This window comes from Caloenas nicobarica, chromosome 7 (assembly GCF_036013445.1).
Source record: "Caloenas nicobarica isolate bCalNic1 chromosome 7, bCalNic1.hap1, whole genome shotgun sequence".
Taxonomy (NCBI): Eukaryota; Metazoa; Chordata; class Aves; order Columbiformes; family Columbidae; genus Caloenas; species Caloenas nicobarica.
In genome coordinates, this window is record NC_088251.1 from 39070427 (window position 1) to 39209398 (window position 138972).

The 138972-nt window shown below is 46.9% G+C and overlaps 7 protein-coding genes across 12 annotated transcripts; 4 read left to right on the forward strand and 3 right to left on the reverse strand.

The window, feature by feature from the left end:
* Positions 1-2590: 2590 nt before the first annotated feature.
* Positions 2591-13995, reverse strand: CISD1 (CDGSH iron sulfur domain 1). The gene is made up of 3 exons (XM_065638733.1): positions 13901-13995; positions 7769-7974; positions 2591-4591 (listed from the first exon to the last, which is right to left on the reverse strand). The coding sequence occupies exons 1-3, from the start codon at positions 13929-13931 to the stop codon at positions 4502-4504; spliced, it is 327 nt and encodes a 108-aa protein (XP_065494805.1). The 5' UTR covers positions 13932-13995; the 3' UTR covers positions 2591-4501.
* Positions 13996-15142: 1147 nt separating this feature from the next.
* Positions 15143-33781, forward strand: UBE2D1 (ubiquitin conjugating enzyme E2 D1). 3 transcript variants are annotated; one of them, XM_065638731.1, is made up of 7 exons: positions 15143-15245; positions 23493-23556; positions 23652-23683; positions 26402-26479; positions 26924-27029; positions 29315-29408; positions 32421-33781. In XM_065638731.1, exons 1-7 carry the CDS (start codon positions 15222-15224, stop codon positions 32464-32466), a joined length of 444 nt encoding a protein of 147 aa, XP_065494803.1. In that variant the 5' UTR covers positions 15143-15221; the 3' UTR covers positions 32467-33781. The 3 variants fall into 3 exon arrangements, with proteins under 3 accessions (XP_065494803.1, XP_065494804.1, XP_065494802.1); XM_065638732.1 differs by lacking the exon at positions 15143-15245 and adding an exon at positions 16216-16942 and having other exon boundaries at positions 29357-29408; XM_065638730.1 differs by lacking the exon at positions 15143-15245 and adding an exon at positions 16224-16942.
* A 1383-nt stretch (positions 33782-35164) lies between these two features.
* TFAM (transcription factor A, mitochondrial) lies at positions 35165-42942 on the forward strand. The gene is made up of 7 exons (XM_065639154.1): positions 35165-35243; positions 35330-35463; positions 37955-38025; positions 39255-39404; positions 40528-40623; positions 41134-41190; positions 42182-42942. The coding sequence occupies exons 1-7, from the start codon at positions 35176-35178 to the stop codon at positions 42398-42400; spliced, it is 795 nt and encodes a 264-aa protein (XP_065495226.1). The 5' UTR covers positions 35165-35175; the 3' UTR covers positions 42401-42942.
* A 1552-nt stretch (positions 42943-44494) lies between these two features.
* On the forward strand, positions 44495-47796 carry DNAJC9 (DnaJ heat shock protein family (Hsp40) member C9). Its single transcript, XM_065639377.1, has 5 exons — positions 44495-44731; positions 44813-44950; positions 45034-45288; positions 46101-46184; positions 46805-47796. Exons 1-5 carry the CDS (start codon positions 44552-44554, stop codon positions 46922-46924), a joined length of 777 nt encoding a protein of 258 aa, XP_065495449.1. The 5' UTR covers positions 44495-44551; the 3' UTR covers positions 46925-47796.
* Positions 47797-49036: 1240 nt separating this feature from the next.
* Positions 49037-63548, reverse strand: FAM149B1 (family with sequence similarity 149 member B1). The gene is given in 16 exon segments (XM_065639509.1): positions 49037-50159; positions 50162-50196; positions 51830-51911; positions 52874-52999; positions 53319-53445; positions 55244-55450; positions 56057-56169; positions 56613-56666; positions 57237-57367; positions 57637-57824; positions 59237-59407; positions 60001-60120; positions 60761-60903; positions 61889-62012; positions 62593-62691; positions 63454-63548. Coding segments are annotated over 16 exon segments (1839 nt in total). The 3' UTR covers positions 49037-50135.
* Positions 63549-63616: 68 nt separating this feature from the next.
* Positions 63617-75395, forward strand: ECD (ecdysoneless cell cycle regulator). The gene is made up of 13 exons (XM_065639024.1): positions 63617-63829; positions 64437-64554; positions 64686-64773; positions 66963-67141; positions 67451-67643; positions 68518-68646; positions 69128-69253; positions 70181-70266; positions 71065-71168; positions 72011-72188; positions 73541-73608; positions 73735-73955; positions 74541-75395. Exons 1-13 carry the CDS (start codon positions 63634-63636, stop codon positions 74769-74771), a joined length of 1917 nt encoding a protein of 638 aa, XP_065495096.1. The 5' UTR covers positions 63617-63633; the 3' UTR covers positions 74772-75395.
* A 16268-nt stretch (positions 75396-91663) lies between these two features.
* LOC135991094 (ciliary microtubule associated protein 1A-like) lies at positions 91664-107674 on the reverse strand. 4 transcript variants are annotated; one of them, XR_010606481.1, is made up of 7 exons: positions 107232-107674; positions 106786-106970; positions 104513-104639; positions 103531-103632; positions 101673-101794; positions 91873-92182; positions 91664-91763 (listed from the first exon to the last, which is right to left on the reverse strand). XR_010606481.1 is itself a non-coding variant. In XM_065639373.1 (6 exons), the coding sequence occupies exons 3-6, from the start codon at positions 104616-104618 to the stop codon at positions 92027-92029; spliced, it is 486 nt and encodes a 161-aa protein (XP_065495445.1). In that variant the 5' UTR covers positions 104619-104639; positions 106786-106970; positions 107232-107674; the 3' UTR covers positions 91855-92026. The 4 variants fall into 4 exon arrangements, 3 of the variants coding, with proteins under 3 accessions (XP_065495445.1, XP_065495443.1, XP_065495444.1); XM_065639373.1 differs by lacking the exon at positions 91664-91763 and having other exon boundaries at positions 91855-92182; XM_065639371.1 differs by lacking the exons at positions 91664-91763; positions 91873-92182 and having other exon boundaries at positions 101385-101794.
* Positions 107675-138972: the final 31298 nt, after the last annotated feature.

Here is a 138972-nt window from a genome sequence, read left to right on the forward strand (position 1 = left end):
TTTTAAAAAAAAAAAAAAAATTCTGTATAAATGTGCCACGCATTCAAAAACACCAAAAGAAAACTGCAGTCTGCATGACAAAGAGGATGCAGAGCAGATTAAGGGCAGCGCAATGTCAAATCAGAGAGGAGGGATGGTTCCGTCTTCAGCTGGAAAAGAATAACAGCAGAAACAATCTCTCTGTGCTTAAGTGAGACGTATGTAATTTCTATGTATGGAAGAAAACAGAAGTTGCTTGAGAACCCTGATGAATCCTTTCTTACCCGTCCAAACCACACATGAGAAAGGTGGATTGAATTCTGCTTTGCTACAATCATGTAAAAACACTGTGATTTTATTGACTCCAGGGAGCATACTGGTAAATACTTCTATTTGTTATAATTCCACATCTAATTAAATGCTTTACAAAGGTGGGTGTGTGGGAGCGTTAGACTAACAGGGGACCCATAGCATGAGTGTACGTTGCTTTCTGTCCAGTACTGTGGGATTTCACAAACAGTTCAGGAGGAAAAAACGCAGTAACAAATATCTGCTCGAGACACATAACCCCTTCGGCTCTGAGGGGTTTTGGCTCGTGGAACCACTTTAATGAACAGCTACTTTGTACATCTTGTGCTTTGGTCTATTAAGAAGTCTAACAAAATGCAACACATCATTTTCTGTACTTTGATTTATTCCTTTTGCTACCACCTAGCAATGCTACACAGTGTTAAATCTCTTCTAGCTTATGCTCTCCTCCCATCTGCCATTTTATTTCTTCTTTCTCCTTGTTTCTCTCTGCACATTTGATTTATTTCTAGGTTATTTAGTTTTTATTCAGCTCCTCTCTGCACTACCCTCAGCATTAGGCACCCTGGAGAACATCCTGCCCGAGAAACGCCCTGTGCACCGCAGCGACCCCACTGCTACAGAAAACAGCAGGGAGCTTCAAGCAGCAGCTCCCCGTACCCATCCTAAATTCATGATGGCTCTTGGAAAATTATCATTCTCCTGCTGGTGCAGAGAAGCCACTCATCAAAGCAGGAAAACCAGGGCTGAACAAGCCAGGGGGCACAAAGCAATCGGGAGAACCAGAGAGGTGCTGAGCACTGATCGACTCAGCTACAGGGAGATCGTGCTCTTCCACCTGATCCAGCCAGGGCGCGAGGTGGGTTCTGTCAGCCTTGAAGCTTCAGGAGTTGAAGCAAAAACCAATTTAGTAAGAGACTTCCATGCTCAGGGTGCCTAGAGACAAGCCAGCTGACAAGAAGGTTTCTTTGCAACTCCAATGTTTAGTTTCACGCCTACGTTCTTATCCTTCCTGCTATTATAAAATGTTCTTCCATTACTGGAGTAAGCGACTGTGATACAGCAGTGACTCATGTCTCCATGTCTTTATCTAGCTGCCTTACACTGAAAGGAAAATCCCGGTCCAACTGCTGCGCAGCTGCGCAAAATAGATTTTTACGGACAAGCAAGAGAAAAAGGTTCAAACTGCAGCAACGTGGTGAAAATGTTAGTAGGGCCTGCGGTCAGCTCTGCAGCTGGCTGTTGGGAACTAAACCAGCTCCTAGATTCAAAGTGCACGAGCCTCCGTGCACAGAAAGCTGCTTAGCTGCAAACATGTTAAAGCAGCACTTCCAGATGTCTGGGCTCTGACAGACAGCAATGCTGCTAAGAAAAAATGCACGTAAATATATGCACGTATAAAAAACCCCTTTAAAGCAGCATTGCCCGCACCAAGGAGCGTATCCATTGCACAGCGTGTGTTTCCTCCTAGTGGGCCGGTGCGTGATTGCAATGCCGGCCTCCATTTGAAATTAGCTGTTTGATTGACGGTGCTGGAATTAAATGTGCAAAAAATACCTGTAACTTACAGCCATCTCCCCTTCAAGAATGCAGCTTCTAGAAGCACTTGAATATTTGACATTCAGATTATTTTGATGAGTCACTCTCAATTACTGCAGAATTGGTACTTTGCTTACCTTCCTGGTGAACACTTGCATGTTGAAACAGAACAGAAATACAGATTTATCCTGGGACAGGAAACCCATCTATCATGGTACCAAGGAAAAAAATGAAGCGTTCTCTGTGATGCTCATCGAGACTGCTGGCAAGTTTGTCTTTTCACGATCATGTTCAAACATGAGTAACAGGAACTTTTAGGTATGGTACAGAAAATTGTACGTACATCAAAATAAAATTTAACCACTTTATATCAACATTTATAAATGTGACACTTCTCGAAAACAAACTCACCAGGATGTAAATCAGCCAAGACTCTGCATCTTTGCTTCGCAGGATCAAAACCTTCTCATGGAGCGCACGTCCCTGGTGCCCGAACTTCAGGAAATAGTTTTATGACTCGAGAGACTCATTTGAAACTTCACGACTTCATCTCTCAGAACATTAATGCAGCTCTCAGTGAACTTTTATTCCTTCAAGAGCAGCCAGGCTTTGCTGCTAACAGGAAAGGAAGTCTCAGAGGAGAACCCAAGCCCGACCCAGGTTTACGATCGCAGCAGCATTGGCGTACAGCACTACTCAGTGTAACCCACCCTTGAAAGAAGCTGCACACCCCTCAGAAAACACAGACGTTACAACCTCAAGATCAAGATGAGCCTAAATGTGTATTTGACAAAAATACAGAAGTATCCAGTGCCATATCCTAACAATACAGAAATAACTTGCAAGGTATTTGATAATTTAAGGTTAAAACAACTTTCCATATGCATCAGTACTCGGCCACGTAAAAAATAACAAGTACCTTTACAGTCAAGACAGGAATAGAGACTAAATGTATTTGACTGCAACTTCTTACAAGCAGAGGTCTCTCACAGACAGTGGTTGCCCCAAACCCTCTTTCTCTACCTCTGTGGCACCTTCTCTGCTTTTTGTGCCTTCTGCCAAAGCTCAGACCAGTCAGCCAAGACCTCTGAAAGTCTCACATCAAGAATATGCAAAACATTTTCTTTTAATCTGAACCAGTTGTACCAACCACATCCTTTAAAAAAAAAAATTAAACAAAACCTCTACTGCCCCAAACATCTGGAAGAATCCTTTAGGATCCAGGTTGAAATGTCGGCTTTTTGACAAGGCCTTTCTCCAGCTCTGAGGTAGAGTCTCTGTCCCAGGACACCGAGAGCTCAATCTTAGACGGACTGCAATTACACTAACGGACTGGGTTTAATACAGAACCGCCCTCTGCCACCCCACTCTTTGGGTTTTGCTTTGTACTCACTTGCATGTTAATAAATCAAAGCTGTTTAATTTAAGGAAACCAACACAATAGCCATTAATGCAACCATGTCAGACAAGGGCCATACGAAAGAAGGGTAAGAGCTCTCCTTGTCTCATCCTTTCTTTCCCCCTTCTTTCTCGCTGTCACCAAAGCCCTTCCTTGTCTATGTCAGTTCTTTTGGTAAAATTAGCTGAACCACATTAACAGGTAGCCCAGGGAGGCAGGAGTTATTTAAGACACATAGAGCCTAAGGCCACTTAGTAAGAATGGTGCACCTCCCCTCCGCAGCAGGACAAGTCCTCCGGAACCAGCCAGAGAGCAAGGGTGGAGCAGACAGTAAGAGTGGGTGGGATTTTAGTTTTTATTTTTGCTTCTGGAATAAATTGGCATAGCCTCCCCCACAGAAGTGTCCTGTGGTCTGGGGACGTTAGCTTCACTGCTAGAGACCGCAAGTGAAACTAAGGCTTCCTAGCAGCAAAGACAACTCTGCCAACCCCTGCCCATCAGTCTTGGAGCACTTGGAATCATCCCACTTGTCTATTAAGGAAGCTTTCACAGAGACCATCTTCCTAATCCTGCTCTGAACACAGGTCTGCAGTTCCAGTAGTATGTTCTTGATACCATACGGTAGTAGGGGCAAGTTTCAACACTGCTGTAAAGTCAAAGGAAAAGTTGCTCTTTAGCCTCATCCTGCTGCAAGCCTTTTATGTTTGTCTGTTCATAGTTAGCAATTTGAAATTTGTTCTTTTACAGAAGCCACGCAGAACAGTAGTGTATCAGGCCAAACGTGACACCTGCAAAAAATGCAGCACAATCAGAGGCTAAGCTGCATTTTGGCCCCATGACTTCTTCCCTGCCATTGCCTTTTACATAGAAATCTATCCAGACCTGTGACTTCAGAACCTCTCCAGGATTTTAGGATCTACACTTTGAAAGCACGTTCTACTGAATAGCCTCAGAGTATTACACACGTATTTGAAAATAATTTAATACCTATTTTCTGATGAAGTACATTCTGTGCGTCATTTTAGTTCCATACTCAATGAGAGGGTACACCCACTTCACAGGACAAAAAATTTAAACCATGTCTATTTAGTAAATTATGCATTGTAGTGATTAAAACAAGACAAGCACCAGAAAAAAATACACATGCTGAAGCTGGATGTATATACTACACTGGAAAGTCTTCAGTGACACGACAAAGAATTTGTGGTTTTTCCCCCAATTACAAGTGAGCAGAGGATTTGTCAGACATTCGTTTTGTAGCTTCTGCTGTCCACTCTACGCCTCCTTCCTCTTGATGATCAGAGGCCCAACGTTGTCACCAGTTTCCTCGTTGTGCTTTGTGTGAGAGCCATCACACAGCGGGAACTGAAAAAAAAAAAACAAAGAATAAACACATCTAAAGTACAGCCAGAGTCGGAATTAAGAACCTAGGTTGAAAGTTCATTAGAACATCCTCATTAAATCCATTGTGACCTCAGACCACAGCTTCTGTGCTGATATCTTGGGTCTCCCTGAGTTTTGGCTGAACGCTGGTTTTGTCCATGTGAGTGCGGAGTGGATGAGAGGCTTGTTATGAAAAAACAGCAGCTCGGCTCCACTCTATCGAGGGTTCCTGCCTCAGGCCAGCGTGAGGAAAACGCGGCCCCAGCCGACGTTCAGCGCTATCCCACCTGCAGGATCTGGCGCTCAGCCTTGCCCCACGCTCCATTTTCCCAGGTGACAGCCAGAGTTCGGTGCAGTTACAGAAGTGGGCTGAGGAAGAGAAACAGGAGGAGATCCTGAGCTGAATTTTCTTCCTGTTTCTCCATAGCACGTGATGAGGAAAAGGACAGTTACCGTAGCTCATCTCTTATTTAGGAGAAACACCTACATGTTAGTCTTGCCTCCAGACAGCTCGAGTGACAAGCTGCCTTCACTCCCTCCCAACGCAGCCAGCTCAGCTCATCGACAACGTGCAAACTGGCTCTCACATTAGGATTTTGACCCATTAATGGAAATCAACTGCACTTCCAGCTGACATGGCTATTCAAAGGCTCTGAGGAAGTAACTTGAAGAAACGTTTGTTCCATAAAAACCCCCCTAAAACAGCCTGGCCAGAGCAAGACCCACAGGGACTCGTTCAGCCAGCCCAGGTCCCAGCCCAGCAGCAGCTGCTCTGCTCCTGGGCAGCTCTTTTCTTGGGTGATAGCCAAGGGACATTCTGCAAAGCAACAGGAGTGAGGCTGCATCCCATCGCTTCTCAAGGGTGCATTTTCAGGGCTATTCTTCCTCTGCAGGGGAAACTCTGGAGACGATCGCAGAAACCACACACCAGTATTTTGCATTGAGTTACTATTTTGTTTACTTAGAAGTGACGGGAATCAAAGTTGGGCATTACTCAGCTTTTGCCTTTGCAGCAGCAATATCCCCTCACAGTACAGTCACAATCAGTCTTTGACACTCCACTGATCCCAATGTTCATGCCTCAGTCATAGCCCTTGAAAAAAAATAACACGCTATCACCCATGTTTAGTTAGAATAAAAGATTTCAAAGTACTGCAGAAAACCAATCTAATTAAGACAATATACTTGCAAAAAAAAAAATCATAGACCTCTAGAAATAAAGCCACATGCCCCATAGGGTAGTGTCTGGGGGGAGAGGTGTGAGGTGGCCTTTTTTTGTTTTTCACAGTTACAAAATGTCAAAGCCCACACTAAAAATGGCAAGTGATGTTTCCAAATAAAGAAACCCTGAATTTGGAGAACACACGTGTAAGCTGATTCATGCAGGAACTTTATCATCACATCAGTCATTTGTGACTCAATGAGTAGGTACTGACAGATCCTTGGAAAAAATCTGAGCAAACAAGAATGTATGTTCATGGGACACTGACCGGCTTCCAACCCAGATGCTCCTGGGCCAGCTGTCTTCCCAAGCAACACCACAGTCCCCGGTCTTCACAGAAGTGTCAGCTCCGTTTCCATCAGACAATAACATCTCATGTGCCCCAAGGAAGCAAGACCAAGGTCCATCTACAGTAACATCACCACTTCAAGTTTGCAAGTGACAAAAAATGGTGGGTCACAGGCTTCGGATAGCGTTGAGACATCTTCAACAGCTACCGACTGACTGCTCCGAATCATCCTCTGGGTCAGCTGGTCTCGGAACAGCTGGCTCCCAGAGGCTGGGACACTAGACTTGAGCTTCTCAGAAAGAACAAAACACCGCCGCTTTGCCAGAGCAGCCACTTGGTCACCTTGAAGACCAGATACTGAACAGATGGATCCTGGACCTGACACAACACGTTCGTCTTTGATTAAGATAAAGCAGGCTAGCAAGAGCAGCCAAAGCTCAGAGCCTGGGGGAACGGCACAGTGATCTGGACAGTGCAGCTTATTTCCCTTGGCACTGCGTGGGTTTAGAGTCTCTACCACTATTTCTTCTGGTGTTCTGCAGCAGTATGCCTTGACCCACAGCTGGGGACTAACACTTATCTGGAACACACAGAGGTTGCAGGTCATTGCAAAATAAAGCAAATTAATTTTTTCCACCCACCAGCTCACACACTTAAAAATGCAGAAGAGTAAGAAAATAAATGTTCTAACTGTAAACTAATTACAGTTGGGTTTTAAGACAAAACTCTTGCCTCTACACTGGTAAATCTGAACACTGGGTTTTTCCATAAAACTTGACAAGCAGTGCCATGAAGTACCTGCAGAGCACAACATGGAATAGGAACAGGTCATTTAAAGAACTACCTACCGCCTGCTTCAGCAGATAATTACATCCCAAGACAGACTTATTTGAAGATATCACGTGTCTTTTTTTTTTTTTTTTAAAATACATCCGCTCCACAAGACTTTGGACAGCACAAACAAAATCACCTTTGAAGTATACTTTTTTAGAAAAACAAAACAAAAAACCACAACCAAACAAAAAACAACAAACAAAACCCCCACAAACAAACAAAACCACACCAACCTGAATATATTTCTGCTTATTTTTTAAGAGTTACTCCCAAACACCCTGGCATAGACCAACTGTTTTGTTATTCCCCACACTGGAAGAATGGCACACGAAGTCACCTGTAGTGCACGCACACCAGTCAGGCTCTTCCCAAAACAATTCTGCACTTGCTCCGTCTACAAGATTTAATGATGGGCTCGGACTTCGCAAGTGACAATTTGACACCAGCTTCTTAGTCGATTTGTGTTATTAATAGCGTGAACTGGTAGCAAGGTACTTTCTGACAGAATGAGCTTCCAACTTCCTCCAGTACAAGGTGCTAAGGTCCTTTCGGAGCCCTCATTCCTGACTGCGATGGCTCCGTACAGCAGCTCTCTTTTCAAGGGATCTGCTTCTTCAGAAGTACAACACCACTTTGTTCGCTAATAGCACTGATCTGCAGGCTTTACTCTGAATGACAGAGCCTACATAGTTTTATCCATTAGAATACTGCAGAATAGGTGAAGTTAGTTTCCTCTAAATAAAGCAGTTTGAAAATAGTTTTGTTGAAAGACACGTGCACTCAAAAGAAACTGGATCATTTCTTCTTCTCTTACCTTCTTGGATCTCCAACAACGACAGTACACAGCCTTGTCTCCCAGATCTTCCACATCAAATGCGTGGACTACCTTGGGGTTATCCTTCTGGATACTGGGATTCACCATTGCTTTGCAGCATTTGTCTTTAGAGAGAAATTTTTTGTAAGCAAGATACCCAACAGCAGCTGCTCCAGCAGCTAAGGAGACTGCAGCAATCCATTCAGCTAGAACAAAAGAGAAGATAAAAAGAAAGACTGTCAGGTTTTGACTACAACGTTCTTTTTAAACTACTCAGTAATAAGTGTCTCCGTGCTTGTGGCAACACCTTTACTTTTCAACAGACCTTTTTGTTCTGTAGTAGTAACACAGTAATTTAGAATAATATTTTCTTTGGACACTCACCTAGTTAATCTATTCCTTTCTACTGACCAGAGTTCTCTTTCACCCCAGTCCTTCTACACAAGGGTGAAGATTAACCTGGCAGGGTTTTGGGGCTTTTTTAACCTTTTATTTGGGATCTCTGATACCAACATCCACAGCATATTGTTTCCAAGTTAGGCACATTAAACTAGCTATAATACACCCCATAGCAGCAAAAAAACCCCAGTTGTTCGTTTCAGTTGCAGGAAAGTCACTGAAGAAGAACACTCAGCGCTAGCAACGAAAGCAGGATCCCCTCAAGCCATGGGTACTGAGTGAGTAGCTTTTAGTATAATGCATCTGGTAACTAAAAAAAGTTAACTGGTGTTGGGCAATGGGGAAATTAATTAATATACCACCACCAGTAACAAAAGACAGCTTAGATTAACTCCTTGCTGTGGTGTACAGGAAAGAACAAGGATCCAAAGATTTAAGAATAATAGCACTAGTTTATTTTAACTGGATTAGGTCCCAACTCTGAAAGACAACTTACATTAAAAAAACCCTCTTTCCACTACCTCTCATCCGCATTTTTCCTCCCTCTAGTTCTCTCTAAAATCTTTACGGTCTCACTTAGTATAATTTCCTTTACTACAAGGAACTTTCCTACTTTTTTATGGCTCTATTGTTTTCCCTCCGTCTCATGAAAACATGCTGGACTTTGGCCCAAAGGTTCTGATTGCAGCAACTTTTGCGGCGCTTTTTCTCAGAGCAGCAGGTGGCTGCTCTTTCTTTGCCTCTTCCACCGCTTCTACTCACACGCGTACTCGTAACATGTACATACAGAGTCTGGCTGACTCTACAGGCAAATAAATCAAACAGGAATTTAAGTTTTAGCACGTTTACACCACTTAAGAAAACTAGAAGAGTCTCCAGTTGGAAATTTCTACCTTGCCCTTCCATGTTTGCATTGGATTTGAAAGATGCCAAGGCAGACGGCATCCTCGGAGCAAGAGACCTCGCTGCAGTAAAGGCCAAGGAGAAACAAAAAACCTTTGCTAGCTCGTGCTGCTTTCCACTGCCAAATGACTTGCTGTATTGCCACTGTGTGCTTGCACTAAAAGCATCAAGAGGGTTTCTGCCCCGTCTCACGGCCTTTTTAAAGACCTATACCAAGGCCTTTCCTCAGCTAAAACACTGTGGTAGCTCATACGCACCAAGCTGGATGTAGCGATATACAGAATTAGATAAATATTTGTACCATTTCTTCAGCCCTGTAAGATCAGGGAAGGCAGGCACTGCTTTAGAGTCTTACTATAGGAATAAAATATGCAAAAATGCTTCAGAATTCATTTTCTTAATAAATGGAGACCAACAGATACCGAGACCAGCCCTGCAACAAGTGACAAACTCTCCCTGTGACAACAGGGTGGTATTAAGATGCAGAAAACCGTCTTTAACCAAAAAATTTAGGGCACATTTCCCTGCTCCCAAACTCCTTAAAACAATAAAAGCCCCAGAGAGCGTACTGTGAATTCCGTGGTTTATCTCCATCCAGAGAGCGCTCCCAGAGCCCTCTGAGCACCCCGCGCACCGCACAGCACATCCAGCTCCACCAGCACAGATTCACTTAAAGCAACTGTCATCTCCTATTTCAATGACTCTACTTCTTCCCCTGAGGGCGAGATTCGTCTCTTACACACGCACATTGTATACAAACAGCTTAATATATATTTTTGTTCTTATAATAGATCATAGTCTCCTTTTTACTGTATCAGCTTTTTTCATCACTCCTCTGGAGCTGTATGAGGGTGGAAATGTTATCAACCAATAGTACATGAAATCCAAACACTTAAAATTTCAGCACTGTCTTAATAAACATCATGTAAATTTATGAAAGCTTTTTAAATTTAACAAACAGACTCTCTCTTATGACAAGATCATCCTTCAGGGTTTCAGAGGCAGCAAGTTTTGTTGTCAACAGTTGTTTCACAAACAGATTTGGAAGATTTGGAAGTGCCCATTTCACCTTCCGAATTAAGTTAAGCTAAAACTGCACCTGGAAGGAAAACACTTTTCAGGAGTTTTAAAATATTTAAAGTTCTGTTTCAAGAGGCATCCAGTGCCAATTTAACAGTTCACTGCCAAACTCTTAAGGTCATATGTGTACTATGTGAAAAGGCATCTGTTAACAGAGTGACATTGACATAGAATGTCAAGGGGTTTAATTTATTTTTTAAAATAAAAACACTAAGAGCAAATTTGGGCGATTATTAAACAAAGCCCAGTTCTGGTATAAAAATACAAAAAACTCCCAAAATTCTGGTATAAAACCAAAACAAAATTTGGTATAATACCAAAACTACAGGCCTGTGTAACGTGGCAGAAAAAATGTTTCCATGTCATCAGCACTCAACAGTGGAAAAGATCTGGCTAAAACTCCAGAAAAATTAACACACAAAGCAGATTAAAAAAGGGAAGACAGATGGAAAGACGAAAACAGAAGCCCAAAGAATGCAATCCCAGGAGAGCAGACAGTGCTCTCCCAAAAGTGGGATTTTTTTTTTTTTTTTTTTAATATTCTTTGGACATCCTAATGAACACGAGATTTGGATCGCGAAGTTTCTCCTCTCTTCTCTCTCTAAACAGCTCAGATATTACTCTGGATGTTTCCAGATCTAGGCTACAGAGACACTTTAGGATCTACCAGCGAGCTCAGACAGATTTTATCCGCACGAAGAACACGAATTCACCATCTGCACTGACAAGCACACGAAGAAGCTGAGACGGTCTTGGCTCCAACCAGGAGCACACGATCCTCGTTACGACACGGATCAATTTACTTCACAAGAACTGGCACCAACGCAGGGAATAGCTGCACCCCAACAAAGTTAGTCCAAGACAGGTCTAAGAGACAATTTTCAAGTTACCTCCGCTGCTTAAAAAACGTTCATGTTATTTGAAAGTCAGCTACAGAGTAATAACCCCAGACATGAAAAAATCTGTATTTTTTTTTTCCTTCAGAAGCGCTTATAACTTGCAAGCGTTGTTCTCTTCCTCCTGTTGCCAAGGAAGAGGCTTTTATTGTCCAAGATTGATTACGACAGGCCAATAGTGTAAACTGTCCACATCAAGAGGTCAGATCACCTTCCTGCAGGCCACGCTTGGAGAAACACGTTGCACTTGCTTACTGGAGTGTCCCAGATAACCTAGTGGTGAAAGTCAGGCAGGTAACTCACTTTTACCACTTCCCAGCATCCACAAGAAATGAGGTTATAACCGACAGACTTAATTTAAGCGAAACCATAAGGTAAAGAGGCCACCTGAGGGAGAAAGATTGTCGGATCTGGGCAAAAAGCAGCAAAAGACAAGTCACCGTGACCAGATCTGCGGTCGGCGTGGGTCACACCTGCCAACAACCATGTTACTCACAGCAAAAAGCACCCGCTGAGCCATTCACCACCCTCCGAAGGGAAACCCTCCAGCATCTGTGCACCCCACCACGCACAGAAGCAATTAACTCTCCAATTATCCCCAGGAATTAAATCCCACAAAAACACGGTAAGGACCTAGTGTCTAATTTTCAGTAGGGCGTAAGGAACCAGTATGATCCCCAAAATTAAGCAGCCTGGGGCACACAGGAGCTGCAGACAGAGCTGTGACCCTGCCAGTCGCTCGTCAAGTCTAATCCGGACAGAAATCTCATTAACCTCGTGTCGCTGCCTTTTCCCTGCAATTTCCAGTCTGATCAGGAGCAGGCTCGTCTCCCTCCTGCACAAACTAAGTTTCCTTCTCAATTCCTACTATACAGGAGCCGTTCCAATTCTTGCAAGCTTACAAATGACGGCAAACTGCCCTTGGGAGCGCGACCTGGCTGCAAACTCCCAGCAAGCCACCATCCCCAGGGCTTTGGTTATTTTAATAAGCACAACCTTCCATTGCTGTAACCCACTTTGGACGATACTGATGCTTTTGCCGACACCTCTGACCCCGAAAAATTCTATCTGGATACCTCTGTACCAGCAGTGTACCCCCAGCCCCCAAAAATTCTATCGGGACACCTCTGTACCAGCAGTGCACCCCCCAAAATTCTATCTGGACACCTCTGTACCAGCAGTGTACCCCCAAAAATTCTATCTGGACACCTCTGTACCAGCAGTGCACCCCCAAAATTCTATCGGGACACCTCTGTACCAGCAGTGCACCCCCAACCCCCCAAAATTCTATCGGGACACCTCTGTACCAGCAGTGCACCCCCAAAAATTCTATCTGGACACCTCTGTACCAGCAGTGCACCCCCAAAAATTCTATCTGGACACCTCTGTACCAGCAGTGCAGCCCCAAAAGTTCTATCGGGACACCTCTGTACCAGCAGTGCACCCCCAAAATTCTATCGGGACCCCTCTGTACCAGCAGTACACCCCCAAAATTCTATCGGGACACCTCTGTACCAGCAGTGCACCCCCAAAAATTCTATCGGGACACCTCTGTACCAGCAGTGCACCCCCAAAAATTCTATCGGGACACCTCTGTACCAGCAGTGCACCCCCAAAAATTCTATCGGGACACCTCTGTACCAGCAGTGCACCCCCCAAAATTCTATCAGGACACCTCTGTACCAGCAGTGCACCCCCCAAAATTCTATCTGGACACCTCTGTACCAGCAGTGTACCCCCAAAAATTCTATCTGGACACCTCTGTACCAGCAGTGCACCCCCAAAATTCTATCGGGACACCTCTGTACCAGCAGTGCACCCCCAACCCCCCAAAATTCTATCGGGACACCTCTGTACCAGCAGTGCACCCCCAAAAATTCTATCTGGACACCTCTGTACCAGCAGTGCACCCCCAAAAATTCTATCTGGACACCTCTGTACCAGCAGTGCAGCCCCAAAAGTTCTATCGGGACACCTCTGTACCAGCAGTGCAGCCCCCAAAATTCTATCTGGACACCTCTGTACCAGCAATGCACCCCCAAAAATTCTATCGGGACACCTCTGTACCAGCAGTGCACCCCCAAAATTCTATCGGGACCCCTCTGTACCAGCAGTACACCCCCAAAATTCTATCGGGACACCTCTGTACCAGCAGTGCAGCCCCAACCCCCCAAAATTCTATCGGGACACCTCTGTACCAGCAGTGCAGCCCCAACCCCCAAAAATTCAGATGGAGGCCCCCGACTTAAGGGCATAAACCACGAGCAGCTCTGTGACTGGAACCCACAGCCGCGCGGGTTTAAGCTCATTTTTTTCTAGAGGAAATCAGGTAATTCCAGCTGTTCCCCTCCACCCACCCCAACCCCACGCGTGGCTCCGGTCACCCGCAGTGTCGCCGCTGTCCCCTCCGTGCTGTGACAACCAGATAAAACGCCAGAAATTTACGGCGTTCGAGGAAATTTACACCTCACGTCAGCTACGGGGCCTGAAGGGAAGCACCGCGCGGGGCCTGAGCGGGCACCCCCGGGGCGGGGGGGGCGCGGCCCGGGGGTCCCACCCGCCCCGCTGCGGAGGTGGTTCCGCCCGCCCCGGGGGTCCCACCCGCCCCGCTGCGGAGGTGGTTCCGCCCGCCCCGGGGGTCCCTCCCGCCCCGGGGGTCCCACCCGCGCCGCTGTGGAGGGGATCCCACCCCCACCCCCACCCCCCGCCCCGGGGGCACCCGCGTCCCCGCAGGGCGCCGCCATTTTGCCCCCGGGGGGAGGGCGGCCAAGGGCGGCGCCGCGCCATTCGCACACCGCACATCGCCCCCCCCCCCCCCGGCGGCACACGGGGTGGACGCGGCCGCCGCCCCTACCCCGCACGGGCGCGTTCTGCCCCAGCCCCATGGCCGCCGCTCCGCACGCCGCCGCGGGCACGCGCAGCTCCGCGCAGCGCGCATGCGCGGGGCCGGCCGACCCTCCCACCGCAAAATGGCGGCCGGGCCCCGCCGTCTTAAAGGGACCGCGGCCGGGAAATAGGGGCTCTGGGGAATGGGGCGGGGCGGGTCTGGGCGGGTGGCGGGTGTTGTCGTGTGTCCCGAGGAGCTGCTGGTCCGGCTCCGCGAGTAAAGCTGTGTGGGACCTGCTCGGCCGCTTTTCGACCAGCACACCCCTCCCGTTCACTCCGGACGCAGGAGGTTCCGTTTAAATTCCAGAAGAAACTTCTCAGTGAGGGTGGCGGAACGCTGGAGCAGGCTGCCCGGCGGGGATTAGAAGGGGGGTGGTTAGTAGGTCAGAGAGGTTCTCCTGCCCCTCTGCTCTGCCCTGGTGAGACCTCATCTGGAATATTGTGTCCAGTGCTGGGCCCCTCAGTTCCAGAAGGACAGGGAACTGCTGGAGAGAGTCCAGCGCAGCCACGAAGATGCTGCAGGGAGTGGAGCATCTCCCGTGTGAGGAAAGGCTGAGGAGCTGGGGCTCTGAGCTGGAGAAGAGGAGACTGAGGGGTGACCTCATTAATGTTTATAAATATATAAAGGGGGAGTGTCAGGAGGATGGAGCCAGGCTCTTCTCGGTGACAACCAGTGACAGGACAAGGGGCAATGGGTGCAAACTGGAACACAAAAGCTTCCACTTCAATTTGAGAAGAAACTTCTCAGTGAGGGTGCCAGAGCCTGGCCCAGGCTGCCCAGGGAGGTTGCGGAGTCTCCTTCTCTGCAGACATTCCAACCCGCCTGGACACCTTCCTGTGTAACCTCATCTGGGTGTTCCTGCTCCGGCGGGGGGGTTGGGCTGGATGAGCTTTTGAGGTCCCTTCCAACCCCTGACATTCTGTGGTTCTGTGATCGAACAGCCCCCTGAATGTGACACCCGCCTGCTCGGCCGCCGGAGCCTCCGCGCCCGCGAAGGACGCGACCTCCGAACACCTTTCGTCCTCTGAGCACAACCAGCCCCAATAGCGGTTTAGCTTCCCCGTCACCCACCGAGTTCCCAGGGGGAGAGGACGAGATCGAAACCAACCCGCTCACCGAACGCCGCTGTCAAAGAAGAGAACACCTGTCACGGCCGCGGCCCCGCGGGGCGGGGTGCGCACCCCCAGCCGGCAGGGGGCAGCAGCAGCGCCGGCGCGCAGAGCGGACACGGCCCGGCCCGCCCCGCTCCCCGCCCGCGCCGCGCCGCCGCCGCCCGGCCCGCGCTCCCATGGCGCTGAAGCGGATACAGAAGGTGAGTGGGGCCGAGCCGGAGGGAGGGAGGGAGCCGGGGGGAGCCGCTGCCCGCGTTGTCCCCGCCTGACACCCGTCCTGACATCGTTCCACCCGCCGCTGCCCTCCCGCGGTCACCTCGGGGCGGAGCGGCCCGGCCTGTGAGGGGCCCGGCCCGGGAGGGGCCCGGCGGCGGTGGGGAAGGGCAGGGAAAGGCAGGGAAAGGAAGGGCAGGGAAAGGCAGGGCAGGGCAAGGAAGAGGAGGGCAGGGAAGGGAAAGGCAGGGAAAGGAAGGGCAGGGAAAGGAAAGGAAGGGCAGGGAAAGGAAAGGAAGGGCAGGGGAGGGAAGGGAAAGGCACGGAAGGGAAGGGCAGGGAAAGGAAGGGAGGGGCAGGGGAGGGAAAGGAAGGGAAAGGCAGGGCAGGGAAAGGCAGGGAAGGACAAGGAAGAGGAGGGCAGGGAAAGGAAGGGCAGGGAAAGGCAGGGCAGGGAAGGGAAGAGCAGGGGAGGGAAAGGAAGGGAAGGGCAGGGGAGGGAAAGGAAGGGAAAGGCAGGGCAGGGAAGGGAAAGGAAGGGCAGGGAAGGGAAAGGAAGGGCAGGGGAGGGAAAGGAAGGGCAGGGCAAGGCAGGGCAGGGCAAGGCAGGGAAGGACAAGGAAAAGGAGGGCAGGGAAGGGAAGGGCAGGGAAAGGAAGGGAAGAGCAAGGAAGGGAAAGGCAGGGCAGGGGAGGGAAGGGCAGGGAAAGGAAGGGAAGAGCAGGGGAGGGAAAGGAAGGGAAAGGCAGGGCAGGGAAGGGAAGGGAAAGGCAGGGAAGGGAAGGGAAAGGCAGGGCAGGGGAGGGAAGGGCAGGGAAGGGAAGGGAAAGGCAGGGCAGGGAAGGGAAAGGCAGGGCAGGGGAGGGAAGGGCAGGGGAGGGAAGGGAAGAGAAAGGAAAGGCAGGGCAGGGAAAGGCAGGGAAGGGAAGGGAAAGGCCGGGCGGCGGTGGGAAAGGGCAGGGCGGCTTTTGTCCCGCTCCTCGGGGCCTCAGGACCCTTCCCCTTCTCCATAGGCCTCTTTGCAGTCAGTGCTTCAAGCCGTGGTTAATACAACACCCGAGATGTTTCCCGAGGCTGTGAAGCAGGGGGGTGAAGAGCAACTTTGTGTTGGCGGGTTGTCTTTAGCAGAGGTGTAAATAAAACATCTGTTGCCAAAATGTGGCGCTCCTGGGGCGCACGGCTTGGTTCGCTCCGTGCGAAAGTGTTTTTTTTTGTCAGGTGTGACCTCTGGGTGTATCCCAGCCGGAGAGTTTGGGGTTGTATTTGTGAACGGCCGGGCTTTGCTTGTGCAGTAAACTTCTATATTGCTTTTGTTTGGCAAGATCTAACGGATCATTGCACAGCACTGACAGAAAAAGCGTTCTGGATGGTAAACATAGCAGCTGAGCTAACGTCAGTGCGTTGGCCGCGTTATAGAATACGTGGTGTTTCGTTGCCGTTGACGGGCCACGCTCAGGTGGTGTTTGCGCCGTCCTGGTTCTGTGGCTCTGCTGTAATTTCTTGTTCTGGATTCCCTTTTGCTGTTGGAAAACGTTGCTCTTGCAGAAACAGGATTCTATAATGACCAGTTGACCCTGCAAGGAGCTGGTTTAAGATACCCCACAATAGATACAAAGTTATTTGGATGGATTTTTACCAGAAGTCTCATGGGTCTCATGCTACAGATCTCATTGTGCCTTTACAGGTAATGTAATTAAGGGCGATTTTTGTTACTTCACATCACATATTTATTGTGAATGTTGTATTCGTTAATGATATCAAATATTAATAAATAACTACAGTGACTTTTCTCTGGCAATAATTCTGTCATGCTTCTACATATTATGGGAATGCTTTACCTTTTGTTGCCTTTTAAATTTTGCAGCTTTTCTTGACCATCTCCTGACTTTTGTGTTTATAAGAAAAGGATTGTTCTGAATACCTTCTCTTTCCTCTTCTTGTTCAGTTTCATTCTGCTAAGGTGAGCAGGCAAAGTGGAAAGTCTGGTAGTGTTCTGGTATTTTTGAGATGGCGTGGTAGTTTGTGGCCTTCCAAATTATCTCCTGCTAGAACAGGATTGTTCTCTGTATTTTTATTTTACCACATTCTGTGTGTAACTTTTCTTTAAGCTTTAGAGACTTCCATACATATTGGAAACCCACGGTTTTCTTTAGTGTGGCATTTAAAAACTTTGTGTTTGATAGACGTGAAATTATGGGTAGGCTATGAAATAGTATATTTCATCCTGTAAGATGTATTAGATTCTGTTTCTACTCTTTGAAAACGAAGAAACACTGCCCAGAATGCTGATTTCAAGGTAGTATAGGATTTCCTAAATACACAATAACTTTTAACTGAAAAATGAAGAGACATTGGGGAAGGACCTACCGGAGAGCAGAGATTAGATTCAGAGCTGGTTAGCTCTTGCTTCTAGTTTGCTGCAGAAATTACTATTGCTGGTTTTATTTTTTTTCATTAACTTCCTTCGTCACTATCTGCTGCCTTTCCAGGGTAAGAAAAAGAAAATACGGCTGGAGAGATTTGGCCAGCAGCCTGCCTCTGGAGCAGTAGAATAGGAAAGTGGCAAGAAAATAGGATTGTTTCAAATGGAAAGTTAAAATGAAGGGGAGAAGTTGAAAAGAAACTATCATGATGTCACTGGGATGTATAGAGCTTTCCTGAAAATTATGCAATGTATTTGTATGATGGTGTGTTTGTCCCATCTAACTTCCTGATGTTTCAGGCTGGCTATAAAGGTTGACTGCTATTTTATATCTCAAGGGCAGGAAGGGGCAAGATCTGGAGTAGAGGAAAAGCTGTAAGGACTTCATAGTTTCACAAAATGCCTAGAGGAGCTCTTTGGGGAGCCAAGAGTTATTGGAAAACACAGTGGTGTTACTTGGGAGCTTGTCAGTCTAGATGTGCTCTCTGAACTGTGCTTCAACACAGCCAAGGGATTTTGGTGTCAAGCTTGAGTTTTTGTTCACGATAATTTTGATAAATTGCGTGTTCAGGATGGTGGCACCTACAGAGAAAGCAAAGCTGTAATATGTAGAAATGTTAGTAAGCATATTTTGTCTCATACAGCTGGGGACTCCAGTTTCTAAATGTCATTGCTGTTGTGGTCTGTGTCGTTGCGTCCCACCTCTCGTTGATCAGCCTTGAGGGACTCATCAAAGGAGGACAACGTGCGGACCTCAAGATTACACACTAGTAATGGAAAGATGCATTGCGCTTGGGAGCTTTCATACAAAACGAGCAACTGAATAACAACTGAACGAGCTGATGGCGTGCGAGCATGTTCAGCTCAGTGCTGGGGGTGGCAGAGCAGCGAGGACACCCAGCCCTGCTGTGCCAGCACAGCTGTCGGGGCCGCCCCCGGCACAGATTCATCCCAGAGATCCTCAGCAGATCGCAGGAGCACGGGGGATTCTTGTTCATCTTCAGCTGCGGAGCCTGTGCCAGTTTACCTTGTCAGTGCACAAAAGAGGCACCGTCCTTCTACACTGTCACAAACTTGAGGCTGCGCCCTGTGTGCGATGTGGAATAGATGTTCCCTGGGGCAAGAGCTGCTTCTCTGTAATCTGACGCACTAATAAAAGAAGAACCCGGGGTTTTGGGGGGTATGTGAATTCCAGATGTTGCAAATTATGAAAACAAAACAAATAGCGTAGGTTTTAGTTGGAAAAGGTAATTGTGCAAAGAAGCCTTTATCCTTACCAGCTCTGGAGATTGAGACACCACGGCTTTTGTGCAAGGTAGAAAATAATTCAGGTTATGCAAGTTAATGCGTAGGTCAGTTCCGCCCGTCCGTCCTGTGCAGCACCATTGCTGTTCTGAACTCTTTGTTCATATATCGTACTGCGAGTTTGTTGTCCGGTCAGCTCAGTGTTACAGCTGAGGAGACGGTTTTCGTCACAAATCCCATGCTTCTGGGTGCTCCTCTAGTGTTAATGTTGTGCTCGTTAATGGCTCAGGCTGTTTCAAAATACATATAAAACCAGTATTTACTGTTCTTAAAGGCATAAAAAAATTGGACTTGTAAGAATTTTTAGGAGATATTTTGAAACCAGTGAGAAGAGATGTATTTGAAGGCTGGTTTGAAAATAGCTGTTGTTTTTTTTTATCTTATTGGTGCATAGTGCTTGATTGTTTTTCTCCCACAACTCAGTAAGAATAGGAGCATTCAAACATTTAGCTGTGTCACAGAACTGTGTGCCTGTTTGTTTCAGTATGCATCTCGTATATGTGTAGACTACACAGGACGTATGGACTTGAATATTTACGTTGAAAATAACTTTTGTTACTGTAAATTGACTCAGATAAATAAAATTTTATCAATATTTGTGGTTTAGGGTTTGACTTTAGACTGTTGAGTCACATGCTGTGGTAATAAGCATACTGAGGGAGCTTCTTTTTTGGATCCGTAATAGAAAATGTTTTAATTCACTTTCAAAACACCAGCTGTGATATCACAGCAATATTATTTTTGCATTAAAACAATGTATAAAATAGAATATACACTTTATTACGAAGACTTACCTTTGTATCAAAAAATGAAGTGATAAATATTTCTTTACATTTACCCAGTTTATGAGGAACAGAGAATCCTTTAACTCGTCTTAGTATAATCACTGGGTTTCTTGACAGATGGTTTCAAACATCATTAATATAATAGCAGCAGTGTGTGCATGGAGTTGGTAGAAAGTGAGTCCATGGTCTACAGTGCATTTTGTGCAAGAAATGAAGAACATAGCTGGCAAATATGGAAGCCTATATTTTAAATAACAGTGCGGAAAAGTTCTCTGGCTGTGGTTTTGTGTCGCTTCAAGAATTAAAATAGCTTTTAGTGATGCTGCCTTCAGTTTATTTTGGTCTTCTGATAGTCTTCAGCCTTTTAAACTGAAAAAGGAGGCATTTTTAGGGCTGATAGCCATTGAGTGTCCATGAGTGCTATGCTGAGGATATTTATCTCCTTGTTCTCAAAGTGTCCTTTATAGTCTTGTTCCAGTAGCTTTTTAGGAGAGAAGCCTGACTGCTCATGAAGCACGTAAGTGTTAAAATAGCCTTCCAGTCTTCACCCAATTCATACTTTTATGAAATACATCCTGTATTACACCCTAACAATAAGTACTAGTCTTGCACATTCAGGAATATTTTCAAGATTTATGATTTACCATAGTATGTGTTTGGATTTGACATTTTTGCCTCATGCTGCCCGCAGAGCTATTCTACGGTGCGTGTGGTGCAATAAAAGGTGATAATTTGGGGACTTTGTAATATTTTTTTATGTTTGAGAGGATTAGAGGATTTATTCCTACCACCGTCCTCAGCTTAGCTGTTTTCTCTGTACGAGTTTATCCTGGCGGTACTGGGATATTGTGGCATGTGTTGGAGCTCTTGACAGATGCTTTGATGTTCACCAGTGTTTTACATAACTGATGCTTGTGTTTGCATTTCTTGCAGGCCAAATTTTGGGTTTGTGTATTCTCATAAAAGACGTTGCACTGGTGTACGCTGCAATTTGTAGTGTTGAGTTTCTCTTTTGAAACAGAATCTGCACTGCTTTGAGTAACAGATCCTGTTTGTTAGCCCACGTACCTCAAAGTACATCACTGGCATTTTCTATACCAGTGACTAAAAATATCGGTGTAGACGAGGCCTTGAAGTAACCAGACCTGCATCATGCAGCTACATAGTGATAATCCATAAAACACGGACAAAGATGCTGGAGCCAATTAACTTAAAATTACAGGGAAATCCTTAGTGTTGGCTGTCTAATGCCTTACATGCAGTTCTCTTGCACTTCTTGATGAGATTTCAGCACATGGTGCTTTGTAACTCTTCAGCTTTGTCCAGCAAAGGCTTTGGGCTTCTTGGGAGGAGCATCTTTGTATAGAAATTTCTTGTGTTCAGCTTCTCGTTCTTTTGTGAATATGTAAAGCCACGAAGCAGGTTTTCTCCATCTGGTTGAAGAGAGCCTTTTCATCATTATTAGGGAAATATTAGTAACAGGAGTTGATAGTTCTGGGTCTCACCAAGGTATAATTAAAAACATGTGGTTTTTAATCACGGACAAATTTCAGTGCCTTTAGCCTGAACAGGTTGAAAGTGCACACGTGAGGAGCCTTCCCCAGCTCTGCCAGTTCTGGAGTACATGTGTCTATGTGAAAGGAAACCAATTTCTGTGGGTTTAGGGTATGTAAAGAGCTTGAGGAAAGCATCTAGGAAATGAGAGTGCTGTTATACACTTGTCACTCCAAATCAAGTGCTTGCCTAGCAGTTCGTATAATCATAATATATTTGCATATATTTTAGAGACTTTCTGAAGAGTTTAAGCTACGTATTTTTCCTATGATTGCCTTAATTTAGTAGTCTGCCATGACTGCTGTAAGATGCATGACTTCTAGGCTTTGAATTCTCTCTTTTGGCTAACAGCCTCATGTAGCTGGGTTGTTATTTTTTAGTGTATGTACAGGGCTTAATCTTCATTTGTTCAGTTAGATCTTGTTGCAAATTAGAGCAGACAGAGGCTGGAACTGCTGTGCTGCTGTTAATACTTGTTACAGCTCCCGTGACTCCCAGAAACTTGAGACTTGTTGACCCCCTTCACGTACGGGCAGTGACTTGGTGCTACATAGATTATCGGTTCTCTGTGTCATTCCCCTACTGAAATTTGAATCCTCTGATTAAAAAGGGAACTGCACTTCTAAGGGGTTTTGCTGTTGCCTTTATTAGTCCAAGTCTAGCCTGGGGCGTTGCTTGTGGACCAGCACACAGTTTCACCGACAGAATGAAGTCAAGGGCAGAAACACTAGTTGGCAAACGGAGCTTTTTCAGTATATTATATCTTTTGTTTTAAATCGCAAGGATTGTGAGGAGTGACCTCAGAGCGTTATTGACATTACTGCTCTATTAACTGGCCGAAGACGTGTTGCTGTGAGAAGTGTGCCTGAATTTAGGTGCCAGGTCCATGGTAAACTGGGTCCCCCCAAGAGAGGACTGTGCCAGTCGGAATGTTTACTGGGTGTAAATGGATAAACATGTCACAGTAGTTGAGAAGTGCAGAGTTCTGACCCTTCAGTTTGTACGTACGGTCTGATGATGCTACATACACAAATCCTACACTGGAGTTAAACTTAGTTCAAATTTAAACCTTGATTTTTGAAGTAGTTGTCGTATGATTTTTTCTTTGTAGAAATGTTTCCACTGTTATTCCTCGCGCTAAACTCGAGGAGATATTTGCAGACCTGCTTATGTCTATTGTTGACTTAAATGTGTATGTTTTGAGTGCCTTATGAACAGTGGTTTAACACACATTTTTTAGCTTATTTCGATGGAAGTATTTACACGTAATCATTAAACTTATCACAGCACAGTTCTTACCAGCTTAGAATTGGAAAAAGTTGTTTGTTATTAGAACAGCAGATTTTCAGACATCAAAAGTAATATATCGAATTAAACAAGGAAAATGAAACAACACTGATATATAGCTTGTTTTGCATTTCATATAGTGATGATAGATTTGATGGAAAGCTGAGCTGGTTTTGTGTAATTAAATAATAATTTTAAATTATTTGGGACTATATGGACTTCTGTAAGAGAAATAAATCAGTTGACCTGCAAAAGCCTCTCTGAATTCTTCTCTTAAATTTCAACTTTCTCGTTAGTTTTGTAGAAGTCATTTGGAAAAAAAAGCACGCAGGGAATTGCATCAATGTATATTAAATGAGGTCTAGACCTAGTATTTATCCTTTATTTTCTAGTTTACCCAGGAACCTTGATGTTATGTTCATATATCATCTAGGCAGACCGCAAACCTTTTATGAGCTAGCTTAACTTGACTAGTGTACATACGCAAACACAAGAAGCTTTTGTAAAATCAAAAGCTAAAGCAACAGTCAGATTAGCACGTAAATTTCTAAATTAAGCAGTGAGTTTACAGACAAGTCAAGAAACCCTTCATTTTCTTGATTTTTTTTTTTTTTTCTTTATCTATTTCAGCATTATGAACTTGACCATAACTCTTAAATACTCTCAGATGTTAATTCATAGCACAATGTTGTCTTTAGCTGCAGACCTATCTGGCAAAAAACGCATTTCAGTATCAACGGACATTTCCAGTGTTGCTTTCTTTAAAAACGCCGCAGGTCTATTTAATAAACTCTGTTTGTGTTCTCACGTTTGCAGTGGTGCTGCTGAGCGGTGTTTCTTTTCATGTGGGTGTCTTTCAAATATTTGTGTGTTTCTTACAGGAACTGAGTGACCTGCAGCGAGACCCGCCGGCCCACTGCTCCGCCGGGCCTGTCGGAGATGACTGTAAGCTCCTCATAGTACTTTGTCACCACTGGCCTTTTTTTGGTTGTGAAAAAGCTCAGAAAAATCTCTGATTGTTGTGTCTTTTTGACTTTCAGTGTTTCACTGGCAAGCGACAATTATGGGACCTGTAAGTATATAATTCATGCCCCTTAGAAAGTAGAGCTCGTTTCCCTTTTTGTTATAGAGGATTCGTTTGGGTTTCTGTAAACATGGCAGCCAAATTCAGCTGTGCTGTGTGCGAAGACTGAGAGTGGTATCGTTGTTCTTCCTGGTCTGGTGCCAGTTTCTTTCTGTAGCTGTTCAAAAATCCATCCTCTTGGTGAAGTCAGGGGCGCTTCATCAGTCAGCTGCAATGTTTGAGTTGGTGATGGGGGCTGCGAAGTGAAAAGCTCGCTTTTCGAAGGTGATCGTTTCAGTCCTAGAAGATATGTCCATCCGAAAGGAGGAAGAGTGGGTGTAGTTCAGTGTTCCAGTTGGTAACCGCAAAGTCAGAGCTGCACAGGGTGATTTGGGGGCTTTTACATAGAGCTTGTTTGGTGGCTGTGATGTGACTCTGGCAAAAACTGAATTTGCAAACTGTAGCCCAGTGATTGTAGGTACTTTGGTTTCTGTGTGCGAAGGGCCTGCTTTCCTTGGGCTGACGGAGATCTCTAGCCACCCCATTTATGTATCTTGTCAAGGAAATGACATAAGAAAGGACAATAAAGCTTAAGAACAGAAAGTTTTAAAGGAAAACTGAAACGAGTTTTAGCAAAAACAATAAATGCACATGACCTGAGGGAAAGGGTGTTTGTTAATATAATGGCGAGGAGTCTGTATTCCTGGTGTTTTCCTTTTGGACCTGTTAATTTGGAAAGAAGCGTCTGTGCTTCAGATGGTGAGCTGAATCATTGTGTGAGTTGAAATTTTGAGACAATACTTAATCCATTAAGATGCAGCATCATGTGGTGGAGAAAAGGAGAATTGTCTGCTTTGAGACTATTTGTGCATTTTTAGCACAGCTGCTCTGAAGCACTGAAAGATCAGTTACTAATTTGCCAGTGCTATGCTGGAGTCTGGTGTCCAACTTGTTGATGGCCCAGCAACAACTGAGGTGATTGTTTCAAGTTTTTCTGTAGGACACTAACGCTTTTGCCATTTTTCTTTAACAACTGTGTTCTTTTGCATAGAAGGTGATTCTGACCCTTGTCCTTCTGCACTGCTTAAAGGTGAATCGCAAAATAGCAAAGAAGAGTTAACAAACACTTATGTGCTGATTGCCACCAATAATGTCTCTGTCCTGAATGACTCTGATGACCTGAGTAAGGGAAATACTAGCACATCAATCTTGACTTAATTTCCATTTTTTCTTCCAGCTTGCGATTCACCTTCCATATTCTGTAGTGGAAAATACTGTTTTCTTTGCTTCAGGTTCCTCAGATTTCTCTAGTTAAGAATGAGCCTCTCTTGCCAACCTTTATCTCAGCCATATCTGCTGAAATACAAGAAAAGAACACTGTTGGGATATTAATCCTTTACCTTGATAACATAAGGAAATAGGGATGCACATCCTATATGTTTCCTGGTGGCCTGAGGGAAGCATAAGACTGAAGTTTACCTTGAGAATTCATTTCCGATGTGTGGAACCAGGGTAGCCTCCTGTCTATAGGCATCATCAATTTGTTTTATATACCTCTTAACACATAGTGTGACTTCACTTTGCCTTCTCTCTGAAGCTGAACTTGACTCATCTTCAGCTTGTTTTAACTTTGACAAATCCATTTAGTATGCATGCAAGCAGTCCTTTCAAACCTAATTGGAAGTAGAGCGGCAATCTCCTCTGTTGTTACCTAATGCTGACTTCTTAGCAATTCTATATATAACCTGCCTTGCATTGCAACACCATCTGCATTTTGAGTGTGTAAGATGACAGGTCTTAGTGGACCATTTTTGACTTGACCTCTTATATTCATCTCTCAAAACGTAATTTTTGCTCATTTCCAAGGTAAACGTTTTATTTAAAACACAGTCTGCCTTTGGTTCCTATAAGGAAACTCAAAAACTTGATCTTCTGCAGCTTTGCTGAGATTGAGTTCCTCTGTTGCTGTTTTAAACTTACCAAGTAATGAGAGAGGTTTTCTCCTCCTTCGTTTTCATTTTTATGAACTAGAAAAGCGAGGGGGAAAGTCTCAATGCTAAATGATACAAAGCAGCTCTGTAATTTCTGATTAAAGTCCTCAACAGATGACTGCAACAAAGTTATTTCTATCTATTAACTGTGTGCAACCTGGACGTAAACCTGTGCACATGTTCTCTAACAAAATGCATGTTCGCAGGTTTGTACAGGTCACAAAGATCTTGTGTGTTTTAAAACTCCCTGATGTCATCATGATCACCTGAATTATGTTGGAAAATCCTACTCTTTGCACCTGCAAAGAGAAACCACTTGTTAAGGTGAGTATATTTGTAGCTTAAGGCTGGAGGAGGATCAGAGCAGCTGTGGTGTTGCATGGAGACAGGATTTGGAAGACCGGCTCTGGGTTTTGTTTCCCTTGGTGCGGTGGAGCTGATGGATCAGCAGTTTTGTGGCTCCACCAGTCAAGCGCTGCTCCCTCCCTTTCTCTCCCCAAGAAGAGCAGCACTCAGTAGCCACGTTGGCTCTGCTGCAGCTCTGCAGGCCAGCAGGAGGGTTCAGTTCCCTCTGTGCCTTCCCCGTGCACAGCCCGCACTGGGCTATAGGCTGTGTACTGGGGAAAAAAATGCATTTTCTAAGATACTCCCAGCTTTGGGAGGTTATCTGCATTCAGAATGGCAGCTCCAAAATAGATGAAGTATATTAATGTGTTTTGTTTTGTTTTTTCCACAGCCTGATAGTGCATATCAAGGAGGAGTATTTTTCCTCACAGTACACTTTCCAACAGATTATCCTTTCAAACCACCAAAGGTGAGTCTTTTCTCTCAAAATTTAGGCGGTTTTTTTGGTCAAAGTTTTGTTTCTGTGTCTTAGTTATTTGAGGCTTAATTTTGAAAGTTCAAACCAGAAAGGCCAGCAATAGGATACATGTTCATAGCAGATGAACAGGTAAGACTGTAAGATAAACTGCATTGGCAGATCTAGTATGACTGGAGCTAAAGGGACAATGTGAAGAACACTGGAGCAGGCTGCCCAGGGAGGTTGTGGAGTCTCCTTCTCTGCAGACATTCCAACCCGCCTGGACACCTTCCTGTGTAACCTCATCTGGGTGTTCCTGCTCCGGCGGGGGGATTGCACTGGATGAGCTTGCGAGGTCCCTTCCAACCCCTGACATTCTGTGATTCTGTGCAGGGTTCCAAATGTAATGAACAGAATTTGATGTTACTTGGTTTTCTATTTATTTTGTTATTCCAGATTGCTTTTACAACAAAAATATACCACCCAAACATAAACAGTAATGGGAGTATTTGTCTCGATATCCTGAGATCACAATGGTCGCCAGCTCTGACTGTATCTAAAGGTAAACTCACAGGTTTGCTAATGTATGTGTGAAATTGCATATACTGCCGTGGTGCTTTTTTGTGTATTACTGCACTGACCAAGGGCGACAGTGCGAACTCATCCTGCATGTTACAGAAGTGGCAAATTCCATTGGAATTCCTGTTGTCCTGATCTTGCACAGTTTATTTGGAGTGTCACGTTACATAAAATACTACATGCGTGGCAAAGAAATGTTCGAAACAGGTTGGATAAGATAATAAATGTCTAATCAGCCTGAAATGCAACTGCTGTATTATAGCTGACACTGCATGCAGAACTGGGGAGAAACTGGTGAGCAGAGCTTCAAAATCAAACGAATTTGGATGTAAATGGAAAGCCCCCATACTGACATGTGTGGGCTTGCCCAATTGCTTATTGATGGCTCTTTGGGTTGTCTGAGCAGCCTTGTGTGGGCTAAGGTCTTAATTACACTTTATTTTAAAATTAGGTAGATCATTCTGGTTTGCATTCCTCTGTAAGATGAATATTTTTAAATGCAGCTGCTTTCGAAGTCATCAGTAAAAGATTCATTAAAATATTCCAGTCCTGTAGCTAAACTTTCTCAAGTTGAACACTAGATTTTTGGAACATCGAGGTTACAGTTAAGCAGTTCTTTTGTTGTAGGCATTCTGTGTCACTTCGAAAGCTGCTTAAAACGTGGGTGCTTTCATTGTTTTTTTTTTTTCTCACCCATCCTCAAAATGCTTAGGCACACTCTTAGTCATGTTACAGAAAGTTCTCATGCCACTCAGAAGGTTAAACAGTTCACGTCTTGCTTCGGTGCTTGAGAGCTCTCTAAACCATGTGTCTTGTTTTAGAACACTGACATTGTGTTTGTACAAGCAAGGGAAAAGTTGTTAGTCTCTGTCCAATGGAAATTGCTCTGTGCAAGTGCAATTGCGATACCTTCTTGGGGAAGCAGCTCCTGCTCATGCACAAGGACTCTGTGCAGGAATCTCACAAGCTAAATAAAATCTAAATTTAATACTATTTCATGAAATAGTTGCTGAAGACGTGAATTACTTTCGTGTGTAGTTGGTATTAACTTTCCACAGAAATTCATTGTTTTATTGCTGAGCAAAAATTGTCTTGTTTCTAGTTATTCAGAAGGCATTTAGCAAATGAAAGTTGGCACTTATAGCATGTTTAACAGTTGGCATTTAGAATTGAAAGCTCTTTAATTTTTTAGATCTTCAGCACTTTTCTATGTATTGTTGAACTTCGGTATATACTTCAGATATAAAGCGAAGCAGTCTTGCTGGTCTTAAATGTTCTGATTTGATGAGCTTTTAAAATGCTTGCACACCATATAACTCATAAACCGAGGATTAGCTCAGTGGCTCAAGGAAGTTTCTCCTTTATAGTTCTTGTTTTACTTAATCAAAGGGTTACAACATACTGATGGCACTTCCAATTGGCATGACAAAGTATTCTAACCCAATTTTCTAATAATAACTGGTGTATTGGGCACTTAATAAAATGAAATATATCAGTGTGAAGTGGTCAAAGTTGCTACAGCTGAAAATCGGCATCAGTCCGGCTCTTTGATAACAAGACAAAGCAAGGAAAAAAACCCCAAACTTGTTCTATAGTAGATTCAAATTCCATTTCACGACACGTTTAGACTTGTTTACCTGTGTACCCTTGTACTCCTATTAGTTCTCAGTATAAAAATAGAAATTTCCTGAAAAGCGTGGCCTGAAAAATATTAGAAAAATCAAACATCCTTGGTTCAATACCAGGAAACCTGCATATAATGCTAATGATGTATTTTCCCAAAATGGAAGTGAAACTTATATCAAATTAGGTGAAATGTTCATATGAAGGAGAGAATAACTGTCAGCACAGAAGTGGAGAAGGATATGCACAGAGTATTGCATGGCAATGTCATATTAACAATATTAATTATCTTTAATAATTGTAGATGGAATGGCTTAGTGTGATCAAATATTTATCTGTAACTATGTAGTCTGTAGTTTGTTTAATGTTCACAGGTTAAAACACGGGGGAGGGATCGTTACAAAAGGTGCAGGTCCATGAGCTGCAAGTTCTCTAGGCCGGTATCAGGTGGTGTTTATTTAAGAGTTAGAAAAATGATGCTGTAGAAACAGTTCCGAACAGAACTGTAATACGAAAGCTTAGTGCTAATATGCATTCTTTTTCCAATCTCCCTTCCACCACCCTCCTTCAGTGTACTGGAATATATTAAATGATTATAGAAATAAAGCAAACTAACTTGTTTAATCTAGTGTCTCTTTTATTTAGTTTTATTGTCCATATGCTCCTTACTTTGTGATCCTAATCCAGATGATCCTTTAGTACCGGACATTGCACAGATCTACAAGTCAGACAAGGAAAAGTGAGTATAACATATAGATAATTGTGTGTGTGGTACTTGCAGATGGTTATCTGCTTTGCACCTTCTATCTTAACTTTTAAAGATACTCTTTTCATAGATTTCTACAGGATTAGGTTTTTAAATCTTGAAAACATCCATCAGTGGAATGGCGAGCAGAAAACTGTAGGCATACATAACTGTTGGGTACTTAATTTCGTGTACTTAGTTACATAAAACCATCACACTTTTGTGTTTCATCTTTATATTCATTGCATGAAAAAATAATTTCCCAACTATGAGCTATTTGTTGCTGCTGTGATGCTCTGGCTGTAAAACCCGTGCCTTTAGTCAGATGTTAGATATGAAGATCAAACATATGGTTTTGATACCATTGTGGGATAGGCTCTTTTTAGTGCTAAGCACCGTCGTCACATAGCAATTTACAGCATCTTACAGAAAAAAAAGAACTTTTTTTTTTTACTTTCTGGAGCGGCTGTAGAACTTGCAGAAAGTTTCTGATCTCGGGAAGGTGACATGGACAGCACGTAACTGAAGTATTACATGCTTCTGGACCAAATCTGATTTTGATTTGAGAGGTTTTAACTCTAAAGGTTCTATACTGACTATTCTGAGATCTTTTACTTACAGTGCAGAACCAGCTGGATTTCCCCAAGTTCAGTTTTCAGGCTTGCTGACTTCTTGTACATCACTCCTAAGGAGGGTTTTGAAATGCTGTCTTGTAACTACACGCACGGCTGAGCCCTCACAGGATCAGATTTAGAGGTGACCAGCAAGCCCGGTGCTTTGGCACAGTGGAGTTTCTTTCCAGAGCACTACCTCTCTGCAGTGATTCTTCTGAGCACTAAAATTTGAATTGTGACATCTGTGGATATCTAAGTGATGCATCGATTTCTTAAGAGTTGGTTGCAGTTGTGGGTGGCAGGAAGCTCAGGCCCTTCATTCCACAGATTAGCTTGCATGATTTCCAAGATTTTTTCCATCTCTGGTGTTTTCTGCTGATATATCAGTTACCTCCTTCTTCTGGGCTTATCAACTTAAAAAAATTTATGCATGGGAAAGGTCACAGAATCAGTGATCCAGGAAGGAAATAATGGTTTGCTTACCACTGGGAGATTTTGTTGAACTCCGCTGCTCTAGGTGTTTCGAGCACAATCAGGATGTAGTCTACAGTCTATCAGCATGGCCTGAGCTGTCTTCTGTAACTGGGTTTTAGCACCTGTGGATTTTCTAGGTGTGTGAGGGATTAAGAAAGACTGACACACAAGATCAGTTTAGGGCAATAACAATTTGTAGGCATCTCTGAGGTTTTCCAAATACATCCAGTCCTAATTTCCCAAGAATGAAATAAGCTTCCCCAAAAAGAATGTGCTTCGAATTTTCTGGTGGCCTTGGCCAGAAATTAAATAGTGATAGCCATGCCGCATGTTCATAGGCAGCCCAGCCACCACTGTTTATTTGACTTCTTCAGGCTGTGGAAAAGGTTATGGATTTAGTCTGGGAAGGCTTTTTATCCTTGGTACTTCAGCTGCTGTTTGGTAACCTTGCTGTTAACTATTTAATTGTTAGACTCTTCGTTTCAGATACTGTGGAATGTTTGTGATATCCAGAAGGATTTTTTTATTTTCTCGTTAAATGACTGAGAAATTGTTTGGTGCCTATTTTTTTAGTACTGAGCCATGGAAGACTTCTTGCAATGCATGTTAATGGCCTGTGGTTCATCACAGATCACAGGTCCATGAAGATCTGACTATTGCTTTTACCTTGGACTGGATAGAGGAGCAGTGATGTAGAAGTTACATGGAAGTCTGTGCTCTAGTATTTCTCTCCCTAGAGTAAGAATTATTAAAATGGCTTTTTTCCCCTGACAGTTGGATGTCTGATACAATCAAAAGTGGGTTCCAAGATCTGAAGCGCTTCAAGTCTGTAGCTTGTACTGCAAAGCTGATAGTGTTCAAGCTGAGGATGTTGTGCCTCAGTTTCTCCCCATTTATGTCGCAGCTTTTGCCCACCTACTCACTTAATAGCGATTGCAGCCCTTGTGCCTCCTGTTTGTGAATGGAAGTGAACAAGGGATATTTCTCTCCAAAACTCAAAATTTAATCATTGCTAGAGAAGGTGAGAGACCATATGGTCTTGATTACTGCTTTATCTTCTTATGTTGATCACCTATTCAATTTTTTTAATCTCATATTGGATTTAGGAAATGAAAGATACGGCCAGTTACCCCGAGCATTTATCTGTGGGTATTTTAGTATAAGTCTGAAGACTTGTATGGTAGCATATTCTTAAGAAGAAAACGAATTAGTACATGAGTTGCTGTATGGTTTGTAAGAAACAGATTTAAAAACTTGTCAGCGTTTTCTCTGAAGGACTTAGAAAAAAAGTGAATCTAGTCTGAAGAGTGGAATATAACGAATGTGAGGACCAGAGGGGAAGGTACTGACTCTCTAGGGACATTTACCTTTGGGAGTGCTAATCAGCTTCACAGCAGAGAAAAAGATCCAAGGCTTAAAATCTAGTCAAAAATGCTTTGCAGAACGTTTTCCTTTCAGGTTCTGAAATGCAGATGGCAGTGCAGAATGGAGAAGAAAAATATGACTGTGCCTTCTGTCCCCACCTTTTCCAAAACCAGTTAATTATGCTGAATTTTATGCAACTAAAATGTGTGAACTCTGTCAGAATGTTAATAGCACAGACATTTAGGAATAATTAAGAACAAATTCCTGTTAAGGTACAAATAAGGGAACCGGTTGTGAAGTGCGAATTAAGTATGCACAATAATATGCATTTGAATACAAACCTGTGAGATTGGTTTTGAGTCTAAACAACTTTGGTAGGTAACCTTAGAAACTGAACATACAGTGCGTTTCTTGGCTTTTAGACTATTTTAATGTCATTTGAATCCATGCTAAGAGGTGAAAAGCTCAATAATGTGTATTAATTAAAGATGTGGCCATTGTCAGTGTATCACTAACAGCTCTTCACTGTAATCCCTTCTTTCTGCATGTACAGATACAACAGACACGCAAGAGAATGGACTCAGAAATATGCAATGTAAACTTGTGAAGACTTTTTCATATACCACAGAGTACTGTAAGTTCTAGGGTTTTTTCAAAATTAGAAGGGAATGGAGCACAGTTTACTGTTTCAATATATCACGTTCCCCTTGAATTTTTTTCACCTGTGTAAGTGTGTTCCTGGAGCAAGGGAGAACAAGCTTCCAAAAATAACCTTATGACTGTGATAAGAATATTTATCCTTTTGCAGAAGACATTTATTCTGGTTTTTAAGAGTTCGACATCTGCATCTTCAGACTACGAGACCCACAGTGTGGTTTTAAAGCAACAAATTATTTTTGCTGGAAAAACTAGCTGTTTTTATGTGATGAATACTGTACTTAAAGTATGTTGTCTGTTTAAGTGTGTTCAAATTTCATTTTGTTTGTTCACCTATATAACTTGTATTTTTTTCACTGTATAGACTAAATATTTTATTTACTACGTAAGTCATTTCATTTTAGACTGACTTGCTCGTGCGCAGTATTGACAAGATACAACTGCTAGTAATGAAAATAATTGGAGTATCCCATGCATTAGGATATTCTGAAGATCGACTGCAGATTTCTTGAAATTATCTTTGCACTGTAATTCTTTGTACGCTGATGATGGAGAAACACTTGGGTTTGATTCTGTTGCATACTTGACTTGATTTTATTGCCATGTGAACTAATTGCACTGCTATATAGAAAGATACGTAACCGTTTTGTTGCTATTCACAACTGATTTTTGACATGTGGGCGACATAACACTATCACAGACCTTTTACAAATCTAAATGTAGCCTTTTCCATATAAATAAAATGCATTTTCTACTACTTGTCTTGGCTATTTTTTAAAAAAAAATCATGCATATCCTTCAAGTGCTTGTTCTAACATTAGAGAATCAAAATATTTTGTGCACGTGTCTTGTAGACAGAAGGGAAAGTAAAGCCATGCGTCACATACGACTTAGAACCGTGTTGCAATTAATCTTTATGCTAGCTTTAGCCTAATCTATTTAGCATGCGATGCCCATTGTTTTATGTAGGATTCCGAATAGTTTAATGACACGTTACACGTGTATTAATTTACAGAGGAAATAGCCCAAGTGTTTGAACATCGAACACTTGAGTTAACGTGGTTTATCTGCAATATCAGAGTTACAGTGAACTTCTCATGCCTGAAACTAACTTAAGTGGCTCTTCAGTTGCTTCAGACTATGCATGTGGAAAACTTGCAGTGCTGAAGAGGGGCAATCTCTTACAAAGCAGATTAAAAACTTATTTCCTACAGTATATTCTTCTAGGGTATCTGAAAATAAAAATGTTTGACTAGTGCTTTTCTCTGTACCTTGCCCATGAAAGAAAAGTGACCTGCAGTTGGGAAATTTGTCATCATAAAATACATTTTTAAGATGGCAATTTTTGCATTTTACTGTAGTGAACGCTAAACTGGGATTTGGGGTGTAGGTGGGAAGCTTTTATTCCTGCCAGTGTAATATTGTTACCTTAGTAAGTGGGTCACCAGTGGGAAAATGTTACTTCTGTGCTACAGTGTTATGACGTAACGATGACTTTTGAAACAAAAGCTTGGTGCAGGGTGGCTCCATTAAGCTTCAAATATCCTCGTTCTGTTCAGACTGTACTGAATAAATGGGGGGTTGTTATTAAAATGAGCGCTTCATTCTACTTGAACTCGGACAACGTAGTTAGGAGGCAAAGCCATGGTTTGTACTTATTGATAAAACGCTGGTAGGAAATTCCGACCCTCAGAATGCGTTCCTAGAGCTTTTATTTTTTTCTAGATGAGTAGAACATGTTTGTACTAGAAGTTATTTAAATGTTGGCGACATCTGTGTGAACTGGGAAGGTTGACTTGCTCCTCTCTTCTGGTTTACGGGTTCGTATTAGGGATGGTTTGCAAACATCTGTGCTACAACTGGTAATTTTTCTGCTGTGCGCCGTACGCGCCAGAATGACTTTCCATCGCGGGGCCAGAGCAGCAGGACGAGCGAAAAACAAAGAACGACATGAGCGAGGTGTATTTAAATACTAAAACAAATTTCTGTCTGATGACCGTGCTGTTTTAGAGGCATAAAGCCACATTTTGGTCCTCGGAGCAGTTCAGCCTTTCTGCTTTTGGAGTGATATCTGAGGTTGAAGCTTGAGTCTTTCAAAGTGTTGGTCAGATTTCATCTAGGGAGACAAACATCTCCTCTGCTCCTCACTCAGAGTTCCTCTGTTAGTGATTTTTTTGCATAATTTTAAGGAGGAGAAAAATGACAAAAAGGGTTACTCTGTCCTGGGGTGTTTGCTGCGATGGAACAAACTGGCATCATCTCTGCACCTTGTTTTCCCTTTCAGCGCTGCCCTGTCTCTCGTTTGGAAAGAGGACATTAATGAAACTGTACTGTTAGTTTCTGGCCGCGGCTCGTCAACTTAATTAGGTTTCTGGTCTCTGTACTGATTTCTGCCGGCACGCAGCATCTCCGGCCTAATAAACTTGGCAGAATTGCTGTTCAGACCGTGTCTCAACGTGTCCTGTGTGCATGAACCGGGGTCTGCCGGGGCCTGGGCGGCGGGCACAGGGACCCAGCGCGGGGTCACCTTGGCTCCGGGGGAGGGGGCGGTGCCTCCATTCCTCGCCCCGCCCCCTTGTGGGCGTCATGGCAACGAGCAGCCAATCCGCTGGCCGCTGTCCCAGCGTGCCGTGCGGCGGGGCGGCGGCAGCATGGCGGGGGCGCTGGCGCTGCTGGGCCGGGCCGCGGCCTTGCTGGGCGGCGCGCAGCGGCTCCTCAGGTGCGGGGGGTGCCCGGCGGCGGCGGGCTGGGGCGCTCGGCCCCTCCCCGTGCCCGCGGCGGTAACCGGCGGTGTGTTGCGTGCAGGGGCGGCGGCGCTGGCCCGGCCGAGAGGTGCCTGTCCCGGGGGAGCGGCGCGGAGGAGCGGCCCAAGCGGCCCCTGACGGCCTATTTCCGGTTCCTGAAGGAGCAGCACGCGGCTTTCCGGCAGAGGAACCCGGGTGAGGCCGCGGGGCTTCGCGGGGCCGGCGTGCGGGGCTGGGTTACAGGGGGGTCCGCAGGTCAGAGGCGTTCTCCTGCCCGTCTGCTCTGCCCTGGTGAGGCCGCATCTGGAATATCGTGTCCAGTGCTGGGCCCCTCAGCTCCAGCAGGACAGGGAACTGCTGGAGAGAGTCCAGCGCAGCCACGAAGATGCTGAAGGGAGTGGAGCATCTCCCGTGTGAGGAAAGGCTGAGGAGCTGGGGCTCTGAGCTGGAGAAGAGGAGACTGAGGGGTGACTCATTCATGGGGATCAATATGGAAAGGGGGAGTGTCAGGAGGATGGAGCCAGGCTCTTCTGGGTGACAGCCAGTGATAGGACAAGGGGCAATGGGTGCAAACTGGAACACAGGAGGTTCCACTTAAATATGAGAAGAAACTTCTTCATGGTGAGGGTGCCAGAGCCTGGCCCAGGCTGCCCAGGGAGGTTGTGGAGTCTCCTTCTCTGCAGACATTCCAACCCGCCTGGACACCTTCCTGTGTAACCTCATCTGGGTGTTCCTGCTCCGGCGGGGGGATTGCACTGGATGAGCTTTTGAGGTCCCTTCCAACCCCTGACATTCTGGGATTCTGTGAAACACAGAGATCTGAACCCCTCGGGTGTGCCGGGTTCTGCAGCCAATCTCGGGTACACACAGCGCTTCCCCTCCAGATCCCGTCATTGTAAACGAAAACTGGAACAAAGTATCGCTTTGTTGAGTTGACCCCCAGGAAGCAGCTAAAGTACATTACCCCAATTTTAGGAGACCCAAACCAGCTCATTGTCCGTATCGTACACCAAGGAGACTCAGCATTGCCATAATTCCTGCCTCTATGTGTGTTAACTTAGTTGTTATGCTCAATCACCCCGAAAGGTAACGCTTTTCTGTAACTTTAAAAACGCTTGAAGAAAGAGCTCACCTGGGCAATACATGTTAACAATGATTTGTGGTTTTCATTTATCTTTAAATCTGTATGTATTTGAAGTGCACTATTGCTGATACAATGAGCTGGATATGATTTTATTTCGATGCTTAGTAATTTAAAAACTACACATACTGGATTACCTCAATGTATACGGGAGAAAAAGTAACTGTAGTTAGAAGAAAATGTTTTCTCTGTGAATGTGCTTAAGGTATTATCTAAAAATTCATTTATAGGCAATGTGGTCACTTGTCAGAGAGCAGCAAAATGCAATGCTGCGCTGATTTTGAAAATATTGTTGAGATGAGTGTTAAAATATTTAAGGATCTATGGTCACGTTGGGCAAGTCATGAGGTAAACTGAAGTACAGAACCCCTTTGAATACCCTGTGTTGCTCAGTAGCTCAAGAGTTCAACAGTCTGAAAGGCTGAGCCCCTGAACTTGCAGAGGTTTTTGTAGGTGTGTGCCACACCAGGCTTTTCGACATGTTTCCAAAATGTGAGTAATCTGCAAATAAGTGCACTGCAAATTGAGAATTGGGAGATTTCTTGTTCCAATAGAGGTAATGTTCAAAAATAAATGGACTGTTTTTTTTTTTCTTTTATCATCGGCAAAGCATTGTATTTTCAAAGATTTTAAGCTCAGTATACTTGGAGTAAAGACTCCCCATCTATCTTGTTTTTTTCCAGAATTCTGGAAGTCAGGTTACTGATAAGAGCTTAATTCTACTGTTAAATGGCTGAACTTTACATTTGAAGTGGGAGAGACAAAGATCTATTATTTCTTTTAGCGTGAAGCAGAGGGAAAGCCTGGAAAGGGTTTTTCAAGAAAATAGAAGCTTATATCCTCTTTCTACCACCCTCTGGGTTCTTACTTGTTTTTTAATTATTTTGTTTTCCCCATTCACAAATTCAGGTCTGGCTGGAAACCTTGTCAAAGCACCACAGTGCAAGGGCTTTGTCAAAGGCAGTCAGCTGAAAACCAAAGCGCATTCAAGTCACTGTAATTTTGTTTGTGGGAGAAGGAAATTATTTTTTCTTTAACCTTCTGTTGAATAATATCGTAAACGAAGGACTTGATATTAATAAAGGTCAAGCACACACGCTGTATCAGGTGGATAAAGTCACATTATACTTGCTTTGAAGAATCCAGCAGACTCTTGTTGTCAAAAACGGAGAACTGGAAATTTTACTTTTGGTTTCTTCCCCATCCCCCCTCCAAGTTCAGACCCTCTTGCATTGTCTAGAAAAGGATCCAGCTCAAAAGAACAAAAAAGAAACTCTTGTGGAGAGGTGGTAGCTGTCTGTCTTGGAATGGTGCTTCCTTTTATAACTGTGTGTTTCATCTGAGTTTGCAGCAAGAGCAGGGATTCTCCCCTCAAATACTACAGTTGCCTTTAACTGCCCCAGTAAGTTAGTTTTATGAAAGGAGGAAAATGCATTTGTGCAGGAAAAATATTCTAGTGACGGCTTTCCTTGGGAAAAATGGAAGCAGTTTGCTAAAGATACAATATTGATCTTTGTTTTCTTGCTTTCTAATTTTGACGTACAGAAATAGGCAGTGTGGAGCTGGTTAGAAAAATAGCAGGTGCTTGGAAGGAGTTACCAGCATCGCAGAAGCAGGTGAGTTTGTGTCTTTGCCCTGTGTACTTTGAACTCTATAGAATCTTAATGGTGGTTTTTGTTTGGTGTCTTCTGTGTTTTTTCTGGTTTGTATGGTGACTTTGTTGTTGTTGTTTGCTGGGGGTTTTTTAAAACAACATTTAAAAGGCACTTTTGTACAACGGTTCAGACATAAATGCAATTCTGAAGAGAATTTGGAGCTTTGAAGTACACAAGGGAAGAAGCTTTGATACTCGTACCTTATGACCGTGGTTTTTGCATTTTTAGTCTGTTGCCAGAGAAAGACCAACAGGTCTTGCTCTCTGCGGCTACAGGGCTGGGAACCAACACCTCATTTCTTTTGGAAGGGTAATTGTGGATATGTGTGCGTTACATGTATAATAACCTAAGTATTGTAAAGTTGTTCTGCTTTTATATGCGTGTTAGGTGAAACTTCAATTAATTTTGATGAAAGGACCAGCTTTTTTTTTCTGCTGATTAGATAGAAACCAGAGACTTAACTTACAGGTAACTTTCTTGAAGTTTCTTCTAACTTTTTGTCATAGGTGGTGAAGTTTCTTTAAGAGTGGCAGTTTGAAGGGATAACGTAAAACAACTGAATTGCTAATCATTGCTGATTATAAGTGCCATTTATAGCAAAGTATTGATTGTTCTTCCTTGATTGCAGTTAGCAATTAGATTCACTTAAGAACTAATTGCAGGTTTCTAGCTGAAATAATATCTTTGTTCAATGGAATCGAAGTGCTTTTCTATCCCTTCTGGACTTCTGGCTCCGTGTGCTTTCGGATAAATCTGCCTTTCCATTTGTATGCCTGAAATGCTTGGTGCCCAGGCCACGGTTTTGTCGTCCTTCTCTTCGTGATATTGGCCGGCGTAGGAATCTTTTTGGTGACTGGAGCACCTGTGTGCTGCAGCGGGTAATCATTTCAACCACGCTTCAGCTTTCCTCCATGTAGGGAAGATTGTTATTGCTTTGAGCTGCATCTGAAGACTCATCCGGCGTTATCAGATTAACAGATAATTAACGGGACGGGTCCAGGTTTTGAATCCAAGTCCTTCTGAATCCATTCTAATCAAACATCCGAAATTACTACTCTACTTTAAAAATCTTGTGCTCCCGGGTAGTCTGTATATTTTTTTTTAGTAGATTAGAAGTGTTAGCTTTTTTAATGGTCAAGTGCTTCTGACTGACAGCATCTGTTTCAGGTTGGTGATGGTTTGCTTTGCAGGTTTATGAGGACGCTAGAAAGGCAGACTGGCAAAAATACCAGCAGCAGCTGGCCACGTATAAAGCGCAGCTAACGCCAGCCCAGGCTGCGGCTCTGAAAGAAGAACGGAGAAGACGACTGGCGAAAAGAAGGTTGTTCAGGATCAAAAGAGTAAGTACCTTGAAGTGGAAGTTTCTTTTCTATTTGTCTTGTGTACAGAGCAGAGCTGAAGCATGTTTAGAAATAGAAAAGAAAATCTTAGCATAAAAAAAATCACAACACACCACCACCAAAACACACCACAAACCCCAAACAAAACTCAGAAAACCCCGTGGACTGAAATAATTGCTGGTGATAGCAGTGAGTTCAGTGGTTTTCCTGTGTTTGAAGACCAGAACTAGAACTTTGTGCTCACAGGTAGCTTTTCCATGCTTTTTTTCTTCCAATTCCTAAAGCTGGCCTGAGGAATGGCAGGTAATAAAAGACATTTGAAGCAGCAGTACTTTGTGCGGTTGGGAGGACACCCAGAAACAGCTTCTCACAAAGGCCTTGTGTCTGTTACTTCAGTCGCCCCTGCAAGGTGGCGGCTGTTTGAAGGCACCTTTTTTCCTTCCTTTCTTTGGATTCTGCCCCTTTGCTACCTGGGTGGCTGCTGGCACGTTGAACTAGAACTGCGTAGAGGCACATCCGTTAGTGTCCTTTATTGACTTATTCACACAGGTCGTCTTCCCTGTTCCCTTTTAGCTGGTTTATATACAAATCCTGAGAGACAGGACTATCTGTAAAGGTACAATCATCCATGTAGGCAAAGCATTCTGATAGCAGAAACCTAGTTTGTTTTTTATTTTTTTTGCCTTGGAAATCTGCTGGTTCTGTTCCACCTTCTCACCTCCCACCAAGTGGAGTATCTGCCCTCCTCTCAGCAAGTGTTTCACACCACAAACCAAAGCCTTACTAAGATAATAGAAAACCTGTCGGCGTGACTTTCTTGCTGAGTGGAATTTAGTAACAGTTTTTGGGTTCTGGAAGACTTAGATGAAATAAGGAGCAGTTTTAAAATGCCTTTTTTAATGTGTGAAAGTTCAGGTTGTTAGCTTTTCTTAATATAGTTTAGCATTGGTCTTGACAAGTGAGAATAGCTAAAGCATCTTTACATACAATCCAGTTTGCAGAATAAACCACCAAAAATGAATTTGAATCTGATTTTTGTATAAAATATAAAGACAAATGCTAAGTTTTGCCACAGAAAAAATACGTGCTTAGTGAATTGAATAACTCTTCTTGTTTTTTAAAGGAATTGACTGTCCTTGGAAAACCTAAAAGACCTCGTAGCGGCTTTAACATTTTTGTGTCAGAAAACTTTAAAGAAAGTGCGGGAATTTCACCTGCGGTAAGCCAGGAAAGATTGTTCTTCAAAATAGATCTATCGTATTCAGAAAATCTGGTTTATATTCTGGCATTTTCAAATAAACCATTTTGTATTTCAGTGTTCAGTTCACTCCTGAAGTGGTACAAAGCTTCCTGTGGACACAGTTAATATTTATGTGGGCTTGCCTCAAGTTAGGGCTTAGTTTAAATGAAACCAAAATGTGGGGTGAGATGTAGTCTTGTTGCTATAAATCATCTCGGCTGTTCTGCCTGCCTGCTCTCGTGGCGGTCCAAGTAATTTAAACTGCTTCGTGCTTAATTACCTGTAAATGTGGCTCAGATGATGCCCAGCAACTTGTTGAACTGTATCATTTGTTATTTACATTAAGAGGGGGGTATCAAGCCCACGTGACTGTGCTTTCTTATCTTGATTTACATTTGGTCTTCACTAGTGTGGCAATTATCTGTAACCCTCTGTGGTGAGCCTGCTGTTGAAATAATCCTAATTTATTGCCTATTCTGTATCCTGTAGGCAAAGATGAAGCAGTTATTTGACTCATGGCAAAAACTGTCCACTACTCAGAAGCAGGTACGTCAGTGGATTTTGATGAGGCGCCGATCTGATGACAAACTTGAATCGAAATCAATAAATTATCACAGAATCTTGAACTTGATTGTTCAAATATAATACTGAGGAAAATACTCCAAGATCGTCTTTGTGCATCTTGGAAAAGACCGACATTACTTTTGTTGCAGTAATGACCATTCCTTCCATGGTGTTGGTGAAATGTGAGCGGGTGGGATGGGATGGAAGTTCCGTATGGCTGGAAATGGATGTTGAGTGGCATCTGAGGAGGAAGTGGCGGAATAACATACAACAATTTGATTTTTTTTTTTTCTAATAATCTATAATGTTTTTAAATGGCAGCGTATTAGTTTTCTGCTCATGGCAAGACTTGACAGGTAAAAGCAACAGAAATCTACAAGTGATGTGTGCACAGTAATTTATTAACTTGGGTTGTCTTGGGGATGCTTTTCTGCCAGTTTTCTCAGTGTATTGAAATATGAACCTGCAGGTGGGGGTATGAAAATCAGAGGGGATGCTAAACAGAAATCTGACCTAAGCCTCCAGATTTTCAAGTATTCTGTACGTTCCTGTCCTTCCTCCTGAACGGCCTTCTTCCAGATTGTTTTGAATGTGTACTTAGAACCTCCGCTAAGTTCATGTTTTTGCTGTAGGAAAAGAATTTGAAATAGTTGTGCAGAAATATCTTGTTCCGGCCTTGCCAGCTCCCTCAAACTAGTACTCAAAAAGCCTTAATGAATAAATTTCCTCTTCAGGAATGGCCGTCTGTTGATGTAACCATAATTCAATGCTAAGATTTCATTTTTTGGTGCAAATTTGATTCTTTTTTTTTTTTTTTAATTTGCTGAAGGCAGAAGTTCATGCCTGGGATGCACACATAGGTCTGGTAGCGAGTCACCTTTGTATCAAAGGGAGGATGTGACCTGGCAGTTATCTCGAAACAGCCCCTTCCATAACTGTTTATATTTCCTAACGATACATAATTTTCTTCCAGCCGTACCTGCAGCTTGCTGAAGACGATAAGGTTCGGTACGAGAATGAAATCAAGTCGTGGGAAGCAAAAATGGTTGAGCTCGGACGCGAAGACCTGGTACGTTCCGGAAAGCAAAAGCCAAGAAAGCAAACTCCCGAAACGGCCAAGAAAGCTGAAACAGCCAAAGCTTCCTTGCACGAAAAGAAGGCAAAGCTAAAGTTGAAAAAATCGGAAGAATAAAACGGTGAAGTATTTTATATTTAATGCCCTTTGGTTGTCATGCCTTTGTCTGGGGGTGTTAATTCTGCAGCCGGTGTTAGCGCTGAAATTTGGGAAACCCATAAAGGGCAACACAGAGAAGGGGCTGAGATGAGAGAGGACCCAGGGTCTCTGGAACTGACTGAAATAATCATTGCGGGTGTAGCCTGAACTGTACAGTTACCGGTTAATCAAGCTGTGAACAGTGATACCGACGTCAGCAGAGCTCTTCAATAATGGTAGATAACAGCTAGCTTTTATAAGATACTTTTTATGAAAGCGAGAATATTCTACTGTGTTACCATCTAAATTCTGTAAATAAGAGCTGAAATCTGAGTTTTAACACTGCTATTTTATTCCCTCCATGGTCTTGGTCATGAAGAGAAATGTTCTACATTTCAACAAGAAGCACAAGAAATGTAAAATACCTTTATTTTATGCATCTTTTTGTACGTATCAATCTGTGTGTACCACTTCTGTTGCATTTCATTAAAGACCATATGAGTTTTCTATAAACATCTTTATTGGACTCTTATTCCATGGTTTTGTTTGGATACCTGCAAACACTTTTGCCTTCCTGTGGTCGTATTTGGGACAGCCTGGATAGAAAACATGCAAACTGGTGGAACTCGGGGTCTTGATGTAATAAATACAGGTATTTTGACGAGCTGCTTGTTTTTTATTTTCCCGGGGTTGGTGTGTTTTAATAGAAGCCTCACAGGTGTTGTGGAGGACCTGTGTTTGCAGAAGGAAGGCTTGGTCAGTGGGCAGGGGGTGTCAGCCCGCGGGAGCTGCCTGACCCACACAGCCGCTTGTTTAGCAGCGCCAACTGCAAAGCCGCACGGCAGATTTATTTTCTTTTTTTTTTCCTTCTTTCCTTTTTCTTCTTTCTTCTCCCTCCCTCCTTCTTTCTTCTCTTTCCCTCCTTCTTTCTTCTCTTTCCCTCCTTCTTTCCTCTCACTCCTTCCTTCCTTCTCCCTCCCTCCTTCTTCTCCCTCCTCCCTCCTTCTTCTCCCTCCTTCCTTCTTTCTTCTCCCTCCCTCCTTTTCCTCTTTCTTCTCTCTCCCTCCTTTTCCTCTTTCTTCTCTCTCCCTCCTTTTCCTCTTTCTTCTCTCTCCCTCCTTTTCCTTTCTTCTCCCTCCCTCCTTTTCCTCTTTCTTCTCCCTCCCTCCTTCCTTCTTCTCTCTCCCTTCTTTTCCTCTTTCTTCTCTCTCCCTCCTTCCTTCTCCCTCCCTCCTTCCTTCTTCTCTCTCCTTTTCCTCTTCCTTCTCCCTCCCTCCTTTTCCTCTTTCTCTCTCCCTCCTTTTCCTTTCTTTTCCACCTTCTTCCTTCTCCCTCCCTCCTTCTTTCTTCTCTTTCCCTCCTTCTTTCCTCTCACTCCTTCCTTCCTTCTCCCTCCCTCCTTCTTTCTTCTCCCTCCTTTCCCTCCTTCTTTCTTCTCCCTCCTTTTCCTCTTTCTTCTCTCTCCCTCCTTTTCCTCTTTCTTCTCTCTCCCTCCTTCCTTCTTCTCTCTCCTTTCTTCTCTCTCCTTCCCTCTTTCTTCTCCCTCCCTCCTTTTCCTCTTTCTTTTCCACCTTCTTTCTTCTCTCTCCCTCCTTTTCCTCTTTCTTCTCCCTCCTTTTCTTCTTTCTTCTCTCTCCTTCTTTATTCTCCCTCCTCCTTTTCCTCTTTCTCCCTCCTCCTTTTCCTCTTTCTCCCTCTCTTTTTTCGTTTGCTTCTCCCTGTTTTTCCTTCCCCCTCCCTGCTCTGGGTCTCTCCCCGCTCTCCCGCCCTCCCCCAGCCACGAGCGTCCCTCACGCGCGCGCTCCCTGAGGGGAACCCCGGACCTCCTTCCCCGCGCCCGCGGGAGACCCGGCCGCGGCGGTTCGGGCACGGCGCTCCGCGACAGCGGCCCGGCCGCGGCGGTTCGGCCACGGCGCTCCGTGACAGCGGCCCGGCCGCGGCGGTTCGGGCACGGCGCTCCGCGACAGCGGCGCGGGCAGGCGGGACTCGGCTCCCCCGGGCCCGCCCGCCCCCTCGCCGGCGCGTTCCCGCCTCCCGCGCAGCTCTCGCGAGATCTGCGCGGGCGCCGTGAGGCGGGCGGCGGTTGGCGCCGTGAGGCGGGCGGCGCGGTGAGGCGAGCCGGGCGGCGGGATGGGGCTGCTGGAGCAGTGCGAGGCCGCCTTCGGCTCCCCCGACCTGTACCGCGTCCTGGGCGTCCGCCGGGAGGCCTCGGCCCAGGAGATCCGCCGCGGCTACCACCGCGCCTCGCTCCGCGTCCACCCCGACCGCGCCGAGCCCGGCGCCAAGGAGGAGGCGACGCGGCGGTTCCAGGTGAGCGCGGGCGGGAGGGGCGGCGGGACGGCGGCCCCGGGCTGAGCGAGCGAGCGAGCGAGCGGCCCGTGTGTCCCGCAGATCCTGGGCAGGGCGTACGCCGTGCTGAGCGACGCGGAGCAGCGCGCCCTGTACGACGAGCAGGGCGCGGTGGGCGAGCAGGACGCGGCGCTGGGCGAGCGGGACTGGCTGCAGCACTGGCGGCTGCTCTTCAAGAAGGTGAGCGCGCTTCGGGCCTTTCCAGCGCCGTCCCTCTGGTCAATAGACCCTGTAACTCAAGGGCTGTCACCTCTGTGCTTCAGATCACCGTAAAGGATATTGAGGACTTTGAGAAGAACTATAAAGACTCGGAGGAAGAGCTAGCTGATATTAAAGCGGCGTACGTGGATTTTGAGGGCGACATGGACAGGATAATGGAGTCTGTGTTGTGTGCGGACTATACAGATGAACCAAGAATACGGAAAATCATAGAAAAAGCCATCGACTCTGGAGAAGTCCCATCCTACAAAGCTTTCGTAAAAGAGTCTAAGCAGAAAATGATTGCAAGAAAAAGACGGGTAGGTTATGTCAATCAGGGACCAAAGGGAAACATTATTTATTATAAGCTTTTAATCTCCCTTGGTAGAAATAAATGAAACTGTTCTTAAGACAAATATGTGCCACAGGATCACTGGCTTACAGATTTTGCTCAGTATCTTTGACTTTCACCTTTAGTCACCTGTGTCCTCCCCCCCCCCATTCCCCCAAACGGTGAAAGGCTTTTGAGTTGTAACAGACTGTTGCCTATTAAGTCTTTCTTTTATTTCATTATTACATACAATGGCTTATTACACATTAACATGTCAGTTATTTACATTTACAGAGCCATGAGTTGCTGGAGTTAGGAAGTGTAGGTGGGGTGAAAATATATTACGCTTGCCTTCTGACAAATGTGAAATAACATTCTGCACTAAATGGACCTCTTCTCCATCCTGGCATGGTGGTGCTATTTGTTTGTGGTTGTGGGTTTTTTTCCCTTTTTTTACGTTTTGTAGAATATGTTATATGCACATCACAGTAACCTTTCTCCAATGTAAGAAAATGTAATAGCCGGTAAGACCAAAAAAAAAAAAAAAAGGGTGGAGGGAACAGGGATGGGGATGGACATCTCATCATGTTCAGCATTGTGAAACAGCAAAAAATCTGGCTCACTCTGCTAAACTGCAGAACCAGAACGGGCTTTCGCTCATCTGTGGCCAGACTCGGACATGGTTTGTGTTTCCGTGCAGCTATTTATATACAGATGCAAAATAAAGTGTTTGGTAACTACTGTAAGACTTTGTCAAATAACATGCAAAATACTTTTTAAAAAACTATTTTGCTATTTTAGGCAGAAAAAGAAGCTAGAGAGGCAGAAAAGACCAAAGAAGAACTGGGCCTTGGTGGAGAAGATGACTTGAAAGCGCTGATTCAAGTAAGGCTTTTTGTATCTGTTGAAGATAATTCCGTTACTGGCTTATAATTGTGTTTTCCCTGAGCATCTGTGTATTTTGGATCCTTGTAACTCTTCTGAGTTCCTGAAGTTAAAATCTGATCTTTATGTTAACTATGTATGTACTTCAATAGTCAGAGTATGCTATGAATTTTATTACTTGTGTCTTTTGTTTGTCCTTACTGCATGCACAGTCAAAATATTTAACTTATAAAGGAACATACTGTTCACATTCTGGTTTGGGGAATGTTTTGTGTTTCTTCATTATTCTTCAGCGGGCTTCCTAGAATGTTCATGCCTAATCATTCCTCAAATTATAACAGAATTTTGGGTCTAAACTAGAAATAACTTTGCTTTTCCTAGCCTTATGTTGTGGGGTGTTTTTATAGCCACTCTTTACCTCTGTCTTGATACTTGTGGAAGTATAGAGCCTAGAGTATACAAGTAGGGTTTTACTTGACAGTGCTATTCCTCCTGCAGCTTGTATTCCTTGCTTAATATATGCTGAGATTTTATGTAGTTATCTAACTTCAATAGAATAATCTATATTGCGAAGTAGTAAAAGTTTGGTGTTTGACTTTTTTTTTTTTCCCTTCCCCTAGAGCAGAAATAAAGATCGAAAAAAGGAGATGGATGACTTTTTGGCCCAACTGGAAGCAAAATATGGGAACAATGCTAAAAAAGGAGGAAAGAAGACTACAGCCAAGAAAGGAAAGAAATAAATAGTTGTGTAGGCTGAAATATCAGGTATCATTTTGTACAGGAACATGTAGATTTGGGAGAATTCCGGAGTTTTTCTGGACTACTGTTTCGGAGTGTGTGTGCATCAATTTGCTGTGACGGGGAGGTATGATGCAGAACGCATCATGAACAGGACAGACAAAGCATTCTAGTGCTACTGTTTAAAGTCCTTTGGGAGCTCTTCAATGAAGGTCAGATTCTTAACTAAAAGTGTTGTTACAGCAAGGAAGGCATGTGATGTTTGTTAAACTTGAGCTGAAGCACTTTCTTTCCAAACAGCTAATGGATATCGGTGCAGCTGATGGTAAAACAATGTCATCCCACACCTTTGAGAGTCCTCAGTGCTGATTCCTGCGGTTTCCAAGTTGGAAGCCTTATCTTTTTGCTATTCACGCGCTGCTTTTGTAACAAACCTCCTGCTGTTTTTAAGAGTCTTTGCAGTTCAGCTCAACTGGTGTTTTTTGGACATTTGGGTGGTTTTATAAAGATACTTTGGAAAATGGCAGATTTAATAAATGAAGAGTTTTTGCAGAATTCTGTGCTATGTTGCTTCCCCAGCCCTCTACGTTTTCTAAGTAGCTGTTCAAAACAAACTGATCGTGTTGACTCTCCTGACTGATTTCAATTAAGCAACTGCTACATACTTGTATAGCACCAGGAAACGTGGCTGTATTGTTAACTGTGGTGTCAGTGCTGGTGATGCCACGGGTAGGTGAGAGGGCCATGGACTGTTTGGCCTTTGATTGCCTGTGGCAGATGCTTTAGGAAGAATGTGAGGCTGCAGCATGTAAGTGACTACGCGGAAATTCTCTAACATGCTGACGTGAGGTAATAAACTTGAAAATCCACAGAAGAGAGTCGGTTCTATGTATTTCTAGGGTTCGTGATGTCCCATGACAAGGCGTTCCAAAGCTTAGTAATGTAGCGCGTGTTAGTTCAACAGCGTCACAGTCAAGTCTGCTGGAGGATGGCAGCGATGAGCTACTTCATTCTATTTGTCAACACTTCCGTTATTTTGGAAGCAAAGTACTTCTCTAAGATGCGCAAATACTTTAAAGGTTTTTGCTTTAGCTATTTTTAATGCACTTGACATAGTGTGCTGGGGTATGAATTTGAAGGGTAACTGGTTTTCAACGTACTACAGCTCAACGGGATGAGGCTGGCTTTATTCTGTGGATCATTTTTGAAAGGCTTATGAGCCACAAGGTGAACACGGGCTGTGGGTCGAGGTCCTCACTGCTGCAGTGGTGGGTTCAGGAACCGACTGTTTAATAGAGCTTCCTCGGGGGAAGCCAGAGGTGCATGGGAACCCTGTTCCCTTTTACTTGGCCGCTTTCAAAAATTATTCTGACTCTGAGAGTCCAGCAAATCATTATGTTGCCCAACACATGACCAGAAACATTATTTTCACTATTCAAAGAAACAGCCCAGGAGAAGTCTCTTATGTCAACCGTCTGTACAGAAACAAAAAAACCCTACTCTATGATGAGAATGCTTTCGCTTTTTTAACACACTGACTCATCTGGGCTATGAAGTATTGCATTATGTTACTAGAAGCCTATTTGTGTATTTTTGTAACTCTTACGCACTCGGGCTCCCTGAGGAATGGCACTGATACAAATGGGATGCTTATCTCCAGTTACCTCGAGATAATGAAATGACACATTGTACAATGTTGCAGTAGTCTTAACGGTTTAAGATAAATGGTCTTTTGAAAGCGTTTAGTGAATAGAGACCTCTCTTTAGCATCAGTTTATCTCTATGCAAACTTAAGAGAGTTAGATTGAGCCCAGGGCTTTTTTTTCCCCTGTAGAAATGCAAAGGAAAGTTAACCCAGTTACATTTGCACAGTTCTACTTTGCTTTCTTTTCCCTTATTTTTGATTAGAGCAGACTTGTATCAACTGGACTCAAGAACTTCAATATTAAAATTATTAGCTGTTCTGTAGGTACCATTAACATTTGACAGAATGCATAACATGGAGTGGGGAAATAGGGAAGCCACTTCATAAAGAATACTGACAAGTTTTTTTCCATTATTAGCTGTAATTTGAAAAATATTTGTAAGGGAATTTAGAAAAAAAGTGCTCTTTAATTGGATTATAAAGGAACAACTGTTTTCATGCAGTATCCTGACTTTGTTAAAATACAGTAAGTGGTTATCCTCACCTTGTCTTTACACTTAGTTGTAGTCTGGCAGTGGTTGGGAGTAGGACCTTCAACTAATCTCTTATTTTGAGAAGCTTGTATTTCATGTTTTTGTTTTATTTGGAGCCACAAGGGCAACTACAGCTAGTACCCCCGGTATGTCTGCCACACAGTGCTGAATACATCTATTAAAAGCTATGTTGCATCTGTGAGTTGTGAAACTTCATGGTGGAGCGCAGAACTCTTGTATAATTGCAGGTATTTCCAGAAGGGGAGACTGACCTGTGAAATTACCATAAAATATCTCACCAGGAAAACAACATCACTTTCTTTGCATAGTGACTCAAACTACTTGGAGTAAGAGACTCCTTTTTGCCTCTTAAACCTTCTTCAGTCACTGAGGAAGAGGTATAAGTGTGTAACACAGGAAAAGGCAGTGGTGTGCTACCGTTAAAGCTGTCAGTTCTGTTCATCTGCTTTGCTACCTTATTTTTACACAACTGTGTTAATACCTGTTGCAATTACTACAGGATTCATAACTTGTCTAAGTTGTAGAAGCAGTATCACGTTCAGTGCTTGCTTTTGGTAGTATAATATTGCTTTAAACATATAAATACAGTTTAAAAAAATTAAATTACTACTGCCGTGAAAGGCCTGATTAATCTTCTGTAGTGCTAACGGAAGAATGAGCAGGTTCTGCAGTGCCTGCCCGTAACAACATGAGCCAGTCACAAGCCAGTACTGGGAAAACAGCAACAACTGAGAGCGTTTGCTGGGTTTTCTAGGACTTTGGCTTTACCGTCCACTGGAGTGTATTCACCATTCCACTGGAGTATAACTTCTCCTGGTAGAAAATGGAATGTTTAAGTAAACCACTTCTAATCTTTGGCAGCCGCTTCTTAGGTTTATACAAAAATAATTATTGATAAGGAAGGGTGTTTGAGAACTCTCTGTAAACAATGTTGAATTGCTGAGAATGAGAGGTGGTTCCTGGGGTCCCAGGAGATGGACGGGTGGGCACTTCAGGGCACGTCACAGCCCCTGTTTACTTTTTGTGACTGATGCGCTTCGGCTGTTGCCTTTCACAGAACCGCGCAGCTGAAGACCTAATAAACACAGATCATGTAGAATTTTAAGACTTCTGGAAGGTATTAAAACTAAGTACCAAATACATCTCCTTTAGCTTAAAACTAAAATGCCTTTTTTTTTTGCATTTTATTCTAATACGTGGCTATCAACTGCATTATGTATAACCTCTGCAAGTTTGAGACAAGTGACTGGCCTTCCAAAGGGGAAAAGTTTGTGCTTTCATTGCAGAGAACTACTGTATTTTGTGAAGTATTCAAGTCTACAAAGTTCTGCTGATTTAATTTTTTTTTCTGTTAATATAGCAGTCATGAAACTCACCTTGCATTTAAGGATACTGGATTTTTTTTTTTTTTGAGGAGGAGCAGATATTTATTTTAATTTCAGTAGGAACCTCTTACTTTTTGTTTTAAAACAAGTTACTTCAGTTTAGTGCCTTTGTTAAACTCTGGTTGCCTTTTGTATCCCTTATATTAGTGGTAGTAGGCCATTCAGCTATTAAACAAGCTTCTGTCCTCGAATAATCATGTGCTTGCTGCCTTAACCTTTGCAGCTTCCATTAACTTTTGCAGCTTCCATCCTATCTTGTATTTTTGTGGGGGAGATTCTGACAACTCGCTCAGGAATCCCGAAACACAGCGCTGAAAGGAATCCGGAGTACCTTGCCTTGACAGACCTAGTTTGCAGGAGGTGTCTCTAAGCCTCTGCTCTGTGCCACCCTCTCCAGGTGGAGGTGACACTCAGCATCAATACAAAGTTAACAGGGAGTGCTCAAGGTGAACTCGGGGGAGGGTTACAAAGACGGCGTTCAGAAAAGCTGTTCCAGGGCACAGAAGTTAACTTTTGCTCTACTGTAATCTCTGAACAAACTCCCTTTCTACTGACCAGACTAGACCATGAGGTGAAAAACCTAAAATTCTGAAGGCAAAGTTAAGTAAGGTTCATTGTTCTACCCTAACGCTTGTGTACACGCGTGCAACTTAGTCTTGTACCTTCGTGCTAGTAAAAAAACCCTTTAACACTGGTTGTGATGGTGTAGCTATTCTGAAGCATATATGGTGACTTTTTTCAAAGTGTATTAACCACAAACACTTTAAGGAGATGACCCTTCAGTAAACGAGAAACTGGAGGGAAGAGTTCATCCAGTTGTTACAAATTAAACAGTAAAAGCATATTTTGATTTCAGAGCATGCATGTGAATTGTACAGTTACCGGCTTTAAAATATACTTTGAGTTCATCTAGTGCAATTCTAAGACCTAGTGCAGATCTAGTACAATCTCTTCCAGATACAGTGCAAATAAGTTTCTTTTGGACATAATGCAGTTTCTCTCATTTGTATAGCTGAGCAGAAGAAAAATCCTTGGACAGAAAGTAGTTGTTGCTAGTTCTAGTTTAAACTGGCAACTCCTGCTCTTAACTTTGACATGAGAGGCATTGGGGCTGATTACATTAAGCTTCCTTAAATGATTTAAAATACTAGGTGGTAATTAAAAAAAATACCCAAACATACTCCATATATAAGTATAAAACTTGTGTACTGGAAAATTTAGAACATGGAATAGATCTTTGAAAAATCTCTTCAATGCAATACATCCTTGTCTCAAAAGCCTACACCTCTTGCTTCATCTTATTAAATCCTCTGATGAGCATACCTGAACCTGTCGATCCTCTGCTTGTCCAAGAATGATTACTATAATCAATAACAGTGCAAGAACGGCGGTGCTGTGGATCTGGCTGAAAAGACACTTCAAGTTACTTATCTTTGTGTGAAAAATTCTAAACATCAAGATTATGATACAAACTACTTAAGCAGATGTATTTCCTAATTTGTAAGATGTTGTAAAGGTCTAAGTAGAGCTTTTACAAGTTTAAGGGGTGTTAAATCAACCTAAAGTTCAACTCCTACTGAGTAGAAAAGACACTTTTACAGCAATCTTACTTAGCATGATCACCGGGCCAGTTAAAGGCATTCTCACCACTTCTGAAAATGGTTCTGTTTTAAAATAGATTTTTAAAAGTTTGTACACTCAACTACTAAGTCAAGGATGTTGAAATTATACAAAGAAACCAAACTAGCATTTACTTAGTGTCTCTCGTTAAAATTACAGCTTTTAAAGCTTAGATGAAAGTACTTTGTTAGATAGGACAAGATATTGGCAGAGTGGATGTTTCAATAACTTAAACCAAGAGTATTTGGTAGTGAAACAGACTGGACATTAACAGCACAGCAAACCTGCACAAGAAAGCAATTTCTACCCTTGTGTTTCTGAATGCTGCTGTAAGAATGATTTCCCAAGGTCTGTGCAAAACTTGAAGCATCCTCTCCTACCCCACAGTTCTTAAGCCTTCACGGAAGATGCCACATTGACTATTACACCTCAAGGAATGCTTGGGGTTTTCCACAAGTATCTCAAACTTGGATTCTTCAAGAAAAGTGTAGGACCACCAGCTGCTTGTTAGGTGTAGTTAGGAGCCGGCCATGGGGAGCACGGCGAGACTGTTATCCACAAACCAGTGATTTCTCCTGTTTGTTCTGGAAACACCAAGCAATGGTGTTTCTGTTAACCCGTGAGTATCAAGTCAAGTGGGGAACTTGATGAACTCCCTGGCACTGTGATCACCTGTCACATAGTTCTCAAGTAATGTTTATTGCCCAAGCACCCTAGGATGATTTGGTATAATTTGCCATACTTTACCAGGAATGCGTTGGTTGTGTTAGGCCTGGAGAAATGATCAGGTAAGAAAAGTCCCTCCTGAAGCTGCTGGTGCATATCTTCATGTGTTGTTACACTGTGAGCTCGACTTGAGTTCCCTCGAGGTTTCTGCATTAAAGAATAACAGTTACGACTTTTTCGTGTTGCACTAGGACATTTAAAATAATTAGCATAGGAATTAAAGCTAATTTTCAAATAAATCATTCCACATCTACTTATGGGGAAGAAAACAATTCTGTCATTAATTGGAGTTAAAGCATTCAGCTCTGGGTGATGCTGTTGGTCAAAATGCAGTGTTTTCGTGCATCTACATCAGTTGCTGTCACTTGCAAGACAACTAAAAAACTGGAACTCTTGGCTTTGGTAATTTGATCGGCAGTGATTACAATTTTAGACGATGCAATAGCAGAACTGTTGTGCCTGTTACCGTTTGCCTCTGGGATCCTTCAGTGCTCGTCTGCTCTGCCACGGTGGTGGTAGTAATAGGTGGTAGGAGATTTTTTCGGTTTAGCAGCAGTGGGGAGGGTGAGGTCAGCTGCTCGTGTGCAGTCAGACTGAAATGCACCAATAAGAACAGAAAAAATACAGTTTATACATTTGGCATTGTGTAAACATACAGCATTGTCAGTTTGTTTGGCATTACGTGGACGAAGAATGTTAAAACTAAGAGCAACAGCTGCGGAATTTTGCTACAAGATGCTGGTCTTAGGGTTGACTATCAGAGACTAGTTAGAAGAGTTCTGCGGTGGGTGAGGTTGGGCAGAAATCATCTATTAACACAAACTTCTAGTTTTTGTAATGTTTAATATTAAGCATATAGGCAAAGTGAGTCTGAGCCTGAGCAGAAATGCTGGTAATGGATTGCTGACCCCTCCAGTGCATTTTGGAGGAGTCTGCTGGGCGGCTGGTCCAGCAGAATAAAGGTGTGTGTATGAAGGGGTCCTCATGGGCAGTTACCACACCACGGCAGAATCTTCTCTGCCCATTCCCAGACACCATATTATTTTCTGCTCTTTCTTCATATTCTTTAGCATTAAGTACTGCTTACTGCTAACTTCAGCCTAGCAACTGAAGATAAACAGCGAGCCTAGAAAACGGTAGTGGGCCATATTTTAAGTAGAGCAAGTAAAAATTCTCCGTAACGCATACTGTAGCTCTTTGACTTATTACAAGCATCAAATAAAACATCTAGGGGTAAAACAAGGCTTCTACCTTCTCTGTATTGTTTGGGTATTTGAAGGAACAGGTGCCAGACACTTTTAGAAGCCTTCTAAAGGAGTTAAACCAATCTAATTGCACGAACTACTAAATGAATTAAGCATTAGTCACAGAAGGAATGTATAAGTGTTGATATAAGTAAGGATAAGTGTTCTGTTTTCTAGATACAGCCTTTTCACATGAAAGGTGTCCGTAAATTATTATATGTTTGAAAAGTGTTACGATATGATCAAGAGGCCTTAGTTCGATACATGTTCTAGAGCTGACTGAAGGATGTTCTGTAAAAATACATTAGAAAAGCTTCAAACTATAATCAGCATTTTAAAAAGACCTTCCTACTGCTCTCTGCACACATTTAAACATATATGGTAATAAAGAGGAGATGTTAACAATTGTTAAATTGATTGAGACCTGAGGAAAGGGAACAGAAGCATAAAATATTCGAAGTAGAAACATCAGTTGGGAAGGGACAAGGAACAAGTCTCAGAACATGACAAAAAAGAACAGGCTGGATGAGTTTATAGGTAAACTGCAAAACGAAAACGAAACTACGTCAATTTACAACACATGGAATATAGAAGTATATTAAACCCTGCATTGTTAATACCCTGTAGTCCCTGTAAATGACTACATTGAGTTAGATCATTATGCCAAACAACAACAAAAAAGGATATTCTAGACGTGAATGTGGATTCAGTGAGTTCATTAAGAGTCCTTTGGTCAGTCATAACCTAAGATGAGCACTTTCTTTCTAGCCCAGTCTGGGCTGGGATAGCAACAAGTAGTTTGACTTCCCCAAAACTGTAGACTTTTAAGTTCATCTTGAAAATAGGCCATAGAGAAAGAAATGGATGTCAAGAGAAGAGATGGTGGTATTTACTTTGCTTGTACCAGACAGACTGAGGTCTATAGTTTGTGTGCAAAACCACTTAAATATGTATGTAATTCATTGAATCGCAGCTTGTAGCACAGTAAACAACTTTAGCAACTCGGGTTTCTCAGGGGAGATTGTGCTTTAGTGAGCAGTTAATGTCTTTAGTGACATAATTTACGTTCTTTCTGTTCAACTGAATGCTTTTTGCGTAACCTGGGTTCTCTAAATACTTGCAGTGAGAAACTGGTTTTGAAACGTACAGTCGCGTTCCCCTGAAGACGTCATCGACAGAGCCGGGGGTCCCTGTACGAGAGTGGCTGGTGCTGATGGGATGCAGGGTACGTGGCGGTGGGTTTCGCCTTCTTGTGGCACGTGACAGCGATGATGTGCTGAGCTCTAGGGGACGACTTGGCCACAATCTGGCAGAGAGGATGGAACTGGAGCCTGGCCATTTGTCATCCAGGTCCCTAACAAAATAAACACAAAACCAAAAGAGATATAGTTAGCATGACTGATAAATACTCTGTTAGCAAAGTAGGCATCCACAGGTGACATTAATAATATTATGTGTGGATAGAGATGATTTTTTTTACATAACTATATAAAGTAATTTACAGTCAAATTAGAAAAGAATAGGTGACGGAAAAAAAAAAGCAGCCTATATTTTTTTTTCTGAACTATGAACTTTCAGATTGAAGATTCCAGTATAAAAGTAAAAATAAATCACAGAACAGGTTAAAAAACCCCTACTGTCGAACCAGTTTTCACACCCATAGCCTAGATGTAACTAACACAAGTCCAGTTCTAGGAACCGAGCAAATCCTTCAGGATGTCATTTTGTGCCAACAGTAATGCCACTAAATGTTCACTGTGTGGTAAACCAGCAGCAACCAAACAAAAAACCTGTTCTAGAAGTATACGGTTTCACAGAGAGCAAATAAGTAAACGACCAAGCAGGAAAATAATTGAGAATTTCACTCTCCAGTGTAGAAAGTTATGTCATAATGTTTTGGGTTGACTCTCTCTCACCATGAGAATGCTTCACTTCACAACACATGATATCTAGTTCTTACAGTGTTTTCTCCATTCCAGGCAGGTGCCTTTGCTGTAACTGGATCCCATGTATCACCATCAAGCCATTTAGATTACGCTGAGAGCCACTACTTGACCCTTGAGAGAGATTTACCTGAAAAGTTAAAAAAGAAAAAAAGCAAATTACTGTCTAGCAGGGACATATGCACATATTTACAGATTTTGTCCTTGCAGATAATCTTGGAGGAAATAAATGAATTTCTTCCATGACACCGAGATATATACTCATTTATATTATTTCCCCATCTAAGATAGGCATCTTAGCATTCCATTATTCTTGCAAATACTACTGCTTAGAAAATGTATACTAAATATTTTCCATTTGAGCTTCTCATTTGCGTGACAGGATCTTCCAAAATGGCTATAATCAGAAGTTTGATGAAACTAATTTTCAGTGCATGTTGACATTTAATGTCAAGAACAGAACTGCAACTCCTTTCTTGGAATACAGGCTGATCTGGAAAGACATCCAATTCCACCCACCGTAACGACAGCAAATAGAAAATACCAGAGCTTTAATCTCTCCAGCATACATACTTGAGGTGTTTTTCTCCTCTTTTTGCTTTTGCGGCCACATCTGGGTTTTGGGCCCTACACATATAGTACGGGGAACATGAGGAAGGGGCAGGGGTAGAAATAAAGGAGAAAGAAATAAAAATAAATAAGAAGGAAAGAATTGAATTAAAATGGAATAAACAGATAACACTCTAGTACTCAGCGCCCTAGGAGCAGATCATCTAAAGCAGATCATACAGTCAAATTCAGTGGCTGAGGAAAAAAATCCTGTTACACAACTGCACTGAGATTTGTCCTCTTGCTATAGATAAGCTAGTGAGAATAGGATCTACACACACAATCCTCCATCTCACAATTCAGTTCAAACATTATTGAAATGTGGAAAGAACTACATCATTCATCAATGGTCGCCACATGGTTGTCCAATACATATATGAAATATATTAAGTTTTAAAGAGAAAAGTAGGAATTAAAACTTGCAACTGAGGAATAACAGAACTTAAGTGGTAGAAAGGACAGTCAGCATTCATATAAAATCCACACCACTTGCGTATCTAACGGCCTCCTGATGTACTCGAATCTGTTTGCTTAGGTAGTGCTGTATTGATTTGTCCCTACACAAACCAGCTGGCTAAAAATACTTACCAGATTTGATGTCAGTGAGGGCGTTTTAGTTTGTGGCACATGAGGTAACAACGCTGGCAGAGGGTCAAATTGCAAAGGGCTTCCGGCATCTGCTCTGACTGTTTCTACTGTTATGATATTTTTCTCATCATCTATGCAAAGCAACAGAGAATTCCTGTAAATACAGACTATTAGCATTGCTATTTATGGACAGAGCTGCGAATCCGAATATTTTAAAGAGTCCTCTTAGACGCTAAGCTCTATTAAATCTTTGAAGGCATGTCTCGCACTGTTAGCAAAATAACTTCTTTTTTTCCCTCTGAAGAGATTATTCCCAAATACCTCTTTCTGTCATTGCATCCTTGCAAATTTAAGTAACTGAAATCCCTTTTCGAATGTGCAGTTTAACTGTGATCCTTACCAGAGGCTGATGCTTCCCAGTGTCTGCAGATTAATTCTTCCATGCAGCCTAGGACTTCACTCCAGACATCATCGAACACAAATGTGAGCACAGAATCCTTCATGCAGGAATATGGGGACAGAGGAGGAAACCCCAATTTCCGTCTACCAGAGGACAGTCCCATTTTCCTCTCATGCAACTCCTCCTCCCTGTAAAAAATGTAAGCGTTACCAGCACCATAAACCCATTTTCTTTGCCTTTTGCTGCATTTATTTAATAGGATTAAAACATCACCTAAGGCTGCATTTCTCTTCTGTTTTCTCTTAGACTGAAATAGGTCAAGGCAGCTGGCTGAAGACATCACTTCAGGAGAAGTTTTGTATTTATCACACAGTAAGTTTTGTATTTATCACAGAGAGAGCTGGCAGTTTAATAAACAGCAATATCAAATATCAGTCTAATACCGAAAGAAGCAAGCTTCTGTACATTGGGCACTTGAACTTCTATTCCTTCCAGAATCTACCACTGATGTAAATAAGAAAGGACTGAGACAATCACCTTATTACTGCCCACCTTGGTTTCCCCATACAGAATGACTATAAATGATACTTCGTGAATAATAAATCATTTACCAAGGAGAGCAAAGTCTAATTTCAAGATAAATAGTAATAGTTACAGCGATATTTGTTCATTGTTAGGCTCCATATCTAACGTCACTACAGGATTCTGAAGACAAGAGAGAGGTATGTTACTACTCATGACTGTTTAATGCCACTCTCAGCCTGCTGCTCCAACAGCCAGAAGGTGTTCAGGGCAGAGGCTTAATTAAGTTTTAGACAATTAGATGTAATCAATGAGAGAGGAGAAAAACCATAAATCACAGCAGCCAGTGGCCTTTGCTGCAAACTCCTCTACAGTGCAAGAGGAATTCTGAAGTGTGAAACCTGGAAGACAACTGCTAAAATGTTTATATTCATCTGCCAAAAGAAACTTTATAGAAGGAAGAAAATAGTATTGATGCAAGCACATTTATTATGGCTTTCATATCTGCTCCCTGAATTAGTACTTAACATCAAAAAGCTACAAACCTTCAGGAAAAAAAAAAAGGATATACGACTAGAAGAAGGTGTAATACTTCTACCATTATTTTACAGAGACAGCAATATTGTTTGCTGCAGCAATGTCTCTCTGGCCCGGTCAAAGCAAGCCACCTACCAATCTGAATGTCATGGTCCATGCAGCTAAGTGGCTTTATTCATTAAAACCAATTAAGTAGTTAGCAACTGACAGTACCATCCGGAGTCCTTGCCCAGGCCATATGTTCATATTGTTGGGTTGAATAAAGTAAAGGGCAAAAAGAATCCTCTTTATGCCACCCTTATTCCTTTCTTCTTAAGATAAAAGTAGCGGTAATTGTTTCTTGGCAAGTGTCAAATCCACTCTAATACTTAAATTACCACTGAAAATCTGGAAAGGTACAATTCCACACAAAATGCCAGTGCAAATCCAAAGCAGCACACTGCATACTTTATCAACTAACATCGAACCCAAATACTTATATCTGAACAGCAGGAATTCCAGGACACTGCTACTAGTTGCTGTCTTAATATTCAATACCTACACATCTCTGCGGTCAAACGCTAAATATTCCTCCATTACGCCTTCAGAGATAATTACTCCGTCTTCACCTTCTTCGCTTTCTGGGGAACACGAGGTCGGAGACTTGGAACGGTGAGCCTTTTTGTGAACGGGAGTAACAGAAAGAGGTACCTTCTTGCCAAAAACACTGAATCTGAACAGGTGACAATTTTCAGAGAGCAGAAATGAAAATAAGTTGTTATTCCACTCAAAATAACAGCATTTGGTGAGCTGAGAGACAATACAGTAGTTAAGGCCAAGCCGTAGCGAGGCCAAAAAGTTACGCTTTACAGTAAAAACTCTTGGTTTGGATATTTTTAATTCTTGCTAAGGAATTTGAAACTTAGAACAAAAATTCAAAGCTAATTCAAAGACATTCTAAAACATTAAATAATAGAAGTGGTACTAGTGTAGTGCTTTGTATTTTTGATGTACTATACAAATGTAATAGATGATTAACAATAAAGCCAGCTACAGTACATACATATTCTTAAGAAGTCAGCAGCAGCAAAGGTATTTCTATTTACTGACCAGCTTACTGTGGTTAGCGACAAGCACAGCTATGTAGTCTTGCTATTCTGAAGGTACTACTTTTAGTTAAAAAGGGAAAAAAAAGTGCGCTTTGTTCAAAACTCAGCCTAACAAACAAATTAGGCTTGACATGTTAAGAAGCAGATCACTGCAGTCCACTGAGGACAGAATTACCTTCCCACCTTGATATGGTCTGGATCAACCGCTGGTACTTACTCGTTAGAATCTTTTTCTCGTGCTGAACTCACATCTGAGGAACCTAAACTGCCAGAAGGTGAACTTGAATACCATCCATACCCTTCATCCGTGGGGATCACCATCTGCTTCCCCACCACCCTGCCATGGCAAAAGCAAAGGATAAATGAATCAGAAAACATCGAAAGTAAGATTATTGACGTGTACAAGAACAGGCAGCAGCAAATCCTCAAAATTCTGTAGGGAAGCTGTGTGTTTTTCTTGGTGATGGTTAAACGTGGTTTCAGTTGTTTTCCCTAGTATAGATTGCTTCGAGTCAGGTAAGTACATTAAGAAAATTCTGCTTTTTTTTTTTTACGCTCTGCTAATTGTAAGACATTTGAATATGGACAAAACTGTTCAAGTACACATAATGAAGAGGTAAAATTTAAATTTTCAGATAGCCATAAGGACTGCTGAGCTAGGGTAAGAGGATTTTTAACTTATTTTAAGCACCTGGCTTTTAGCTATACCACCCATCTTTTCTAAGAGGTTTTTGCTATGTTAAGGCCAAGTCAGTTGCAAATGACAATAATCCTTCAGCAAGGAACCAAACGTGAGATGGCAGAATACTTACTAATGACAATGGCAGGCAGAATACCAGAGTGATTTTTTTCTCTCTATCTACTGTGTAATTGCACAAAACCACCCTGCTACTAACGTCATTTTAAAGCCAGCTGTTTCCATCCCTACCCTTGAGGAACTCTGTGATGGTACAGGCATTAGTCTATTGATAAAATACCTGAGATGAGGGAAGCTGGATGCCCACTGGTGACATTCTTCACGCAGTCCCTCGACACGCACATTTTCTTTCTGCTCATAGAGAAGCTCATCGATTTGTCTGAACATTTGCTGAACTTGTTGTGTGGCAGCTTTATCAAATTCCTAGAAAGGAAAGTTATCCCATAAATACTTAGTGAATAGCATTCAGAGGAGTTTGTATTAATAATTTAATTTTTAAAAAAATAATTGAAAGAGACAACTATTTGTTTAAAGCTTAGCAGGACTGATTCAAACAGTTCTATTTCTTTTGCACAGCAAGACATTAACTTTAAATAGTTTTCCCCCCAAGATGATGCAGGCTGCTGTTAAGACTGATGGTAGCTACATAAAACACTCGCATTGACGCATCAGAAAAAACTATTAAAATGTTTTGAAATATCTGTATTATTATATTAGTTTAAAGACATAGTAATTTACATAACAGAAATCAGAACATGAAGGATAAAATTCAGCGACATTTTAATGAAATGGAAGATTTATTGCTTGCAACACCCATCAACTACAGCAAAACAAAAAGCCACGCAGAGTGGTGTGAAACTCTGAAAGTGAAGGATGTTCAGGACCTTTGTCACATGTTCTTGTGTAGCTAGAAAATGGGGTCAGTTCTTGGGTAATTTAATCAGTTCCACCTCACCTCACCAAAAGCAACAGCACACTCGGTTTTGGTAGACGGAGAATAAAACCAGTATTTCTAAATGAAAATAATGTTTTAGGGGCTTGCTATATTTTGAGAAACACACAAGTATGCAGGAGTTTGATAAACTCGCACCAAGTGTCTGAAAGTGATCCACTCACATTTGGGATTCCACAACAACAGCATTTACTATTTTGTATAGATACACTTACACGTTAAACGATTTGCATTTCCAAAGTTTTAGATGGAAATACAGAATATTAACTGAATAATATGAGCCTAATACGTTTTGATCTGAGAGAAAGACAGGGAAGAAGTAAAAAAGATGTTCTTACTAGAACCACTATCATGATTTATTGGCAGATCCAACCCTCATTTTTATCCTGAGATGCCTTTCCAATGTCTTTCTGCTCAGTGTGCTGGATTTGGTTTGGATGATGACGTTCTACTCACATCATAGCCCCAGGAGAAGACTGAGCTGTCTTCGGTGGAGGTGTCAGCATAACTCCGACAAGCAGACTGTGAATTCCCAGCATCGGCTGGAGCAGCAGAAGGGCAATGTGATTCCTTCTGCTCCCTGAAATGCACATGTTGAGGGGAAAAAAGAAGAAAAAATGCCAACAATATACAGTGACAAATAAACTCCGTAAGTAAACTTATTTGTGTACAAAAAAGCATAGATGTATCAGAAGAGGTCTTAGCAATAATAGTTTTCATAGGGTAAATATTTACTGCCAAGGCATTTAAGCAGAAGGCGTAACACACAAGTAATTGTAACAACTGTAACTCCTCATAATCTCAGTGGCACAGGAAGTCCAGAGGTCAAGCAAAACACAGATTTTCCCAAAACTTATCTCAGTTAAGCTGCAGACTTTTTCTGGTCCTGGTTCTACACCACTGAGGAATTACTTTTATCTTTTCTCCTCTTGTTTCTGCCATAAAATTAGATGACCCAGACTATTTGCGACCTGGGAAGAGAACTCGGCTACGCACATTTTTACTGTTTCCAAAACAGGAAGGGCGCGTTCTGAAATGAAACAGTTCCGAGGTAACGCTTAAGCCTGCCAACCGTATTGCTTCTGGACAGGCAGCTCAGCGCAGAGGTGCCCGGTTCTGCCGTTTCTCCGGACAAAGGTTCACGTTACGTTATAACGTACCGGGAGATCTCGCCGTCGTTCCCGGCCGCGGCTGCGTGCTTCTCCACTCGTGGCTCCGGCGGAGGATGATGCCGCAAGGCATGTTTCGGAACTCCTTGCCTAAAACAAGAAGTAGAACTTGACATTACCTGTAAGAATGAACACCTACGGAGTTCCCAAGCTTGACAGGGATTTTGTTCTGCTTTCTGTGCTATTTTACATACCAGAGATCATTTATTATTATTAGAAGGCTAATTCTTGTTAACAAAACTTTAGAAATGAGGCATCAAAACTAACTCTAGGCTAGATAGTTAAAGGTCTTTCCTTCGAAACCAGCGTCTTCCTTTAAATTTAAAGTGTCGTGAATTTGGCTGCAGCTCTCCAATAGCAGGTAGAATGTCACTGTCCCCGTAGGGGACTTGGTGGCCACTGAACCAAGCGGGGGCGAGTCAGAAAAACGCCATGTGCTAGTTTGTCGTTTTGTCAACCTCGAGATGCCTGGGAAAAAGGAACAAGAAAAGTCGCTGCGGTCCAAATCGCAGGCGCCGACGCAGGAACGAAAGGCAGCCGAACCCCCAAACCTATGTATTTACTTCAACCTTTCGCCCCGCTCCTTCCGAAACAGCGCCTACGCATCGGTTAGCTCTTGAGTCAAAAAAAAAAAAAAAAAAAAAAAAAAAAAAAGGCAAGAAGAGGGATTTAATCACGTTCCCTGGTGTTTTCCAAGCGGGGAGCGGGCTGAGGGGGAGCGGGCTGAGGGGGAGCGGGCTGAGGGGGAGCGCGCTGAGGGGGAGCGCGCTGAGGGGGAGCGCGCTGAGGGGCAGCGCACAGCCCGGGCGGGGACCGGGTGAGGAGAAAGCGGCGGCGGCGGCAGCGACCCACCTCTCCAGAGCGCCGTGGGGCACCGGCTTCCGCGCGTATCGCGATATCACCCTCAGCTCCGCCGCGCCGCCGCCGCCGCCGCCGCCCGCCGCCATGGCGACGCCCCGCCTCGGCAGGCGGAGCGACCCCGCCCCGCGGCGCGGCCCGCTCTCCTTTCCCCCGCCACCCCGGCCCGGCGCCATGGAGGGGTTGCTGCGGCCCGTTGTGGCGGAGGACGCCGTGCGCTACCGGCTGTTCGCGGCGGCGGCCGGGGGGGCCGGGGCCGAGGCGCTGCTGCGGCGCTGCGCGGCCGCCATCGCGGGGCGGTTGGCGCCGCTGCTGGCCGCCTACGTGTGGCAGCGGGAGCCGTTCCGCCTGCGCTACGCGCCGGCGCGGGGTGAGCCCGGGGGCGCTGAGGGGCAGCGGGGAGCCCGGGGGCGCTGAGCGGGAGCGGTGGAGCCCGGGGGAGCCCGGGGGCGCTGAGGGGGAACGGGGAGAGCCCGGGGGCGCTGAGGGGGAACGGGGAGAGCCCGGGGGCGCTGAGGGGGAGCGGGGAGCCCGGGGGCGCTGAGGGGGAGCGGGAGCGGGGAGAGCCCGGGGGAGCGGGAGCGGGGAGCCCGGGGGAGCGGGAGCGGGGAGCCCGGGGGCGCTGAGGGGGAGCGGGAGCGGGGAGAGCCCGGGGGAGCGGGAGCGAGGAGCCCGGGGGCGCTGAGCGGGGAGCCCGGGGGCGCTGAGGGGGAGCGGGGGGAGCCCGGGGGGGCGGGAGCGGGGAGCCCGGGGGCGCTGAGGGGGAGCGGGAGCGAGGAGCCCGGGGGCGCTGAGGGGGAGCGGGGAGAGCCCGGGGGCGCTGAGGGGGAGCGGGGAGCCCCCGGGCGCTGAGGGGGAGCGGGGGGAGCCCGGGGGCGCTGAGGGGGAGCAGGGAGCCCCCGGGCGCTGAGGGGGAGCGGGGGGAGCCCGGGGGCGCTGAGCCGCCTCTCTCCTCTCTTCTCTCTTTCCCCCGCCAGGCGAGACCCCGGCGCACATCGGTGGCACCACGCTGTTCGGGGACAACGTGGAGGACGAGTGGTTCATCGTGTACCTCATCCGGGAGATCACCAGGGAGTTCCCGGGGCTGGCGGGCAGGTAACGGCCGGGCCTGGCGGGACAGTCGTGGCTTAAAGGCCTTTGAACCCCGCAGCCTTGCGTTCGGGGCTGTGTGCGCGTTGTGCTGTGCGAGGCCCGCCCAGGTGAGAAACCGGTTTCTTGTTGGCCAGGGTCGATGACAACGATGGGGAGTTTCTCTTGATAGAAGCGGCAGATTTTCTCCCGAAGTGGTTGAATCCTGAGAATAGTGACAACAGGGTGAGTAAAACTTGTGTAGCGATTATGACTGTGAGCCAGCACTGGGCCCTTGTGGCCAGGAAGGCCAATGGGACCTGGGGGGGACTAGAAGGGGGGTGGTCAGTAGGTCAGAGAGGTTCTCCTTCCCCTCTGCTCTGCCCTGGTGAGACCTCATCTGGAATATTGTGTCCAGTGCTGGGCCCCTCAGTTCCAGAAGGACAGGGAACTGCTGGAGAGAGTCCAGCGCAGCCACGAAGGTGCTGAAGGGAGTGGAGCATCTCCTGTGTGAGGAAAGGCTGAGGGAGCTGGAGCTGGAGAAGAGGAGACTGAAGGGTGACTTCAATGTTTATAAATATGTAAAGGGTGAGTGTCAGGAGCATGGATCCAGGCTCTTCTCGGTGACAACCAGCAGTAAGACAAGGGGTAATGGGTTCAAGCTGGAACACAAGAGGTTCCACTTAAATTTGAGAAGAAACTTCTTCATGGTGAGGGTAACAGAACACTGGAGCAGGCTGCCCAGGGAGGTTCTGGAGTCTCCTTCTCTGCAGACATTCCAACCCGCCTGGACACCTTCCTGTGTAACCTCATCTGGGTGTTCCTGCTCCGGCGGGGGGATTGGACTGGATGAGCTTCTGAGGTCCCTTCCAGCCCCTGACATTCTGTGGTTCTGTGAATTGGCGAGTGGCTCACGGTGGCCTTTCGCTTCCTGGTTGGGGTGTTCTCTTGCACCTCTATCTAGCCAAGTGGTCCGACCGCCGCTGGAAATCTGGAGTATTGCTCAGGACTCAAGACTTGTTTTAATTAGCAGCAGGTTTTGTTCAGCACGGTCTGGTTTTAATGAGCTTTGTGCTTGCTCTGGGTGCTGAATGAGAGACTGAACCACTGGAAACCTCTGATACGCAATTCTGCTCCCTGTGCCCTTGCAGAGTGCTGTGTAGAGTCCTGAGAAACTGCTGCAGAGATATATGGAAATTGTTACAGGTATCAAGGGGTTCTTCTAGAGTTGGCTTGTCGATGGAAGGAAGACAACATTCTTATATTAATATATCCTTATACTAATGGCAAAACTATGGAGAGTATGGCAGAAATACAGACACTAGAGGCCTGCCTGCTAGGCTGTCAGTCTGTGGTGTTGAGCTAGGTCTGACTCCTGCGCATAAATCATTCTTTAGGAGTCGTTCCATCATGCAGAACCGACTCAACTTGTTAAAACTTGCTACTTATGGTGGCAAATGTGAAGGCAGTGAAGCTCTCGTGCTGTCGATTGATCTGTAAAATCAGTAAGTTTGGCCAGCTTTCCATTTTCTAGGTTATCGGAGTGCAGCTTGGATAACGTGAACTATGTAATGTGTTGGGCAGTGTGATGCAGACACACCGTGTTGCTCTGCTCAGGGCCGTTCTTAGATCCACCTGGACATTCTAGCTCTGCTCTAGCCACTTGGATTTTTTGCACCATGTTCTCGAGAGCTCACTGCCGTCAAATTGGGGAATGCTCAAGACTGGAGCGTTTCTGATGCTACAGGGAGACAGACTGGGCTGGCATGGGTGAATTAACCAGCAGACTCCTCACCTGGAGTCTGCAGCCAGATAATTGATAGCACTTATGTCACTGAGTTTGGTTTGATTGTTTTGGTTTTGTTTGTTGTGTGGTTTTTTTTTTCCCTACTACAAGACCCGTAAAAAGGAAAGGGGCAGAACACAACACAAAAATTAATTGCAAACCTGTATCTGGTCTATCAGCATTATATTTTCCTTCCATTTGGAGGAACGGGCGGAGTGAGAGAGTTCATGTTAATTCAGTTCTTTTGTTACGATCAGGAACAAACAGAGGTCACATGTGGCCCCTGAAATAATGCTTTTTGGTCCCTGTCCTGTCCTTCAGCAGTTAGGTTATGCTGTCTGATTCTTCTGAAGCAAATCCCTAGTTGAAGAGAAACTTTCGGTAGTACTGTTGTTAAGGAAACAAGATATATTTGACCAAACTTGTTGCAGTTAAAAAAAAGGGGTTTTATTTCGTGGTTGGATCATGATCTCTGGCATCCGTATTTCCCTTATCTCCCATTTAACAAAAAAATCCACAAAAAAAACCCCTAGCTGTTTCCTGTGTAATTTTTCTATGTGTAATTCGGTATTTTCTGTGTTTAAACAAATATGCATGAAACTAAATTTTGCGTTGCTTGGTGCGTGCCTGTTCTTACCCCATCTGCCAGGTCTTCTTTTACAAAGGAGAACTGCACATCATTCCACTGTCGGAGGCTCAGGAGCAGGAGTGTGACCCATCTGCCGCCAGTCTGACGATCTCGCAGGCGCTGAGGCTGTTATCCAGCCGTTCCGAGGAGTTCCTGGCCGCGGAGCCCATTAGAGCAGCGGTGTATAAACGCATCAGTGGGTATGTGGGGAGTTTATTTTGGTCTCCCGTAACAGTCGAGTTTTGATTCTGGGCTGTCTGGGGTGCTTTCTTGTCGTCTTACCAATGTGGGGATTAAATTTTTGTTAGCCAGGTATATTTTTATATATGTGTATATATATATATAAACAGACATTGCAGGTGTTTGGTTAGCTGAGTTTTAACTTTAGAATAATCTTCTGGCACTTGGCCCATAATATAGATGGATATTAAAGTGAAAACAACACTTAAAAAGCAGTGGTTTGGGCTTGCAGTGCACTTAATATGCTCTGTTTCTATTGCATGATACAGGTATCCTGAGAAAATTCAGGCCTCGTTTCACCGCGCGCGATGCTACCTGCCGGTGGGCGCCGCAGCCGTGCTGAGGCAGCGCCCGTCCCTGGTGGCTGCGGCCGTCCAGGCGTTTTACCTGCGGGATCCTGTGGATTTACGAGCCTGTCGCTCTTTTCAAACTTTCCCTCCAGACCAGCGCGTGATGACTGTAGTAAGTGATCCTTCTGATGCAATTTGTCACTTAATTAGGTTCTGTAACTGACGGAGGTTCTGCGGTCAAGTGGTATAAATATGTGTGTTTCATTTTTAAAATAGCATGTTACCTGATTTTTTGTTTTGACACTAGGCATAAATTTCCAGTTTGTTATGTTAACGGCTTTTCTGCCTTCGGGTTGACACGGTTAGACTTTCAAATGGCTAATCATGAGAAAAGTGTTTCTGAAATCAGAGGTTACCACTAATAGTTCCTCTGCTGAAATGGTTGCTGAGTAAATGGAATTAGTTCTGTGATCAGAGCAGTTTGACAGGACTGCCAGCCAGCGTAAGGAATTGCTCCTAACTACCCCTCGCTGTTCATTCCAAGGCTTTTCACCCTCTCAGCTGTGCTTACAGAGCTCTCTGAAAGCTGTTTTATAAAGTGTTTGGTGAGCATTGTCCAGGCAGTGTTGTATCCAATACGTTTGCATTACAGAGTTATACCCCCTAGACTCCTTAAAATAAGCTTTGGAATAAAATTTTCGACTTCTGGACTGTTTTTGAAATCTCAGCTCTGGTTTCATTAATTGAGAAGAGCCTTTACATTTTTCAAAATATACCTTGTTGGCATGAATACTGAGGATTTTTTCTAATTTATTTAGTCTGCATGAAATTCAGGTTTCTTTAGTGATATCAACTTGGAATATACTTTGTAAGATTTGAAAAGCAACATATCTTAGGTAAACGTATCTAAAACGTATTTTGAATACCATCTCGGGTATTGTCTGTAATACGTGTGCTTTAAAACAAAATTGAGATGAGACTGATGGAAAGCTGATGCCCACACACAACACAGTCACACTGCAGTGAGTGTTCTTCTGCTTTTTCAGGTTACTTTCACAAAGTGTTTATATGCGCAACTGGTGCAGCAGAAGTTTGTTCCGGATAGACGCAGTGGATACACACTGCCCCTCCCATCTCACCCTCAATACAAAGCCTACGAACTGGGCATGAAACTGGTAATTATTTTTTATGCATTTTGTACTTAGTCTTTGGTTTACTTGTTTACATGTGTCAGAGAAATGACTCTTTGCTTGTAAGTTGCCTGCTTGTACAGAAAAATGCAGGCAAATTCACGGCTACCATTCTTCTGGAAGTACAATATCATGGCATTTTTTTTTTTTTACAGAACAGAGCTCTCTCATACTTAGATTATAAATCCAGGTAAAGTCTTCATGCCTATGTGAGGAGTATCGTGTGCACTATAGATCTGTCTTCTAGGTTGCTTTGTCCATGTAGAGAAACTTTGCAAAGTCTAAATGATCCGTTATTGTGGTTCCGCTTCCAAATGAAGAACCTGACATAGAATTGGGTTTGTCACCTGCTTCTCAAATGGCAGCATCGGAGCTCAGTGACAGTCAGTTCTTGAGGCAGTCATTTAAAGGTGCCCTTAAATTTCTCACATTTTGAGAGTCTCTTGATGTTGCATCTTTTATACAGGCTCATGGCTTTGAAATCTTGTGCTCCAAGTGCAGTAAAGTATCTCCTGATTCCAAGAGAAATGTGTCAAGTGGTCCCCTGTGGGAGAGATTCCTCAGCAGCCTGAAGGAAAAAAATTATTTCAAGGTGAAGTTGTATGTGTGCGTCTTTTAAACATTCCAGGAAAAAGTACGTTTTAGCTCTTGAACTCGTGTAAGTTATAGCAGGGCAAGAAATGTGATGCTTCTGTCTATGGAGAATGAATAAATATCTTTAAAGGAGGTAGATGCAGTTTGTTCTCCTTTGAAATTAATTAATTTTGGACATGAAATAGGAAAAAGCAGGATTTGGGGATGAATTCATTCATCTAAAGAAAGGGGAAATACACTTGAATAAAGGAAACCACGATATGGTTCTGTGTCAGTCTACCTGTTTTCATTGTTTTACATTTCATCTGCATTCCTGTAGACTTAAATATCCACACTTAGCACCCATGGACCCATTTGGGCCCATGTAAGTGTGTTTTTTGTTTGTGTGTGTTTTGTGGGTTTTGGTGTGGTTTTTTTGGTTTATTTTTTTTAAGATGCCTTTGACTACTTATTTGAACTTTGCAAATTGGTCATAAATTGACTACTTATTTGAAGGTTAAGAAATTGGACAATTCTACAGGAATGCTTGGGTTAATATGTTTTAAAGACAGGAAAAGGAGTATGTTGTTACAGTGCTGCAGTGCCATGTCTGTGAATAATTCCCAAACACCAAGAGACTCATTCACGATGCTTGTACCGTTGGAACCTGGGTGTGATAAATCCACCCTGTTGTGGGAATCGTAGTATTGCCTTTGATTGTTTTTAGTGTACAACATATGATATTGTAGCACGTCTTTAATTCATATCAGACCGAAGGCACCTTATGCCTATTCGATATATTCTGTTCCAAGTGTATACTGTAGGTCAGCATTACTTATTTTGATTTTCTCAGCACTAAATTTCTGTGGGATGAAATAGTCATCGTTGTGCACCTGACTGCGAGGGAGAAATGTTTAGATTCATGCTTGTGACTTGCATTAAACAGGGAGAAATAGAAGGATCTGCCAAGTACTTGGAACTGTTGCATATGGCAGAGGATTACTTCCAGCAATCTGTTACCAAGCCGGAATGGTAAGAGCTACTTGAAATTCATGAGTAATCATACACAGTATTTACAAGTACTTTAACTTAACTTTTTAAACACTTATTACAAAAAAACCCGAACCCTTTTCTCCCTTGTACACTTAACATAGGTGCTCCGGCTAGGAGACATGGGTATTAATGCCTCTAGATTACTCTCTAATAGTAGAACTTATTACTTGAGTAACTATTTATCTTGGTTTTGCAAAATGATAAGCTATTCCAAGTGGGTTAAGAGGTGACTAAAAAGCATAATTTGGTTGCTTGGCTATAGAAAGCATTTAAAAGTTTCATTGAAAAGCAATCCCAGTGAATAATAGATATGGAGTAACCTGTCTGCTTTACCCAAGACAGCCAGCTGGCTGTAGATTTCTCCAAAAGATCAAATCCAAAAAATAGATCATTGCAAAATATCTGAGGGTTTGCCAGCTTGTAATATCTCTACTGTTAGGTGCTTGAATTTCCAGTCTGTGCTGTTTGGGATCTGGCAATCCTAGTGTTTACCAAGGCAAAATAAATATAAGGAATGAAGGAAACATGAGAAATGGGCTTTGGAGCCGTCAACAAGGAATTACAGTAATTGACCGTGTCTTATTTTGGCTAATACCATGTGTGTAGTATTCTGGTACTTCCCCCAAATTCATTTCTGGTTTTGATGTATTTGCACAGAAAGAGTAATGAGGAACTTAAATGAAAACCTGCATGTAGAGTGTGTGACGCCACTGGCATTGTAATGCTAGTAAAAATACATTTCAGTAAAGTGAGGGTGTGTTTTTTTTTTTCTTCTAGCTCTGAATTGAGCCCAGGTGATGAAATATTGACATTGCTACAGACAACAACCATTGACATGAAGGAATTTGAGAGAGAAGCAGCTTGTCTTCCTCCCGAGGATGGTGAGCGGGATGGGGGGTGGACTGTTCTCATCGGAAATGATTGTTGTTTGGGAGACATGGTGAATGTTGACAGCACCAGACCAGTCTCTGTATCTGCTTAGTTTGTCTCCTCTCCTGTGACTGCTACAGGTGTTACTCATGGGCCGTCATTTCACATTGAGGCAAACAGTTAATTTGTATAAGCCACAAAGCTTGTGGAATTGGCAAGATCTGCTCTCCAGTTGCTGGTTTGACACCCCTAGATCAGGAGCACCGTGCACACTGACACCAGATGAAGTACTTTGTGTCACCTCTCTACCAGACAGAAAGTATTTAAACGTTTTGTAATAATAAACCAATTCCAATACTGACAATACAAAGTTAATTACTATCTAGTTTGCTATGACGCCCAGCATAAACTTTATATAATGGGTTTTTTTCACTTATTTGACAGAAATGTAGTTGCCAGTGTGCAGTACAGGTCACATCTGTATTTCTGAATGGTGCAGCAGCTCACAAATGCAACATTCAGTGTTAATGATTGTAGTCAGAGCTTGCATTGTCTCTCCTGTTATAGTGTAAGCCTTTTCTTCCTTCTTTTAGGGGCAGAGGGATTATCTGTGACGAGAACAATATCTGCTAGTTTGAAGCGGCATATAAGGCAGAGTTTTAAAGTAGTAAAATGAACTCTCTTCTTCACAGGCTCCCACTGCTTTATACCCTGTCTTATCCAGTATCAGCATGAAAACTTAACAGTGCAAAAATAAGCTACAAAATGCTGTCAGTACTCTCAACCATCTGGCTTGGGCCTTGTGGGCTAACAGACTTGTGCAGAATAACATATACGTCCTGTATTCCTTCAGATGACAGTTGGCTGGAGATGACACCAGATGATCTAGATCAGATGCTGAAGGAGGCAAGAAATGAGTCCCTTCCTTCCCTGAATGAGGAAGAGCAGAAATATGACTTGGAAGCAGTTGCTGAAAGTATGAAAGCTTTTGTATCCAAAGTCTCAACGCATGAAGGAGCAGAAATGCCATGGTAGTAGTATTTTTAAGTTTGGTGTCTGGTTTAGAATGTGTTTTCATTCTACTGCAGCCCTTTGGTTGATTCTGTAAAGCAAAGAATTGAAGTTTGAAAGTGTTCTATTTAGCAGAGGCCTGAAACAAATCCACGTTGTTAGTAAAAAAAAAAACCAACTTGCTTTTAAACCAACTTGTGGCAACTCTGACACTGGAACAGGTAAAAATGCTGGCAGTTGCACTATTTTCCAGCACTCTTAATTTGGGTTTGTGGTTTTTAAACATTTTTAACCCTTTTAAATTGAAGGCTTACTGTTGTTCTTTGCCATAGTTCTTGGCACTGTTATTAAAAGGTACATCTCAAGTTCATTAGTGCTGAAATTTTTCTGCCATGAAGGACTAACTATTCAGACTGCTAAGATTCTTTTGATGAGGCCCTGCAGAAATAAAAATGAAACTTAAGTTGAGGGAACCTGCCTCTGTGAATTAAGACTGTTGATTTTTGTGGTACAGCTGTATTTAGATTTCTCGTAGGTTAGTGTTTTGAATATACTGGGCCTGTTTTTGCAGTCCAGAAGCACATACTATACACCTGAACGCAGGAGAAAAGAATCACTGTGGATCCCTCTCGTTGTTCCCAACAGCAGAAGAAAATGCTAACTGAAGATACTTAACTATTTAGACAACAGCAGAATGCCACTAGATTAATTGTTGGAGGGAAAAAAGTGTATGTGAATGTGTGGACAGGCCTTTAATTTTAAAAACCAGAGAGCTGGGTAGTAGCATATTGTCCAGATTCTTTTTAATACTTTAATATTGAGAAAATAATGCCGTCTAAGCTGTACCAAGCATATAAGGGTCTACTCAGTTTATGCCTTAACTGTTTGATCCTTTTTAAGTAGCATTAATGTCAATGTCTGAGTTATAATGTAGGTTTTTTCCAGTTATTTAAACCTAAAAAGTACAAACAACTGAGCCTTAAGAGAGACCAGAATGAAGCGTTTAGTGTTCTTTCTAGGCAGAAGAATTCCGAGATTCTCAGCTTTTAAAATCTTTATCTAAGGTATAAGACTTCGTTCCAGAAGGATTCAGGCATGCTTATTTTGGTTGTCTTCAGTTCAATTTTTGTTTGACCATGACAAACAATTGAAGTTGTTGGTTTTATTTTTTGTTTCTTGCCAGGAATTCCTCCCCTTGCTGTTTCATTTCTAATTCATATAGGCCTCAGACTTCTAAGCACTTCTAAGAGCATCAGGTCAAATGTCCCAACTTTAGTTTGGGCTTCAGAGAAATCAGTATGCTATGTATGTCTGTGTCAGGCTTATGGAAGCATAAAAGATTTATTTATTTAAAAATATTTTCATATTTCAGGTCGTCTGATGAATCCCATGTTACCTTTGATGTAGATTCTTTCACAAAAGCGTTAGACAGAATTTTAGGTGAGATTGCTTCTTGGTTTGTTTTGTTGGAGTAGCTCATGGTTATTTGGCTTCCCTGGGTTTTCTGATCACCCGTGGGCACTGTGCTGATTTGTTTGCTGTCTACTGACACAAAATACTGCACAGGGGAGGACTCAGAAGAGCTGGATTCTGATGATCTGGATGAAGAGCAGGAGTTTGATTTCTCAGATGAGGATGATGAAGACTTAGACGCTGAAAATCAAAGGCAAGACGAGAACGTGTCGCCTGATGAGCTTATAGGCAGCCTCAAGTCATATATGGATGAGATGGACCGTGAACTGGCACATACCAATGTTGGTAAAAGTTTTACCACCCAAAAGAAAGGGGTAAGTACGCCTTGAGTTCTAGTTTGTGGCATAATAGTTTCAAGAGCTTTAGCAGGAAAGAGGAAATACGCTAGAAGTGGTCATTCTGAGTAATGTGATCAAAAACTTCTGTCTTCTGACCTTGTGCTACCTAATTATTAAAAAAAAAAGCCACATGCAAGCAAAATGTGCTGCAATTGTATATTTTTTGGACACAAAAACTTAGCTAGGCTTTAACTTGCACATCCTTTTCAAGACTTAGTTTCACTTCCCTTTTGTACCCTGCGTTAGTAGTAAGGCAAGCAGCTGCAGCTTGACTGCTGGAGTTGCTGTAGTAGGTTACTCCTGTAGGAAGCTGAGCCAGCACTCAGTAACCCACTCTGTCCTTCTGGAACTTAATCTGTATAATGTAAAGTGATGATGTTTTAACTGGCACGAGCATTTGGTGACTAAATTCCCGCCTGTCAAGACAAGTGTGGAATGTACTGAACTTTGTTGGCTGCAGAAGTGTTTCCTTGTTTTTTTTTTTTCTTATGGTTTGTCTGGTTTTTTTTCCTAAACCTGTTTATATCATCTGATGAAACTTTCTCTTTTTACTTGCCATAGGCAAGTTCTGTTAAAGCGACTACATCTCAAAGCTCTGGCCCTGATTCTGGAGCTGAAGATCCTGAGCTGACACCAGTTGATGTGGATATGAACCTGGTAACTAACCTGCTGGAATCCTATAGTGCTCAGTCCGGACTGGCAGGACCCACCTCGAACATCTTGCAGAGCATGGGAGTGTATTTACCTGAAAATGCAGATCGTGTTGGCTCTAATAAGGCAGCAAGAGAATAAGAGACTGTCTTAATTCAGAAGACATGGTTGACTGAGAAATAAAGCACCAAAAAACTGGCAGTATTTGGAAGAAGAGACAAAAGTTTTGCATTTAAAGCATTTTATGCATTAGTTATGTGCAGCTTTAAAGATGCAAAGTGAATTTACCTGCAAAAGCCGTCTGTTCTGATACTATCTTGGATAGAAATCAGATTTTTCCAGTGCTAACATGTTTTCAGAAAACTGAAAAATGATGTTGTGACTTGAATGAAGCTTTTGTTGCAGAAACTGTTTTCAATTTTTCAAATCAATGATCCAATTTGCCATATTTCCAAAATGTCCTTTTACCCATTACTAGGCGGTTTCACTATCTGGAACGCTGTGCATGTTCTGAAAATGCTGCTGCCTTCGAGGGGGACAGAGCAATACCGTACTGTAGGAACAGAGTTCTCTTGGGGATTTGGGAACGCTGGTTAATTGTTCAGCAGACACTTAATATTTCTTCCAAAAGTACAAATGCTTCATTGTGAGAACTTCTGTTAATTACTGTGTTTTTTATTAACCAGAAGAATTTAAAGAGTAATTGGATTGAATATGTAAATATGGGCTACAAATTTTTTTTTTAATTTATTTGAATAAAAACAGAAATACAACTGGAGATGTTTGGTTTTTTTTCTTTGAAGATGTGCCTAACTTCCTCAGTACAGTATCGGAAATTCTTGGAGTTAAAGCATTTTCATAACTGGGCATTTTTTTAATTCCGTTACTGCTGAATGTTGGTATTTTACCAGCAGTAGCTATATATGAGCACAGTCTGAACAGTTTTGTTTTGCTTTTCGGTGAAAAGATAGCTAGGAGGCATTCAGCATGTTGCTTTCACATGGAATGAAAAATCTATTCCAGGTACGACGGCTTAGTTTTAACAAGAAAAATTAGAAATAAAATATGCAGAAATTCTTGATTCACAGCAGGAATGCAGTCGTGCCGGATCCGAATTGGTTTCTACAAGTCTTGTCTCTATTTTTTTCTTCCACACAACAATAAATCAAGCATCTTAGCTGATAGAAGAGAAGCTCAGGGGGTGAGTTTTTGGTTTTTGTTTATTGCCTTGTTTTTTTGTTTCGTGTGTGTGGGGTTTTTTTAACATATTCAGAAAAATTGTATTAAATGATACAAAAGCCTGATGTATCCTGAAGGCATACCTAATTGCTTTTAAAGGCATGAATAATAATAATGTATTAGTTAATGTTGTTATTATATAATGTCTTAAGGTTTGGAGTCCAATTAGTTCAAGTCCTTGGTTTAATTTTTTGCATGTTAAGTGTTGGCATTATTTTAACTGATGAAGCAGAATGTAGCAAAAGTTGTTTCCAGGTTGGACGTGGACACTTGTTGGATGCTGAGTGTCAGTATCTGACCGCTATGACAACGGTGAGCTTCACCAATGCACCGAAAATTCTTTGAAAGTCAGACAGTGGCATAATTTCACTGGAGATCATGAGACTTTGGCAATGTACGATGAGTGTTTGCCTGCTTGACTGCTCCACTGATCTGTGCTCATCGTTTGGTTTTGGTTTTGTTTTTTCCAAATTTTTGTTTGTTTTTTTTGCAAATGACAAACATCTGGTAAAATGCTCCAGTACAGTATCATAAACATTGGAGATTCTGTACGTGAATGCACGGAATGAATGTGGTTGAAGGGTAAGGTGGCTACACTGCCTCCACGTCTGTTGTAGGAGATGAGCGCTGGTGAGTTGGACCAGGATTAGAGGTGGACAAGAAGAATTAGGAAGCATAAAGATGCCGCTGGAGTCCGAGGAGTTTGGACTGCAGAGAGGTGAGGGGGAATGGGGTTGGGTTTGACAAATCCACACGGGAAAAACTGGGGTAACAGGAGTGCCTGGCAGGGACCGGGGGGAATATTCAAGAGTAAATTTTACATCTCCCTTGAAGAATGCAAATGAATTGATGAACCCAACGCAAATTGTGTATTGCAACAGATAATGCTGGCACCACTAGAGTGGGCAATTTCATGTTTTCTTACTGAAGAAACCAATGAATGACAATAACAAAAATGATGCTGCATACTGAAGTACATTTCTTCTCTATTTCTCTCATTCTATCTATTAGCTTTGTATATCATCTAAAAAAGCTGAATGCCTAGACCATACAGTGAATAAAAATAAGAATTTACTTCAGAAAACCCTATATGGCTAAAATTTTCCCTTCTGTGTGCCTAATAATTGATGTGGGGACCAGTTTAAGGTGCAGAATCAAATGTGGCTTCGTTTTGGAGCTGCTATATAATCGCGCTATAGCCTGCTCCTATAGCCAGTTGTTTCATGAACTCCCCTGTGTAGTTCGTTCATGCTATGCTGTGCACCCTTACTCCTAGTCCACTTCAGTCACATTCTTAAATATAGAATTAGTTTTTAACACTATTCCTCTGCGTTGAAACATTCTGTATTTAATTTATCCTAAACTTTGGGGCGTTCTTATGGCATGTCTGGTATCACTGAAAAACCCTTTAGGGATAATTTGCTGTTTCCATCTTCTGCATAATAGATATATTCATGGTGTAAGACTGATGTTAAATGTGTATTATTTTTTGTGTGCTTTTTTAATCCTTACAATCATTTAGGATCATTTGGGGAACGCTGATTAATTAAACTTTTCTCCAAGCAGACTAGAATTCCACATAAAGGGATCCCTGGCTCGTGAAGTATTTTACCTGCTTCGCTCTGTTTGCTTGACTCCACACTCACAGCACCAGGATCTGTTGCTAATGACTGAAATGCTATTTCTGGCGTGACAAAATGCAAGAGAACTGTCAATCAACCGAAGTGCTTACGAATCGATACAATCTGATCGAGTAATTGTGCATTAACATTAGAATCCTGAATGGAATCCTGCTGTCTTAAACCGAAAGGCTCTCTAATGGATATTGCAGATGTTTATCTGGATAATGGAAAAGATAAAACCCCTTTCTTTTATTAAGGCATTGTCGTGGTTTGATTGCGGGGAGACAATCAAAAACCGTGGCAGATGTATTTTCCTTAACCCTCTTCTCCCTTCCCCCTTTCCCCCACCTCGCCTCCCCCTTTTTCACTAAGGACAGGCGATTTTGAGAGGAAAGGAAAAGAAGGACAGCAGCAGCTCTTGGTCACAGGCTATGGTGGTGATGATGAGGCCGTTGCCCAGGAGGGCAGTCAGGTAGATGCCCAGGAAGAGCCCGAAGTGCAAGAGCTGCAGCTCCCGTGTGTCTGAGAAGGAGCTGGGTGATGGAGCTGCTGTTGGATATTTGCTCTGCATGTGAACATGGGGACATGTCATAGGAGGAAAAGACAGTGACAAGTTAGGGGAGACTTCTCTGAGCAAAATAAACATGCTATTTCTCATGGAAAATCCCCTCCCTGAATGAGGGATGTGTCAGCTCATTCTCCGTTTTCGACCAACTGAGAAACACGGTTCATCGCAGCCTAAAATGTAGCTTGGGCACCTAGTTTCTGTGAATACACCTCTGGGGCAAGACCTCCTGTGGTGTTGTCAGAACTAAAATGGACCCACATTCCCACCCCAACCCCAGAGAGCAAGAGCACCAGGCACAAGTGGAGAAACAGGGAAGAACATGGCAGTGCTGCAGAACAAATAAAGCAAGGACAGAAAGGCAGACGGGCATGCTGTGAAACCTTCTCCTTACCTGGCTGTGCTGCTGCCACTCACATGATGGCACTGTAGAGCAAGTTCTTTCAGCACCTTTTTCGAGGACAATGTTCCAGGAACCCTTCACCTGGAGGTCCAGCTGCCAAGGTGGAGACTCGTGACCTGGACCCCATGGCTTTGGGGCAGAGGCTTTGCTAGGGGGGAGCGGAGGCCAGGGGGTTGCACTGGGAATGTGTCTGCACTGCAGTGGATGGCAGGGGGGTTCCTGAGTTCCCTCTCCAGCATTTCTGGTAGCAGCTCCCTCTCCCTGCCCATGTCTCTGCTGCCTGGAGCTGTCCCTGCCTGCGGCTGTGTCTCTGTCCCCAGGTCTCCTCCCTGCCAGTGTCACAGACCCCGTCCCACCCACTGTGCGCTCAGCTCTGCCCTGCAGACACCTCCTGGCACCGGGCACTGCCCCTGTGTGTGCAGGGGCTCAGGAGCAGCTCAGACAAATCCTAGTGAGGACTGGGGTCTCAGTGCCTTCTCCAGGGCAGACAAATGAATCCCCATCTCCCGCTGCCCACCCAGCCAACCAAGAGTGGAAAATCCACAGCTTCTCCCCACAGCAGCGTGGGGATCTCCCCTGGCAGGCGGCAGAGTCCCTGCCCTGGCACAGCCCTGGGGTGCAGGGACCCTGCTCTGCGGGACAGCGCTGGGCACCCCTGGGTGCTCACCCGGCTTCACACCCTTCACACCAGCAGAGGAGCAGCCCAAGGCAGCACTTTCTCTGTCCCCTCTGGGCTTCCTCCAGGTGTCCCTGGGGCTCCAGGGGCACATCCTTTGAAACAACCTGAAGTAATCAGTGAGGTTGATTCTCTCTCCTCTGCACAGACACTTCTTGCCAGCATTGTATTCTTCGTATTAAAAAATAAATTGGTATGAGAATCATTTTTTCTTGTCCCATCATTAGACAGGACACCAGGAATGTTACGGCAAAGGGTCTAATTTCCCGAAGCTGGGGGAGGAATATCTTCAGTTGAATGGCATTTTATTAGGGTTTTTAATTTATTTATTAATTTTTATTATTATTTATTAGGCATTTTATTCTGGTTTTATACTCCTAGGCCTAGAGAGACATTCAGCAAACTTTTGACCATGTCATGTCTGTACTCTGTAGCAAAGCCTTTGCACACACGAGGTCTTGGACACTTGGTGCCAGGTTTCCTTGTGGAGAACCAGTCAGAGCTGGCCTGGTGCCACAGCTGGGCTGGTTCAGCCCAGATGTGAGGCAATGGCCTCAGCCAGGGCACTGACTGGGTGAGCTGGAGCTGTCAGTGTTGGAGGCAGAGCTGTGACATGGATGGAATAAACTGCCAAGGCAGGGTGGCAGAAGTTCGTTCATCTGGTCTTCAAGGACAGCAGCCTCCAAGCACAGCAGCAGTCCAGATCAAAACTCAGTCTAGACCTGTAAGGCAATTCAAGGGTCCCATAATGAGCTGACACTACCTCAGGAATAGTTAAAGGAGAAACAAAGACACTGTGTGGCCACTGATGAATTTAATAAGGGAAAGAAGCGATATTCTCTGCGTCTCTTGTCCTCCATCTTCACCAGCAAGGTCTCCCAGGCCTCTGTGACTGGAGGCAGGAATCTGGAGGAGAACAACCAGCAGTGGATGGGGATCAAGTCAGGGTCACTGGAACTAACGCAATCCTTTCCAGTCTATGGGACAGGAGGGGCAGCATCCCAGGAGCTGGGACAGCAGGGCGATGTCACAGTGAGGCCACTCTCCACCACCTTGGAAAGCTCATGGAGACTGGGGGGACTCCCTGACCTCTGGCAGCTCTCACACATTGTGTGCACTTTTCAAAAATGGCCAATGGATGAGCAGGGGAACTAAGGGCTGTGCCCCAGAGCATGTCCACTGGGACCCCAATTGTGGGTATCAGAAAGAGGTGAGGGGGTTTACCCAGGGCAGGTTGTGCCTGTCCATCCTCTTTGCTTTCTGTGAGGAAAGGACAGGGTTGCAGGATGGGGGGAGAACATTGATGGTCTGTTACCTGCAAGTCAGCGAGGCATTCAGCATCATCCCCCACAATATTCTTGTGTCCAAGGTAGGACATTATGGTCTGTGTCAGTGTGTAAGTAGATGGGTAAAAAACCAGCTGGATGGTTGGGCTTAGGAGGACTCTAGATAAAGGGAGAAACTTTCCAGTCATGAGGACAGTCAAGCACTGGAAGCTGTTTCCCAGGGATTGTCCACCCGCTCTGTCCCAGAATGTGACTGTGTTTGGATAGAGCCCTGTGTAATGTGGTCTGACAGTGCTTTGAGCAGGAGGTTTGTCAAGACACCTCCCGAGGTTCCACCCAGCCTGAATGACGCTGTCCTTTCATCCCCTTCATGTTTTCAATTTAGGGAGAGCTCTCAGGTTCTCCCTGAGCACAGGAATAATTCACATGATGTGCAGGGCTGCTTTACAAGTGCCCCCAAACAGCCCTGACCACATCTTTTGCATCCCTTTTCATTTGCCCCAACCCAGGTTCTTCTGTTTTGCTGTCCTCATGCCCACCTTGTTGATCTTTTCAGAACAGGTTGCTCAACAGGTGTCAGCATCCACGTACAGAGTATGCACATCAGCCAGACAGCAAAGCCATCGTTACAGAAATGGAGACGAGGCTCTTGACCAGCTCCTTGCACCCAGGAATCGGCACAACTTGTCTGTTGAGATTCCTGGGAACACCTGAACTTTAAGAGTAGAGCATGTGAGTCCTCGTTGGGTATCCTGGCCTGTCTCCTGACCCGTGTGGTTCTTCAGGCTGTGAAGAGAATCAAAACCAACTTTTGGACAGGGGTAGTTTCATTTCTCATGTGTCACGCAGGGCAGATGAAGGGAGCTCTGAACTCCAGTCTCTGCTGCACAGTTGAGACTTCAGAGACTGGAAACGCAGGTGATGGTGTGTGTCAGTGTACACCACATCAACATTCTGGATTCCTTTGTGCCTTTGCACTGACTTGGGATCTGTTCCTTGGCTCTCCTTGGAAAAAAAGAAATATATCCCCTTTGCCACCTCCCCATCACACCAGAAAAAAAGAGGAAAAGTATGAAAGAGATGCGATTTCAGGGAAATGCTGTCCAAGAGATGTACTTTTTAAATGATAAAAAAAGGTAGAACTGAGAGAAAAGCAGTAAGAACTTCATGCAAAAGGCGAACTACTGAGGTGTAGGAGCTGTTTTGAGAAGCAAGAATGACTGTTGGGAATGAAATTAAAGAGCTTTAGCTCATGAATCTCACCGAGAGTAACGAGTTCCCTGTTACTGTTATTGGTGATAGTACCACTAGTCAAAAACATCCTTGAGAACGTCTCCGTTCTGTGTTGGCTCCAAAGCTCGGCTTGCTGAGATTTTGAAAGGACTGCTTCAAACATCTGTGACCCAAATCACTACAACCTTCTGTCATCGAAGGACTTTTACCCCAGGAAGAGGAAATCTTCCAGTGCAGGCACCAAACCAGTGCCCAACCTGCCTGGAGGGCCAGGACAGTTGTGCCACACAACAGCTGCCCTCAAGGGAAGCTGGAGGTGATGGGAATTGAAATGGTTTTGACTGAAATCGTAGAATCAGAGAATTATAGAATCATAGAATCATTTAGTTTGGAAAAGACACATAAGATCATCGAGTCCAACTGTAAATCTAACATTGCCAAGTCCAACACTAAACCATATCCCTTAGCACCACATCTATATGTCTTTCAAATACCTCCAGGGATGGAAGCCCAAATCCTGAGCTGGCAGGACAACATTGGCTGCAGTTTGACATAAGATACTTGTCATGACTGTGAGTTCAGACCCCATTGGCAGAGTTTCTCACACCCCTCACTGAGGAGGGCAGAGTGTTGGGGAGATGGGATCATTCTTCAGTTTCCCAGATGCCAGGACAGAGCCCAAACCAACCTTCCCTTGGCCTCTGAAACCCCATTTCCTGAGATGCAAAGCTGGTGGGCCTTCTGTGGATAATCATGTTAACATGCATCAATAATCCTTCAAGTGTTTGTGTAATTTCTCTAAGAGTGTCAATATTAAAAATAATAACAATTAAAAGAAATAGAAAAAGGTTAATCTGCCTACATATAAATATCTGCAACATAGCAGTCTGCATCTGTGGTAGCCCCACTGGCAGTGCCAATCAAATAGGTATTTGCACTATAAGCCTTGATACCCCATCCATAAGTACATATCTAAGTGGTTCAGATGAAGGGTGGTCTGGCAAAAATCACCCTGTTCCTCGCCAGGTGCCATGAACACTGCTCATGTGTCTCTCCAGAGAGTGGCAGAAGCTGGATCCCCTTCTTGGGACGGACTCCTTCCAGGAAAGACACAGACACAGGTAACTCATCAGGTCTTCATGGCATTTCACTCGGCATCAGTTTTTATGTATGTGGTGCTTTCCTGTGACTACTCTTTCTGCACAAATGGTCACAAAAAGACGCCCATTTAGTAAAACATGGTCATAAAGGTGCTGTTATGGACAAGAAATCTCACCATGAGCTCTGGAGGGAGCGAGGAAGTTTACAATAAACACCAGGAAGAACCAAGAAGCTCGAGGCCTCTTCTGAAGAGCGGGAGGTCCTGAGCAGCAGTGACTGGCCATGTGTAGGTGTGGGAGGGAGGGCCAGGGGATGACGGGGAGAAACGAGGTTCTGGCTGATGGCTTTAGTGAATCTTTAAACCCATGTCTGAGCACAGAAATGTAAAACAGTTGATGTCTGCAGGTGGAGGAGGAATAGGAGGAAGTTTTTCCTGGGAATATGGAGGGAAGGCAGGCCTCTCTTGGGCTGATCATATATGGTCGTGATATTTGCATGCTGTGGGCATGGCTGTGCCTGGGAGATGGGGAATGGCTGCTGCTGGGGGGGCTGCGCTCAGTCATGGCCCATGAGCTGACCTTGCACACTTGCAGTTTTTCACCTTTCACACTTGGATGAACCTCAGGAAACATCCATGAGCCTGGAGGATGCATTAACCTTCTGGAGTGCCGGGGTATGGATCCAAATTGAGGATTCAAGCAAGTTTGGGACTGGGAGAGCTCCGGTGATTGAGGACCATTGCCAGGTCTACGCAAGAAGGTGGAGAGGTTTTGAGGAACTGACAGGCATTGCCAGCTCCCCAGAAAACTAGAGCCTTATGGTTTAAGTAACAGCACTTGGCCACAAACCCACCACCCAAACCACACACCCACACTGACCACAGGCAGAGCCTAGAGAAACATTGGAGAGAAAAGGTCTCCTTCGCCTAACCTTGGGGGTCGAGGCTCGGCGATTCTGATGATGAACAAACATGAAGGGCTGACATGGCATCAGAGCCACCTCCACACTGGCTTTATCGCCTGTAACCAGCATCTCCAAGTTTTTGCCTCACCATCCTCCAGGGACAGGGACCTCGAATGGTTGGTTCCTTCACAGCTGTGTCAGTGGTGGCTCTTCGTGGTATCCCAAACTCGCTCATGACTTGGGCTTTTCCTTTCACTTATTTTCGTCACTCTTTCAGTAGCTGCGGTTCAGGAACATGGCAGCAGAGGGCTCATCAACATCTAAACTGCTCTGAGAAGTCAAGCCTCTGTGCATCACTCTCCTATAGTCTTCAAGTCTGGTGTGGATGATTAGAGAGATTTCAGGACTGTAGAAAAACAGGAAGCATTTCCATAATATATAGCAATAAAGCCAAATTTCCTCTATCTCCTTCCCTGCTCACCCTCCCCCTCCTTTCCAGAATAGGTGGTATTAGCATTCTCCGATTCATATGGATCTGGAGCATCTCCTGATAAAGAGTGAATGTGTCAGAAAAGGGGGTGCCTAAAGCATCACTTGAGTGAGGAGACAGGCCAGGACACCTCAAGAGGAATCACATTCCTCTGGACCAAGAGGTGGGTGTTCCTGGGATTCTCAGGTGCCACAGCACAGCGATACTTGTGTTCAGGGAGCTGGTCAAGTGACTCATCTCCTTTTCTGTAATGATGTCTGAGTTTGCTAATGTAACCCCTGACTTGAGCCCCATCCACTCCTGGGTGTTCTCCAGACTCCTGCCTTCAGGAACAAAGTCCCAGGAGACCTTGCTGGTGAAGATGGAGGCAAGGAAGCCATGAAGTACCTCAGTCCTGTCTGATTGTACTCCTACGAAGTTCAGTAGCAGGCCCACGTTCACCCCATCTATTCTTCTACTGTAAGGAAGCTGTGTCAGCTCATCTTGCTGCCCTCATCCTCCCCTGCAGGCGTCAAGTCCAGTGGAGCTTTGGCATCATCCCCACATCAAACCCACAAGGTTTCTAAGTTCCTCCTTTGCAGCTTCCCCTGCTCCCACCTCCCGTGTACTGCCTTCTTGCTCTGGAGCTCCGTCAGTTCAGACGAGTGGCCTCATAAGATAAATTCTTCTTCTCATGGGTACTTGAAGAGATCATTCTTGTGCTTGGAGCAGGCTGTCCTGTAAGGCTGATCAGATTTCCTGAGCTCCTCCACCCTTCAGAGCTGCTTCCCGTGGCACCACATCTATCAGTAACCCAAAGTTACATCAGTGTCTTCTCCTCTGGAGCCCACCAGCCTGTGCTCTGCTGCTGCCCTTCCTCCCTCCCCTCTGGTGCCAGGACCACTGTTTCCTGGTCACAACAGCCATGCCGGACACTGATGTTCACATCCCTCACCAGCTCTTCCTTGTGTCCCAGTTCCAGATCCAGGTGAGCATCACCCTTGTTGTACCATCAGGCAGCTGTATTAAGAAGTTGTCCCAAGATCCTCTGGACTACTGGCACCTGCTGCTTTCCCTGGCCAGTGATAATGTCAGGGCAATACAGTTCCCCACAGGAACCTGCTCATTGTCTTGAGGCTTCCTCTGGTTGCTGACAGAAGATCTTTCCCATTTCTTCTCCATGATCAAGTAGTTTGTAACACCCAACATATTATCACCCTGTACCAGGTTTACATGGCAAAGTCTTGGAACTGGGGTGAGTGTGGGTGTGCTACAGTGGTCACCTCTCTGAGAACACAACAGGAGTTTGACCTGTGTCAGACAGAGCTGATTTCAGCTGGCACCGAGATGGAGCCACATTTGCCAAATCTGAGCCACTCAGTGATGCCGGCAGCACCTCTGCGATCATGTATTTGAGAAACGGTAAAAAATGCTGCACAACAACAGGTGGGAGAGAGGAGGGAGGAAATGTGAGAGAAAAAACACTGCAGACACCAAGGTCCTATCCCATAGGACTCAAGGAGGTCCCTCAGCAGGCCAAAGCCTGCTCTCCTGAAATCCTGCTCTTTGCCTTGTTATCGTCTTCCAGGAGCCTCAACTCTGCTTTCCCATCCCTGACTGTTACATCCCTGACCAACTCTTTCTGGTTTACAAGTGTGAAGTCTCACAGGGCACCTCACCTCACCGACTCTTCCATCACCCTTGTCAGGAAGACGGTGTCAATGAGCTACAAAGCCCTCCTGGATGGCTGGTACTTTGCAAATATTGGGATATCTTAGGTCTGCCATGAGGACACGGCCCTGGAAACATGAGGCTTCTTTCATTGGTCTGAAGGGGGCCTCATCTAATTCCTCTTCCAGATCAGTGAGTCAGTAGCTGATGTCCAGTCACCACAACTTTGCCCATGTTGTTCTGCCCTCTCATGCTGACTCCTCAACTATCAGCTGATATTCTCTGTCCCCAGGCAGAGCTCCACGCATTCCTGCTGCGGTCCCACATAAAGGGAAACTTCCCCTCTAAGTCCAGACCTCTGGCATTATGAGCACCAGAATCCCAAGACCCCACAGTTTCTCCTGCAGGTGATATTCGTAGTGTCCTGTAACTCCTCGTGCTGTTATCTTGGGATAGACACCCTCATCAGGATAAACCATCTGCATGTAAACACTAACAGCTGGAGCCTCTTCTCCCCTTGGCTATGGCTGTTGTCTCCACCTCTGATGCCTGTGAGGAGACACCTTGTCCTTACAGAAGCACGGGGGCCTCATTGCCTCTTTGTCTCCACCCAGGAACCTGGGAGGTGTCGGACCATAGTCCTGCCCTTGGCCTTGCACAGCCCCACATCACACTGTCCCAGGAAGAGCCCTGGGCAATGTGTGACGGACAGGATCTGCCTTCCCAGCGTTGGGGGTCAGGGCTTGGCGCTTTGATTAATGAAACATGTCCAGGTTTACTCAGCATCCGAGAGACCTTCAACTTGCTTTTCCTGACCTGTCATCTCTAACCAGACCCTGGGGTCAGTTCCTCAGTAGTGTTCCTCAGCAGGACCCATTAACCTTACAAGAAACTTTGGAGTTTGAACTTGACTTTGACTTCTTGAGAGGTTTCTTCAGCTTCCTCCAGGATCTGAGGTTCATGGACTCAGCGTCAAACCCACCAGAGGGGTCATTAAAGTGCCTTGGGCTGCTCCGGTGCTGCTGAGCTGGGCTGGGCTCCTGGGACAGAGGGAGCTCATGGCAAGCGGCAGCGCTGCAGAGAGACAGCTCTGCCCAGGAGCAGCTCCTCTGCAAAGCGCAGCAGGGCTGAGGGCACTTCCAAGGGGTCTCAGGGAGACGAGCAAGTCAGAGAGAGACTAAATGTGGTCAGGACTGGGAGGATGACTGAGAGCTCACTGCAGAAGAAATCTTTGCAGCCCTTGACTCGGTAAGTCTGTGGGTGCCGGGCAATGCAGCTGCAGCTCCTGGTGGCATCTCCTAAAGTTCGCACAGGCACAGCTTGTGGGATCTGTATGGAGGGGGCTCTTGTCAGGCAATGTTGAACAGCTGTGAAGCCGGGTGAGCACCCAGGGGTGCCCAGGGCTGTCCTGCAGAGCGGGGTCCCTGCACCCCAGGGCTGTGCCGGGGCAGGGACTCTGCCGCCTGCCAGGGGAGATCCCCACGGTGCTGTGGGGAGAAGCTGTGGGGGGAAGGAGCCACCCCTATCAGAGCAGCAATGGAGATTCTGCTGTGGAGAGGGTGCTGTGTGGGTCAGGGCTGCTCACAGCTCCAGATCACCCCCAGGATTTTTGCAAGTGGATGCCGCAAGGAGAAGACCAATGTAAGGATTACCAGCCAGATAAGGAGCATTCCGGAGCCTGTCTTTTCAGTTTCCTATCCCAAGGGTTGGGGGTTGCAGGAAAGGATGAAATAAAAAGGAGATCTCAAGTTTTAACAAGTCACTGATAGTGCTGAACTGCAACTCTGAGTGATTGGTGTGTCTGCCAGAAGCCTCATACCATCCCTTCAGCCGCTCCTCTGCCTCTGGACAGCACCTGCATCACCTTTGTTGGACCCGTCAGCCTTAGTCTGACCTGTCCTGTTTTCCAGCCCGCAAACAGGAAGATGCCCCCAGGCAGTGCCCTGCAAACAGGCAGGATCTGTAGGGCCAGGGTGTGGGCACAGAGCATGGGATGGGGTCTGTGAGTGCTGACAGGGAAGAGACTTGTACAGGGAAACACCTCCCAGGAGAAAAATCTCCTGGCAGCAAGGGTATGATCTGGGAAGGAGAGGAAAATAAAACCAGAAATGTTGTGAAAGGGAGAAATCAGAAATCTCCGTACGATCCCCCCAGTGCAGATCCTTCCTCTGAGCAGCACTCTCACCTCCTCTCCCACCCAGCAAAGCCTCTGCCCTCTGGGCCGGGGGCTCCAAGGCATGAACCAGCTCCTGTGCAGCCAGAGCTCCAGTTCCCTCTGCAGAGCACAGGGGCTGAGAGCAACTGCACAGCAATGTTGGTGTGTGGGAGGTGGCTGCACAGCTGGGGAAGGGTGACGCTGTCTGAGTGCCCGGCTGCCTCTGCCCTGGCCTCTCTCACACCCGCCCTCACCGCATTTTCCTTCTTGCTCCACTGCGCTGGGTCACTGTTGTGATCTTGTTCTTGCCGTCAGGCTCTCTGGGGATGGGAGTTTCAGCTGCACAGTCACACCCTGATCTTGTGGGTCCTTTCCTGCAGGTGTGTCCATGGGAACACGTGTCCCAGCTTTCCTCTGCCCTGGGGGGCTGTGGGCAATGCAGTCTGTGGGGCTGGGGAATGAGCTGAGTCTCCCTGAATCAAATGTCATCATTAGGACACTTGGCTGTCTCCTTGAGGTTTCCTTCCAAGCTGTGAGCTTCCCTCCAGGATGCAAACCTGTCCTACAGCATCTTTGTGTAGCCCCATGGAGAAGTGCAGAGCTGCTGTGACCGAGAAAATGCTGTTGGGTTTTTAAAATGTGTCAAGTGTGTCCTGGGCTAAATGTGGGGTGCTGAGACCTTGGGAAAGGGTGAGACGTTGTTGTCTAAGGTGGGTCTCTCTGCTCTCAGCAGTGCCTGGTGGCTTTTCAGGGTAACGTGGCAGTGTGATCAGCCTCCATCTCAGAAAGGTGCCAGCCCAGGGCAGCTGGAGCAAGACAGAGGGACCGACCAGCTGCCCTCACTCTGCCCAAAGCTTCAAGCATCCTCTGGTCTCTCAGGACTTGCTCTGTTCTCCCTGAGTGCAGCAGAAATGCTGAGGGTTTCTGACACCCAAGAACACTGTCCAGGGGAGATGGGGAGCGGATGTAAAAAACACAGAACTCTTAAACTGCCTTGCCACGTCCCATTCCGTTGCACTGGCAATGCAGATGCTGACAGGCCTTTCTGCATTAGCAGTGCTTTCATCTGAGAAAGCTGAACACCAGGACTGATCCGCGCCCCTACTCAGTTCTGCAGGGTCGGATTGATTTATCAAGAGCCCATGGGCAGAGGCCTTGCATCTTGCATCAAAGAAGGCTCTGGCCATGGAGCTGAAGGAATATGCCCTGGAAAAAGAAAAGGGTCTGTGACAGGTGGAGAGTCTGTGCAAAATGGCTTTCATTTTATTTGGACAAGTCTCACCTAACTTGTCCCAGTCTTTTCCTTCTATGACAGTGCCCCATGTGAGAGGAAGCAAATGTTCAACAGCAGCTCCATCACCCAGTTCCTCCTCTTGGTGTTCACAGACACACGGGAGCTGCAGCTCTTGCACTTCTGGCTCTTCCTGGGCATCTACCTGGCTGCCCTCCTGGGCAACGGCCTCATCATCACCATGATAGCCTGTGACCGGCACTTCCACACCCCCATGTACTTCTTCCTCCTCAACCTCTCCCTCCTCGACCTGGGCTCCATCTCCACCATTGTCTCCAAATCCATGGCCAGTTCCCTCTGGGACACCAGGGCCATCTCCTACCCAGGATGCGCTGCCCAGCTCTTTTTTTTTTCCTCTTTGATCACAGCAGCGTATTCTCTCCTCACCATCATGTCCTACAACCGCTATGTTGTCATCTGCAAATCCCTGCACTATGAGACCCTGCACTCCTGGGCAGCAGAGCTTGTGTCCACATGACAGCAGCTGCCTGGGGCACTGGGTTTCTCAGTGCTCTGCTGCACATGGGCAATATATTTTCACTGCCACTGTGCAGGGGTAATGCCCTGGACCAGTTCTTCTGTGAAATCCCCCAGATCCTCAAGCTCTCCTGCTCAGAAGCCTACCTCAGGGAAGTCAGACATCTTGTGATTTGTGTCTGTTTAGCGTTTGGGTGTTTTGTGTTCATTGTGCTGTCCTATGTGCAGATCTTCAGGGCTGTGCTGAGGATCCCCTCTGAGCAGGGACGGCACAAAGCCTTTTCCACGTGTGTCCCTCACCTGGCTGTGGTCTCCCTGTTTGTCAACACTGGTGTGTTTGCCTACCTGAAGCCCCCCTCCATTTCCTCACCAAGCCTGGACCTGGTGGTCTCTTTTCTGTACTCACTGGTGCCTCCAGCAGTGAACCCCCTCATCTACAGCATGAGGAACCAGGAGCTCAAGGATGCTGTGTGGAAAATGATAACTGGAAGCTTTTCTGAAGCAATAAACTGATTATCTTCTTGTGCATAACAGTTATAATGTAACTCATTGCATGCTCTGGCTCTCTTCCTTTGTTGTTCTTGTTTTAAACTTTTTAAAATATTTTAATCTCATTTCTATTTCTCTGTCCGTTTTTCTCATGGAGTGGATGTGTAACGGAAGAGCTGCGCTCTCTGTGTGATTAACCAAAATACAGGGCCCTGCAGCAACGTTTTGTTTTCATGAGATCTTTCCTCCAAGGCCTTTTTGGAGCTGCATGGACAGTTCCTGTGCATGGGTGGAGGGAAAGGAGTCCAGAACAGCAGCACTGCCAGGGAGCACCAGCGCTTGGCCTTCCAGAGCTGTTCTCATTTCACTTCTCCACCCTCCTTCTGATCCCTTGTGTTGGTGCAAGGCCTGAGTGCTCTGGCAGCTTGGTCACCGTCCTGCTGTGTGTCAGTCCTGTGAGCAGAGGCAGGGACAGGCAATGGGCACTTGTGTGACAGAGCTGGCCTCAGAACAGCCTTTCCAGAAAGAAAGGTGATCTCCTCAGGGCAGGGCCTGATGGTTTATATCTTCTTGCAAAGTTTCTCTCAAGCATATGCCTACAAAAGTGGCCTGCAGATGCAAACACCAGTGTACAGCTCAACAGTGTGTGTGCAGGGCTGGGGCACACAGCAGTGTCCTCTCACAACCGAGCCTTCTGCCAGCGACCTGCAGGACCAGCAGAGCAGGGTCTGGGCTGTGCCCATGTGCACTGGACACCCCACGGAATCTGCCACAGGGCAATTGTCATGGACTGGCCCCTCACAACCTCCATTTCCAGCCCTGGCCTCTCACCCCAGCTCAGAGAGGTTCTTTGTCCCTCCATGGAATGACACTGAATGACTATGTCAGCAGTCCATGTTTCATTGTACAGATAAGATGTGAGCACTCACATCATGTACGTGAGGTGAGATGAACCCGAGTGAGCACAAGCACTATCAGGTATTCCTGGAGGTTCCATGATGGCCCGTGGGACAGACAGGGTCTCAAGGTCATTTCTCGTTGGGAGTAACATCCCATGGAAACTGCCTAAATGCAGCACTGGGATGTGCTTCCTTTAACCAATGTCCCTGTGTCCATTCCTCATGACGTGGGACATCTCAGATGAGTGCAGAGCAGGGTGACACATCACAGTGCTGAGGTGCCTCCCGTCCCTTTGGAGTGGCAACAGGAGGCCAGAGGGACACTGTGACTCCTGCCTCTGTGTGTAAAAGGGACAGACTCCATCTCTAAACATTCCTGGGTGCATAAGGAGTCCATGAGGCCAGCTCAGATGTGGACACCTGACAGACCCTGACATTTCTGTGTGTGACTCCAGGAACAAACTCCACTGGCCCAGGCAGATTAATCTCACATGCTCGTGTCTGCTACGTCATCCTTACCCGTGATTCTGGACTGTGGTCTCAAATGTGCCAGAGCAATCAGAGAGGTTGGAAAAGTCAGTTGTCAAACCTGTCTTCAAGAAGGGCAGGAACAAGTATTGGGAGAATTACGGGCTGGCCAGCCGATCTCCATCCCTGGGAAGGGGATGGGACAAGTCTTCCTGCAGCCGTGTCCAGGCACTTGGAAAACAAGGAAGGGATTGCTGAACCCAAATGGGCGGGGAAAGAAGGGAATGTTGTGTACCTGGAATTTTGCAGAGCCTTAGACCTGGTCTCTCGTGATGTCCTTATAATCCGACTAATGCTCTCTGGGCTAAAGAAGTGAATGCTGGGTGGGAAGCTGGCTGGATGATGAAGCCCAAATGTCAGCAGTGGTACAAAGTGCCCCATAGGACCAGTTACCAGTGGAATCCCTCAGTGACCAGCACTTGGGCCAGCACTGTTGAATGTCTTTGTTCTCCCCCCTGTATGATGCAGTGAACCTTCAGCTCCTTTGTGGATGACGGCAGAGGCTGGGCAGAGGCCTTGGAAAACCTCACCTGGTTCACCGTGACCTAAGCAGGAGAATGAGACAAGGTGGTGTTCAGGGCTCACTTCAAACCTGACTTACTCTATTATTCTTTTCCTTGGAGAGGTTTTGGAAGACAGAATTGGTGGAGGGAGGACAGAAAACCAAAAAAAAAACCACCATGCAGACGAGGAGACATAAAAGGTGTCAACATAAACAGAGCAGTGCCGGTGAATCATGTTTCTCTACTCAAATTGTCAGGAGAAAATCTATAATCAGCTCCCCAAATTCCCTGTTCTGCTCATTGGCCCCCAGGGAGTTACATCACATTTCTTTACATCCGATTCTACGCTGAAGTTTGCACCTGATTGTTACAGCTTCTTTGCAGGAATTACTTCGTGCTTTCCTTAGAGATCTGGATGTAAACAGGCACAGGGGGACTTTTTTAATTAGAGGAAACAAAAAAAAGGAGAAAAAAAAGGGTCAGGCCATTTGATAGTAATAGCAATGAGCAACTGTTTGGAAGCAATTGCATTTCAGTGCAGATGGATGTCAGATGAGACTGTGTGGAACCGTAACATATTTCAGTCATTATTTAGAGTACTAAAGAAGATGAGTTATACTTGGTCCCTATTCCAGCCTCCTCTCCCCTTTCCTGAAGAAACAGAGAGCACGAAGCTGTGGAAGAAAGCAGGGGACTACGAAAGAGGTGCTTGATACTGCTTATTCTGAAATCAGTAGTTACTCAGGGATTCCTAGTCAAAAAAGGCAAGTACTGAAAAGTAGAAAGAAAAGCTTTCAACCTGCATTTGATTTGATTTGACTTGACTTGATTTGATTTGATTTGATAGTTTAGCATTTGTGCAATAGAAGGGATGACTTAGCCACACAGGTGTGACAGATGTTTGGAACAAATCTGCATGAATCTGGAATTTACCAGGAATGGGATAAAATAGCTAACAGACTTTAAAATCCCCTGTTATGAAGAAAGAATTCTTTATGAGTGTTTGAAAAATGTTGAAAGAAGACAACAAATTCTCTGAGAACTCCAACTGAAATTTGATACAGAAAAAACAGGGTATGAGAAATGCTTGAAGTACTCTATCTGTGTACTATAGGAAGACTGCAAGAAAGGAAAGAAGCAGAGAAGGTTTTGGAGGGCCTTTCTCCCAGACTGTGAATTATCACACTTGGTTTTTGCCATGTTCCTGTCTCGGCATGACAAACCAAAATTGAACATGGGACCAGAAAATGGAACTGCAGTTACTGAGTTCACCCTGGAGGGTTTCTCACAGCTTGATCAAAGACTACAGCTCGTACTCTCCCTGGTCTTTCTGCTCATATGCCTGACAACAGTGATGGGGAACACTACCATCATTTTCCTCGTGTATGCAGATCACCGCCTACAAACCCCCATGTACTTTTTCATTGGCAATCTGGCCTTCCTGGAAATCTGGTTTACATCATCCACAAGCATAAAATTGGTTGTGATCCTGGGTTCTGGTAGGAGAACAATCTCACTAAGCAGCTGCTTTGCCCAATCCTATTTCTATTTTGCCCTGGGCTGTACAGAGTTTGTTCTACTTGTTGTCATGTCCTTTGACCGCTATGTTGCCATCTGCCAGCCTTTGCATTAGGCTGCCATCATGAAGCCTCAGCTCTGCATCCACCTGGTTATTGCTGCTTGGGTCACAGGCTTCGCATTCTTGAGTTACCGCCTGGTCATCCTCTCCCAGCTGACCTTCTGTGGCTCAAATGAGATCCATCACTTTTTTTGTGACAACTCCCCCTTATTCAAAATGTCCTGCTCTGACACCAGCCTGCTTTTGAAAATAGACTCTGTTTTCTTATCATTTGTCATTCTGAGTTCCTTATGTTTAACTCTGGCATTTTACATGTGCATCCTTTTCTGTATTCTACATCTTCCAGCAGCCTCTGGGAGCAAAAAAGCTTTTTCTATGTGTTCTTCCCATCTCACCACCTTGGCAATTGCATATGGGAGCTGCATTCCTTTCTGCCTGTGTCCTTCAAAAGATGTTTCCTTGGAGAACAGCAGAATTGTAGTGTTGCTGAACACCATCTTGTACCCATTCTTAAATCCCTTCATCTACAGTCTCAGAAACAAGACTGTGATACTGGCCCTGAATGAAGCCATTGCCTGTATAAGAACACAGCTTTTCCCCTAATCATGAGGCATTTCTGGACAGAAATTCCAGTGATCTGCTATCATATGTTAAATAATACCAATGCATATGTATGTAACCTCCAGAGATACCTCAGGAGATTTATAGAATCACAGAATCCTTTCAGTTGGAAGAGACCCTCAGGATCATCAACCATAACCCAACTCTAGCACTAACCCATGTCCCTAAGAACCTCGTCTAAACACCTTTTAAACCCCTCCAGGGATGGTGACTCCACCACTGCCCTGGGCAGCCTGTTCCAATGCCCAACAACCCTTTCCAGGAAGAATTTTTTCCTAATATCCAATCTAAACCTCCCCTGACACAACTTGAGGCCATTTCCTCTTGTCCTATCTCATTGGATTGTGTTAAGTGATAAGAAGCTCCTCTGCACACACAAAGAAGGCACTAACAATGGCAGGAGGAGTAAGTCAGTTAATATTCTGCCCCGACTGCTCCCAGCACCATCACTGGGGAGCCATCAGCTCATCGCGAGCCCATCTCCAAAACCAAGAAGAGCACAGAGGCTCATTGGCAAGTGGGAACCCAAATTACAGGCTCCTGAGGACTAAACATCTTGTCCCAAGGCTGCCCTGGGAGAACCATCAGCCTTGTTGTCCAGGTGTGAAGCCCATCAAGTGGATTACCTGAGAGCAGCTCTCTGGATCACCATTTAGACTAGCGGGATTGTTGCCTAGAGGTGCAGGACACATTAGGGGATGCAGGGGAAGAACATTTTTGGATTACACAGGACTTATCATGGGAAGTTTGGGGAAGGACCCCAACCAGTGCAGTCTGTCCTGTCGTCTCATTAAACTTAATTTCTAAGTCTTTGCTATGTGAGTAAATCTCTTCTTTGCATGAATGTGTGAGTGTAGCAACTGGAGCAGGACCAGGGGGTCAGACAGCCCTTATGTCATTGGTGTCAGCAACTGAGAGACCAGAGTGACTGGACATAAGATTGTGTGCGCATGTGTGTGACTGGGGGGGTCTGTACCAGTATCTGGAATGGGGCTGCGGCCCTAGGGGCTCATGGGTCCTGGTATCTGCAACTGGCAAGGCAGGTGTCCTGGGGAGGCTACTGAGCAGACTGAGTGTTTGAGCCCAGGATCAACCCTGTACAGGTATATGTGTAAAACAGACTAGACGAGACTAGACTAGACTAGTTCAGTTGGAAGAGACCTACAGCGATCATCTAGTTCAAATACCTGACCCATTCAGGGCTGACCAAAAGATAAATCATGGTACCAAGGGCACTGTCCAAGTGTCTCTTAAACACTGACAGACTTAGGGCATTGACCACCTCTCTAGGAAGCTTGTTCCAGTTTTTGACCAGCCTTGATAAAGAGATGTTTCCTAATATCCAGTCTAAACCTCCCCTGGCCTAGCTTTGAACCATTCCCACATGTCCTACCACTGGACACCAGGGAGAAGATCTCAGCACCTCCCTGTCCATGTCCCCTCCTCAGGAAGCTGTAGAAAGCAACGAGGTCACTCCTCAGCCTCCTTTTCCCCAAACTAGAGAAGCCCAGAGTCCTCAGCTGCTCGTCAGAGGACAATCCTTGCAGCCCTTTCACCAGTTTTGTTGCTCTGCCCTGAATGCATTCAAGGACCTTCACATCCTTGTTGTAATAACATGTGGGGCCCAGAACCGCACACAGCCCTCAAGGTGAGGCCACACCAACGCTGAATACAGCAGCACAGTCACCTGTTTTGACCACATGGCCATGCTGTGTTTGATGCACCCCAGGATGTGGTTTACTGTCTTGGCTGCCAGGGATCAGTGTTGGCTCCTATCGACCCTGTGGCCAACCATCACGCCAGATCCCTTTCTGCAGGGCTGCTCTCCAGCCACTCTCTCCCAATCTACACTTTCACTCAGTGTTACTCTATCCCAGGTGAACAATCCAGCACTTGGACTTGTTCAATTTCATGCCAAGTGCTGGCTCCTGCAGTTGGGTCACAACAGCCCCATGCAACACTATAGGCTCAAGGAAGAGTGGCTGGAAATCTGCCCAATGGAAAAGGACCTGGGGGTGTTGATCGACAGCCATCTGAACATGAATCAGCATGTGCCCAGGTGGCCAAGAAGGCCAGCAGCATCCTGGCGTGCAACAGGAATAGTGTGGCCAGCAGGACCAGGCAAGTGATCATCCTCCTGTTCTCGGAACTGGTGAGGCTGCACCTCAAATCCTCTGTGTGGTTTTGGGCCCCTCACTACAAGACAGACCTTGAGATGCTGGAGTGAGTTCAGAGAAGGGCAACAAAGCTGGTGAGGGGTCTGGAGAACAAGTCAGATGGGGAGCAGTTGAGGGAACTGAGACTGTGTAGCCTGGAGAACAGGAGGCTGAAGGGAGACCTTATCACTGTCTACAACTGCCTGAAAGGAGGTTGTAGCATGGAGGGTGTTGGTCTCTTCTCCTAAGTAGAAAGTGATAGGACAAGAGGAAACGGCCTCGAGTTGCACCCAGGAAGGTTCAGTTTGCATATTAGGAAAAATCTTTTCACAGAATAGATTGTCAGGCATTGGAACAGGCTGTTCAAGTATCGGTTGAGTCACCATCCCTGAAGGTGTTTAAAAGACGTATATATGAGGTTCTTAGGGACATGGTTTAGTGCCAGAGTTGGGTTAATGGCTGGATAAGATGATCTTGAGGGTCTCTTCCAACCTAAATGATTATATGATCTCATTGGGATGAGAAACATCATGGGGCAGCTCACCCATATGGAGTACCAGTATGGATGTACGGATGGATGGATGGATGCACGGATGCACGGGTGCGTGGTAGGATGGTCAGATAGATGGATTGGGACAGAGAGGAGGATCAGACTCCCTATCAGCCCAAGGGCTGGGACCAGCTACGGCATGATGGAAGCAAGGCCAGTACCCCTTTGTCCCCTGCTCTTGTTTTCAAGAGATCCTTTACACCCATTGCTGGCAGCCCTCCTGTGCCAGCCCCTCTCACCAGCACAAGACTCCTGGCCCAGGAGCTCTTCATGCTGCTCCTGCTACCGCAGTGACAGAGCAGCCTGCCCTGAGCTGTGGAATGCAGAAATAGGTTTCTGTTGGTCATTTATTCCCCTATTGAAGCACTCTCTAAGGAGAGCAGGTGGGAGCTGGTGCAGAGGAGCTGCACCAATCCACCTGCAGGCCTCAGTGGAGAAGTCTGATGTGAGGAAAAGTGATGCAAGTCTCAAGTGGCCAAGGAGAGAACTGGCAGACTGGGGGGGAGGGATGAGGAGCAAGATTGTCCATACAGTGTCTGACCTTAAGGGACAGCTTCTCCTGCCTGTCCCGGTGTATTCAGGTGACCCTCTGGATCAATGTCCAGTGTAGAATGTTGCTGTCACTTCTTCTATGAAATCAAGAACGGTAGAAAGTACCGTTGAAAGAAAAAAACCCTCCCTTATGAAATCTTCTTTGAAATCTTCATCACGAAGTAACCCACTGAAACCTCTCCAAATAGTTGTACAAGTCTTGCAGACTTGAAGAAAATGACAGGAAGAGATACGGCTCCTTAGGGCTTTTTGTATTTTAATGAGCCCCATGGCGTATTTGGTGCTGAGTCCATGAACCTCAGATACCAAGAGCAGAGTGAAGAATCTCCTCAAGAAGTCCAAGTCAGAAGCAAACTCCAAAGTTCCTTGAAGCACTAATGGGTGCCACTGAGGCCATTCCTGACAAAGCCTCCCCAGGGACTCGTTAGAACAGATAATTGGAGACTGCGATTACATCAGGCAAAGGCAAAGTGCAGCAGCTCTGATGCTGAGAAAACCCTTGGTTTGTTTGATGAAGGAGGATGGTCAAACCTTGAGCCCCTGCCCCTAGGAAGGGAGATCCTGTCCCTCACATGTGTCTCAGGGCTCTTCCTGGGGATGTGGGGAGTGCGATGCCAAGTGAGGGACAACAATGTGACACCTCCCAACCTCTCTTGGGGACATGCAAGGAGAAATGAGGCCTCATGGTCATGACAATGATGGGTCTCCTCTTAGGCCTCAGTGGCAGGGACATCAGCCACAGCCAAGGGGACAAAGACCTTGGGCCTTCCAGGGACATTCAGCCTCACCCTTGGCCATCTCCACCACAGGCCGTTCTACACTGTCCCAGGCCTGTGGCTGTTTCCCTGCAGGCTGCAGACACCCCATGCGCTTCCCCACCTTGTGCTCACCCCAGTATGTCCCCTCCTGTGCTGCTGTCTCTCCATCCTCCCCAGCTGTTCCTTGAAACACAAAGCCATGGCTGATCCAGACACCTCTGGATGTCCACAGCACTATGCTCAGAATGACATTTCTTTATCCTCAGGTCCACTCTGGACCTCCAGAGCTGCAGTGTTTTATGGCTTTCCTTTCTCATGCTGTTTCCCACCACCAAAAAGAGTGTCAGCATCTTGGAAAGTGATTTTCAAGATTTCCTGAGCTACTATTATTCTTCCCTGCCATGGTTTTACCCCAGCCAGCAACTAAGACCAGGATAGTTGGTCACATACTTCCTCCACCCCGCCAAAGCGGGGCAAGGGAGAGAAGTGAAAGGGAAGGGACAAACTCGTGGGTTGAGAAAAAACAGTTTAATAAGACAACAATGTAAAAATAAAATACTACTACTACTAATATACTAATACTAGAGTGCCTTTCTTATGAGAAGGGACTGAGAGAGCTGGGTCTGTTCAGCCTGGAGAAGGCTGAGAGATGATCTCATCAATGTTTATAAATATCTTAAGGAAGGATGTCGAAAGGATTGGACCAGGCTCCTTTCAGTGGTGCCCAAAAATAGGATGACAAGCAACAGGCACTGAAGCACAGGAGGTTCCATCTGAATATGAGGAAAAATTTCCCTACTTTGAGGGTGACAGACACTGGAGCAGGCTGGAAAGAAGTGGAATGCCTTCTTTGCCTCAGTCTTTTACAGTCAAACCAGTTGTGCTCCAGGTACACATCCCCCTGAGCCAAAAGACAGGGAGAGGGAGCAGAATGTAGTCCAATAATCTGAGGGGAAATGGCTGGAGACCTGCTACACCACTTAGACACACACAAATCTATGGGGCCAGATGGGATCCGTCCAAGGCTGCTGAGGGAGCTTGCAGACGTGATCACTAAGCCACTTTCAATTGTGTATCAGCAAGCCTGGCTAACCGGGGAGGTCCCAGTCAACTGGAAGTTGGCGAATGTGATGCCCGTCTACAAGAAGGGTCAGAAGGAGGATCCAGGGAATTACAGGCCTGTCAATCTGACCTTGGTGCCAGGGAACCTCATGGAACAGATCATCCTCAGTGACATCACATGGCACACACAGGACAACCAAGCAATCAGGCCCAGTCAGCATGGGTTTATGAAAGGCAGGTCCTGCTTGACCAGCCTGATCTCTTCCTATGACAAGGTGCCCCATCTTGTGGGTGAGGGAAAGGCTGTGGATGTTGCATACTTGGACTTCAGTAAAGCCTTTGACACTGTATCCCACAGCATCTCCTGGAGAAGCTGCAGCTCATGGCCTGGATGGTGTATCTGCGATGGATAAAGAACTAGCTGGAGGGCCGGGCCCAAAGAGTTGTGGTGAACGGAGCCAAATCCAGTTGGTGGTCGGTCGAGAGTGGTGTCCCCAGGGCTCAGTATTGGGGCCGGTTCTGTTTAATCTCTTTATCAATGATCTGGATGAGGGGATCGAGTGCACCCTCAGTATGTTTGCAGATGACACCATGCCGGGTCTGAGTGTTGATCTGCTGGACAGTAGGAAGGCTCTAAAAAGGGATCTGGACTGGCTGGATGGTTGGGCTGAGGCCAGTTGTCTGAGGTTCAACAAGGCCAATCGCAGGGTCCTGCACTTGGGTCACAACAATCCCAGGCAGCGCTACAGGCTCAGGGAAGAGCAGCTGGAAAGCTGCCCAGCAGAAAAGGACTTGGGGGTGTTGACTGACAGCAGCTGAATATGAGCCAGGGTGTGTCCAGGTGGAAAAAAGGCCACCAGCATCCTGGCTTGTATCAGGAATAGTGTGGCCAGCAGGACCAGGGCAGTGATCATCCCCTGTACTGGCACCGGTGAGGCCACACCTTGAGTCCCAGGGTCAGTTTTGGGCCCCTCACTATAGGAAAGACCTTGAGGTGATGGAGAGAGTTCAGAGAAGGGCAATGGAGCTGATGAAGACCCTGGAGCACAAGTGTGATGGGAGCGGCTGAGGGAACTGGGGCTGTTCAGCCTGGAGAACAGGAGGCTGAGGGGAGACCTTATTGCTCCCTGAACTGCCTGAAAGGAGGCTGGAGCATGGGGGGTGTTGGTCTCTTCTCCCAGGTAGCAAGTGATAGGACAAGAGGAAAAGGCCTCAAGTTGCACCAGGGGAGGTTTAGATTGGATATTAGGAAAAAAATTATTCACACAAAGGGTTGTCGGGCATTGGAAGAGGCTGCCCAGGGAAGTGGGAGAGTCACCATCTCTGGAGGGGTTTAAAAGACATACAGATGAGGCTCTTAGGGATATGGGTTAGTGCCAGATTTAGGATATGGTTGGAATTGATGATCTTGAGGGTCTCTTCCAACCAAAATGATTCTATGAATCTGTGATGGCAGATTTCAACTTTTCATTGCAACAGCTCAGCCTTGCAGCAGCTGTGACCTCCAGGAGGAGATCCCCTGGAGCTGTTCCCATCAGTTCTCGCCAGCTCTTCACATTGCCAGGTTGCCAAGGGACCAATCTTGAGCGCGATGGGAGTTTATGTGTACAGCAGCAGAGCACCGGAGGTTTGTGATCATCACTGGGTATTCCCCAAGGGTTTTTAAATTCTGCAGGAATGTAAAGGATTTGGAAACACCACAGCCCTTCTATTGCAAGTTGATGGAGGTGTGGGCAGCCATTTTTTCTTTGTGTGTTTTTGTGGCCACTGGATGTGAAATCCTGATCCTAAGTAGCTCAGAGCAGATGCCTGAAAGAAGAGGTTTGTTTTTCTGCCAGAAATATGTTTCAGGAATTGCTCCGAGGATTTTTCTCCTTCACCTTCATCTCCACTGCCAGCTCTCCACAGTGACAATCAAGCAAAGCAAATTCAACCCGCAAGGACTAGGAGCAGAGATGAGGTTTATCTCAGAGGAGGAGGGAGATTCCCATGAGAGCTGATGAGTGCTACATCAGCAAAACTGTAACTGTTAGAAAACAAGGGACAGCGGTGGAGGCAGAGCCTCCCCTGTCCTGCTGGAATAGCAGGAGAATCCTGTGGCCCTGCCAGCGGGCACGTGCACTCTTGGGTTCTGCTCCTATTGCAGCCAAGGATGTGCTAAGAAAGGATCCTGCAGGCTTTGCAGCTCTTCTGCCATGAGGAGAGCAGAGCAGCTTCAGCTGCTGTTACAAAAAGGCAGAGAAGCAGAGCTCACCGTGGCGAGATCGGCACTGTAGTGATTCTGCTGACTCTTCCACCTCATGGAATCGCACGGGCTGGCAGCTGTGTGCACCGTGCTGGGGCCCAGCACCCTGGGCAACGTGTAGGTGCCTGGACCTGCAAGAGGAATGGGAAGAGAAGAAACCTCTGGGGCAGAGACAGGCACCCTGCAAAGGCTGCTGTGGCAGCTGCACGTCCCCCTGAGATCTGGAGCCTTCACTGGGGCAGTTGATGGCTCTTTAGCACCTTTTGTGCCCCACTGTGCCTGTCCCCACGTACGCACCAGAGTGGTACCAAGGTGCTGTCAGTCACATCCTCCCCTGCCCCGGGCAGGGTGACTTCACCTCCACCAGCTGGGGGCGCAGGAAGGGTGGGACCCTCTGTCAATTGACCGGGTCCTTAATGGGACCCTGAGTCGGTTGACAGGGTCCTCAACAAAGGAGGTGCCCAGAGTAGCTGCAAATCTTCTGGACCATGTTGTAATGCCCACAGCCACATCTGACCAGACTATAAAATGGGGTTCCCACAGAAGACCCCTTTGAGTGGTCTTCTCGGAGCTGCGGGTCTGTGAACTGGAGCCCCTTCCTTAGACTGGTACACGGTCTAAGGAGACTTCCCAGGATTGAGAGCGCCTCAGCTCCTCGTTTGGTGAGTGGTTATTTACTGGATAGATCCTTGAATGAGTCCTTGTCTAATCAGGCAAGTGTGAGCCCTCGCCTAACCCAGGCGAGTGATTATTTCTTGTGGGTTCCCTGGACTCAAGAGGCTTCTGGTTTTCTTTCTTGTGACTGAATGCATGCACGTTGTGCATCGTCATTATTCTTATGTTGTTGTACCACAATAATCCCCTCAACTGATATCTGATCGATATTTTATGTTGTTGCAGTGCTAACTAACTGTATAAACCCTGTTTCTAGTCAGTGTATTTGCTACACTTTTCCGGCCAGAATAAAATCTGGTTTGAACTTGTTGTTCACCTAAAACTGACTTTGAGGTGCCTCCATGACACCTGCTCAGAGGAGCAGGAAGGATGTCTGCCCCCTTTCCCAATCCTTCCACCTTCTGCCACGCTGGGGCACTGTTGGCAGCTCCGAAACTGAGCTGTCAGTGCTTCTGTGGGATGAGATGAGTTTGTGCTGGAACTGCAAGAACCAGGAAGAAAAAATCCCCGAGGGGTTCACTGGAACTTCACAGCTCTGGTAAAACCATCCGCCCGCTGTACCCCTATCTCCTCAGAGCCAGCAGCACAGCTTGGGTGGGGGGAAAGGCACAGATCAGACCTTGGGGCTGAGAGATGAGCACAAGCACCTGCCAAGGCAGCTGCAGCCAAGCAGGAGCACTCCCCACTGGCTTCTACTGCACATGAAGGAAGCTTGTCAGGAAACAGCTGTGTCCTGCAGTGGAGGCTTTGAACTGGCCCTGGTTAACAAGCTGAGCAGCAGATTGTCAGTAGAGGATGCTTGAGCTGCAAGGGTGTGGTGGTATTCTGACATCGAGCCTGCGAGAAACTACAAGAGTCAACGGCGGGGGAACAAGTGTTGGTGGAAAAACAAGAAGCAAGGACTGTACTGATTGATACATTAAGGCCAGAGGGATTGATACAGGACTGATACATCAAGGACAGGGGGTAACTTGTGACATCAAAAAATGCTTTTCTGGTAGCAGCTTTGGTAGGAACACAAAATGTATCACTTATGTAATGCCTAACTGAGCAAATCAGCAATGCTTGAGCAAGCATCCTATCAAGTATAAATACAAGCCTGAATTTGTAATAAATGTCTCTCCCTGCACCTTATCGAGAGTCCGTGCCTCACACGCTACGCAAGGGTAGGCGTCTCCCCACAGTCACTTACCTGGAGGGAGGTCGGTTTTGATGCCCCTGTGCCGGAAGGACATGGACTGCACAGGAGGGCACATAAGGACGTGTCTGTTGGGCTTCTCAGGGCAGTAATCGCCTAGGGCAGAGGACAACAGCACAAAAGCAGTGAAGATGTGGCCTTTTTTCTCAAGCCAAGGAGGCAATTTCAACAAGAGCTGCTCTCCTTAACCACTGCAGAAGTGCCAGCTGCTGGAAAACATCTACAGCTCATTGAAGGGGTGAGCTGAGCCTTTTGTACCCATCTCTCTTTTGCACCCATCTAACTTTTGTGCCACTATTGCAGGGAAATGTGAAAACATCCTAGTCTTGTCTGAACAAACAGCTGGAGAAATGTTACTCGCTTGTTTCAGGCATGATCTCAAAGTTTATCTCGGGAAGTCCACCCATGGGAGAGGCTGGAGCCACGTACTCCCCATTCCTGGCCATGGAGGCTCCACGCAATATCGAGGACCTGGCGAGCAGCTGCCTTCTGCAGGAGGTTCTGCCCCTTGACAGGGGTAAGTGGGGGCTTTAGGGGGTTGTGGTTCAGGTAACCTATGAAGAACAGCACGTGAAAGGCCACCTGCAGGCAACCTCATTTCAAAGCTCCTTTGAAGCTGCAGGAGACTGAGCTGCCGAGCTCACAAAATTCCCATCCTTTTTCCTCCAAGAGTAATAAAGGTGAGCTGTACTGTGCCTTGTAGTAACAAACAGTAAATCTCTAAGCATAAAAGCTTCTGCAACTGCATTGCTAAATAATCTTAAAAAGAAACTGGACCGCCTGACAGTCTGGCTCCAGTGATAATCATAAAGAAATAAAAATTAACAAACAAACAAACAAACCTCACATGTACTGGGTTTGCGTGGGAAGGTTTTAGGAGCAGGGGGCTTCTCTGAGAAGGGGGAAAAAGGGAAACGGGTTTGTAGCTGATTTTACCACGGGTGTGCTCAACACACCACTCGGATCCTTGTTTTACCTGTTGTTCCTTGGACTGAGTATTTGGGTCCAGGGCTGGTGAACTGGGCCATGATGGGGCCCCATGGGCCATGAGGTCTCCAAGTCCCCACCCGGGCTCCGTCCATGCTGTGAGATGCTGATAAAACCTGAGGAAAGAGCAGAAGAGTGTCTTGGTACTTTGACCTGTGCCTTAGGAGTTTTCAATCACTGTTCAAATGATTGTGCCGAACAGTAATAGTGAACTTTAACCAAGTTTGATGGCATGTCGCGCTTTTACAACATCATATTAAAACCACTTTTGCTAATATCTTTGACAGGGGTTTTCTGAGCCATCTCAATCACCCACTGGTGACATCCTGGTCCTGTACCATGCAAGTCCTGTCTCACCAGAGAATACCAATGCTCTCGATAAAAGAACATTTTTCACTATTAGGTGGGTGAGACCCTGGAACAGGTTGCCCAGAGCAGCTGTGGATTCCTCATCACTGGATTTGTTCAAGGCCTGGGGATGCAAATCCCCTCAGGCACAATGGAGCTCATCTCTGATGCTGAACTAGGGCAGAGACGGAAGAGTCTCAGGACTTCACCTGTCTCAGCCGCGGCCGTCAAAAGGGATGAGGACGACAATGTCTGCATCTGCTTCGTCTCTGCGGCACAGAACGTGGCGAGCAGTGAGGGCAGCCAGAGATCTGGCAAGAGAGGTTGTGGTGTCAGCGGCCAGGGGACCCTGGGGACAGCCTGGGAGTGTCATGGAAACGCACTATGACATCGGGAGGCTGTGCTATTGCATCACCTGGCTGATCCAGCGCTGGGGACGTCCAGCCTGCAGGGCCAGACCTTCCTGAGGTCTGCTTTCCTGCCTCAATGCGTATTTTCAGGGTGCACATGAGACAGATTTGGAACGTCAGCAGAGAGCAGGGGAGCTTTCCAAAGCACCCGGTTTTTACACTGCCCTTGCGCTCAGTGACGGTGTTGACAAGTGACACAGCGGTCACAGAGCTCCGCTGGGGAGCAGAGGCTTTGTCTGCTGAGGCAAACCAACACTTCCAGATTCACTGCTCTAAGACTGTTAGAGGCGATTTGGGCTTCAATACCAGAACAAAAGCATTTCCATCACAGAACCCCAGCCACCACCTCTGTGATCGTCTTGGCAGGGACCAACAAACACTGTGTTGCAAAACACGTGACGGCTATAAAAAGTGTCCTGTCCTCCCCAAATTATTCTTTCCCTCATACCCTCAGATTACTGCAGTAATAGTTATATAACTGCATGAAGAAAATTAAGTCCCTTTCAGCCAAGCCAGATGTGGACAGGCTGAAGAGGGTCCAGACAAGGGCCACAGAGATGATCAAAGGACTGGGCAGCCGCCATACGAGCAAAGGCTGAGAGAACCGGGCTTGTTTAGCCTGGAGAAAAGGCGGCTCAGGGAGAGCTCAGCACCATGTTCCAGTGTTTCCAGGGTGGCTACAAAGATGGACATGCCCTTTGTACAAGGAGTCCCAGGGAACAGACAAGGGCTGATGGGTACAAGCTACTCCTGGGGAGATCCTGACTGGACACAAGAAGGAAATTTTTCACCAGGAGAGCCACCAGCCATTGGAATAATTTCCCCAGGGATGTGGTGAATTCCCCAAAATTGGAGACTTTAAAGATTCAGCTGGACGGGGCGCTGGGCCAGCTCATCTAGACCGGGCTTGTGCCAGGAAAGGTTGGACCAGGTGATCCTTGCCCCTCCATCCTGGGATTCTGTGAGAATATCTGCACAGGTGTGTGCGCACATGCGTGCGCGTGTATGTAGGTGTGTGTGTATACATGTATGTGTGTGTGTGCACACGTATGTGGAACCAGGTCCCAGGAGCTGGGCCAGCACGGTGGGCTGTCACAGGGCATCCCACTGACTGGCATCCACATCTGGGATGGACACATCTGGGACGGACACATCTGGGACGGACACATCTGGGGTTTATGGGCTTCTCCAAAATCAGATTTCTCATTGACCCAAAACATGTCAGTGACTTGTTCACCCAAACAAAAGGGATTTGGGGTAGAGAATACATGGGGTACAACTCCTTTCAAAACACAGCGCCTCCATTCTGACATGATGTCTCCAGCCAGATCCTTGTGTCCACCTACAAAGCGAACCCCCACTCCACGAGCCACCCAGCTGCCCACAACCCAGCGCTTCTGGACTCCGATTTTCTCCTTTCACCGCCTCCCCAAACCATTCCCTGGTTCCTTTGCCCAGACCCGGGGTACCGGCCCCACGCGTGTGCCGCTGGTGCCGCTCTCACCTCTGCAGCTCCCGCAGCCGCTCCAGCTGGTGCTGTTGCTCCAGCGCACTCAGGCGCTGCTGGTGCTGCGCCAGCAGCTCTGCCTGCTCCTGCCTCGCGTCCTGCCGCTGCCACAGCAGCCGAGCTGCCCGCTGCTCCTTCTCCCACTGCAGCACCTGCTCCCGCTGCCCGTGGGTCTCCTGCGCCTTCACAGAATCACAGAATGTCAGGGATTGGAAGGGACCTTGAAAGCTCATCCAGTCCAATCCCCCCGCCGGAGCAGGAACACCCAGATGAGGCTACACAGGAAAGTGTCCAGACGGGTTTGAATGTCTGCAGAGAAGGTGACTCCACAACCTCCCTGGGCAGCCTGGCCCAGGGTTCTGTCACCCTCACTGAGAAGTTTCTTCTCAAATTTAAGTGGAACCTCCTGTCTTCCAGTTTGAACCCATTACCCCTTGTCTTACCACTGGCTGCCACCGAGAAGAGCCTGGCTCCATCCTCCTGACACCTTCACCGAGGTGCTGCCCGGAGAGAGCCCCTGAGGGGTGACGGCACAGAGCTGTTGCTGTCATCACAACACCCGCACGCTGCACCCCAAGTGCGCAGAGGATTTGGGAACAGGACGCTGAGCTCGGGCTGCTCCGCAGTCCCAGCCCTGACCCCTCTGCTGCCGCCCAGTGCTGCCCTGGCTGGGGACGTGCTGGCCACGGCACCGGCCCCTCCTCCCGCTCACCCGCGGGACAGTGCTGGTGACAGCGGACCCCGCCCTGGCTCACCCCTGGGGCTCCTCTGCCCCACCAGCCCCAGCCCGCCCGCCCCAGGGATGGATGCGGGAAGCGCCTCACAGCTCCCAGCCCAGCTCCTCCCTGAGCCCGCCCCGACAGCCGCGCTCGGGGAATCCAGGGGCCGAGAGCTTCCCCCCTGCACCTCCACCGGCTCCCACTGCCCGCCCGGGGGAACCGGGGCTGCTCGGCCCGTCACTCCCCGGCCGTGCCGAACTCCCGCCCGGCCCCGCCGCCGCACGGCGCGGCGCTCAGCCAGCGCGCCGCCCGCATGGAGCGCGCCGCCCTCGGGGAAGGACCCGTTCCCATAGCGACAGGGGCTGCGCCGCGCGGGGCCGGCCCTGGAGAGCCCCCGCTGCCATAGCAACGGGGGTGTCTGCTGCGCGGCCTGACTAGAAATGGCCCCAGAGCCGCAGCGGCTCGGGCTCTTCCCTCGCCCCGGGCTGCTCCTGCCCGTGTCGCCCTCGCTTCTCTGTCCCCAGAGCGAATCCCCCTGAGGGGACCAGAGTGGCCCTGCTGTCACTGCGGGGCTGGAGCAGCCTTGCAGCCCCTCTGCAAGTCGTTTGCTTACATCCCCCTAGAGCTGAGCAAAGTTCAGCCCGGTCTGCGCAAAGGGGCATCTCTCGTTAGTGTCTCTTTCTTGCTGCTTGGATTCAGACAAAGAGGATCCTCCTGGTTCCCACTGATTCTCAGTTTGGAGCGAATGCTGAGGAAAACGTGAGGAGGTTGTGTTTCTGCTCCTTAAAATATGTCCCTTTTCCACGAGCCTTCCAGCCTGTCCCTGCCCAAGGGACAGCCCAGCTCAGCACCCGGCCCCGGGCACCACACGCTGGGTCCGCACTCCTGCGCACAGCATCGAACACAACCAGCGCTCGCAGCTGCAACGCTGGTTTGCTCACAAACCCAACACTCGGCACCACATGGGCTGCTGGGAAGAGAACTCCATCCCAGCCACAACCAGAGCAGATGTCTGACATCAGCTCTGTGCCACTCTGTGTTTTATTCATGGCTGTTACAAGCGAAACCGTATGCCAACCTTAATTATCCAATTAGAATTTATCAAGCAAGCAGTAAACAGGCAAAACAGCGCTGGGCGGCCGGGGAGTCTCAGCTCTACCAACGGCACGCAACCCACCCCCACCAGAGTCCCTCTTTTATAGTTTTTTTGTCTCCAGGTAGATTTCCAAATTGATACAGCTTGGCCCTACGTCTTCTGCGGCTGCGCGTCTGGTTGCCGGGGGGGTCTCCTCAGGCTCTCCGGTGGTCGCGGGACGGAGGCAACATTTTCCCTCCACACCGCAGGCGGCGACCCCACCCCTCCGGACACGCGCAGCTCACCTCACCCACACAACTCCAATACATTTCCCCAGTTGTACTGTTTCATAAATGTTTGCACAAGATAACATACCGGTTTGATTAACAAATTTACAACACGGGTTTATTACAATCCCCCCTTTTTATCATTTTGTTGATCAAACCGGATAATAGTTTCTCGGGCTAGAGAAAGGATGGAAGTTTCGTGTTCAACAACTCTGTCTTCTATCTGCTCATACTCGTTTCTTTTCAATAACATTAAGTGAGCGGCTTCTAATCGGTTTTTTACTAGTTCGATAACTCTATTTAATATACAGGGCCCGAAGGTCGGAATTAACACTAATATTATTAAAGGTCCTGCTATAGTAGATAACAAAGTAGTTAACCAGGGGGATTGGGTGAACCAGGATTCGTACCAGCTCCGCTTCGCTTCCCTCTCTTTCTTTCATTTTTCTAAACCCTCCCATAACTTGGTCATAGTATCTCTTACTACTCCCGTGTGATCTGTGTAAAAGCAACACGCTTCCCCTAGAGCTGCACACAGTCCTCCTTGTTGTAAGAAGAGGAGATCCATTCCTCTTCTATTTTGTAATACTACCTCCGATAATGAAGTTAAAGATTTCTCTGATGCAGTTATTGATTTCTCAGTTCTTTCTAGGTCTTCATCGACGGCGGCTCTTAAAAAATTGAAACCCTGTTTTTGTTGAATAAGAGAGGTTATCCCTGTACTTGCTCCTACTGCCCCGATTCCTAACAACGTGGCTATTGTGATAGCTGTGATTGGTTCTCTTTTTATGAGGTAATGTCCAGTATCCCAATGATCATACAGTACACTTTCCTGATGATACAATATTCTCGGGATAATGGTAACTAGTATACAGTACTCCCGTGAGTCATTGAACATACTTAGAGATATACACGGGGTGAGTCCCGTTTCAGAACATATCCATCTAGCCCCACCTGGGGAAATAATCCATGTTTTGGTTCTGTTTATTTCCGGTTGGATAGTACTACAGAGCGATTGCTTAGATTTCGGTACTTTACCTATACAAGCTCCTACTCCGGTGACATGTTGCATGGTTATTCCCTTTTTCTTATCATCCCACTGACAGTGGGAGGAAGAATCACTGCTTACGTTATAAGTGCTGTTAACCCCTATGGCATCATAAAAAGGAGGTTTGGTATCATAACACAGCCAACAATTAGTAGTTACATTAGGATTAGTTTCATTTAACGTGCTATAAGCTGCTTGCATGACTGTCCATAGGGGATTTTCATTCACTATTTCTCTCATGGGCAGTAAGGTACTAGTTGTGATCAAGGAATTGCTAGTAGTCGAAGTTGTTTGCTCCAAAGGGTATGACTTTTTTTAGTCCTTTAACTACTATATTGGGACCTATTGCTTGAGGAGTGGGTCTCGCTACTTCCTTCTTTATAAAAATAAGACCTCCCCTATCTGTCCCAGGTTCTCAGTACCTTACTCCCCAAGTTTTTCCTATTTGCCAGATGGGGTCTGTGGGATTGGATATATTAATGTATAAATGCTTACAATTCCCAGGTAATATCGCTCCACCGTTGGAGTCTCGCTTAGGAGGAATACATCCATAGGGTCCCCACCCCACAGACAGGAATTTGTCTCTTCCTCCCCTTGGGGGCCAATCTGATGCTACCGTCTCGCATCCCCAATAGTCACAATAATATGAGTTGGGATGGTTACAGTACCCTTTCCCAGGGTTACAGCTAGGGCAAAAGTAAAAGCCCTTAAAGTCTAGACATGGTTTTATGGGTACCGGTTGGCAAAGAGTCGTCTTAAAGCTGGGGCTTCCCACTACAGGTTTCTGGGCAATAATTTGTTGGTCTTCCCACCTAATTAAGCTCCATTTATAAGGCTGGTGGGGGTTTTCTCTTCCTTGGGCTGACCCTGATACCATTTGTAATAGACCTATTATCCAAATGCTTAGATTTAGGGTTGAGAAGAGTGGTGTGACTTTTCTATTGCCATTAGCATTCCAGGCATTCTGACAATCTCTTAGAATTTTACATTTGTTTTCAGAGAGGGCTAGGAGGTTCTGGGGAAGTTTTGAGATGGTTTGTTTTGGGAGTTGTAAGTCAAGGAGTCCCTTGAGCCCTTCCTGGAGGTGGTTCATTAACCCCAGTCCCCACAGTAGTACACCTCTGCCTTTTTCCTTGCCTACTCTGTTGCCTAGAGCAGCGAGGTGTACCATCTTCTTGGCAGCACTCGTATTCTTCAGGGGAACCTCCTTTATTTTAATCGGCCTTGACTTACACACACCCTTATTTTTTTATCTTTCAGTTCCCAACTTCCCAAGCTCCACACCTCACTCTAGCTACTGCTTTTCAGCAAAGTACCTGTATGGTCTTAGCTTTTATCAGACAAAGTTCGTCTGGAAACGATACTTTCCAGGATTTATACCTCTTTTTTTTTTTTTTTTTTTTTTTTTTGTAAAATTATCCCACCACTCTTCAGAATCCTTTATCAGTTTTCTAGTTGCTACCCGCCCCACTCAAAGTGCTCAGTTAGTTAGTTTCCTCCCATTATTGTAACACTTACAACAAATACCGCTAGGAGGACTCCCATAGGGACAATGGACCCACCACTTTTCTTTACAATTTCTACACTTATACAAATAAAAGGATAACAAATACAGCTTAGGTTGTTACAAAAGATAATTTTACTCATCTGTTTTCCTCTGAAAGGTAATTTTCAGATTGTCCGGATTCTTGGTCGCTTCCCAGTGAGGATTCCGAATTGGTCCTGTAATTCGATCAGCGTGAGTCCACCCCCTTTCAGCGGTCCGGACTGCAGTATCTGTGGTAAGCAAGACAAGAAAAGGCCCCTCCCAGCGGGGGGTTAGAGACGATTCTTTCCAAGTTTTAATTAATACTTTATCTCCCGGTTTAATTTTATGTGTTGCAATGTCTAGAGGTGGTCTTTGTACTATCAGTCCTTTTTGTATTAATTCCCGCCTTCTCTTCATAAGTTCCACAATATATTCCTGCAATACTTTTTCCTCTACCTTCGGGTGTTCGGTAGGTGTTTCTAGGTCATACAGCATTCCATATAACATCTCAAAAAGGGAAATTCCAGTGTCTGTTCTGGGTTGTGTTCTCACATTTAATAGGGCCAAAGGTAGACATTATACCCAACTCATTTTTGTTTCGATTATTAATTTGGTTAACTGTCTCTTAATTTCGCCATTCATTCTTTCTACCCTCCCTGAGCTTTGAGGATGCCATGGTGTATGATATTCCCACTTAGTTCCTAAGGGACCTAGAATCTCCTTAATAACTTCCGAAGTGAAATGGGGCCCCCTGTCAGAGTCAATTACTGCTATGTTTCCGTACCGTGGTATAATATTTTCTAACAATGTTTTGGCCACAGTTTTTGCTGTGGCTCGAGCTACTGGGAAGGCTTCTACAAAATGAGTCAAGTGGTCCACCAGAACTAGAACGTATTTATATCTCCCAGCTTTTAGAAGCTCAGTAAAATCAATCTGTATTTTCTCAAAGGGTCTTTTTGCTAACTCACGCCCTCCCTGTACTCTTTCTCTAAGTTGTTGCTTATTCACTTTCTGGCATGTGAGGCACTTTCCAACAATTTTCTTAGCTATATCATATATTCCTATACACATATATTTAGCCCCAAATTGGTCCACTAATGCCTGTACCTCGCAGTGGGTTTGCCTGTGAAATTCCCTCATTATTCTCCATGCGGCCCCATTCGGGAGAACATCCCTTCCATCCGATAACAAACATTTTCCTTCCTTTTCAGTGACCCCTAATTGCTTGAGTTTTTCTTTTTCTTGGATGATAATGCTCATGGTATGATTTACTTTAATTTGCGTTTGTTCTGCCTCTTTTAGTACTACTAAAGCGGCTTTCTTTGCTTCTTCGTCTGCTATGTTGTTTCCCTTTATTCGAGGCGACACCCCCTTTTGGTGACCCCTTATGTGTACTACTGCAATTTGTTTAGGTCCTCTCAGAGCCTCTAGGGTCTCCCTGATCAATGCTTCATGTATGAGTCCTTTCCCTTGGGAGTTCCCTAAACCTCGTTCCTCCCAGATTTTTCCAAACATATGAACCACTCCATAGGCATATTTGGAATTGGTAAAGACAGTTCCTATTTTATCTTTTAGTATGTGTAAAGCCCGCAATACAGCATATAGTTCACAAGCCTGAGCAGACCAGGTCACATTAAGAGGACCTGATTCCCTTACTTTTAGGGTCTTGCCATCTATTATAGCGTATCCTCATTTTCGCTTCCTTGGGAAGCGAAAGATACTACTTGGGATGACCCATCTACAAATAGTTTTTCCCCATCTTGCAGTTCTTCTTCCTCTAAATCTTCTCTAATTTTGGTTTGATATTCTATTAATTGTGCACAATTATGGGTTAAGTTTTCACTCGGTTCCTCATACAGGAATTGGGCCAGGTTTTGCAAACTTGTAGTCTCGAGTTCTAACTTGGGGGAATGTATAAGGATGCCCTCATATTTCAGTAGTCTTGCATCCGTAATCCACTTGTCTGCTTTTTGTTGCAAGACCCCCTGTATATTATGGGGTGTATATACTTTCAATTCTCCTCCCAAAGTTATTTTTCTAGCTTCTTCGACTAAGAGAGCTGTGGCTACTATAGCTTGCAAGCAAGTGGGCCATCCCCTCCTAACTGGATCTAGCAGTTTCGACAGATAGCCTATAGGTTTCTTCCTTCCTGCCCAATCCTGAGTTAATATACCAAATGCTGTTCCCCCTTCAGTATTTACAAATAGATAGAAAGGTCTTTTCATATCAGGTAGACTTAATACTGGAGTGTTCACCAGTTCAGTTTTTAAGTTTTCTAAGTTTTGCTCATCGTCTGGGCTCCATTTCATTAGCCCTTCTCCCACTAACTTTTGATACAAAAACTTCACTTTGTTACTATAGTCCTCGATCCAGTGTCTGCAATAACCTACAAGTCCTAATAACTGTCTTACTTGCCTTTTATTTCTAGGCGTTTGGAGCGAGAGGATACCCTTCAACTCCTGCAGAGGGAGAACCTTGACAAGGAGTTGTGGGACTGACCATGCACAAAAGAGGAAGAAGAAGAAGAAGAAGAAGAGGTGAGTGGTCCCGTGGCATCTTTTCCAAAGCGTGACAAGTAGCGATGACGAGCAGACTTTTTGCCTTCCACAACTTGTTTGGCTGCTGTGCTTCTTGGGCAGGGATGCATGAGAAGCGCTCTGGTCCCTGCCAGGTGCTTGTATTGCCCGCAGGGAGAGCTGAGAAGTGGCAGCTGTGCCCCGGGGGAAAAAATTCCTTGCTGAGCCCAGTGCTGGCCATGAGCTGTTCCCTGAGCATGTGAGCCAGACCTGGCTCCTTGTCCCACAGGCTGCTCATGCTTCCCAGGAGCTGCCCAAGCTCTATCCTCCCTTGAGCTGGAGCTATGTCGCGGACTTGCCAGAGTGCCCAACTGCCTCTGAGCTGATAGACCTTGTGGGCAAGAATCCTTGCTGTCCCTGTGTAGGACACCAGTGGGTGTTCCAAAGCACTGCAAGGCCTTGCAAGCCCTTGCAAGCCCTCGACATCCTATCTCTTACGGCTCCTGAGCGTTGCTCTGTAGGAGATGAGGATGGTGAGCTGTGCAGTGCTCCTCAAGAAGGAATTGCCTTGGTCTTGCCACTGCTATCCAGTTGAAAAGGATTTGCATCCATGAGCCGAGCTTGGAAGGTGGCCCTGCCAGCAGATTGTCTTGCAGCGGAGAACCTCCAGCAGCCTCATGCAAGGTTTTCTTCCCTCAGCCCCTGGCCTGTGATTCCAGCAGCTCCTCAAGTGCTTCCTGTCAGATGTGCTGGGGCTGCCCCCGGGCCAGCTCTGGCAGTGGACACGGGAGGCTGCTCCTCTGGATCCTGCGTGGGGCCTGGTGACCGCTGCGTTGCCGGGTGCTGGCATTGTGACATGGGGGTGACACAGCCGCATACGTGCAGCCCTTTGGAGGAAGCCTTTGGGGTGCTGGCTCCAAATCAGTCCCTGTAGCTACAAAATAGGGGAGTAAGCAACCTAATAGAGTCCCTTTTTTTCAAAAAGACAGTGTGGATTTGTTGCCAGTGCAGCCTTACTTCCAGTAGCAATACTGCCTGTAGTATCATGTATGGAGGCCTCAGGGCTCGCTCAGGGCTTGTCACGCAGAACTGCAGGCCTGACAGAGCAGAACTGCTCTCCCCTCTCCTCTCCTCTCCTCTCCTCTCCTCTCCTCTCCTCTCCTCTCCTCTCCTCTCCTCTCCTCTCCTCTCCCCTCCTCTCCTCTCCTCTCCTCTCCTCTCCTCTTCTCTCCTCTCCGCCAGTCCAATATCTAAGAGACTGTTTGCCTGAAAGGACAGAGTGTTTACAGTTTCAAAATCAATTTCAAGGAAACATAACACAGGAATTTTATTTTATTTTGTTGTTAATTTATTAATTTTCTTGATTTGATGTTAATTCATGTTATGTTTCTTCGTGTCATTTTTTTTCCCTTTGTGACTCTGTTTCAGAACCCAGGCTCACAAGCATTAGCTCAAGCCCAAGTGTAGCCAGGAGTAGGCTGAGGCATTCTTCAGTTTAGCCTGAGAAAAGATCCCTTGCAGGCTGGCAAAGGCAAGTCCCAGAGCTGCAGAGAGCAGCAGCAGGAATAGAGGCCAAGCTGTCCGCGGTTCCTGCAGAGGGAGAACCTTGACAAGGAGTTGTGGGACTGACCATGCACAAAAGAGGAGGAAGAAGAAGAAGAAGAAGAAGAAGAAGAAGAAGAGGAAGAAGAGGAAGAAGAGGTGAGTGGTACCGTGGCATCTCTTCCAAAGCGTGACATGTAGCGATGACGAGCAGACTTTTTGCCTTCCACAACTTGTTTGGCTGCTGTGCTTCTTGGGCAGGGATGCATGAGAAGCGCTCTGGTCCCTGCCAGGCGCTTGTGTTACCTGCAGGGAGAGCTGAGAAGCGGCAGCTGCGGCTGCCAGCATGGTGGAGCATGAGCAGCCGGCTCCCAGGCCAAATGTCCCAAAGAAATGGTGGCAAGGGGCGGTGCTGAGAAGTGCAGAGGAAGGCAAAAAACTGCCGGGGACCAGTGCCAGTGTGCCCTGGGGGAAAAAGTTCCTTGCTGAGCCCAGTGCTGGCCATGGGCTGTTCCCTGAGCATATGAGCCAGGCCTGGCTCCTTGTCCCACAGGCTGCTCATGCTTCCCAGGAGCTGCCCAAGCCCTATCCTCCCTTGAGCTGGAGCTATGTCGCGGACTTGCCAGAGTGCCCAACTGCCTCTGAGCTGATAGACCTTGTGGGCAAGAATCCTTGCTGTCCCTGTGTAGGACACCAGTGGGTGTTCCAAAGCACTGCAAGCCCTTGCAAGCCCTTGCAAGCCCTCGACATCCTATCTCTTACGGCTCCTGAGTGTTGCTCTGTAGGAGATGGGGATGGTGAGCTCTGCAGTGCTCCTCAAGAAGGAGTTGCCTTGGTCTTGCCACTGCTATCCAGCTGAAAAGGATTTGCATCCATGAGCCGAGCTTGGATGGTGGCTCTGCCAGCAGATTGTCTTGCAGCGGAGAACCTCCAGCAGCCTCATGCAAGGTTTTCTTCCCTCAGCCCCTGGCCTGTGATTCCAGCAGCTCCTCAAGTGCTTCCTGTGAGATGTGCTGGGGCTGCCCCCGGGCCAGCTCTGGCAGTGGACACGGGAGGCTGCTCCTCTGGATCCTGCTTGGGGCCTGGTGACCACTGCGTTGCCGGGTGCTGGCATTGTGACATGGGGGTGACACAGCCACATACGTGCAGCCCTTTGGAGGAAGCCTTTGGGGTGCTGGCTCCAAATCAGTCCCTGTAGCTACAAAATAGGGGAGTAAGCAACCTAAAAGAGTCCCTTTTTTGCAAAAAGACAGTGTGGATTTGTTGCCAGTGCAGCCTTCCTTCCAGTAGCAATACTGCCTGTAGTATCATGTATGGAGGCCTCAGGGCTCGCTCAGGGCTTGTCACGCAGAACTGCAGGCCTGACAGAGCAGAACTGCTCTCCTCTCCTCTCCTCTCCTCTCCTCTCCTCTCCTCTCCTCTCCTCTCCTCTCCTCTCCTCTCCTCTCCTCTCCTTTTCTCTCCTGTCCGCCAGTCCAATATCTAAGAGACTGTTTGCCTGAAAGGACCGAGGGGTTTCAGTTCCAAAATCAATTTCAAGGACACATAACACAATGAATTTTATTTTGTTGTTAATTTATTAATTTTCTTGATTTGATGTTAATTCATGTGATGTTTCTTCGTGTCATTTTTTTTCCCTTTGTGACTCTGTTTCAGAACCCAGGCTCACAAGCATTAGCTCAAGCCCAAGCGTAGCCAGGAGTAGGCTGAGGCATTCTTCAGTTTAGCCTGAGAAAAGATCCCTTGCAGGCTGTCAAAGGCAAGTCCCAGAGCTGCAGAGAGCAGCAGCAGGAATAGAGGCCAAGCTGTCCGCGGTTCCTGCAGAGGGAGAACCTTGACAAGGAGTTGTGGGACTGACCATGCACAAAAGAGGAGGAAGAAGAAGAAGAAGAAGAAGAAGAAGAAGAAGAGGAAGAAGAGGAAGAAGAGGTGAGTGGTACCGTGGCATCTCTTCCAAAGCGTGACATGTAGCGATGACGAGCAGACTTTTTGCCTTCCACAACTTGTTTGGCTGCTGTGCTTCTTGGGCAGGGATGCATGAGAAGCGCTCTGGTCCCTGCCAGGCGCTTGTGTTACCTGCAGGGAGAGCTGAGAAGCGGCAGCTGCGGCTGCCAGCATGGTGGAGCATGAGCAGCCAGCTCCCAGGCCAAATGGCCCAAAGAAATGGTGGCAAGGGGCGGTGCTGAGAAGTGCAGAGGAAGGCAAAAAACCGCCGGGGACCAGTGCCAATGTGCCCCGGGGGAAAAAGTTCCTTGCTGAGCCCAGTGCTGGCCATGGGCTGTTCCCTGAGCATGTGAGCCAGACCTGGCTCCTTGTCCCACAGGCTGCTCATGCTTCCCAGGAGCTGCCTAAGCCCTATCCTCCCTTGAGCTGGAGCTATGTCGCGGACTTGCCAGAGTGCCCAAGTGCCTCTGAGCTGATAGACCTTGTGGGCAAGAATCCTTGCTGTCCCTGTGTAGGACACCAGTGGGTGTTCCAAAGCACTGCAAGGCCTTGCAAGCCCTTGCAAGCCCTCGACATCCTATCTCTTACGGCTCCTGAGCGTTGCTCTGTAGGAGATGGGGATCGTGAGCTCTGCAGTGCTCCTCAAGAAGGAGTTGCCTTGGTCTTGCCACTGCTATCCAGCTGAAAAGGATTTGCATCCATGAGCCGAGCTTGGATGGTGGCTCTGCCAGCAGATTGTCTTGCAGCGGAGAACCTCCAGCAGCCTCATGCAAGGTTTTCTTCCCTCAGCCCCTGGCCTGTGATTCCAGCAGCTCCTCAAGTGCTTCCTGTCAGATGTGCTGGGGCTGCCCCTGGGCCAGCTCTGGCAGTGGACACGGGAGGCTGCTCCTCTGGATCCTGCGTGGGGCCTGGTGACCACTGCGTTGCCGGGTGCTGGCATTGTGACATGGGGGTGACACAGCCGCATACGTGCAGCCCTTTGGAGGAAGCCTTTGGGGTGCTGGCTCCAAATCAGTCCCTGTAGCTACAAAATAGGGGAGTAAGCAACCTAATAGAGTCCCTTTTTTGCAAAAAGACAGTGTGGATTTGTTGCCAGTGCAGCCTTCCTTCCAGTAGCAATACTGCCTGTAGTATCATGTATGGAGGCCTCAGGGCTCGCTCAGGGCTTGTCACGCAGAACTGCAGGCCTGACAGAGCAGAACTGCTCTCCTCTCCTCTCCTCTCCTCTCCTCTCCTCTCCTCTCCTCTCCCCTCCTCTCCTCTCCTCTCCTCTCCTCTCCTCTCCTCTCCTTTTCTCTCCTGTCCGCCAGTCAAATATCTAAGAGACTGTTTGCGTGAAAGGACCGAGGGGTTTCAGTTCCAAAATCAATTTCAAGGACACATAACACAATGAATTTTATTTTATTTTGTTGTTAATTTATTAATTTTCTTGATTTGATGTTAATTCATGTGATGTTTCTTCGTGTCATTTTTTTTCCCTTTGTGACTCTGTTTCAGAACCCAGGCTCACAAGCATTAGCTCAAGCCCAAGTGTAGCCAGGAGTAGGCTGAGGCATTCTTCAGTTTAGCCTGAGAAAAGATCCCTTGCAGGCTGGCAAAGGCAAGTCCCAGAGCTGCAGAGAGCAGCAGCAGGAATAGAGGCCAAGCTGTCCGCGGTTCCTGCAGAGGGAGAACCTTGACAAGGAGTTGTGGGACTGACCATGCACAAAAGAGGAGGAAGAAGAAGAAGAAGAAGAAGAAGAAGAAGAAGAGGAAGAAGAGGAAGAAGAGGTGAGTGGTACCGTGGCATCTCTTCCAAAGCGTGACATGTAGCGATGACGAGCAGACTTTTTGCCTTCCACAACTTGTTTGGCTGCTGTGCTTCTTGGGCAGGGATGCATGAGAAGCGCTCTGGTCCCTGCCAGGCGCTTGTGTTACCTGCAGGGAGAGCTGAGAAGCGGCAGCTGCGGCTGCCAGCATGGTGGAGCATGAGCAGCCAGCTCCCAGGCCAAATGGCCCAAAGAAATGGTGGCAAGGGGTGGTGCTGAGAAGTGCAGAGGAAGGCAAAATACCGCCGGGACCAGTGCCAATGTGGCCCGGGGGAAAAAGTTCCTTGCTGAGCCCAGTGCTGGCCATGGGCTGTTCCCTGAGCATGTGAGCCAGACCTGGCTCCTTGTCCCACAGGCTGCTCATGCTTCCCAGGAGCTGCCCAAGCCCTATCCTCCCTTGAGCTGGAGCTATGTCGCGGACTTGCCAGAGTGCCCAAGTGCCTCTGAGCTGATAGACCTTGTGGGCAAGAATCCTTGCTGTCCCTGTGTAGGACACCAGTGGGTGTTCCAAAGCACTGCAAGCCCTTGCAAGCCCTTGCAAGCCCTCGACATCCTATCTCTTAGGGCTCCTGAGCGTTGCTCTGTAGGAGATGAGGATGGTGAGCTGTGCAGTGCTCCTCAAGAAGGAGTTGCCTTGGTCTTGCCACTGCTATCCAGCTGAAAAGGATTTGCATCCATGAGCCGAGCTTGGAAGTTGGCCCTGCCAGCAGATTGTCTTGCAGCGGAGAACCTCCAGCAGCCTCATGCAAGGTTTTCTTCCCTCAGCCCCTGGCCTGTGATTCCAGCAGCTCCTCAAGTGCTTCCTGTCAGATGTGCTGGGGCTGCCCCTGGGCCAGCTCTGGCAGTGGACACGGGAGGCTGCTCCTCTGGATCCTGCGTGGGACCTGGTGACCACTGCGTTGCCGGGTGCTGGCATTGTTACATGGGGGTGACACAGCCGCATATGTGCAGCCCTTTGGAGGAAGCCTTTGGGGTGCTGGCTCCAAATCAGTCCCTGTAGCTACAAAATAGGGGAGTAAGCAACCTAAAAGAGTCCCTTTTTTTCAAAAAGACAGTGTGGATTTGTTGCCAGTGCAGCCTTCCTTCCAGTAGCAATACTGCCTGTGGTATCATGTATGGAGGCCTCAGGGCTCGCTCAGGGCTTGTCACGCAGAACTGCAGGCCTGACAGAGCAGAACTGCTCTCCTCTCCTCTCCTCTCCTCTCCTCTCCTCTCCTCTCCTCTCCTCTCCTCTCCTCTCCTCTCCTCTCCTCTCCTCTCCTCTCCTCTCCTCTCCTCTCCTCTCCTCTCCTTTTCTCTCCTGTCCGCCAGTCCAATATCTAAGAGACTGTTTGCCTGAAAGGACCGAGGGGTTTCAGTTCCAAAATCAATTTCAAGGACACATAACACAATGAATTTTATTTTGTTGTTAATTTATTAATTTTCTTGATTTTATGTTAATTCATGTGATGTTTCTTCGTGTCATTTTTTTTCCCTTTGTGACTCTGTTTCAGAACCCAGGCTCACAAGCATTAGCTCAAGCCCAAGCGTAGCCAGGAGTAGGCTGAGGCATTCTTCAGTTTAGCCTGAGAAAAGATCCCTTGCAGGCTGGCAAAGGCAAGTCCCAGAGCTGCAGAGAGCAGCAGCAGGAATAGAGGCCAAGCTGTCCGCGGTTCCTGCAGAGGGAGAACCTTGACAAGGAGTTGTGGGACTGACCATGCACAAAAGAGGAGGAAGAAGAAGAAGAAGAAGAAGAAGAAGAAGAAGAGGAAGAAGAGGAAGAAGAGGTGAGTGGTACCGTGGCATCTCTTCCAAAGCGTGACATGTAGCGATGACGAGCAGACTTTTTGCCTTCCACAACTTGTTTGGCTGCTGTGCTTCTTGGGCAGGGATGCATGAGAAGCGCTCTGGTCCCTGCCAGGCGCTTGTGTTAGCTGCAGGGAGAGCTGAGAAGTGGCAGCTGCGGCTGCCAGCATGGTGGAGCATGAGCAGCCAGCTCCCAGGCCAAATGGCCCAAAGAAATGGTGGCAAGGGGCGGTGCTGAGAAGTGCAGAGGAAGGCAAAAAACCGCCGGGGACCAGTGCCAATGTGCCCCGGGGGAAAAAGTTCCTTGCTGAGCCCAGTGCTGGCCATGGGCTGTTCCCTGAGCATGTGAGCCAGACCTGGCTCCTTGTCCCACAGGCTGCTCATGCTTCCCAGGAGCTGCCCAAGCCCTATCCTCCCTTGAGCTGGAGCTATGTCGCGGACTTGCCAGAGTGCCCAAGTGCCTCTGAGCTGATAGACCTTGTGGGCAAGAATCCTTGCTGTCCCTGTGTAGGACACCAGTGGGTGTTCCAAAGCACTGCAAGGCCTTGCAAGCCCTTGCAAGCCCTCGACATCCTATCTCTTACGGCTCCTGAGCGTTGCTGTGTAGGAGATGAGGATGGTGAGCTCTGCAGTGCTCCTCAAGAAGGAATTGCCTTGGTCTTGCCACTGCTATCCAGTTGAAAAGGATTTGCATCCATGAGCCGAGCTTGGAAGGTGGCCCTGCCAGCAGATTGTCTTGCAGCGGAGAACCTCCAGCAGCCTCATGCAAGGTTTTCTTCCCTCAGCCCCTGGCCTGTGATTCCAGCAGCTCCTCAAGTGCTTCCTGTCAGATGTGCTGGGGCTGCCCCTGGGCCAACTCTGGCAGTGGACACGGGAGGCTGCTCCTCTGGATCCGGAGTGGGGCCTGGTGACCACTGCGTTGCCGGGTGCTGGCATTGTGACATGGGGGTGACACAGCCGCATATGTGCAGCCCTTTGGAGGAAGCCTTTGGGGTGCTGGCTCCAAATCAGTCCCTGTAGCTACAAAATAGGGGAGTAAGCAACCTAATAGAGTCCCTTTTTTGCAAAAAGACAGTGTGGATTTGTTGCCAGTGCAGCCTTCCTTCCAGTAGCAATACTGCCTGTGGTATCATGTATGGAGGCCTCAGGGCTCGCTCAGGGCTTGTCACGCAGAACTGCAGGCCTGACAGAGCAGAACTGCTCTCCTCTCCTCTCCTCTCCTCTCCTCTCCTCTCCTCTCCTCTCCTTTTCTCTCCTCTCCTTTTCTCTCCTGTCCGCCAGTCCAATATCTAAGAGACTGTTTGCCTGAAAGGACCGAGGGGTTTCAGTTCCAAAATCAATTTCAAGGACACATAACACAATGAATTTTATTTTATTTTGTTGTTAATTTATTAATTTTCTTGATTTGATGTTAATTCATGTGATGTTTCTTCGTGTCATTTTTTTTCCCTTTGTGACTCTGTTTCAGAACCCAGGCTCACAAGCATTAGCTCAAGCCCAAGCGTAGCCAGGAGTAGGCTGAGGCATTCTTCAGTTTAGCCTGAGAAAAGATCCCTTGCAGGCTGGCAAAGGCAAGTCCCAGAGCTGCAGAGAGCAGCAGCAGGAATAGAGGCCAAGCTGTCCGCGGTTCCTGCAGAGGGAGAACCTTGACAAGGAGTTGTGGGACTGACCATGCACAAAAGAGGAGGAAGAAGAAGAAGAAGAAGAAGAAGAAGAGGAAGAAGAGGAAGAAGAGGTGAGTGGTACCGTGGCATCTCTTCCAAAGCGTGACATGTAGCGATGACGAGCAGACTTTTTGCCTTCCACAACTTGTTTGGCTGCTGTGCTTCTTGGGCAGGGATGCATGAGAAGCGCTCTGGTCCCTGCCAGGCGCTTGTGTTACCTGCAGGGAGAGCTGAGAAGCGGCAGCTGCGGCTGCCAGCATGGTGGAGCATGAGCAGCCAGCTCCCAGGCCAAATGGCCCAAAGAAATGGTGGCAAGGGGTGGTGCTGAGAAGTGCAGAGGAAGGCAAAAAACCACCGGGGACCAGTGCCAATGTGCCCCAGGGGAAAAAGTTCCTTGCTGAGCCCAGTGCTGGCCATGGGCTGTTCCCTGAGCATGTGAGCCAGACCTGGCTCCTTGTCCCACAGGCTGCTCATGCTTCCCAGGAGCTGCCCAAGCCCTATCCTCCCTTGAGCTGGAGCTATGTCGCGGACTTGCCAGAGTGCCCAAGTGCCTCTGAGCTGATAGACCTTGTGGGCAAGAATCCTTGCTGTCCCTGTGTAGGACACCAGTGGGTGTTCCAAAGCACTGCAAGGCCTTGCAAGCCCTTGCAAGCCCTCGACATCCTATCTCTTACGGCTCCTGAGTGTTGCTCTGTAGGAGATGGGGATGGTGAGCTCTGCAGTGCTCCTCAAGAAGGAGTTGCCTTGGTCTTGCCACTGCTATCCAGCTGAAAAGGATTTGCATCCATGAGCCGAGCTTGGATGGTGGCTCTGCCAGCAGATTGTCTTGCAGCGGAGAACCTCCAGCAGCCTCATGCAAGGTTTTCTTCCCTCAGCCCCTGGCCTGTTATTCCAGCAGCTCCTCAAGTGCTTCCTGTGAGATGTGCTGGGGCTGCCCCCGGGCCAGCTCTGGCAGTGGACACGGGAGGCTGCTCCTCTGGATCCTGCTTGGGGCCTGGTGACCACTGCGTTGCCGGGTGCTGGCATTGTGACATGGGGGTGACACAGCCGCATATGTGCAGCCCTTTGGAGGAAGCCTTTGGGGTGCTGGCTCCAAATCAGTCCCTGTAGCTACAAAATAGGGGAGTAAGCAACCTAAAAGAGTCCCTTTTTTGCAAAAAGACAGTGTGGATTTGTTGCCAGTGCAGCCTTCCTTCCAGTAGCAATACTGCCTGTAGTATCATGTATGGAGGCCTCAGGGCTCGCTCAGGGCTTGTCACGCAGAACTGCAGGCCTGACAGAGCAGAACTGCTCTCCTCTCCTCTCCTCTCCTCTCCTCTCCTCTCCTCTCCTCTCCTCTCCTCTCCTCTCCTCTCCTCTTCTCTCCTGTCCGCCAGTCCAATATCTAAGAGACTGTTTGCCTGAAAGGACCGAGGGGTTTCAGTTCCAAAATCAATTTCAAGGACACATAACACAATGAATTTTATTTTGTTGTTAATTTATTAATTTTCTTGATTTTATGTTAATTCATGTGATGTTTCTTCGTGTCATTTTTTTTCCCTTTGTGACTCTGTTTCAGAACCCAGGCTCACAAGCATTAGCTCAAGCCCAAGCGTAGCCAGGAGTAGGCTGAGGCATTCTTCAGTTTAGCCTGAGAAAAGATCCCTTGCAGGCTGGCAAAGGCAAGTCCCAGAGCTGCAGAGAGCAGCAGCAGGAATAGAGGCCAAGCTGTCCGCGGTTCCTGCAGAGGGAGAACCTTGACAAGGAGTTGTGGGACTGACCATGCACAAAAGAGGAGGAAGAAGAAGAAGAAGAAGAAGAAGAAGAAGAGGAAGAAGAGGAAGAAGAGGTGAGTGGTACCGTGGCATGTCTTCCAAAGCGTGACATGTAGCGATGACGAGCAGACTTTTTGCCTTCCACAACTTGTTTGGCTGCTGTGCTTCTTGGCCAGGGATGCATGAGAAGCGCTCTGGTCCCTGCCAGGCGCTTGTGTTACCTGCAGGGAGAGCTGAGAAGTGGCAGCTGCGGCTGCCAGCATGGTGGAGCATGAGCAGCCAGCTCCCAGGCCAAATGGCCCAAAGAAATGGTGGCAAGGGGTGGTGCTGAGAACTGCAGAGGAAGGCAAAAAACCGCCGGGGACCAGTGCCAATGTGCCCCGGGGGAAAAAGTTCCTTGCTGAGCCCAGTGCTGGCCATGGGCTGTTCCCTGAGCATGTGAGCCAGACCTGGCTCCTTGTCCCACAGGCTGCTCATGCTTCCCAGGAGCTGCCCAAGCCCTATCCTCCCTTGAGCTGGAGCTATGTCGCGGACTTGCCAGAGTGCCCAAGTGCCTCTGAGCTGATAGACCTTGTGGGCAAGAATCCTTGCTGTCCCTGTGTAGGACACCAGTGGGTGTTCCAAAGGACTGCAAGCCCTTGCAAGCCCTTGCAAGCCCTCGACATCCTATCTCTTACGGCTCCTGAGCGTTGCTGTGTAGGAGATGAGGATGGTGAGCTCTGCAGTGCTCCTCAAGAAGGAATTGCCTTGGTCTTGCCACTGCTATCCAGTTGAAAAGGATTTGCATCCATGAGCCGAGCTTGGAAGGTGGCCCTGCCAGCAGATTGTCTTGCAGCGGAGAACCTCCAGCAGCCTCATGCAAGGTTTTCTTCCCTCAGCCCCTGGCCTGTGATTCCAGCAGCTCCTCAAGTGCTTCCTGTCAGATGTGCTGGGGCTGCCCCCGGGCCAGCTCTGGCAGTGGACACGGGAGGCTGCTCCTCTGGATCCTGCGTGGGGCCTGGTGACCACTGCATTGCCGGGTGCTGGCATTGTGACATGGGGGTGACACAGCCACATACGTGCAGCCCTTTGGAGGAAGCCTTTGGGGTGCTGGCTCCAAATCAGTCCCTGTAGCTACAAAATAGGGGAGTAAGCAACCTAAAAGAGTCCCTTTTTTGCAAAAAGACAGTGTGGATTTGTTGCCAGTGCAGCCTTCCTTCCAGTAGCAATACTGCCTGTAGTATCATGTATGGAGGCCTCAGGGCTCGCTCAGGGCTTGTCACGCAGAACTGCAGGCCTGACAGAGCAGAACTGCTCTCCTCTCCTCTCCTCTCCTCTCCTCTCCTCTCCTCTCCTCTCCTCTCCTCTCCTCTCCTCTCCTCTCCTCTCCTCTCCTCTCCTCTCCTTTTCTCTCCTGTCCGCCAGTCCAATATCTAAGAGACTGTTTGCCTGAAAGGACCGAGGGGTTTCAGTTCCAAAATCAATTTCAAGGACACATAACACAATGAATTTTATTTTGTTGTTAATTTATTAATTTTCTTGATTTTATGTTAATTCATGTGATGTTTCTTCGTGTCATTTTTTTTCCCTTTGTGACTCTGTTTCAGAACCCAGGCTCACAAGCATTAGCTCAAGCCCAAGCGTAGCCAGGAGTAGGCTGAGGCATTCTTCAGTTTAGCCTGAGAAAAGATCCCTTGCAGGCTGGCAAAGGCAAGTCCCAGAGCTGCAGAGAGCAGCAGCAGGAATAGAGGCCAAGCTGTCCGCGGTTCCTGCAGAGGGAGAACCTTGACAAGGAGTTGTGGGACTGACCATGCACAAAAGAGGAGGAAGAAGAAGAAGAAGAAGAAGAAGAAGAAGAAGAGGAAGAAGAGGAAGAAGAGGTGAGTGGTACCGTGGCATCTCTTCCAAAGCGTGACATGTAGTGATGACGAGCAGACTTTTTGCCTTCCACAACTTGTTTGGCTGCTGTGCTTCTTGGGCAGGGATGCATGAGAAGCGCTCTGGTCCCTGCCAGGCGCTTGTGTTACCTGCAGGGAGAGCTGAGGAGCGGCAGCTGCGGCTGCCAGCATGGTGGAGCATGAGCAGCCAGCTCCCAGGCCAAATGGCCCAAAGAAATGGTGGCAAGGGGTGGTGCTGAGAAGTGCAGAGGAAGGCAAAAAACCACCGGGACCAGTGCCAATGTGCCCCGGGGCAAAAAGTTCCTTGCTGAGCCCAGTGCTGGGCATGGGCTGTTCCCTGAGCATGTGAGCCAGACCTGCTTCCTTGTCCCACAGGCTGCTCATGCTTCCCAGGAGCTGCCCAAGCCCTATCCTCCCTTGAGCTGGAGCTATGTCGCGGACTTGCCAGAGTGCCCAAGTGCCTCTGAGCTGATAGACCTTGTGGGCAAGAATCCTTGCTGTCCCTGTGTAGGACACCAGTGGGTGTTCCAAAGCACTGCAAGCCCTTGCAAGCCCTTGCAAGCCCTCGACATCCTATCTCTTACGGCTCCTGAGCGTTGCTCTGTAGGAGATGAGGATGGTGAGCTGTGCAGTGCTCCTCAAGAAGGAATTGCCTTGGTCTTGCCACTGCTATCCAGTTGAAAAGGATTTGCATCCATGAGCCGAGCTTGGATGGTGGCTCTGCCAGCAGATTGTCTTGCAGCGGAGAACCTCCAGCAGCCTCATGCAAGGTTTTCTTCCCTCAGCCCCTGGCCTGTGATTCCAGCAGCTCCTCAAGTGCTTCCTGTCAGATGTGCTGGGGCTGCCCCCGGGCCAGCTCTGGCAGTGGACATGGGAGGCTGCTCCTCTGGATCCTGCGTGGGGCCTGGTGACCACTGCGTTGCCGGGTGCTGGCATTGTGACATGGGGGTGACACAGCCGCATATGTGCAGCCCTTTGGAGGAAGCCTTTGGGGTGCTGGCTCCAAATCAGTCCCTGTACCTACAAAATAGGGGAGTAAGCAACCTAATAGAGTCCCTTCTTTGCAAAAAGACAGTGTGGATTTGTTGCCAGTGCAGCCTTCCTTCCAGTAGCAATACTGCCTGTGGTATCATGTATGGAGGCCTCAGGGCTCGCTCAGGGCTTGTCACACAGAACTTCAGGTCTGACAGAGCAGAACTGCTCTCCTCTCCTCTCCTCTCCTCTCCTCTCCTCTCCTCTCCTCTCCTGTCCTCTCTTCTCCTCTCCTCCCCTCTCCTCTCCTCTCTTCTCCTCTTCTCTTCTCTCCTGTCCGCCAGTCCAATATCTAAGAGACTGTTTGCCTGAAAGGACAGAGGGTTTTCAGTTCCAAAATCAATTTCAAGGACATATAACACAATGAATTTTATTTTATTTTGTTGTTAATTTATTAATTTTCTTGATTTTATGTTAATTCATGTTATGTTATTTCATGTCATTTTTTTTCCCTTTGTGACTCTGTTTCAGAACCCAGGCTCACAAGCATTAGCTCAAGCCCAAGTGTAGCCAGGAGTAGGCTGAGGCATTCTTCAGTTTAGCCTGAGAAAAGATCCCTTGCAGGCTGGCAAAGGCAAGTCCCAGAGCTGCAGAGAGCAGCAGCAGGAATAGAGGCCAAGCTGTCCGCGGTTCCTGCAGAGGGAGAACCTTGACAAGGAGTTGTGGGACTGACCATGCACAAAAGAGGAGGAAGAAGAAGAAGAAGAAGAAGAAGAAGAGGAAGAGGGAGAAGAGCAAGAAGAGGTGAGTGGTACCGTGGCATGTCTTCCAAAGCGTGACATGTAGCGATGACGAGCAGACTTTTTGCCTTCCACAACTTGTTTGGCTGCTGTGCTTCTTGGGCAGGGATGCATGAGAAGCGCTCTGGTCCCTGCCAGGCGCTTGTGTTAGCTGCAGGGAGAGCTGAGAAGTGGCAGCTGCGGCTGCCAGCATGGTGGAGCATGAGCAGCCGGCTCCCAGGCCAAATGGCCCAAAGAAATGGTGGCAAGGGGCAGTGCTGAGAAGTGCAGAGGAAGGCAAAAAACCGCCGGGGACCAGTGCCAATGTGCCCCGGGGGAAAAAGTTCCTTGCTGAGCCCAGTGCTGGCCATGGGCTGTTCCCTGAGCATGTGAGCCAGACCTGCCTCCTTGTCCCACAGGCTGCTCATGCTTCCCAGGAGCTGCCCAAGCCCTATCCTCCCTTGAGCTGGAGCTATGTCGCGGACTTGCCAGAGTGTCCAAGTGCCTCTGAGCTGATAGACCTTGTGGGCAAGAATCCTTGCTGTCCCTGTGTAGGACACCAGTGGGTGTTCCAAAGCACTGCAAGCCCTTGCAAGCCCTTGCAAGCCCTCGACATCCTATCTCTTACGGCTCCTGAGTGTTGCTCTGTAGGAGATGAGGATGGTGAGCTCTGCAGTGCTCCTCAAGAAGGAATTGCCTTGTCTTGCCACTGCTATCCAGTTGAAAAGGATTTGCATCCATGAGCCGAGCTTGGAAGGTGGCCCTGCCAGCAGATTGTCTTGCAGCGGAGAACCTCCAGCAGCCTCATGCAAGGTTTTCTTCCCTCAGCCCCTGGCCTGTGATTCCAGCAGCTCCTCAAGTGCTTCCTGTCAGATGTGCTGGGGCTGCCCCCGGGCCAGCTCTGGCAGTGGACACGGGAGGCTGCTCCTCTGGATCCTGCGTGGGGCCTGGTGACCACTGCGTTGCCGGGTGCTGGCATTGTGACATGGGGGTGACACAGCCGCATATGTGCAGCCCTTTGGAGGAAGCCTTTGGGGTGCTGGCTCCAAATCAGTCCCTGTAGCTACAAAATAGGGGAGTAAGCAACCTAATAGAGTCCCTTTTTTGCAAAAAGACAGTGTGGATTTGTTGCCAGTGCAGCCTTCCTTCCAGTAGCAATACTGCCTGTAGTATCATGTATGGAGGCCTCAGGGCTCGCTCAGGGCTTGTCACGCAGAACTGCAGGCCTGACAGAGCAGAACTGCTCTCCTCTCCTCTCCTCTCCTCTCCTCTCCTCTCCTCTCCTCTCCTCTCCTCTCCTCTCCTCTCCTCTCCTCTCCTCTCCTCTCCTCTCCTCTCCTCTCGTCTCCTCTCCTCTCCTGTCCTCTCCTCTCCTCTCCTGTCCGCCAGTGCAATATCTAAGAGACTGTTTGCCTGAAAGGACCGAGGGGTTTCAGTTCCAAAATCAATGTCAAGGACACATAACACAATGAATTTTATTTTATTTTGTTGTTAATTTATTAATTTTCTTGATTTGATGTTAATTCATGTTATGTTTCTTCGTGTCATTTTTTTTCCCTTTGTGACTCTGTTTCAGAACCCAGGCTCACAAGCATTAGCTCAAGCCCAAGTGTAGCCAGGAGTAGGCTGAGGCATTCTTCAGTTTAGCCTGAGAAAAGATCCCTTGCAGGCTGGCAAAGGCAAGTCCCAGAGCTGCAGAGAGCAGCAGCAGGAATAGAGGCCAAGCTGTCCGCGGTTCCTGCAGAGGGAGAACCTTGACAAGGAGTTGTGGGACTGACCATGCACAAAAGAGGAGGAAGAAGAAGAAGAAGAAGAAGAAGAAGAGGAAGAGGGAGAAGAGCAAGAAGAGGTGAGTGGTACCGTGGCATGTCTTCCAAAGCGTGACATGTAGCGATGACGAGCAGACTTTTTGCCTTGCACAACTTGTTTGGCTGCTGTGCTTCTTGGGCAGGGATGCATGAGAAGCGCTCTGGTCCCTGCCAGGCGCTTGTGTTAGCTGCAGGGAGAGCTGAGAAGTGGCAGCTGCGGCTGCCAGCATGGTGGAGCATGAGCAGCCGGCTCCCAGGCCAAATGGCCCAAAGAAATGGTGGCAAGGGGCAGTGCTGAGAAGTGCAGAGGAAGGCAAAAAACCGCCGGGGACCAGTGCCAATGTGCCCCGGGGGAAAAAGTTCCTTGCTGAGCCCAGTGCTGGCCATGGGCTGTTCCCTGAGCATGTGAGCCAGACCTGCCTCCTTGTCCCACAGGCTGCTCATGCTTCCCAGGAGCTGCCCAAGCCCTATCCTCCCTTGAGCTGGAGCTATGTCGCGGACTTGCCAGAGTGTCCAAGTGCCTCTGAGCTGATAGACCTTGTGGGCAAGAATCCTTGCTGTCCCTGTGTAGGACACCAGTGGGTGTTCCAAAGCACTGCAAGCCCTTGCAAGCCCTTGCAAGCCCTCGACATCCTATCTCTTACGGCTCCTGAGTGTTGCTCTGTAGGAGATGAGGATGGTGAGCTCTGCAGTGCTCCTCAAGAAGGAATTGCCTTGTCTTGCCACTGCTATCCAGTTGAAAAGGATTTGCATCCATGAGCCGAGCTTGGAAGGTGGCCCTGCCAGCAGATTGTCTTGCAGCGGAGAACCTCCAGCAGCCTCATGCAAGGTTTTCTTCCCTCAGCCCCTGGCCTGTGATTCCAGCAGCTCCTCAAGTGCTTCCTGTCAGATGTGCTGGGGCTGCCCCCGGGCCAGCTCTGGCAGTGGACACGGGAGGCTGCTCCTCTGGATCCTGCGTGGGGCCTGGTGACCACTGCGTTGCCGGGTGCTGGCATTGTGACATGGGGGTGACACAGCCGCATATGTGCAGCCCTTTGGAGGAAGCCTTTGGGGTGCTGGCTCCAAATCAGTCCCTGTAGCTACAAAATAGGGGAGTAAGCAACCTAATAGAGTCCCTTTTTTGCAAAAAGACAGTGTGCATTTGTTGCCAGTGCAGCCTTCCTTCCAGTAGCAATACTGCCTGTAGTATCATGTATGGAGGCCTCAGGGCTCGCTCAGGGCTTGTCACGCAGAACTGCAGGCCTGACAGAGCAGAACTGCTCTCCTCTCCTCTCCTCTCCTCTCCTCTCCTCTCCTCTCCTCTCCTCTCCTCTCCTCTCCTCTCCTCTCGTCTCCTCTCCTCTCCTGTCCTCTCCTCTCCTCTCCTGTCCGCCAGTCCAATATCTAAGAGACTGTTTGCCTGAAAGGACCGAGGGGTTTCAGTTCCAAAATCAATGTCAAGGACACATAACACAATGAATTTTATTTTATTTTGTTGTTAATTTATTAATTTTCTTGATTTGATGTTAATTCATGTGATGTTTCTTCGTGTCATTTTTTTTCCCTTTGTGACTCTGTTTCAGAACCCAGGCTCACAAGCATTAGCTCAAGCCCAAGTGTAGCCAGGAGTAGGCTGAGGCATTCTTCAGTTTAGCCTGAGAAAAGATCCCTTGCAGGCTGGCAAAGGCAAGTCCCAGAGCTGCAGAGAGCAGCAGCAGGAATAGAGGCCAAGCTGTCCGCGGTTCCTGCAGAGGGAGAACCTTGACAAGGAGTTGTGGGACTGACCATGCACAAAAGAGGAGGAAGAAGAAGAAGAAGAAGAAGAAGCAGAAGAGGAAGAAGAGGAAGAAGAGGTGAGTGGTACCGTGGCATCTCTTCCAAAGCGTGACATGTAGGGATGACGAGCAGACTTTTTGCCTTCCACAACTTGTTTGGCTGCTGTGCTTCTTGGGCAGGGATGCATGAGAAGCGCTCTGGTCCCTGCCAGGCGCTTGTGTTACCTGCAGGGAGAGCTGAGAAGCGGCAGCTGCGGCTGCCAGCATGGTGGAGCATGAGCAGCCGGCTCCCAGGCCAAATGGCCCAAAGAAATGGTGGCAAGGGGCGGTGCTGAGAAGTGCAGAGGAAGGCAAAAAACCGCCGGGGACCAGTGCCAATGTGCCCCGGGGGAAAAAGTTCCTTGCTGAGCCCAGTGCTGGCCATGGGCTGTTCCCTGAGCATGTGAGCCAGACCTGGCTCCTTGTCCCACAGGCTGCTCATGCTTCCCAGGAGCTGCCTAAGCCCTATCCTCCCTTGAGCTGGAGCTATGTCGCAGACTTGCCAGAGTGCCCAACTGCCTCTGAGCTGATAGACCTTGTGGGCAAGAATCCTTGCTGTCCCTGTGTAGGACACCAGTGGGTGTTCCAAAGCACTGCAAGGCCTTGCAAGCCCTTGCAAGCCCTCGACATCCTATCTCTTACGGCTCCTGAGCGTTGCTCTGTAGGAGATGGGGATGGTGAGCTCTGCAGTGCTCCTCAAGAAGGAGTTGCCTTGGTCTTGCCACTGCTATCCAGCTGAAAAGGATTTGCATCCATGAGCCGAGCTTGGAAGGTGGCTCTGCCAGCAGATTGTCTTGCAGCGGAGAACCTCCAGCAGCCTCATGCAAGGTTTTCTTCCCTCAGCCCCTGGCCTGTGATTCCAGCAGCTCCTCAAGTGCTTCCTGTCAGATGTGCTGGGGCTGCCCCCGGGCCAGCTCTGGCAGTGGACACGGGAGGCTGCTCCTCTGGATCCTGCGTGGGGCCTGGTGACCACTGCGTTGCCGGGTGCTGGCATTGTGACATGGGGGTGACACAGCCGCATATGTGCAGCCCTTTGGAGGAAGCCTTTGGGGTGCTGGCTCCAAATCAGTCCCTGTAGCTACAAAATAGGGGAGTAAGCAACCTAATAGAGTCCCTTTTTTGCAAAAAGACAGTGTGGATTTGTTGCCAGTGCAGCCTTCCTTCCAGTAGCAATACTGCCTGTGGTATCATGTATGGAGGCCTCAGGGCTCGCTCAGGGCTTGTCACGCAGAACTGCAGGCCTGACAGAGCAGAACTGCTCTCCTCTCCTCTCCTCTCCTCTCCTCTCCTCTCCTCTCCTCTCCTCTCCTCTCCTCTCCTCTCCTCTCCTCTCCTGTGCTCTCTTCTCCTCTCCTCCCCTCTCCTCTCCTCTCTTCTCCTCTTCTCTTCTCTCCTGTCCGCCAGTCCAATATCTAAGAGACTGTTTGCCTGAAAGGACAGAGGGTTTTCAGTTCCAAAATCAATTTCAAGGACATATAACACAATGAATTTTATTTTATTTTGTTGTTAATTTATTAATTTTCTTGATTTGATGTTAATTCATGTGATGTTTCTTCGTGTCATTTTTTTTCCCTTTGTGACTCTGTTTCAGAACCCAGGCTCACAAGCATTAGCTCAAGCCCAAGTGTAGCCAGGAGTAGGCTGAGGCATTCTTCAGTTTAGCCTGAGAAAAGATCCCTTGCAGGCTGGCAAAGGCAAGTCCCAGAGCTGCAGAGAGCAGCAGCAGGAATAGAGGCCAAGCTGTCCGCGGTTCCTGCAGAGGGAGAACCTTGACAAGGAGTTGTGGGACTGACCATGCACAAAAGAGGAGGAAGAAGAAGAAGAAGAAGAAGAAGAAGAGGAAGAGGGAGAAGAGCAAGAAGAGGTGAGTGGTACCGTGGCATGTCTTCCAAAGCGTGACATGTAGCGATGACGAGCAGACTTTTTGCCTTCCACAACTTGTTTGGCTGCTGTGCTTCTTGGGCAGGGATGCATGAGAAGCGCTCTGGTCCCTGCCAGGCGCTTGTGTTACCTGCAGGGATTGCTGAGAAGTGGCAGCTGCGGCTGCCATCATGGTGGAGCATGAGCAGCCGGCTCCCAGGCCAAATGGCCCAAAGAAATGGTGGCAAGGGGCGGTGCTGAGAAGTGCAGAGGAAGGCAAAAAACCGCCGGGGACCAGTGCCAATGTGCCCCGGGGGAAAAAGTTCCTTGCTGAGCCCAGTGCTGGCCATGGGCTGTTCCCTGAGCATGTGAGCCAGACCTGGCTCCTTGTCCCACAGGCTGCTCATGCTTCCCAGGAGCTGCCCAAGCCCTATCCTCCCTTGAGCTGGAGCTATGTCGCGGACTTGCCAGAGTGTCCAAGTGCCTCTGAGCTGATAGACCTTGTGGGCAAGAATCCTTGCTGTCCCTGTGTAGGACACCAGTGGGTGTTCCAAAGCACTGCAAGCCCTTGCAAGCCCTTGCAAGCCCTCGACATCCTATCTCTTAGGGCTCCTGAGCGTTGCTCTGTAGGAGATGAGGATGGTGAGCTCTGCAGTGCTCCTCAAGAAGGAATTGCCTTGTCTTGCCACTGCTATCCAGTTGAAAAGGATTTGCATCCATGAGCCGAGCTTGGAAGGTGGCCCTGCCAGCAGATTGTCTTGCAGCGGAGAACCTCCAGCAGCCTCATGCAAGGTTTTCTTCCCTCAGCCCCTGGCCTGTGATTCCAGCAGCTCCTCAAGTGCTTCCTGTCAGATGTGCTGGGGCTGCCCCCGGGCCAGCTCTGGCAGTGGACATGGGAGGCTGCTCCTCTGGATCCTGCGTGGGGCCTGGTGACCACTGCGTTGCCGGGTGCTGGCATTGTGACATGGGGGTGACACAGCCGCATATGTGCAGCCCTTTGGAGGAAGCCTTTGGGGTGCTGGCTCCAAATCAGTCCCTGTAGCTACAAAATAGGGGAGTAAGCAACCTAACAGAGTCCCTTTTTTGCAAAAAGACAGTGTGGATTTGTTGCCAGTGCAGCCTTCCTTCCAGTAGCAATACTGCCTGTGGTATCATGTATGGAGGCCTCAGGGCTCGCTCAGGGCTTGTAACACAGAACTGCAGGCCTGACAGAGCAGAACTGCTCTCCTCTCCTCTCCTCTCCTCTCCTCTCCTCTCCTCTCCTCTCCTCTCCTCTCCTCTCCTCTCCTGTCCGCCAGTCCAATATCTAAGAGACTGTTTGCCTGAAAGGACCGAGGGGTTTCAGTTCCAAAATCAATTTCAAGGACACATAACACAATGAATTTTATTTTATTTTGTTGTTAATTTATTAATTTTCTTGATTTTATGTTAATTCATGTTATGTTATTTCATGTCATTTTTTTTCCCTTTGTGACTCTGTTTCAGAACCCAGGCTCACAAGCATTAGCTCAAGCCCAAGTGTAGCCAGGAGTAGGCTGAGGCATCCTTCAGTTTAGCCTGAGAAAAGATCCCATGCAGGCTGTCAAAGGCAAGTCCCAGAGCCGCAGAGAGCAGCAGCAGGAATAGAGGCCAAGCTGTCCGCGGTTCCTGCAGAGGGAGAACCTTGACAAGGAGTTGTGGGACTGACCATGCACAAAAGAGGAGGAAGAAGAAGAAGAAGAAGAAGAAGAAGAAGAAGAGGAAGAAGAGGAAGAAGAGGTGAGTGGTACCGTGGCATCTCTTCCAAAGCGTGACATGTAGCGATGACGAGCAGACTTTTTGCCTTCCACAACTTGTTTGGCTGCTGTGCTTCTTGGGCAGGGATGCATGAGAAGCGCTCTGGTCCCTGCCAGGTGCTTGTGTTACCTGCAAGGAGAGCTGAGAAGCGGCAGCTGCGGCTGCCAGCATGGTGGAGCATGAGCAGCCAGCTCCCAGGCCAAATGGCCCAAAGAAATGGTGGCAAGGGGCGGTGCTGAGAAGTGCAGAGGAAGGCAAAAAACCGCCGGGGACCAGTGCCAATGTGCCCCGGGGGAAAAAGTTCCTTGCTGAGCCCAGTGCTGGCCATGGGCTGTTCCCTGAGCATGTGAGCCAGACCTGGCTCCTTGTCCCACAGGCTGCTCATGCTTCCCAGGAGCTGCCTAAGCCCTATCCTCCCTTGAGCTGGAGCTATGTCGCGGACTTGCCAGAGTGCCCAAGTGCCTCTGAGCTGATAGACCTTGTGGGCAAGAATCCTTGCTGTCCCTGTGTAGGACACCAGTGGGTGTTCCAAAGCACTGCAAGGCCTTGCAAGCCCTTGCAAGCCCTCGACATCCTATCTCTTACGGCTCCTGAGTGTTGCTCTGTAGGAGATGGGGATGGTGAGCTCTGCAGTGCTCCTCAAGAAGGAGTTGCCTTGGTCTTGCCACTGCTATCCAGCTGAAAAGGATTTGCATCCATGAGCCGAGCTTGGAAGGTGGCTCTGCCAGCAGATTGTCTTGCAGCGGAGAACCTCCAGCAGCCTCATGCAAGGTTTTCTTCCCTCAGCCCCTGGCCTGTGATTCCAGCAGCTCCTCAAGTGCTTCCTGTCAGATGTGCTGGGGCTGCCCCCGGGCCAGCTCTGGCAGTGGACACGGGAGGCTGCTCCTCTGGATCCTGCGTGGGGCCTGGTGACCACTGCGTTGCCGGGTGCTGGCATTGTGACATGGGGGTGACACAGCCGCATACGTGCAGCCCTTTGGAGGAAGCCTTTGGGGTGCTGGCTCCAAATCAGTCCCTGTAGCTACAAAATAGGGGAGTAAGCAACCTAATAGAGTCCCTTTTTTGCAAAAAGACAGTGTGGATTTGTTGCCAGTGCAGCCTTCCTTCCAGTAGCAATACTGCCTGTGGTATCATGTATGGAGGCCTCAGGGCTCGCTCAGGGCTTGTCACACAGAACTGCAGGCCTGACAGAGCAGAACTGCTCTCCTCTCCTCTCCTCTCCTCTCCTCTCCTCTCCTCTCCTCTCCTCTCCTCTCCTCTCCTCTCCTCTCCTCTCCTCTCCTCTCCTGTCCTCTCCTCTCCTCTCCTCTTCTCTCCTCTCCTCTCCTCTCCTCTCCTGTCCGCCAGTCCAATATCTAAGAGACTGTTTGCCTGAAAGGACCGAGGGGTTTCAGTTCCAAAATCAATTTCAAGGACACATAACACAATGAATTTTATTTTATTTTGTTGTTAATTTATTAATTTTCTTGATTTTATGTTAATTCATGTGATGTTTCTTCGTGTCATTTTTATTCCCTTTGTGACTCTGTTTCAGAACCCAGGCTCACAAGCATTAGCTCAAGCCCAAGTGTAGCCAGGAGTAGGCTGAGGCATTCTTCAGTTTAGCCTGAGAAAAGATCCCTTGCAGGCTGGCAAAGGCAAGTCCCAGAGCTGCAGAGAGCAGCAGCAGGAATAGAGGCCAAGCTGTCCGCGGTTCCTGCAGAGGGAGAACCTTGACAAGGAGTTGTGGGACTGACCATGCACAAAAGAGGAGGAAGAAGAAGAAGAAGAAGAAGAAGCAGAAGAGGAAGAAGAGGAAGAAGAGGTGAGTGGTACCGTGGCATGTCTTCCAAAGCGTGACATGTAGCGATGACGAGCAGACTTTTTGCCTTCCACAACTTGTTTGGCTGCTGTGCTTCTTGGGCAGGGATGCATGAGAAGCGCTCTGGTCCCTGCCAGGCGCTTGTGTTAGCTGCAGGGAGAGCTGAGAAGCGGCAGCTGCGGCTGCCAGCATGGTGGAGCATGAGCAGCCGGCTCCCAGGCCAAATGGCCCAAAGAAATGGTGGCAAGGGGCGGTGCTGAGAAGTGCAGAGGAAGGCAAAAAACCGCCGGGGACCAGTGCCAATGTGCCCCGGGGGAAAAAGTTCCTTGCTGAGCCCAGTGCTGGCCATGGGCTGTTCCCTGAGCATGTGAGCCAGACCTGGCTCCTTGTCCCACAGGCTGCTCATGCTTCCCAGGAGCTGCCTAAGCCCTATCCTCCCTTGAGCTGGAGCTATGTCGCGGACTTGCCAGAGTGCCCAAGTGCCTCTGAGCTGATAGACCTTGTGGGCAAGAATCCTTGCTGTCCCTGTGTAGGACACCAGTGGGTGTTCCAAAGCACTGCAAGCCCTTGCAAGCCCTTGCAAGCCCTCGACATCCTATCTCTTACGGCTCCTGAGTGTTGCTCTGTAGGAGATGGGGATGGTGAGCTCTGCAGTGCTCCTCAAGAAGGAGTTGCCTTGGTCTTGCCACTGCTATCCAGCTGAAAAGGATTTGCATCCATGAGCCGAGCTTGGAAGGTGGCTCTGCCAGCAGATTGTCTTGCAGCGGAGAACCTCCAGCAGCCTCATGCAAGGTTTTCTTCCCTCAGCCCCTGGCCTGTGATTCCAGCAGCTCCTCAAGTGCTTCCTGTCAGATGTGCTGGGGCTGCCCCCGGGCCAGCTCTGGCAGTGGACACGGGAGGCTGCTCCTCTGGATCCTGCGTGGGGCCTGGTGACCACTGCGTTGCCGGGTGCTGGCATTGTGACATGGGGGTGACACAGCCGCATACGTGCAGCCCTTTGGAGGAAGCCTTTGGGGTGCTGGCTCCAAATCAGTCCCTGTAGCTACAAAATAGGGGAGTAAGCAACCTAATAGAGTCCCTTTTTTGCAAAAAGACAGTGTGGATTTGTTGCCAGTGCAGCCTTCCTTCCAGTAGCAATACTGCCTGTGGTATCATGTATGGAGGCCTCAGGGCTCGCTCAGGGCTTGTCACACAGAACTGCAGGCCTGACAGAGCAGAACTGCTCTCCTCTCCTCTCCTCTCCTCTCCTCTCCTCTCCTCTCCTCTCCTCTCCTCTCCTGTCCTCTCCTCTCCTCTCCTCTCCTCTCCTCTCCTGTCCGCCAGTCCAATATCTAAGAGACTGTTTGCCTGAAAGGACCGAGGGGTTTCAGTTCCAAAATCAATTTCAAGGACACATAACACAATGAATTTTATTTTATTTTGTTGTTAATTTATTAATTTTCTTGATTTTATGTTAATTCATGTGATGTTTCTTCGTGTCATTTTTATTCCCTTTGTGACTCTGTTTCAGAACCCAGGCTCACAAGCATTAGCTCAAGCCCAAGTGTAGCCAGGAGTAGGCTGAGGCATTCTTCAGTTTAGCCTGAGAAAAGATCCCTTGCAGGCTGGCAAAGGCAAGTCCCAGAGCTGCAGAGAGCAGCAGCAGGAATAGAGGCCAAGCTGTCCGCGGTTCCTGCAGAGGGAGAATCTTGACAAGGAGTTGTGGGACTGACCATGCACAAAAGAGGAGGAAGAAGAAGAAGAAGAAGAAGAAGCAGAAGAGGAAGAAGAGGAAGAAGAGGTGAGTGGTACCGTGGCATCTCTTCCAAAGCGTGACATGTAGCGATGACGAGCAGACTTTTTGCCTTC

Excerpts from the sequence above, each read along its gene's own strand:
- CISD1 (XM_065638733.1), bottom strand. The coding sequence starts at position 13,931 with ATGGGGCTGGGGCAGAACGCGCCCGTGCGGG. Across the intron at positions 7,975-13,900 it reads GCAGAACGCGCCCGTGCGGG|CTGAATGGATTGCTGCAGTC; the intron begins GTAGGGGCGGCG and ends CTTTTGTTCTAG. Across the intron at positions 4,592-7,768 it reads GTTGTTGGAGATCCAAGAAG|TTCCCGCTGTGTGATGGCTC; the intron begins GTAAGAGAAGAA and ends TTTTTTTTTCAG.
- UBE2D1 (XM_065638730.1), top strand. The coding sequence starts at position 16,883 with ATGGATTTTTACCAGAAGTCTCATGGGTCTCATGCTACAGATCTCATT. Across the intron at positions 23,557-23,651 it reads CGGGCCTGTCGGAGATGACT|TGTTTCACTGGCAAGCGACA; the intron begins GTAAGCTCCTCA and ends TTTGACTTTCAG. Across the intron at positions 23,684-26,401 it reads AAGCGACAATTATGGGACCT|CCTGATAGTGCATATCAAGG; the intron begins GTAAGTATATAA and ends TTTTTTCCACAG.
- TFAM (XM_065639154.1), top strand. The coding sequence starts at position 35,176 with ATGGCGGGGGCGCTGGCGCTGCTGGGCCGGGCCGCGGCCTTGCTGGGC. Across the intron at positions 39,405-40,527 it reads GGTTGTTCAGGATCAAAAGA|GAATTGACTGTCCTTGGAAA; the intron begins GTAAGTACCTTG and ends TGTTTTTTAAAG. Across the intron at positions 41,191-42,181 it reads TGTCCACTACTCAGAAGCAG|CCGTACCTGCAGCTTGCTGA; the intron begins GTACGTCAGTGG and ends ATTTTCTTCCAG.
- DNAJC9 (XM_065639377.1), top strand. The coding sequence starts at position 44,552 with ATGGGGCTGCTGGAGCAGTGCGAGGCCGCCTTCGGCTCCCCCGACCTG. Across the intron at positions 44,951-45,033 it reads GGCGGCTGCTCTTCAAGAAG|ATCACCGTAAAGGATATTGA; the intron begins GTGAGCGCGCTT and ends TCTGTGCTTCAG. Across the intron at positions 45,289-46,100 it reads TGATTGCAAGAAAAAGACGG|GCAGAAAAAGAAGCTAGAGA; the intron begins GTAGGTTATGTC and ends TTGCTATTTTAG.
- ECD (XM_065639024.1), top strand. The coding sequence starts at position 63,634 with ATGGAGGGGTTGCTGCGGCCCGTTGTGGCGGAGGACGCCGTGCGCTAC. Across the intron at positions 63,830-64,436 it reads GCGCTACGCGCCGGCGCGGG|GCGAGACCCCGGCGCACATC; the intron begins GTGAGCCCGGGG and ends TTCCCCCGCCAG. Across the intron at positions 72,189-73,540 it reads GAAGGAGCAGAAATGCCATG|GTCGTCTGATGAATCCCATG; the intron begins GTAGTAGTATTT and ends TTCATATTTCAG.
- LOC135991094 (XM_065639371.1), bottom strand. The coding sequence starts at position 107,339 with ATGACAGCAACAGCTCTGTGCCGTCACCCCTCAGGGGCTCTCTCCGGG. Across the intron at positions 104,640-106,785 it reads CGGCTGCGGGAGCTGCAGAG|GTTTTATCAGCATCTCACAG; the intron begins GTGAGAGCGGCA and ends CTCTTTCCTCAG. Across the intron at positions 101,795-103,530 it reads CAAAACCGACCTCCCTCCAG|GTCCAGGCACCTACACGTTG; the intron begins GTAAGTGACTGT and ends TTCCTCTTGCAG.